The sequence below is a fragment of the Lissotriton vulgaris genome, chromosome 3_1 (assembly GCF_964263255.1).
Source record: "Lissotriton vulgaris chromosome 3_1, aLisVul1.2, whole genome shotgun sequence".
NCBI lineage: Eukaryota > Metazoa > Chordata > Amphibia > Caudata > Salamandridae > Lissotriton > Lissotriton vulgaris.
Genome location: NC_141689.1, coordinates 1,754,829,444 through 1,754,973,622, shown reverse-complemented (window position 1 = coordinate 1,754,973,622; position 144,179 = coordinate 1,754,829,444).

Genomic DNA, 144,179 nt, shown 5'->3' with positions numbered 1-144,179 from the left:
GCGAGGTTATAATGCACCTATGCCTATATGTATGGGTGAGTTATGGACAACCTGGTAGAATGGTCTCCAAAGGCTGCAAAGGGTCTCTACTCATGCAGGGGCACCCGCTCAAGTAAAACCCAGCACCCTGCCTTCAGGATTGTTAAGGCCTAATATAGGGGTGACTCATAAGTTTTAAGTGCAGTGCACTATAGATATAGTGAACCTATATCTAAAGTAAGTGGTACAAGTACCAGCTTACACAGGCTGCAGTAGCAGACCTGTAGTTCCATTTAGCATGGCCTCTCATGGGTGGCATAATACATGCTTCAGCCCACGGGAGGCCTCTGGGGTCCCTATGCCCTGGGTACATGGGTACCATCTACTAGGGACTTATAAAGGTACCCCAGTATCCAATCTGGAGTGCACCAAAGTACATGTCTAAAATTTTAGGGAGGAAGCAGATAGATGCGGTCCTGATTAGCAGGATCCCAGTCAGAGTACTCAAAAACCAACAAAACACTAGACAAAAAATGGGGGTAAAAATGCACTCAGATCCTACCTTCCTACACTCTCCACCCAAGGAGCCCTCAGTGATGACAATGCTCCTGAAGAGGTGGACGTTGATGATGTCCTGGCCCATCTGGTCAGTCAGCCAGACGCCAACAGCGGGGCTCACTGTACCCACAACAACACCTCCTACCCCAGCTACAACAACACAGCCAACCACTGCCCTTTAACCTGTGCACCTAGCACAGTCAGTCAGTCAGTCCCATCCTGTGCCCCCAGTCCTGGATTCTGAGACAGCTAACACCACCCCAGTCATGGAGGAACCAGGACCCCGTGGGAGGGTACAGTCTGAGCCAAGGGCACAGGTCAGTGGGGGTAGGTGTCATGGAAGGGTAACTGTGGGCCCGCAGTGTGGGCCAATTGATGCCACAGACATCCAGGATGCCATCACACAAGTGCTGGGAGTAGTCCCAAAGTGTCATGGGCCATGTATTGGCCGAATACAGGAAATGAAGGAGCTGCAGAAGGACACATACCAGGAGGTTGCACCTATCCACACCGAGGTGACTGGCATCCACACTGAGGTAACCTCTCTGGTTGGGGACTGCGGAACATTAACACCTCCCTCTACAGGGCTTTTCCACCTGCATCTACCCTTTCCTGTGGTCCAAGTACATCCAGACCATCAACACATTCTGTAGCCACAGGAAGGGAGGCCCTGTCAGAGGAGGACATACCTGCACGTGCCCCTGCCTCAGCAGCTCCAGATCCCCCCTCTGGCAAACTGATTGAACGACCAAGCAAAAATCCAGGACCTCAGGTTGGCAAGGCAGCCACAACCACCAGAAAGAAACCTTGTCTCTAATATCAGTCTGTGTGTGCTACACATTCACCTTGTTGGACTATTCCTGCCCACTTTTCAATATCAGGGGCCTTATTATGCATTTTCATCAGCTGGATGGTTATGCAATTTATGCTGAACCAGCAAGGCCATCTATTGGTGGAAGACCGAAAGGTAGGTTAATAAAACTGATCTCTCTGAAGGTCACAGGAAACCATCGTAAATTGGATTCCAGGTCTGCAAACTGTTTAGCAGTTGAAATTATGCGTACTAATTCAACCAAGATATTAATCATTAATTTTTATAATTCATTTAATAGAACCTCTGTTATTGAGCACCTGTCCAGTTTTAATTTTTTGGGGGGAGTCCTATAAGGAAAAACAAGTCACACCTCATTCAGTTATTATTTAGGTGATTTTAACATACATTTGTGCTTAAAGAATTACCAAGTTGCTGATAGCATAGGGCCTGGCAAGTACACGGAAATGCATTTTGAACACACACAACAAGGGGAATTTTTTAGAGGACACCCTAGCCGAGTTTGGTCTTTTATATCCAAAGAATCTGGGTGGGAAGATTTACATACCATCTTTTAAACGAAGGGGTATGTACACAACCATTGATTATATCTTTATTAATATGGCCTTAGAAGCCTACCTTAAAGACTATAAGGCTATCAATTCTATACATCTGATTTTGGCTGGGGGAATGGGGCTCATTTCTGAGACTAATAGATGTGTCTCTAATTTAGCTATCAAACCAAAAGATCAGGGCTATAGACTGAAATGGTGTAAGGTCATTCCGGATGAGTTCTGTAATGAGCTGGTGGTCAAAGTGGGCTTGGAGATTGAGCTCTGTCTTGACATTAGGATAAGGGACAACAATACACTCAGAGCCAGAGCCCTAATATTTACCTGTAAGGAATTCCCAAATTGAGGTGAGAGGTGGTTTGACCACAAGTGTACTGATGCTCACCAGAGTCTGTATTGAAGGTTTTAGGAAGAGTTGTCCTTGGCAAACTCACTGACTGGTTAACTAATACTAATATCCTCTCAAATTCACAGTATGGGTTTAAGAAAAGGGATCCGAACCATGGACCAGTGTCTAAATGTGCTTTTATTGTTCGTGAAGTACACGATTGTGAAGAAAGGTTCACTCCATTTGGCATTTATGGACCATTCCTCTGCCTTTGACTGAGCAAATAGATCCAAATTATGGCATTTGTTATTAGAATTTGGTTTCGAAGAGAATACCGTAAACTTTCTGGCCGATTTGCATAAGGATCTTACAGCTGCAATGAGATTTGACCAAAAAGGCAACCTTATACGAGGCATTCGTATTAATAAAGGAGTGAGACAGGGATGCATTTTATCCCCACTTTTATTCACTTTATATATTAACAACCTTGATTCAGTTTTAATAGGAGCGAGTAGGGACATCCCACGTGTGGGGGAGCGGCTAATTCCGGCTCTCCTATATGTGGACGATGCCACCTTGATAGCTAGAAGAGCAATTGGCCTACAGCATCTTTTAACTACATTTCCCGATTTTATGAAGTCACTGGATCTTGATGTTAATTTTTCGAAATCTCACACAATGATTTTGGGTCTTAAGCCTAGGAAACCCAAGACTCTTTTTTGTGAAGGTAACGTAATATTACTGGTGACCTCGTTTACATATTTAGGGGTTTTATTTGATGAAAGGGACACATGGGTACCACAAATGACAGCAAAAGAAATGCAATGGCCAGATCTACCCTGGCTATTCTTGACTTTGCATTCAGATTAGGGGCAAAGCCAATGCAAGCAATGTTTAACATATATAGGGCCAAACGTATTACCATAGCAAGCTATGGCTCTGACCTTTGGGGATACAGAGAAGTCAAGGATATCCAAAAAGTAGAAAATACATTCCTAAGAAATTTGTTATCTGTGCCACAGTCAACATCTTCTTATATAATCCACCAAGAAACAAGTCTAGGACTCATATCAGACCTTATAGGTATGACAGCTTTACTCAAGTGGATAGGAATTTGGATAAACCCGGAGCTAGGGATGAATCGTGAAATTATTCGCGATTGTCTACCACTTGATCATGTGAGCAGTATCCCCTGGCTGAACTATGTGAAAAGGCTCGCCACTTATTTAAGGAGGCCAGAGTTGTTCAATTCTCCAGAGAAGCTGCTAAAGGCGAATTTCCTTTGGGCTAAAAACATGTATCGGCAGATGTCACAGACAGAGAGAGAGGTCAGGGAACTGAAAAAGCCATTGGTCTGGATAGACCAATTGTTATCCACTTCATGTGCAATGGATCCCTTTCTAAACATAGTAACTAATCAGCATCATTGTTTCTTTCTAGTGAGGTTTAGATTTAAAAGTACATATACTTATTGCAGCACCAAAGGGATGGAAAAAGATTGAGGACCTGTGTGTCTGTATGCGTGATAATTTTTCCACTCAGGACTCATTGCATTTTGTTTTATTCTGTGAGCACTTTATGCACATCCGGAACCGATTCATTTGACCTATTTTAAGGGGCAAAGGATTTTTACAGGCTAGACCTGCTTTTATATATTTGCAGATGCTGACTAATGTTTGGGAAACTTTTAATATAGCTAGTTTTCTGACAGCACCTGTCAGAATAAAGAAAAAGAGAGGGATCGCTATAAATTGGATAATTTTTAACTATGGTGTATTTTAATTATTATAACATGAATTGCTTTTCTGTAGATGATCTAGATGTTTTTGTACCCTGTTGGTGTTTGTATAATTGTAGTATTTAATGTGTTTCATGTAATATGCTTTTATGGTTTTAATTAACTGAATAAAGTGAATTTGACTGACTGACTGGCATTTTCATTGTTTGCACCGAGCACACAAATTAAAAGGTGCACCTGGTGCAAACAATTAAAATGCACCGTATTAAGATGAATGAGTTGCCCCACTGCAGCCACAAACTTGTGCTGTCCTGGGAGCAGCCGCTCCATGTTTTCACTGTGCCCTTGTACAGGCTGCCTACACTTGTACAGGTGATTAGAGATCCTCTTGCAGGCGCGTGCAGTCAGTGACTTCACCTGTCTGCAAGGGGATGTCTGGGGGGTCCATAGGACCCCCTTTCCCCACTCAAGAGGGCTTCTCTCTGGGTGAGCACTCACAGTGCGCCACCTAGAAGTTCCCTGGGAGCTTCTTTGTTCTGTGTCCGCATCTGTAATATGGCACGAGGGCAGAGGCAAAGGAATTATCTCATTTGCATAGTGTATGCCCATATGCAAATGAAGGAATGCCCCCTGAAGGTAGTGCTGGCGCTTTAAGTGTGCCAGCGCTATTGGTATTACTGAAGGGGATGCACAAGTGCCTGCACCCTCTTCTGTAATACCAAAATGCTCCATGGTGGTGCAAAGTGGGTGTAACCTGCTGTTGCACCCCCAGGGCACCTACTGTAATACGGACACTGAAGGGAGGAGAATGTTGGACTTTGGACTCTTGACAATTTGGACTCCACTATAAAGGTTTCATCCCCCATGACTGAGGACTAGACTTATTGTTTGCATTGTGTAATTTTAAGCTAATTTCTTGATCTTATCCTTATTCACTTCAATAAAAACACACGTCATCAAAGAATTGTCTCCTTTTGTAATTCTCACATATAACAATATGAATGTACTACCAAGTGAACTTTGCAATGTCAACACTATGGACTTCTGCAAGCATAGATATGTTGTATGTAAACAATGTTCAACTCAGGAACACTACCATGTCACAACAATTAAGTGTGGGCCGAAAATTTGTTCCGCTCGCGGAATTTGCGGATTTTCCGCGATCCGCGAATCTCGCGAAATTGTGGCAAAATCTGCGAATCCGCGAGTGGGATAAATTTCATTCAGGAAGCACTTACAGGGTTACAGCAGGTGCCCAAGTTGAAGCTAATTTCTTTGTAACCATTTACAAAATGGTTACAAAGAAATTAACTTCAACTTGGGCACCTGCTGTAACCCTGTAAGTGCTTCCTGAGCGGCGCCTCCTTGCCTGCTTGCAACTATTCTCTGACCCTGCTCTGACCCTCGAAGCAGGGTCAGAGAATAGTTACAAGTATGGCACAAGGCTCCTGCAACAGGAAGCACTTACAGATATAAAACAGGTGCCCGAGGTGAAGCCAGTAGAAAGTACTCCATTTGAGTAGAGGTATTGCACAAAACTGTGGCATCTTCATGGATAACTATGCAGAGCAGGATTCATTCTGGCACGAGGCTCCTGTCACAAAAATTAAACCTCAACAGGAAGCACTTACAGATATAAATAAAGCAGGTGCACGAGTTGCAGCACAAATTCAGTAATATTTTAATCAGCCCAAAACATTATTCAGCACGGTCGAGGCCTGGCAAGTGTGCTTTAACCCCATATCTGCAGTCGAAAATTTGCTCTAATACTTGAGGGAGGACTTTGCTTCCATGAGTTTCTCGAGCGCCATCCCCGTGTAGTTCCTGTGACCAGGAGGCTGCTTTCTCCTCATCTGCTGCTCTGCTCGCTCTCTGACCCTTTATACACAGGAGACATGTGAACATGCATAGAAGCCCCGCCCACCACACACTAGCGGTATCAAACGTCTTCCCTCACTTTCCCAACTATGATGGGCAGCTCACTCAAGGGACCTCGGCGCCTGTTGGTGCGGTGGAAAAGTTACAGAAACACATGGTGACTGGAGACAAATCTTCTGGCCCTTTACGCAGCTGCAGTGTAGGAAAAGCACTATACATTTACCCAACGAGGTAGCACTAACTGATTAGCCAGTAGAAAGTACCCCAGTTGAGTAGAGGTATTGCACAAAACGGTGGCATCTTCGTGGATAACTATGCAGGGCAGGATTCATTCTGGCACGAAGCTCCTGTCACAAAAATTAAACCTCAGCAGGAAGCACTTACAGATATAAATAAAGCAAGTGCCCGAGTTGAAGCTAAAATTCAGTAACGTTTTAATCAGCCCAAAACATTAGTGAGCACGGTCGAGGCCTGGCAAGTGTGCTTTAACCCCATATCTGCCGTCGAAAATTTGCTGTAATACTTGAGGAAGGACTTTGCATCCATGAGTTTCTCGAGCGCAATCCCCGTGTAGTTCCTGTGACCAGGAGGCTGCTTTCTCCTCATCTGCTGCCCTGCTTGCTCTCTGACCCTTTCTACACAGGAGGCATGTGAACATGCATAGCAGCCCACGCCACCACACACTAGCGGTATCAAAAGTCTTCCCGCTCTTTACCAAATATGATGGGCGGCTCACTCAAGGGAACTCGGAGCCTTTTGGCGTGGTGGCAAAGTTACAGGCACAAATGGTGACTGGAGACAAATCTTCTGGCCCTTTACGCAGCTGCAGTGTAGGAAAAGCACTATTCATTTACCCAACGAGGTAGCACTTACTGATTAGCCACTAGCAAGTACTCCAGTTAAGTATGGTGCAAATCGCAAAACAATCCACGATTTCGCGGGGAAACTGCGAATTCGCGGATTGTTTTGCGATTTCGTGTGAATTCGCGGACCGCAAAATACGCCCATACTTAACAACAATGCATACATGCAAATGTCTGGGCTGGGAACATCTTTATTCCATTGTACAAATTATAAGCTTTAATGATGTCAGCCTCTTAGCAAATAAGACATGACTCAGTTAGTCTGTGCCAGTGATCACATAATGACTTGCAGACTCACAACATTGAAGGAGGGGATACATCTGACAAAATCCTACACAATAGGCAACAGTAAATTAGATCTGCATCATCAGCTGGACCCATATTGCCTACCTCACAAAAGGAATCCTACATCAAATAAAGAAATACATAGACACATATCAGTACAACGGTTTCCTACCACAGGGGCATCTCAATCCAGTGTTGCTTGCATCTGTTGCAATGTCAGTGATGTGCTACAAGCAATTTGGCCTACAATGAGGAGGCACATCAACAGCTAAATGCAGTTCATACACATTGAGGATTTAGCCACTGTGAAGGCAAGATAACATGAATTAGGCACAACAGTGTGTTGGATCACATGATGGCACTCATATTGCATTAGGAACAACACACCTCAAAGAACAAGTCCAATGGAAGCCAGGTAACTACATCTTATCACTGTCCAAGCTGGTTTGGTATCAGAACTGTACACCCAAACTCTGTGACAGAGCCAATCCATGTCCACTTTATACGTCTGAACAGAAAGATATACCTGCTGATGTTGCAACTCTGAAATGTCCAAATGAATATGACATGGTGAAGGTACCTAAAACAGACCAACACAGAGTGATTAGAAAACATACATATGACACGCATCACATTGTCAGCTCTAGAGAACACGGTCCAAGACAACATTTATATCTGGACAAACCTAATCTTACAATACAAACATCTTTCCCTAAATATTTCCAGAGCCTCATATTCCGAGTTTGCAGAATGAAAATCCTCCACACAACATCACTACAAGAGTTGCTGGAATAGTCAAACTCACCACATCTCACACCATACTTACACTGAGGTGAAGTAGTTTTGTATGAGAGTTTGATGCAAGTCAGCTCATTACTCTTCACCACTAGCATCATCTTTATTTGGCATTTCAGGGTCCCCACCCAATGGGTCTTCATGGCCTTCATCCTCTGCAATTTAAGGTCTGCTCTGTCGCAGGGCAATGTTGTGGAGTGTGGTGCAGGCCACGGTGATCTTACACACTTTCCTGGGTGAGTAGAGATGGGCTCCCACAGTCTCAGAATCCGACTTTCAGAAGCCCAAAAGTCTGCTCCACTGGCCTCCATGTTCCTTCCCCTGTCATTGTTGGAATCCTCAGTGGTGTCAATAACCATGACTGGTTGGGATACACTGAGTTTCGTAGGTGCAAGATAGACACATGGACAACATTGAGTTACCCACTTTCAGATTATACTACCTGACATTTCCCACACAAAGTAAGGGCAGATCACACTTGCGTATAAGCCAGGCCCTCTCCAGTAGTAGTTGTGACATCAGCTGGGGTTTGGTGCTGTTCTGCAGAAAGAAGGAATTATGTGCAGATCCATGAAACCAGGCACATATGTTTGAGATGTACAAATCCGCTAGCAGACAACTGCTTGTTGATAGAATGGAAGTGCTTCCTGTTTACGGTACAATTGCTAACTGGCTTGTGGCGGTACTAAGGCCATATGGGTGCCATCATTAGATCCAATTACATATGGGATGTAACCAAATCCATAGAAATCCTCCTTCATGGTGGCTAAATCCTCATGTCTGAGGAAGTGGATGTAGCTGGTCACGTGCCTCAAAGTGCTGCTCGCACCTCTGTGACTACCAGATTGAACAAAGTTTGTGACATTTCACCTGAAAAAGTGACAGTGAACTGAAATGAGCCTGTGGCCAAAAAATGCAAAACTGACATGAGTTTAATAAGTGGTGGTATTGATGTAGTATTCTTGATGTGACATATGCGGTCAGGCTCCAACTGATAGCATAAATCCAACTTAAATCCAGGTTTGTTTGACGATTTAAACTGAACTTCTGGATAACATGTCACTCTTCCATGGTCGGTGGGTCTGAAAATGGGCAGTATACTGGATCCTGATGTCTCTTCCCTCTCACAGGGTACCCATGTGAGGAGTACCACAAAAATGTATATTTGTCAGAGTGTGCACAGTAACAGATATGAAGAGTAAGGCAAAAGTCATGTGTCTGAACATTAATGTTTCATGAAGCATAACACATTTGACATAATCCTTGTCATAACTTAACATCCATTAACATAATTGGAGCAACAGAGGGATAATAGCCAGGTCGCCCTCCACTCACTGATCTATTAACAAATTACCTGGCTACATAGAACACTACAACCTTTCAATGTTACACCAACAGCAAAATGGGGGGGGGCAGGTTTTCTTTGAATATATATACTGCTACGTCAGACTACCCTTGTTTATTAGTCGTGCCCAACTCCAAGTGTTCTTTATTCTAAAAGTTTACAGTTTGTCAACCCAACACACACACACGCTCACATTAATTACAGAGTAGTAAAAAGGTGTGAGAAGTCATAAAGTACCTCATTTAAGCACCATCTATAGAGCTGCTGGTTGGTCCCCACCAGTTTGCTCACATTGTCATCATCAGTAACTTTCATTACAAGAAAACAAAGGGGGAAAGTGAAAAATGTTGCCCAAATCTTGAAATCGTGTGCGGAAAGGTGAAGAAAAAAAGGTGTTGATGATCTTATCATCCAGCAGCCATTTGGACCCCGTAAAGTGTAAAAGAAAACACTTTTCTAAACTAAATTGAGTTGTGGCTCACTTTTTGTTTTACATACTTTAATTCCCAAAGTGTCCACACTCAGATTAATAAGAACGGCATGTATAGACCATCTTAATTGGAACGGCCAACATGTTTCATTGCCATGCAATGTTTTCGGCAATTTCATCAGGGCACAGGGACGCATCTCCACCTCACTGATGCTTTCAAAATAATCTGTGGTGGTTGACAAACAACATAAAAGAAAGATTGTGCCAGAGACATAAAACACATATACGAATTACTGTTCTGTGTCAACATTACCAGACTGTTCTAAAAGTGTGTATAATTTGTGCCATAGTTACGTAGTTGTTGGCCAGTGGACTCCTACCAGCAACTCACTCAGCAGGGGAATAAAAACAAATTTTAATAACCTTTTCTCATCAGGTAGAATGCAGCCACCAGTTGTAATCCTGTGAATATATATACACATTTTTTACCCATCATAAACAATTGCCAATATTTTAGTCATATTTCTCGTGCTAGCTTGTTAATGTCTTAATGCCTTCTTCGAATCTCAATTAAGTAAATAAGAGAATTAACGACGGAGCCATAACATAAGCCAATGCTCTGCGCTCTATTTAAGCATGCACATCTCTATGCAGGGCTCAACTTCATAATAGCTACAATTATTTCTCAAATCACATCATAGTATATGTGAGTTGTTATGTATAGGCTTCACACCATGAGCCATTTCTGTATACTGTTATAAACATTTAAGGATCATGTTAGCCAAGTGCATCATCCCACAGATCACTCAGGCCATATCACATTTCGTAAAACAGCTGTCTCAGGGTAGCTATAACTAGGCTTTCCGGTTTTCAGTTTATATTTTTAGCAAATTCTGGTGGGGGTTTTCAGTGTTTTCGAGTGATTTCAATACCTTAAAAAACAGCGGTTAGGCATTTTCCTGCCATTAAAACCAATAGAAACAGTATTTTTCCATACCATATTGGTGGTGGCCCATGTTCCACACACAAGATGAGTCATTGTTAGTGTAAGTGGGGTAGTAAATGCATGCTCCTGTGCTGTGGCCATTGCCTTTTTGTCCTTTAACATAGCAGAGCCCTGTTCTCATCAAATTCTCTCCTTTTGAGCAGACAAAACTCATGTACTCAGTAAATCTGGGGGACAATTGTACCACACAGGGTGGAGTGAGGAGTGATGGTCCCTCACCACTGTCTCTTATTTGATGGTGGCATTTTTAATGTCACATGACATAGAGTTCTGAGTACATGCAGTGACTGGACAACAGTTCCCCTTGGTAAGTGCTAGTTATACAGTGAAATGAGGCTGAAAACATCACTGCTGCCATCAGCATTAATACCTACATGTTGGTCAGTGTGTATTTACCAGTGGATGGTTCCTCTGCAATAGTGTTTCAAAACACTCATTCTCTGACTGGTGACATGCATTAGGCAGTGAGAGGTAGAACGGTGGGGATCTTAGGTGAGTGTCTACACTGATCCTTAAAAGGCAATCTGAGTAAACAATACCAAATAGTGGTGTGATGTACCTGCCCTTTGGGACTCTAGTGATCCCACATCTTCATGTGATAGATGTTTACAGACACCCAAAACCTTCAAAGGTGAATTGGCTTGTTGATATTTAATCTATGACTGGCATCATCACCTGTGCCAAGCAGAATTTGGGATGTTCATATGGCTTTAAGGAGTTTTGTGCTGTGTGAATTCAGAGTATGAATCTACCAAAGGTTTGGACCTCAGTATTTTCTGAAAATGTTATCTGCTAAATGTGATATATCGATAAACTACATGTGAACAGCAGTCATTTGACTTTCTGAAAGTGTACATACAATATAATTTCGACTGCAAAGTATCATTAGTATGGACTCAGGATTTGCATGTGACATGATGTCTGCCACAAAAGTAAATGATGGTACATTGGTGTACAACTTAGCCTTCATGATCTCCTGAGGTGTCATGAGTAATAGTTTAATTTGTTTGATTCGAAGCCTTGTGTGAGCATTGTGTAAATCTCACACTAGGATCCATCCTATTTGGTTACTTCTCTTTACAATGGTATGGAACGAGTGCCAAAGTATGCAAAGTGATCAAATATCCTGGTATGGACAAAAGGATGGAGTGTAGAGAATTCCATTATTGCATTTGGGCCTTTCTGGGGTTATGACATGAGTGGTCTTTTTTGCAGGTCATGTAGCATTTATGAATGTGCTCATGGTAAATTAGAAGCTAGTAGAGTGAACCATGAAGGTTGTGTGATGTGTGGAGTTTTTCAGTGTTTTCAGTGCATTTGTGATGGTCAGATGTAGAAAAGCAGCTGCAATAAAGCCATGTTACATGTCATTTCAGCTACTTCTAGGGAAAGCAGAGGAGAAGGGGCCATCAGTGGGGACACAGCTGGTCACAGCTTTTCCAGACGTAATATGTCAGACAAAGAGGGAGCCAGTGACGAGGAGGGTGACAGGAGTCCCCAGAGGAGATCAGCTCAAGCTCATCATTTTCTAAGTCATCCTCCAGTGGACACTCTCTATCCACATCTCGAGCTGAAGGGAGGAAATGGTAATGGGTGCGTTAGCACCCCAAATCCTTCGATTCTGGCAACTCGAAGCAAGTGGTCCCACCACCATGGTTTGCTCATTGGAAAGCCAACTCGTAATTCATCCAGAGGTGAACTTCTCCGTACCATGCTATAACCGCTGCTTTTCCCCGACCGCCATTGTGGCGGTCGGTGAATGGCTGGCATGTGGGCAGTGCTCTGGAGGTCTTTCGTTTTGCAAACCACCAAATTTAGTCCGGAGCAGTGACTCCGATGCTGCTGCAATGGGGGTCTGAAGACTGCCAAACTCATAATCAGGCCATTAGTGCAGATTGTTGGTAGTGTCACCATATGCTTTGATTGAAACTAAAGTAACAGCCTTGCATGGCTGTGTAGGGGTAAATATTTAAAATGGCTTGAATCATGGCTTTTTTAGAGTCTATGAATATTTCTTGTGGGCAGTCGTTATTTACTTTATGTTTAATATGGTTTAGTAGTTCGTAGTGCTGCTTTGCTTATTTGGTAATAGGGCACATTTAAAAGGGATGTTTGTGCTTTGATATTCACCACGTATGGTGTATATGTAAGTGAATGGTTCAGGACACATTATGAAGGCCTCATTCATTATCCAGGTGTGACAACGGCTTAGTTTCAGTAAGTTATTTGTAAGTTATTTGCTGTAGAAAATATTAAGATTTGTTTCTCATTATTTCGGTTGTAATATAAAAGGAAAGGTTCCTCATTATGTATCATTGTTAAATGTTCAGATATTTCTATGTCTTTGCAGGAGTAGTATCAGATTTGGCATCTTTAGTTTGTGAAATTAAAGGTTTTGAAGTGTGTATAGGGGGTAGCTGCCTTCTGATGTGCTTGGGGACTATAGGCAGTTTATCTTTTTGGAGTTTGGTTGTGGGTTCCTCGGAGCTAGTACTTGCCTCTCTTAGTTTCTGTAATACCTCCCTTGCTTCTATTCCTGTCAAATTTGGGGGTCGTGTTGTGTTGTCTCACATGAATTGCAACATCCTCTTTTGTAGAGGCACTCCATTGCATGCATTAGAATACTTTTTGGTATATTTCCAATTTACATTTTCTGTTGATCTACTTTCCTGGTTGTAGGTGTAACTCACCCATGTGATTTAGTAATTTCTTTCCTTTTTGGGAGGTTATATATTTAGTTTGGTGAGTCATTGTCTTTAAAGTAGAGTAATATTATAAATAAATATAATTTTTTCAAAGTATATGTGGAGAAGTGTGGCTCAGGGGTTAGAGGCGGCAGACCCGGAAGCTGAGATCAGCCCTGGACCAGGGTTCAATTCCCCGCCCCGACGGGGGTTGGGCTCAATAATTCCACGGACTCGATAATTCTCGCTCCGGTGCCTACTCGACTCACGGGTTCACACTCTGCGACTCTGGGCAATAGCTTGCTTAATCTCCACAACAGCCCCTCGCGGCGGGAAGCCTGGCTTTCACCTTGTGGATACCATGCCGGGGTATCTCACAGGGCAATACCAGGACGGGTTCCCTAAGCAAGCGCATAGATGCCTGCGATGTGGGCGATTTGCGCTATATAAATACATTTACATTTACATATAAAACTGTACAGGTACTTCTAGTTTTTTATACTTACATGTGTGTTCTTTTTAGATATTTCACACTGTTTTGAAGCTTTCCAGATGGAGGTATTTTAATGTGAAGCAGGTGCTTTCTTTTCGGGTTGAAAGAAAAAATTGCGTCAGTTTACGTTTATTTGTTGGTAGTTTCTAGCGATTGAGGGATTAGGTTTATTTTCACTTGTTTTTGGGTGAGTTTATATTTTTTAATAATGTTTGCATATTTAATTAGTTATATTTTTTTCCCTAATTTTTTCCGGCAGCGTATCACTTTTAGAAGTCGTAGTGTTTTATTTTAGGAAATACATGTAAAGAGACAGAAGTTGGAGAATGATATGTTAAATATTTTCTATTTTTATGGTCATGTACTAGTAAGTTTTAGATTAAATATAAATTTTACTTATTCAGGTAGTTGTTGAGATATATATATTTCTTCCTAAATGGTCTGGTCAGAGAATCCAGCAGAGTTTCCTCACCTTGTAGGTTTGTTGGTTTAGATGTATTTAGTTGGTAATATTAATGTGGATTTTATATTGTTGATTTAATTGTTTGTCTGATTTTACTGGTTAAGGTTGTTTATAGTTACATTTTTTTGGTTATTTAGTTTGCTTTTTTCAGTTGTGTCATTCTATGGTAAATACTAATTTAGGTTTCATTGATTGTTGCATAGATTCTGCTTAAGAACAGAACTATGCTTGGAACCATAGAACACTCGCAGGGATCGTAGTAACAGGACACACCCTTTCACTCTCTCTCTTATACTCATCCACATTGCAATAAACATGAGACCCAAAGGATGTTTTGAATAATTATTTAAACTACTGTGCTCTAAAATGTAGTAGCCGTGGCACAATTACAATACAAATGCTTATCAAAAATACCATTAGGGTGGCTAACCATATACTGTAAAGATCCCTGCCAAGTTATAAGACAGATTGAGCCTAAACCCCCCCTCCCCTTCTACTGAAGCTAAATGAATATATATCAAAGATCTCTGGGATCAGTGACGGACCTATACCTTAGCATACACAGATGGACGTTCAACTTCTCTGCTGATGTAGCAAATTTGTCTCATCACCCTCACTCAGTTTGTTTCCTCTAGCTCTTGTACTCTGTCATATGGTAAAACATGTGTGCTCACAAACAACAACTGCATTCTCTTGTTATCTCTAGGTGCTAGTGTCTGACCAGAGAAAGTAATAAGGGGAATTGTTGTTTGACCTTGTCTAGTGTGTTCAGACTAAATCCCAGGAAAAGAACAGAAGCTGAATACATATGAAGTTATGTCTTCAGTGATGTCACTGACCATGTCATAAGTGATGTAATATGTGAGTTCATAAGAAGTGTATTGCAGGAACGTAAGTTATAGTTAGCTCAGGTAAGTATAGCTGGTGAATTTCCGTGGTTTTGTACATAGGAAATCTGAGCCTAACTATAACGTCCTTGTAACCTTTCTTATTTTTTGTGGATTTTTTTTTAGGTTCTGTTTCCTAACCATAATGTCCCTGTAATCTTTGGATTATTTTGTATTTCAAAGGTTTTTTAAATTTTATTTCCTAACTATAACATCTGAGTAACCTTTGTTTTTTTCTGAAGTATTTTGTCTGTGTAATATCTAGGTTTTATGTTTACTACTAAGCATACTACAATTCAGTTTTTTTACTGCAGACATTTAAAAAAATACTTTAAATATTTATTAACAGGTACAATGATATACATAGTAAATGTAAAATATATAATGTTTTTGTAAATGTAGTTACACAATTTTTATTTCTTTTAAATACATATTTGGTTCCTCAGTAGCGCTGCGGTCAGAAAATATAGATGGGTTTTTAATTCCAATCATGTGATCAGAATGAAATCGCGAAATCAGATCAGCTGATTCACGGAAAATTGTAAAGATTATTTCACATATGTACCTCCCTCTATTTTCATTATTGACTTCAGTGTGAACACATTTACAAGTATGTATATATGACTCCAATATCTGTTTCTCATAAAAGTTACTCATTTTTACAAGTTAAGCAAACTAACAAATCTACGGGCCGAAATCACAAATTCACCTGATGGCACACCCAAACCTTGCCTTTTGATTGTGTACATTATGACCCCACCCATGTACATGTGAAACCAGATCCCAAATAGTTATTTCTTCAGTGAACTTTGAAAGAGTATTGAGAACTAGTGGTGCACTGATTTCATAGAATGACTGAAGCTTCATCTTCTGTCCAGGATGAAATCCAGAACTTGAAAAGGATGAGAAGGAAAATACACCACACCAAGAAAACAAAGTGCTGTTTAGAAGTACTTTATAATACCTTCAGGGGAAAGAAGGTTAGAGCTAAATATGTGCAGTGCAGTGTTTGTGGGAAGAAGTTAGCCAGGGGCACTGCCAGAAGTATGGGACAAGTTCCATGTCGAAGCACTTAAAAACAATTCATGAAATAGTGTACAACCAGATGATGCAAGAGAAAGCAGGTGCATCAGAACAGTACACCTCTACAGTACCCTTGAGAGAACCTTCATCAGCTGCAGTCATTACAAGATCAGTAGCCTGCGAAGATTTGTGTGAGATGGTTACACATTGTGCTAAATGCCATATGCTTTGCTGTAACAATGTCTTGTGTGAGTGCATTCTTGGATGCAGTGCAGAAGCATTGCTTTTTTTTTGCTTCCAGTTACCACATAAACTTTTATGACTACTGATGCAAGTTGCTACTTTGCATTTCCCTACCCTTACCCTTTTACTACCCGGTTTACTTTTGTAAAATAAATAAGAAAAGAAATTAAAAAGCTTGAAAAACCCTTTAAAACAAATTGTTCTTTTTCGAACCACCATCTGGTCAATCTAAGAGCTAACTCTGTATTTCTAATGTGTCAGAGACTATATCGGTGTGAGACTGGGTGTGTCAATGGCTGTACCAGTGTGTGCCTGGGTGTGTCAGTGGTTGTCTCGATGTATGCATGAATGTATCAGTGACTGTATTGGAGTGAGGTGTGTGGTAATAGCTGTATAAGTGTGTGTCTGGATGTGTAAGTGGCTCAATAGGTGTGTGAATGGATGTTATATTGGATGTATGAATGTGTGCCACGGTATGGAAGTGGGTATAGCGGGGTGTGTCTGGGTGTGTCAGTATCTGTAAGAATGTGTGCCTGGGTGTGTTAGCATCTGTATTAGTGTATGGCAAGGTATGTCAGTGGCTTCCTAAGTATGAGTATGGATTATTGAGAAGCTGTATCAGTGTTTGGCTGACTGTCTGTATTGATATGTGATTGGGTGTGTTATTGGGTGTATGAGTATTTGCCTGGGTGTGTCAATCGCTGTATCGGTATGTGTATGGGTATTTGAGTGAATGTATCAGTGTTTGGTTGAATATCTAAGTGGTTTTATCAATATATGACTCAGCGTGTTATTGGGTGTTTGAGTTTGCCTGGGTATATCAGTGGCTATATCGGTGTGTGCCTGGGTGTGTTAGCGTCTGTAAAAACTTGAGCCTGAGTGTGTTAGAATCTGTATTAGTGTGTGGCTGGGTGTGTATGTGGCTCTATCAGTTTGTGTATGGGTGTTTGAGAGGCTATATCAGTGTTTGGCTGAATATCTAAGTGGTTGTACTGAGATGTGACCGGCTGTGTCATTAGCTGTATGAGTATGTGTCAGGGTGTGTCAGTTCCTGTATCGGAGTATGACTGGGTGTGTGAGTGGTTGTTTCAGTCTAGGTCTGGATATGTCAGTGGCCTAATCAGGGAGTTCCTGGGTATGTCAGTGACTGTATTGGTCTGTCCATGGATGTGTCAATATCTGTGTGTCTTTAACAGTGTATGGGTGGGTGTGTGAGTAGTGCATTGGTGTGCGGGTGTATGAGTGGGTGTACCAGTATAAAGGTAGTTGCATGAGTGGCTGTATTTGTGTGTGGCTTAATGTGTCATTGTCTGCGTGAGTTTAGGAGTAGGTGTGTAAAAGACTGTATGGGTGTATGAGCCTATGTAAGTAGATGTTTTCATGTGGACATGCGTGTGTGACTCTGCACAGGATTTTGAGTAGATGTCTGAGTGTATGTGTGAGTTTGTTAGTACCTGTTGGGAATGACTCTAAAGGTGGGTGAGTTCATGTATGAGTACCTGTACAGGTGTGTTTGTGATCCATAAGGTAAATTAGTAATGTACATTTTAATAACTTTATGAATACATTTTATAAGCATATTACAATATAATTAAAACCAAACAATAAAGCAAAATAGCATAACATAACTTATTTAGGTATTTACAAATACACTTGTGTGCACAAGTACTCAAAATAGATGCAGGTATGTGTTTAAACCAGCAAGGACAAAACAAAGTGATGGCTGGAAGCATATACAATACCTTCAGGGTAAAATACGATGGTTTATAGCTAAATATAAGCAGTGTAATATTTGTGGCAATCAGTTATCCAGGGGCACTGCCAAGAAGTATTCACATTGGACAAATTCCATGGGGAAGCACTTAAAAACAAATAATGAGAGGGTCTTCAACTGGATGATGTGGAAGAAAGCAGGTGCAGCAGGATAGTCCACCCTTGTAAGATCCTTGGGAGAAACATCATCAGCTGCAGTGATTACAATACCAGCTGCCTGAGAAGACTTGAGTCAGATGGGTACTCACTGTGTAAAATGCCACAAGCTTTTCACTGTAAAAATGTCTTCTGTGGATGCATTTTGCCTTTTTTGTGCTGTAATCAGGTAATATTCTCATACACAATAAATTATGTACTGTTGAAAGAATCTTCATTTAATAGTGGGGAAATCTTTTCATGAAGCTTGTAGGAAAACAATCCTGTGTGATTCTATGTGGATGTGCCAGTACCTGTGTGAATGACCCCATAGGTATGTTGGTTCATTTATGAATACATCTTTTGGTGTGTTTGTGACCCGTAAGTTAAATCAGTATTATACATTTCTAGAACCTTACAAATAAATTTTATTAACACATTACAATACAATTTAAACCAAATAATTAACAAATAAACATAACATAACTTATTTAACTATTTACAAAAATAGAAACACACCCAAACTTAGACTTATGATTAGCTACACTAGGACCCCACCCATGAACTTGAAGTGCTGCTGTCTATTTACTTTACCTCTCCAAATTTGATACATTTGATGGTATGACAACGTGGGACCAATGAATACTCATAATGTCATCATAGTGAGCTCAAGTACATGTTGCAAAATGGAGGATTACCAACTTGTTTCCTAACTCACAGTTGTGCAGAATAACCACAGTATGACTGACAAGACATTTTGAGAGAAGCAAACTTTCACATTAAAGGCATCAAATTCAAGAAACCAAAATCATTTTGCCACCCTTGTGCAGGGTAACATCTGCGACAAGCAATTATAAAGAGAGACTTCTAAAAAGTATGCTTATGGGATCTGTTACAACATATTCAAACCGTCCATGAAAGGACTTGCAATCACTTCATGCAGAAGAAGGCAACTGGAGGAGAAGCACACACACCATCTGTTGTGGTCTTAGGGGAACCTTCAAATGTTCCACAAATAACAGTACCAGCTTACTACAATAACTTATTTGAAATGATGAGATTATACAATTTAAATCAAACAATAAACAAATAAACATAACTTATTTATCAATTTACAAATACACTCTTGTGCAGAAGATAGATGCAGGTATTTATTTAGACCCGGAAGTACAACCTGCCCTGTACTGAATGAGAAGGAAGAGATGCCCCCTCCCAAAAAAGAGAGTAGTGTTTGGAAAGATTTCAGTATACCTTCGGGAGAGAAAAACGTTTGTGCCAAGTTTGTTCAGTTCAATGTCTGCAGCAAGCAATTGTCGAGACAGATTGGGAAGACGTAATCCCATTAGACAATGTCTATGTTAAAGTACATTAAAACTATTCCTTCAATGCATGTACCATCACATAAAGTGAGAGAAGGCAGGTGCAACAGAAGAACAATCCTTACCTGCATTAGCCTTAAGGGAATCATTGTCTCTGGCTGTCATAACTGTTTCAGCTGTCTCTGATAAGTTATCCGAGATAGTAGCTCACTGTACCAAATGCCAGATGTCTCTGGCTCTAAAGATCTTGTCCGTGGCTGCATACCTGGATACAGTGAAGATTCATTGTTGTTTTGCTTCCCGTTGAAATTTCATACTTTTCACAGACGGAAGCTAGTTGTTCCTTCCCACTTGTCTTCCATTACCCAGTTTAATACTTTGTTTATTTTCTTCCTAAACACAAGGTTAAACAAATTTAAACTTTTAGTGGTGCAGGCCCACTACTAGCATTTATTTATTTATTTTTGAAGTTTGTAAAGTGCCCGAATCACCCTCTGAAAAAGGGTATCTCTGTGCTGCTGAACTGCCTAAAGAGAGCGATACAAAAGGGGATGATGGAAGGAGCGTTTGAGCAAATCAAACACTCACCCCCAGTCAACTGATCTGGGTTTAATCCATCACCATTCTTTAGCTCACTCAGCCACCCCAGTTCAGACATGGCCATATGCAAATCAGTCTTACCCTGTGCCTCATGGGAACAGTCCAGCCCAAACTGCCAAGCCATGTCTTCCCTGGACGGGAAACAAGCATTCTGGGACCGGTTTCGGATTCATAATCCTCATCAGCCAGGCTATCTTGAATCCAGTGGCCAAGTGAACAAGGGACTCACGTCTGAGCATACCTTGCCAACTTAGGGTGAGCAAAGCGATACAAAAGGGGATGATGGACGTAGCGTTTGAGCAAATCAAACACTCAGATGCTCCGTCCATCACCACCCCCTTTTGTACCACTTTTGGCCGCCATAAGTGTGGCAGGGTATGCTCAGACGTGAGTCCCTTGCTCACTTTGCCACTGGATTCAAGCAAGCCGGGCTGAAGACGGCTGGAATGCCAGAAACCGGTCCTCGGAAGCTTGTTTCCGGTCCAGGGAAGACATGGCTTGGCAGTTCGGGCTGGACTGTTCCCATGAGGCACAGGGTCAGACTGATTTGCATATAGCCATGTTTGAACTGGGGTGGCAGAGTGGGCTAAAGAACGGTGATGGATTAAACCCAGATCTTTTGACTGGGTGTGAGTGTTTGATTGATTCAGATGCTCCGTCCATCACCACCCCCTTTTCTACCGCTTTTGCCCGCCATAAGTGTGGCAGGGTATCCTCAGACGTGAGTCCCTTGCTCACTTTGCCACTGGATTCAAGCAAGCCGGGCCGAAGACGGCTGGAATGCCAGAAACCGGTCCTCGGAAGCTTGTTTCCGGTCCAGGGAAGACATGGCTTGGCAGTTCGGGCTGGAAAGTTCCCATGAGGCACAGGGTCAGACTCATTTGCATGTAGCCATGTTTGAACTGGGGTGGCAGAGTGGGCTAAAGAACGGTGATGGATTAAACCCAGATCTTTTGACTGGGTGTGAGTGTTTGATTGTTTCAGATGCTCCGTCCATCACCACCCCCTTTTGTACCGCTTTTGGCCGCCATAAGTGTGGCAGGGTATGCTCAGACGTGAGTCCCTTGCTCTCTTTGCCACTGGATTCAAGCAAGCCGGGCTGAAGACGGCTGGAATGCCAGAAACCGGTCCTCGGAAGCTTGTTTCTGGTCCAGGAAAGACATGGATTGGAAGTTTGGGCTGGACTGTTCCCATGAGGCACAGGGTCAGACTGATTTGCATATAGCCATGTTTGAACTGGGGTGGCAGAGTAGGCTAAAGAACGGTGATGGATTAAACCCAGATCTTTTGACTGGGTGTAAGTGTTTGATTGATTCAGATGCTCCATCCATCACCACCCCCTTTTGTACCGCTTTTGGTCGCCATAAGTGTGGCAGGGTATGCTCAGATGTGAGTCCCTTGCTCACTTTGCCACTGGATTCAAGCAAGCCGGGCTGAAGACGGCTGGAATGCCAGAAACGGGTCCTCGGAAGCTTGTTTCTGGTCCAGGGAAGGCATAGCTTGGCAGTTCAGGCTGGACTGTTCCCATGAGGCACAGGGTCAGACTGATTTGCATATAGCCATGTTTGAACTGGGGTGGCAGAGTGGGCTTAAGAACGGTGATGGATTAAACCCAGATCTTTTGACTGGGTGTGAGTGTTTGATTGATTCAGATGCTCCGTCCATCACCACCCCCTTTTGTACCGCTTTTGGCCGCCATAAGTGTGGCAGGGTATGCTCAGACGTGAGTCCCTTGCTCTCTTTGCCACTGGATTCAAGCAAGCCGGGCTGAAGATGGCTGGAATGCCAGAAACCGGTCCTCGGAAGCTTGTTTCCGGTCCAGGGAAGACATGGCTTGGCAGTTCGGGCTGGATTGGTCCCATGAGGCGCAGGGTCAGACTGATTTGCATATAGCCATGTTTGAACTGGGGCGGCAGAGTGGGCTAAAGAACGGTGATGGATTAAACCCAGATCCTTTGACTGGGTGTGAGTGTTTGATTGATTCAGATGCTCCGTCCATCACCACCCCTTTTGTACCACGAACTGCCTAGAGAAGCAGGGAAGAAAATCAGAAAAGTGCAGTTTTCAGAAGTTTACGAAGTTGTGAATAGTCGACACAGTTCCAAATAGGGCTGGGGAGTGAATTCCATAGGGAAGGGCCCAATAGTAAAAAAAAATTCTCCAGATGTGGAATTTCTTTATGCGGGGTATCAGAAGGAGTGATTTAGAGCTAGATCGTACAGTTCTGTCAGGGAGGTAAAGTATGAGTATATTTATTAGATATCAAGGGCCATTGCCACAAAGTGCCTTGTGCACTACACAGCAGATCTTGTATTGAATTCGCTTGCAGATGGTCAGCCAGTGCAAACCTTGAAGAAGAGGCAAAGAGGAGGTCCTCGCAGGAGAGTTGGAGACTAAGCGGGCTGCAGTGTTTTGGACCACCTGAAGTCTGTTCAGAGAAGACTCATTGGCTGAAACCAGTAAGGCATTACAGTAGTATAGACAACTAATTACCGGTGCCTGAAGGAGAGTTTTACAGACAGTCGTGGGGAGGAGAGGGAAACCCTTCTCAAAAGTCTTAAGGCGTGGAAGCAGGAGCCCACCGTGGTCGTAACTTGATCTTTCATCGTTAATTTCTGGTTTACATGAACTCCTAGGTTTTTTACGACTTTTCTAGGGGCAGGGGCATCACCCAAATTGACATGCCACCACTCAGGTAACCAAAGTAGGGGTGCTTCTCTAAACAGCACAATCTTTGTCTTGTTGGTATTTAATTGGAGAAAGTTGTTCTGCATCCACGCCGATATGGCTGTCATGCCTTCGCTAAAGGTTGACTGGATGTTGGGAAAGTTTTTATCAAACATCATTAGACGCTGAGTGTCGTCAGCGTATGAAATGGGAATGAAACCCAGATCCCTCATTAGATGCGCCAGGGGAGCCACATAAATGTTAAATAGTGTGGGACTGAGGCACCATCCTTGAGGCACCCATTTAGTTAGTTCCGATGTTTGGGAGCGGATAGTGCCAAGATTAATGGTTTGGGTACAATGGGTTAGAAAATTGCCTAACCACTGAAAAGTGGAGCCCTAGACTCCGATGTTGCTTAGTCTACTGAGTAGGATAGAGTGGGATATCGTGTCAAATGCTGCTGACAGATCCAGCAGCACCAGTAGTGCTGCTTGCCTATTATCCAATGAGTGCCTAAGGTTGTCAGTGACTGCAATCAGGGCTGACTCTGTACTGAATTGAAGTAGTGTGGCTCACCGGTTAGAGGCGGCAGACCCGAGAGCAGAGGACAGCCTGGGACCAGGGTTCGATTCCCGGCGCGGCAGGTTTCTGGACCAGGGTCAGCGGACTCGATAATTCTCTCGCCTCGGTGCCCACTCTGATCAGCGATCACACTCGGCAACTCTGGGCATTAGCTTGCCTCATCTTCACTAACGGCCCCACCAGACCGCTGGGGATGCCTGGTCTCACCCTGGAGATACCCATTAAGGGACCATCTCTCAGGGAAGCCAGGAAGGGTTTCGCAGCGGTCGAAGCGCCTTGGGACCCTACGGGTAAGTAGTGCGCTATATAAATGCCTATACATTTACATTTACATTTACATTTACAATTTGGGACAGAAAGCAGACTAAGAGGGGTCTAGACAGCTTGTTACCTCGATGTACTCTAAGAGATACTTGTTGATGTGTTTCTCCAAATGTTTACACAGATATGGTAGCATGGAGATGGGATGGTAGTTGGGCGAATAATCCTGAGGGGCGTTAGGTTTCTTCCGGATGAGGATGACTTGGGTGGCCTTCTACTCTGAAGGAAGAGAGCCTTTTTATCAGGGAAGAACTAAGAATGGAGCAAATAGGGGGTGCCAACTCTTTATAGGGAAAATCAGATATTTTGTCAGGTAGAATATCTTGGGGAGAGCCTGATTTGATGGTTTTCATAAGACACACCACCATGTCTATGGAGAGTGGAGGGAAACAGTTCAAGGAATGTATAGTGTGAGAAAGAACTGTGTGAGGAATCGAGATGTTGTTGGGAGTGTCCCTGTCCTTGATAATTCTGTCATAGATATTCTCAATTTTCTGAATGAAATGGTTTGCTAGGTTGTCACAAAGCTCTTGAGAGGGAGTTATCTCATTGTGACAAGCTTTGGATTAGTAAAAGAATTGAGGATACAGAAGAGTTCTTTGGAGGATTTACCGGCCTGATTAAATTGTGATTCAATATGTCTTTTGTATGCTTTCTTTAGATTTTTTGATATGTGGAAAGAGAATTTGTGTAAGTTATTTTGTCATTAATGGTGTAGGAATGACGCCATCATCTTTCCAGTTTTTTGCAAAGGGTTTTTTCCAACTTGGGGGAGAACCATGCTGCCTGTTTTTGCCCGGTCTTGGTTGGATGGAGTTTTAGTGGAGCCAACTGTTCCAGTGTGGTTCCGACTATATTATCGTACCTGGCCAGACAGTCATCCATGTTATCTGAAGCCAGATAGGTATTTGTTGGAAAGCAATTAGCAAAGCGTTCCGTCGTGCTTTTATGCCATTGCCTTTTTAGATTGTAAGTTGCTGTGTCGGACTGGGAAAGGCCCCAGCATCTTCTATTTGGAATCTAAGAAGGGAGTGGTCTGGTCAAGTGAGAGGGTAGGCAGCCTCACAGCAAATATTCGGGGAAGTGGTCAGGATGAGGTCGAGAGAATGCCCTGCAAGGTGTGTGGGGCCAGCATTGGACTTCTTCAACCCTAGAGTGGCTAAGTCTGCCAGGAGAGTCGAGGCATCAATATTAGGAGTTTCACTGTGTACGTCAAATTCACCCAATAGTAGAAACTGTTTGGAGGAGATAATGTAGGGGGTGATAAGCTCGATAAGTTGTAGCGAGAGGCCTGGCGGTCGGTATTCAAGTGCGCCTTTCCTACTATAATGGGGTTGAGTGTCTATACGGAACACAAGAATTTCTAATTTATTACTACAGTGTTGTTCCAAAATGCTAATCTTGATGGAGTCTTTATGAACTATGGCTTAGCCTGCTTATCAGGTTTTGAGATGCTATATCCCTCAGGGATAGCCATCGCAATCGCCGGGGTGGAGCTGGCTGCCCTGGGCACATGTAGTGCAATCTAATAGATGCTTACAGATAAATTCAATAACCTAATTATGGTTAAGTCGATCAAACCATGTTTAGGGGAGAAGCACATACTTTATCACTTTTTGGCAGTGGAAAACTGCTCACATTACTGAGGCAAACTGGGTGTCTCAGTATGTTATTGGCTGTCTTAGTGACTGTATGGTTGTTCAAATGGGTATGTAAGTGACTGTGTGGATTGGTAACTGACTGTGTTAGTGGGTGTTTGGGTGTGTAACTGAGTGTGCAATTAGTAGAGGATACATAAGTACTGTGCGAGTGTGTGAGTGGATTTGTAAATGATTCTGCTATTGTCTGACTGGTTGTGAAAGAGGCTCTATGGTTTTCTAAATAGGCATGTTTGTGGCTGTATTGGCGGGTGATTGACTATATTCCTGGGTGTATGGGTCTGTAAGTGCATGTGTAAGTGTCTGAAACTTAAAAGTACATGTCTTACCTATTATCTACATAGCAGCCTGCCCATTGGGCTCCCTAGGACGTACCTTAGGGGTCACTTATGTATACAAAAAGGAGAGTTTAAACATTGGCATGGGGTAATAAATGTGAAGTCTGCCTAGCAGCAAAACTGCACATACAGGCTCTGCAGTATGTTTAAAGGGCTACTTGTCAGAATGAATGACAAGGAGTGTCAGTAGTTGAATGCATATCTGAGGGACTCTATCAGATGCACTGTGGTGTGACACTGAATGTGTAAGTAAGTATGTCACTGTATTACTGTCTCTTTTAGTAACTATGGATCTGTAAATGTGTTTTTAAGTGGATATATGGATTGTTTACTGGCTGTCTTAGTGAATATTGTGGTGTATAACTCATTGTGCAATTGGCTCTGTTACTGCTGTACACATAAATGCTATGTGGCTGTGTGAGTAAATGTGTAACTGCCTCTGTCACTCTCTGACTGGGTGTGTTAGTGGCTCTGCTTTTTCATATTGGTATAGAGTCACAGTATGGGCGATAGACTGGATGTATAACTGGGCGTATTGGTCTCCAAGTGCACATGTAACTCACTGAAACTTCAAAGTACATGTCTCACCTGGCACCCGGCCCTATGGCCTACCTATGGCCTACCCTTGGGTGACTTATATTTAGTAGAAGGGGAGTTAAAGGCTTGGCAAGGGGTGTTAAATGCCAAGTCAACATGGCAGTAAAACTGCATACAAAGGCTTTGCAGTAGCTCACTCAAAATATGTTTAAGGGGCTTCTTGTCTGCATCAGTGGCTAGTTGTGTCAGTCCTTGAGTACATATCTAAATAAGTGTATCAGTCACTCTGTGGATGTGTCACTAGATATCTAAGTAACTATGTCAGCGTATATTTGGCTCTCTTAGTAACTCTATGGGTCTGTAAATATGTATGTAAGTAGATGCATGGATTGCCTACTGGCTGTGTTAGTGATTTTTGGGGTATGTAACTGTGTTTGCAAGTAGCTTATTTAGTATTGGATACATAAGTGCCTCTGTTGCTCTCTCAATAGGTGTGTGAGTGGCTGTATGGTTTTGTAAATAGGTATGAAACTCGCTTTTCGGGTGGGTGACTGGGTGTATACGGGTATAAGTGCATGTGTAACTGACTATCTGAGTGTTGGGTACATGAATACCTGTGTAGTGTGTGTGGGGGCACCAGTGCCAGTAAGAGTGTGTTAATAATGAGGTAAGTATAGGTATAGGTGAGTAAATGGGTATGTGAATGATTTAATGGTCTCACGACTGTGTGAGTGTGTTAAATTACATAACATTAAATTACTTAGTATAAGCAAATTCCCAGGACATTCATTCATATTGGCTTAATAAAATCCTATGTTTCCAGCATACCAATGTCTCTTTCTCATTCCCTACTCACTCTGGGGCCAATTCATAGAAGTAATCTGAGATAAAATCCTAAACTTACTACTTTTGGTATTCATAGAAGGCATTTAATAGTAGTAAAGTTAGGACTCCTAATTTTACTACGTCTAAATGCCTTAGGGGAAAACCGAAAGTCATAAAGTTAGGATTTTGTCTCAGTCTAGTAGTAGTAAAGTTAGGAGTGCTAACTTTACTACTACTGAATGCCTTCTGTGAATACCAAAAGTAGTAAGTTTAGGATTTTATCTCAGATTTGTTCTGTGAATTGGCCTCATTATTTTTAGTTAATATTCTCATATAAGTTACCTTCTATTTTAGCTTGTAGTATCGTGTCTAGAACCCACACATTCTCTTTCATCTTACATACACTCACAATGTTTTATCTAAATATACATTTTTATACTAAAAACTAATTGACATACATGAAAAAGTTCTTTGATGTTCTCCTACTTTCATTTCATTTATATTTCTGCTAACATCTGATTTCATTAGAAATCTATAGTCAAAGCTAATGCAGTCCTCCTCCACTCTCTGTACAAAAGCAGCTAAAATGGCTACCCTCCTCCATGTGCTCTTGCTTATACTTGCTTATACTCCTGTAGTTAACAAATCGCTAGCTTTTTTCCTTTTTTTGTTTTTGTTATACCACTTCTAAAAGGTCAATATTTTTTAACCCTTTCCATGTTCCCTGGAAAGAAGCCCAATTTGGTAGTTTTTTGTCTGACAGTCCACCATGACCCTCAGCGTGGCCCACTGTGTAACTTCACAGTGGACCTGTGGATCCACACAGAAGTCCTTAGAAGCCTTTAACAATCTACTATTAACAGTTTACATTTATGTTTTACTTTTTAAAGACTACTCAATTAAAAGCCAAACACTCCATAATTACCAAATTGCAGACATCTTTAGTCCCCTCCCCATATTCTATTAGCTCTGTGTCCATGGTGACCATGTTACCAGCACTCTCTACTTTCCACTAGGTCAAAAGTACACATTACTTTCTGTAAGCAGTATACTAAGTTCAAATTAAACTGTAGAGGGTGTAGTTGACTGGTTGCAATTTCAAGTGCATCTCTAAAAATATAACTATTTTTTTTCAAAAGCAATCACATGTAGTTACTTTTGTCTCCAAATCATTACCTAATTTTAGTTCTATGCATATCTCCACCATTCAATCAAATATGTTCTCATATTTCACTTCCTGTCCTCCATTTAAGCTCCCTTTCATTTTCAAAACTGCATTATTCTAGTGCAGCCTTCTCCTTTTTACTACTCCTCTTTTCCTCCAAAATGGTTATAAAGCAGATTATGGGTCATAGTTTAGTCTTTTGAGCATTGCGGATCACAAGGCAAAAGCACTAATTTTACTCATAATAGCAACTGGTTTTCCTGAACCAAAATCATTTATGTGAAACAACAACACATTTAACATAGTAGGAGTACAACTGATTATATGGGTATCTAAGAGAGTGTGGGAGTGGTTGTATAGGTATCGAGTAGGCGTGTTAGTGGTTTTGATGTTGTGTGAGTGGGTGCATAAGATCCAGTGTGGGTCTAAAACTGGGTGTGTGAGTGGCAGTATGATTCACTTAGTGTGTGAACGTGTGACTGGGTGAGTATGTGTTTGGCTGTGGGAGTAGGTGTGTCACGGACTAGACAGTTGTGCGAGTGAGTATGACAGTATGTGACTGAGTATGTCAAAGGCTGTGTGAGTGGCAATATGGGTATATGAATCACTGTGAGTAGTTCTATGGGTGTGTGAGTGGGTGTGTAGTGGTTTTATGGGTATGGATGGTTGTGTCAGTGGTTGATTGCATGTGTGAGTGTGTGAGTAGCTCTGTGGGTATATGAGTGTCTGTGTGACTGGTTATATGGGTGTAGTAGTAGGTGTCTGAGTAACTGTGTGTATGAGTGGTTGTGTGGATATTTCTGTGGGCGTGTAAGTGGGTGTGTAAGTGCTTCCTCTCAGTGTGCCTGTGGCTATGCGAGTACCTGTGTGGGTATGTGATTAGTGGTATTGGTATCAATCAATCAATCAGGGGGTTTGTAAGCGCACTACTCACTGTGAGGGTCTCAAGGCTCTGGGGGGTGAGCAGCTCCGTTCAGTGGAAGAGCCAGGTTTTGAGTATCTTCCTGAAGATGTTCTGAGAGGGGGCACATCTGATGTTGATCGGGAGCCCATTCCAGAGGTTGGCTGCGATGTAGGAGAAGGCTCTTCTGCCTGTTCTGGATCTGCAGATGCATGGGGTGTCAGCGAGGGGGAGATCGGCGGATTGGATGTTTTTCTTGGGTATGTGGAAGGAGATTCTCTCATTGAGGTATTGGGATCCGGTGTTGTGGAGGCATTTGTAGACATGGGTGAAAGTTATTCTCTTCTCAACGGGGAGCCAGAGGAGGTTTCCCAGGTGTTGGTTGATGTGTTCTTGTTGAGGGATTCGGAGGACGAGTCTAGCCACGGTGTTTTGTCTGCTGGTTATGAGTGTGTGGGTGAAAGTCTTTGTCGCTTCAGGGGCGATCCATTCGAGGGTCTTTCAGAGGATATGGAGGGTGTTAAAGCAGCTGGATGTGACGGCGTTGACCTGCTGGGTAATGGAGAGGGAGGAGTTGAGTATGATAATGCTCGATCTATATCTTCATGTCCATGACGACCTCCAGCCCTGTTCCCTTATCCCGTCCACCAGGTATATTATATTATAGCAAATAGGCCCTGATCCGTTAAAGGGCACTACACTCACCTCTCCTCACGAATTAATCTGTGTGGAGAGTCTTCTATTGTTCGTTGCATTTAGCGGTTGGCAGATAAATCAATTCTGGGGGTAAACAACGAAACACAAACATTATGAGTAAACACCCCTCCACGTGTAATTCATCACTTCTAAAAATGTATATACAAGTGCACCACCCCACACCAGTAATAATAGGACGTCTAAAATTTGTTCAACCTCCTCAATATCCATTAATGAGAAACCTCGCAGTGACGAGAAAAGTGATCAGCAGCTATGTTTCCGTATTGATGAAACAGCATGAGGACAATGTTGTTAATAAATATCTAAGATATGTCCATCTACAAGAATAATGGTAAATTGCTATCAAGTCTGCAAACCTTTGTTAACTAACTCTAGACCGGAAGTCCTCTTATGGTTTAATGTCAAAGAACTGCAATACATGTGTATATAAATATAATAAAGGTACACCAACAAGGTATCAATAAATGTACTTATCACACTTACCGAGGCTAGATACGCAATATCCGAGTATTGGGACATCTATCCACAGCGTACTGAAGGGCAATATACGCCCGTTCTATAAGTAAAGAGCATATATTCAGATATTATGCAAAAAGCCCCTCACGAGATTAAGTCCCTCTAGACCAGCAATAATAAAACTCAAACAACTCACTTTGTGTATAGTACGTATGTACTAGGTGGAGGTCCCTCTTTAATATCTAAGCGTACGTGAATTGAGAACTTGGTAAGTCTGTAAAGCAATAGAAGGTAATGAACATGAGACTGTAATAGTATAAGCAGACACAGGCGTACATGCCGCCACACCCTCATCTCATCCAAAAATGCGTAACAAAAGTATCCATGTCTAATTACACGCCACCAACCACCCTGAGCCGTAATAAATAAAAGGCACCTAGCAATCCTAACATGAACGAGTACTATACTTACTGCTCACCTCTACGGAGTCGATAGTCGGCCGACCTTCAGTGCCGTTGTCAAACGCCCGATTCAATCTACCGCGACCTATTTGAAGTAAACAACAAATCCTGCCCTAGTTGCATGTAATGCCCGCCCACTTAGGTGCCGTAAATCCTAATGGGGCGATTAAGTAACCACAGTGGCCATCTTGTAATGTAATTAAGTAGCCCGTAACCTAAACACCTCATAGATTGGATTGTAATAATGCTCTGGTTACTGAATAAAAATGGAGCAGACTAAGAAACGTGGTTGTGCCATTGTCTATACTCATTCTTAGCGAACTTCATAATAAGGATCAAAAATAGGTAAAATCACGCAAAAAATGCATGTGTATCGATAGTATTGACCCCGTACATCACTAATATGAAATTCCCCATATATCGAATAAGTCAGTAAATTCCTGTAAGTAACTTAAAAATGGGAAATGGACTAATGACACTAGTTGTATCAATTCCAGTATTTGTTTGGGCGTATTTCACCGCAAGAGTCATAATCGGGTATTTTCACGTATGCTAATATATATGAGTGATAAACCATACTGTCTACATTCTCCATCCATTGACAAGTAATATATTTTTGTGCATCACTTGTAGTGGAAGGAAGTTAGTCTTTCAGTTCAAATTAATGTTGAACTAAAACTAACGTTATTAAAGAGCTTTTCATAGCGCAACAGGGAGGAACGACTACCCTCTCTTGTCCCAGACCTGTATGTTAACACAGGCCATAATGAAGATACAAGAAAAATAGTGACTAGAACCCTACAATAGGGAAAATGACAGACAATATATAGAACAAGCAGGTATGACTCCCAGCATCATACAAAACTAGTGTCACAGTAGTCAGACTATGTGCATACCCTTTTTTTGGTACATAAGCATGCTTCATACATCGCATTATATATCAAATCATCAGAAATTATACTTCAATCCCCATTAGCATGTTAATTTCAACAAAACCGTTATTCACACACATCATTTTTTTCTAACATTTAGAACATTTACATGTAAGGCACCCCGCTCTAATACTCATTTATCATGCCCTGACCCAAGGGTCAACTACTTACATATGATGTACTATATTATGATGTGGAGAGATATATCTGTAGAACATAAGGTCAAAACACAACACACAAGTTATTTATATCAATCCTTAAGGAATACATGTAGCTCCCTATCTGTGTTCAGTCCTAATTCCACTGCTCTAAGTTTAATAAGCCACTTGGTCTCCAGTTTGAGCAATGCCATCACATTGTCCAGGAGGGTGGTGGAGTTGGGGGTCACTGGAGTTGTCAAGGTGGAAGTCCAGGTCTCCGATGAGAATGTTGTCCATGGAGGCGATGGCATGGGGTGCGATAAGTTGGCGATGGTAGTGGTGAAAGAAGTGCAGGGAGTTTGCAGGTACTTGGTCTAAGGTACTTACCTCTGCCAACTAGAGACCCCCAGATCTAACAATATATATATATATATATATATATATATATATATATATATATATATATATATATATATATATATATATATATATATATATATATATATATATATATATATATATATATATATATATATATATATATATGTCAGAGCAAAGTTCCACAAATACGCCGCACTCTCCTTGGATATTTTCAAACACAGGTTTAGTTCACTCGAAATTACCTCCTTCACCTACGAGTTTCGAACTCTAAACAGTTCCTGATCACAGTAGTAACAAGTCCTTCATTTGTTTCTGGTCTTTTATACTGAGTCACCGCTTTTACAATTAGGGTGCATTGTGGGCTCAGTAGTACAATTGCGTGTCTATCTCTTAGTTTTTCATAGCCTGACTGTGATTGTATTCTCACAGGGGGTATAGAGCATTCCCACTTGACACTGGTTATTAATTTTGGTGTTTTTTGTACTCATTTTCGTCAGTATATCAAAAATGCCCTTTTAGCCATGGACTGAGGTTTAGGCTGAGTGCCCGTTTATCCTCTCATTTGTATGATTCCATACATTTTTCCTGGCGACGGACATATGATTAAAGACTAATAAGGCATACTTTTAAGCTAAGTGCTTAACTATGTCCTACTGGTTTATGCTCTCCACCCTAATGACAGAACCAGTCACAGATACAAATATTTACATCTTATTTACACTATTCAAACACTTTGAATGCAACGATTTCTATATTTACATTTTAACCATAAACACAAATTTTTAGCTGAATATATAGTAACATGGATACATTTCATGGAGAAGATCTTTACAAGATACATGAAAATCACTTTAAGTTAATCTTTTCATATGTTTTTCTCTTCTTTTGTGTTTTTTGCCTCTTGTTTTTTACTGGAACAAGTCTCAGATATTTATAGAGGGTGCATCTTACATTAATATCACAGTGTTATTCAATTGTCTTTATCTCAAATGTGTTTACTTTTCTAGGGTCTGTTCCCGTTTTGTTATTTTCAAGTCTTAATATTTCCTCATCAAAGGTGTACATGCATTTCTTCGTCCCCTTTTAATCCATTCGGTATCTTGGTTTTGAATCGAATAATTAGCTTTGACTCCAGCCGCCGTAGTTTTTGAAGTCGGTTCCCACCTCTTTCATGTTCTGCCACCATTGCTATACCAGAGTATTTAATGTTGAGCCATGTTTTGTTTTTGTGACTCAACATGTGTTTGGCCATTGCATATGATGTGTCCTTATTTTGAATGGCTCGTATGTGTTCCAGAATAAGTTTTTTCAAGGCACAGATCGTTGATCCGATGTATGGCTTCCCACAGTCACATTCTAAAAGGTATACTACAAAATGTGATTCACAGGTGATTTTATGCAAGATTTCAAAAGTTTGTCCTTTGGGGTCTCTGATGGATTTGAGATTTTTCCCTACTTTAGACGCCTTGCATGACATGCATTTGGTAAATCCTTTCTGTCTCTTTTGTAGCGATGTTTCTTTCTTCCTATCAGAGAAGTGACTGTTGACTAATGTGTCTTGGAGCGATGGTGCTTTCCTGAATGAGATTAATGGTGCATCACCTATTAGGTTTCCAAAATCAGGGTCCTTTTTAAGCACATTCCAGTACTTGGTTACAATATGTGTAATTCTGAAGCTCTCTTTTGAAAAGGTCAATATTAGTTGAGGATTATCTTCACTGTTTAGTGACTTTAGTTTTTCACGATTCTTGGATATCAAGGTTTCTGCTCTGGTTTTGGTTCTTGCTCTTAGTTCCCCACGATTAATGACACTCTGTTTGTATCCTCTTTTACTGAATCGTGCTTTTGTCTCCTCCTCCTCAAATTTCTTTTCCATTTCAATAGGCTCTGAGCAGTTACGCTTCATTCTTAAGAATTCCCCGTATGGGATGCTTTGTTTCAGTGATTCGGGGTGAAAACTAGTTCCATGAAGAACACTATCAGTAGATGTTTTTTTCTGGAATACCGTTGTTTGTATTTGGTTGTTTTTTACGTACACTTTTGTATCGAGGAAGACTATAGCTTTTGCTTGTATGTTGTACGTGAATTGAAGTCCAACTTTATTGTTGTTCAACACTGTAATGTATTCAAGGAGTTTGGTCTTGCTCCCTTTCCATAGGAGGAACAGGTCGTCTATGAACCTTAGCCGTAGAACCACATCTGCAGTGTATGGGTCGTTTTCTTCTCTCCAAGCGATGTGTTTCTCCCACCAACCCATGGTGAGATTAGCATAGCTTGGAGAGAAGGAAACTCCCATAGCTGTTCCACGCTTTTGCGAGTATAACTTATTGTTAAACAAGAAGACATTGTTTGTTAAACATGTTCTCATCATTTCCAATATCATCCTGGTATGTTGGAGTTCCCCTATTGGACGTTGTTTCAAGAAGTAGGCACTTGCTTGTAGTCCTACGTCATGGTTAATGGATGTATATAGGGAAACAACGTCAATTGTGACTAATAGGTATGTAGGTTGCCATTCTGTCTCCATTAGAATCCTCAAGAAGTCCCCTGTATCTTTTATGAATGAACTTAGAGTGGGAACCAAAGGTGCTGGAAATAAGTCCACATATGATGCAATGTTCTCATAAAGTGATCCGCAGCTCGAGATTATGGGGCGTGCTGGAGGTTTAATTAAAATTTTGTGCACCTTGGCCAAAAAGTATATTGTGGGGGTTATTGCATTTATTACTGTCAGGAACTTTTTCTCATCTTGACTTAGTAGTCCCCTTTCTTGCCATTCCGTTATTTGATTATGTATTTTGTTTGTCATTTCTGGAATAGGATTATCCACTAGTATTGTGTAATTGTTGGTATCATTAAGTTGCCGATTTGCCTCCTCTACATAATCTCGCTTGTTGAGGATCACAATGTTTCCACCCTTGTCTGCGGGTTTTATTTCAATGTCACTGTTTTCTTTCAATGACTTTAATGCTTCTTGTTCATTCCAGGATAGGTTTTCTTTTCTTTTGTTTTTACAGTTTTTCATGACATCCAATTCCGCCACTACCAGATCATAGAACACATCTATTCGATTGCCAGGATGTAACGTTGGAGAGAATCTTGACTTGTTTTTAAATTTTGTCCGTGGTTGAATGTTCAATGGAATTTCCATGTTGGTTAGTATTTGGCTCTCAGTCTTGTCAGTTTCCTCTATGTCATGTGTCAATTCATAGGCTCTCACAAGACCTGGTATATCAAATACTGTCTGTGTTGGTTGTCACTCGTTGCCATGGGTCCCTTCTTCCAGTATTTTTCCTTCCGGTATTGTGGGCATTTTGGCAAACAACTTTTTAAAGTTTAATTTTCGGACATATTTGTACATATCAATTTTCGTTTCAACGTGGTCTTGATGTTTGTCTGGACAAAATGTGAGTCCTTTGTTAAGTAGTATTCGTTCTGTTTTTGTGAGGGTGTAATTGGACAAGTTTATTATTAAATTTTGAACCGTATCAGCACTTTCACTTTCTTTTATTTTCTTATCACTGTTCTGTTGCGTAGAGGGTATCTTTGTTTGTCCGCCTCTTCTGGTTTTGCGCTTTGGCTTATGGGTTGGCCTCTCCCTCGGCCTCCACTTCTCCCTCTGCCACGGCCCCTTCCTCTTTGCTTCGGATTTTGCTGATCCTCGTAGAGCATGGTTATTTCCTCTAAGAAAGAGTACTTCTTGATTGGTATTGTCTTCGCTGCCAATGCTCTTTGTTCACCCTCACTCAAGTCCGATTCAGTTTCGGGCACCGGTCTGTTTAGTGCTTCCTTTTTGTTTCAGGGTGTCAAACCTTTTAGCGAACGTGACGATCGTACCATTTTCATAGTCATACTCGTCTCTCCTGAATTTCCTCTGTTTCCTCTCTTCTATCTCTCTTTTGTGTTTGTCCAGATTTTTTTCCATTGTACCTCGCAGCTTATTGATTTCCTCCTCTTCTTCTCCTGCGGCTTTAATTAACTGTTCTATCTCATCAAATTTGATGTGCAGTTCTTCCACATTTTTCTTTGCATATTTTACGATGATTAATATCATGTTGCGTGAGCACTCCATATCGTTGCGTCCCCATTCTTCGAGCATTTCTGCGCTGGTTTCTGGATGGCTAAAAGGGCATTTTTGATGTACTGACGAAAATGAGTACAAAAAAAACCAACATTAATAACCAGTGTCAAGTGGGAATGCTACTGAGCCCACAATGCACCCTAATTGTAAAAGCGGTGACTCAGTATAAAAGACCGGAAACAAATGAAGGACTTGTTACTACCGTGATCAGGAACTGTTTAGAGTTCAAAACGCGTAGGTGAAGGAGGTAATTTCGAGTGAAATAAACTGTGTTTGAAAATATCCAAGGAGAGTGTGGCGTATTTGTGGAACTTTGCTCTGACAGATTCTTGCGAGGCTTGCCTCTGCCTCGCCGCCAGCACCAGCTATTTGCCGCTCCTCCCAGAAGAGACATTTGCTTCTTTGATATATATATATATATATATATATATATATATATATATTACCTACTGGCGGTCGCCAGTAGGTATATATAGTTAGGATTTTTTCTCTATGGGATTTTTGAAAATTCTATGTCTAATAACTTTGGCGTTTGTGGACGTAATTGGCTGAAATTTTCAGGAAAATGGAACATTTTGTTTCAATAACTCATATAGTTACTCATATAGCTACTGATCAACACATGCAGCACTTCATAGTACAACAGATATAATGATGCACAAATTAAGACAGTTTAGTCACTAACCCATGCACTCAGTGAGACACATTTAATCATTTACTCATACAGTCAGTCATGCACCTACTAAATCCTTCATCCAGACACTTATACATCCACTCATTCTTCAATATGTAAGACATATTTTAACTTTACAGAAACATACAGGGCCCGATTCACAGAATGAACTTAAGACTCAATCCTAAACTTACTACTATTTTGGTATTCACAGAATGCACTTACTACTTTTGGCATTCACAGAATGAACTTACTACTTTTGGTATTCACAGAAGTTAGGATTTTGTCTTAAGTCTGTCTTAAGTCTGTCTTAAGTCTGTCTTAAGTTTGTCTTAAGACAAACTTAAGACAAAATCCTAACTTCTGTGAATACCAAAAGTAGTAAGTGCATTCTGTGAATGCCAAAAGTAGTAAGTGCATTCTGTGAATACCAAAATAGTAGTAAGTTTAGGATTGAGTCTTAAGTTCATTCTGTGAATCGGGCCCACTGTCACTGGATGATGTCATCAGTGATGTCATCAGTGATGTCACTGACCATGTCATTAATGATGTAATATGTGACATCATCAGCAGTGGATTGCGGGTGCGCGATATATAGTTATTGCATCTAACTATATATGCGAATTTCTATGGTTTTGTGCGAGTAAATTAAGGTTTTGTAAATGCTAATCCCTAACTATATATGGCCTAAAACCTATGGTTTTTTCAGTGAATTTCAAGGGTTTTTTAATAGCAAATATCAAAAGCTGTCAAATGTGAAGTACGTGATAGGTAAAAACATTTTCGTATTTATGCACGCTGATGTACTTTGAACGCTGCCTCCCCCCTGCCCCCCCTCTTTTCTCTTAGCAGTACTCTCTCTTTGCAGATAGTGAAGGGTAGTTAACGCAGGCCTATGCCCCCGTTCTAATCCGTCGAGTCTGCTTCTCTCTCCATTTGATTGATTGTTATCCAAGCATTTACTGTTTTAGAATTGGTTCTCTTTGGTTCATTCTCTATTTACAAACAAGCACAGAGTCGCAATACTCTGTTTAGTCTTTGCAGATAGTGAAAAATCGTTTTAAAAAACAAAAGGAATCGAGCAAAATCAGTAGGCCACTAATGGGATCTCTTTTTGACCTAGCTAATATAGAAACATTAAGAACAACCCCTCATGAGAAATACGAAACTAGTGAGATGAACTGAGCTCCACACGATGAAGGCTGCAACCCACCCCACCCAAAATAACGACAAACCCGATGCAAATATTATAAATATATACAACACACCAGCAAAGTAACAGGGTAAAACATTTTATTAAATAACTATTTACATAACTATTTTATACTTTTAGTTGCCCGATCCGGCTAGCTCAATCGATCGAGCATGAAACTCATAAACTCTGATAGCAAGCTTTGCTGCTGATGCTATGCAGACAAAAACTGGTTTTCAGTTTGTACATTCATTAAAATGTTTCCATCCAAGGCTGGTTGAGAGTTTGTAGAACGATGGCTTCAGATTTTCAACATACGATGTGGTGGCGCGGACTGGGAGGGGGCGCTTGGCTCCTGCCCCCTCCCCAAGTCGTGTTGCCCTGGTGTGGCCTTAAATCGCCCCCGACATAGGCGGCCGGCTCCCGGGGTCCGGCGGAACTTTTTGCCTTTTGATGACTCTTCCATTCTGGACCTTGTCCCACAATCTGTTTGACCTGAAGACACGCTGTAGTGGGGGGCCCCTTTACCGTTTCAGTTATCATTCCGCCCGCTTTTGCTACACTGTGCCTCTTCCGCCATTCAGCTGTTTACCGCCCGCTCATGCGACTACAGCGTCTCGCTCACCATGTAGTTGAGTTGCTCCCGCTCTTGCGTTGCAGCGATAGGCGGCTGCCACAAGAATCTCAAAATGGCGGCCAGCTCTTCAGATTTGGGCGTGATCCACTAAAATGGCCCTGGGACACCTTGGAACTCGGACGCTTGTCTGCTAGGACTTGGGCCCCATTCTCGAAAGCGTCCCCTGAGCCTTGAAGATTCTACAAAAGTCTTGGGGGCCCCCGACTCCCGCAGGCTTCTGGTGGGGAGCGGCTGCCATGATTGCTCGTGGAATGGCCACGACTGAGCTACGATATGGTGGTGCTCTCATGCTGACGCCAGCTTCAGTCTGAAACATCCAGAAACACTGTAGACTACCAATTCGATCAGTTCCGGTAGCGCCCCAACGTGACCCGGTAGGGAAGAACTTGCCCTCCCCTCTTTGACTGATGGTTCTTGTTGCCTGTCCCTTCTGTTGTCATTTAACAGAACTTTTTAGACTACTGAAAGGGGTTGTGTTCCGCCCACTGGTTGGTAGAGACATTTTGACTATATTCTGGACCTACGTTGTTGCGTAATGCGTTATATGACACGTGCTCCGGCGCGCGAAGCGCAGCTTCCCGGAAGCGATCCGGGGCGCGGCACGTAACGTAAGCATAACAGGTCATGTGACTTGTTTATAAAACTTTTCATTGGTTCATTTTACTTTTGTTATTCTAATGATGAAAGGCTTGGTCATATGACCTAAAAATTATGCTTTTTATTGCTTTCGCAAAAACAACAGGTGATGGACCGAATGTGGATCAATGTCACACACTCAACCCAGTCCAAAGATCTGGGCCCAAATCCATCGTTTTTTTGCACTCCACACCACCCCGGGTTAGACAATGGCGATATGCAAATCAGCTCTGACCCTGTGCCCCATGGGAACAGTCCAGTCCGAACTACAAAAGCCATGTCCTTCCCAGAACGGAATCAAGCATCCGAGGACCGGACCGGTTTCGAGGTAACACCTCTCATCAGCCCGGCTAGCTTGACTCCAGTGGTGTGGAGTGCCTGGGACCCACGTCTGGGCATCCCCAGCGCACTTAGGGCGGAATTTGCAAAAACAACAGGTGATGGACCGAATGTGGATCAATGTCACACACTCAACCTAGTCCAAAGATCTGGGCCCAAATCCATCATTTTTTTGCACTCCACACCACCCCGGGTTAGACAATGGCGATATGCAAATCAGCTCTGACCCTGTGCCCCATGGGAACAGTCCAGTCCGAACTACAAAAGCCATGTCCTTCCCAGAACGGAATCAAGCATCCGAGGACCGGACCGGTTTCGAGGTAACACCTCTCATCAGCCCGGCTAGCTTGACTCCAGTGGTGTGGTTTTATTGCTTTCGAACATTATTTTTTCTTAAACATATATGTTATAATGTTCCAGGCTAATGTACTTTCCCGGAAAATTTACAACTGTCCTGCAAGTAAAATATATTCCTTTTTCTAGCAAAAGGGCGTTTCTTCATCCCATGACGGAGCCGTTGAGCAAAAGATGCTCGGCCTGCTGTCTTCAGATTCTTATCGATCACTTTATGTTGCAGGAGTAAAAACCACAACAGCCCTTGACCATTTATCTTAACTACGTACCTGCGTATTATACCTTTTATCCGTCATGTAATTGGACTGCTTTATTTCACTTGCCTTTTACTGATTCGAAAACAGTGACTAAAATTAAAAACTTTACCAATGTAAATACTACTACCATGTTTTGTTTTAAAAACCTTTATTGTGAAAATGTCAGTATACAAATACGGGCCTATAACCACGTGGGCCGGCCACGGAGCAAACTGGAATCGTATATGATGAGGAAACATTTACACTGTAGAGGAACGTAACGAGCGGGCCATTAGGTTGCAAGAACTAAGGTGTCTAACAGTTGCGGAATCGGTGGACGTACATTTTGTAATTAAAATACAACAGGGCCACTAACAATAACATTTTCTAGATATACATTTGCGGGCAAGTACCATGGGTGACGTTAATTTGAACTTACAATAGTACAGTAATCAATAACACATCAGAACTTAATATCAATAAGGATGTCGAAATATTCAATCAATTCTCGTCCCCGCCCGCCATGTGCTTCAAAACTGCATACGTATCTCGTGATATCAAGGTTGTTCAACCAGTACACAACAAGGAGTTACGAGTCCCATTTATACCGGCGCCATTTTGGGCGAGGGCAGGCAGGTCCAGGATATAGTCAAAATGTCTCCACCAACCAGCGGTCGGACCAGAACCCCTTTCGGCAGTCAAAAAAGGTTCAGTTAAATGACAACAGAAGAGATAGGCAACAAGAACTAACAGTCAAAAGAGGGGAGGGCAAGATCTGAAGCCATTGTTCTACAAACTCTCAAGCAGACTTGGATGGAAAAATCCTGAAGAATGTACAAACTGAAAACCATTTTTTGTCTGTATAGCATCACCACCAACGCTTGAGTCAGCTTTGTGTGAAGCCGCCATTTTGATTCAATCAATAGCGTCCCCCTGCACACATTCAGGGACCTGGTCGTGCCTTCAGGTCAAACGGATTGTGGGACAAGATGCAGAAAGGAAAAGAAAAAAAGTTCCGCCGGACCATGGGAGCCGGCCGCCTATGTCATGGGCGATCTTTGGCCACACCAGGGCAATAGTAAAGCTGCAGCAGGCGCAAATAAGCTTCAGACAGTGTTACAAGCACTGCTCAGCAAAAGCGGGCAGAATAGCAACTGAAACGGTAAAGGGGCGCCCCAGTACAGCAGACGAGCCTCCACCTGGGGAGGCCCGTTCACGCTGCCTCCCCCCCCCCCCCGGGGCGCCCCACGCCGTTTTTCCGAGCAGCATTGTAGGATGCCAAAACCAGTGCGGCAACTTACTGGACATCACCTGGTTGCCATCCACATCTCAGTGGGTTCTGCTGCCTTGGGACTATTCGCACAACAGACGGCTACTGACGAGGCCTCCCCCCGCACCACCCGGGACGCCCCACGCCGTTTTTCGGAGCTGCATTGTAGGATACCAAAAACCAGTGCGGCACCCAGGTAACATCACCTGGGTGCCGTCCTGAACTCAGCACGTTGTGCTGCCTTGGGACTATTCGCACATAACACCGCTACTGACCATTATTGCTTCTTTTTTTTAAAAATGTTTAAATGTATTTACTGTTTTTGTTCCGTTGTATATATTTATAAGTTATTAAAGTGTTATAATCCTACAACTTTGTTGGAGTGCTATATATTTTTAATGTGACACATAATTGTGAAGACTTTGATGTACAAAAAGGCATCCCTGGAATCTTCCGCTTCAGGCTGGGACCTACACACCCTCACAGTGAGAATCCCCTCCCCAAGCACAATACAGGATGGTTATCAGATAGTAGGAACGCGTGTGGTGTGACGGATCTCATGAGGTGGGGGCCTCGATCTACTGTAACTCCTTTGAAGAGGGGTGATTCTCTACAGCTGGGGCCATAAACTACACCTGCAGGACTAGGTGATAGCCTGGGACCGGCCTGAACAATCGGACACAGAGGAAGAGGAGTGTCACAGGGTGCGGTAGTGAATAGGGTGAAAGGGAGGTGTCGGGCGGGCACAGGGTGTGATTCTCAGGGAAGAGCAGCGCAGATGGGGGGAGGTTTATGGCCCATGCATGAGAGAGAGAGCAGGGGTGACCAGTGCGTGGGGGAGATGCTTGCGAGGGAGGGAAGCCATGCTGAGGATCAGCGGCGTGCAGAGAGTGGGTCTGGTCAAGGCATCTAAAATGGCTGCCGTGCTCAACAAAAGTGTGGCATTGCAAAAAAGGCAAGATGGTGCAGACAATGTTTATCAATAAGGATTAATTTATAACAATTATTTTTATCAAAATATTTAATCGCAGTGACAAAATAGCGGTCAACAGTTCCTGATTTCCATCGAATCGAACGTTAACAGACGTCACGCAGCAAAAAAAAAAAAACGCTCACGAACAGCGCAGATGGGAGGAGGTTTCTGGCCCATGCATGAGAGAGAGAGCGGGGGTGCACGCAGCAAAAAAAAAAAACGCTCACGAACAGCGCAGAAGGGAGGAGGTTTCTGGCCCATGCATGAGAGAGAGAGCGGGGGTGACCAGTGCATGAGGGAGATGCAGTGACAAAATGGCGGTCAACAGTTCCTGATTTCCATCGAATCGAACGTTAACCCTTTCGATGCTCATGACGAGCTCAGCTCGTCATGATGCACAGTTGAGCTGTGCTGATGACGAGCTGAGCTCGTCATGAATAAAGTAATAAAGCAATTTCCAGCACAGGGGGGGAAAACGCCTAGCAGCCAAGGTGTTAACAGACGTCACGCAGCAAAAAAAAGAAAAAGCTAACGCACAGCCGCTGGAAGACATGTATCAACATATACGAGCCTCCTCAGCCACCCTCAGAAAACATAAGGGGTCAGGATACGTCTCCCGTACCCCCTTATACCTAGTAATTGAATTAAATCGAAACACAAAATGGCGAATTCACGTTTCACTACCAGTTTGCGACCCGGTTCACGAACCGAGAAGCGCTTCTACCGCGAAAAATCTAATTTTAATTATTTGCCCCACGGGACCCTTTAATAACCCCAACATCATTCCTAGGGGGTCAAGAAGGATCTACCTTGCCCCCTTTCATTAAATTCCCCCTTCGTTTTTCTCCTCCTCTTGTCTCTCGATCCTACCGAGAGACAAGATGGAGGCCGCACCAGAATGTTGACAGACACCGGAGAGCCAATCAGCTTCGCTACGCAAAGCTCCGTAACGCGAAAAGTACGCGATCTGGTGCGCTATCTGGGACGCTGTCACAGATATATCTGTTTTTTTAAACGTTAATTTCTCAAAATCCACTGGAGCACATATATTGAGACCCAGCAAAGGCACATCGGGCTAACAGTCCCTATAATTTTGCCAAGTTTCGTATATATCCATTCAGCCGTTCGAGCTAAAAGTGAGGCCAAAGTCCCTATGGAAAAATGAATGGGAAAAACGCGTTTTGGGACCCCCCTTTTTCTCGGCCCCTCCTTGACGGAACCCCCCCAAATTTTCAGGGGCTGCTCAGAAACAGAATGTGCCATTTTCCTGAAAGTTTCAGCCGATTCCGTCCACAAACGCCAAAGTTATTAGACATAGAATTTTCAAAAGTTCCATAGAGAAAAAATCCTAACTATATATACCTACTGGCGACCGCCAGTAGGTAATATATATATATATATATATATATATATATATATATATATATATATATATATATATATATATATATATATATATATATATATATATATATATATAAATATATATATATATATGTATATGTCATCATTCCCAATTGGGTGGTTACAATCCACATGAGTGATCTTATTACGTTCCAAAATAGCTGTTGGCCATTATGTTGTGCCCTCTGATAAGGTAAATTTGAAAATCAAAGAAAGGACATACCAGCCAAGCCTCTAAAATTCTCTAAATGCAAACTAATTTAAACAGTGATGGTGAGTCCATGAAGTGAATATTGAACCTCAAAGCCAACCCAAGTGGGTATTCATAACTTAAAGTGACCTGCAGAAAACATTCTGCATGTGGCTAAAAGCACTAGCACTGGGCTGAAAAGATGCGGGAAGAGATAGAAAAGTTCATGGCAAAATGGTTGTTAAAAATGAATGTACATTTCTTTGTCTGAGTTGAGACCTTTAGGGATCCTGCTGTTAAGCAAAAATAATGTACTGGGACTTGAGCCTGCGCAATTTAAGCTCCCTATTGCCACCCTTGATGTGACTAGGGACAGAATCAATGACAAAGTACAGCAAGTCACCACAGTTTGCCTATCTATAGCTTTCTCTATATATAGATGGAGGCATATATCTATGTATATACACACACACATGCATTAACACATATGTATATACTATATGTATGTGTGTATTAATATTTAAGTTGAAGTATATCTGTTTGTAATCAATGGCCATATTTGAGCTTTGATATATTATTACAAATTTAGTTATATATGTTTTTGGGGTGAATTGTAAATATTTTGGTAATGTAAGCACGTTTTGAATAAACAATATGAGCATCTTGAAGTTGTCCTGGTGTTTGCTTATCAGAGTGGACTAAGGTGTTGATATATCTGTGTGTGTGTGTGTGCGCATTAATATTTAATTTGGAGTATAACTGTTTGTACTTAAAGGGCATATTTGACTTTTGTTATATTATTAGGAATTTTGTTGTCTGTGTCTTTGGGGTGAATTGTAAATATTTTGTTGATGAAATATACTTATTTTTTATTTAAACATGTGTATAAAATGGTTTATTTTAGATAATGTTATGTAAATAGTGTTTTTTCATGGTTTTAATGATATTGTAATTATTTTGGCGATAATATTGTAGTAGATATTAAGTGAATTGATATTTTTAACATATATGTTTATTAAAGGTGACTTTATTTTTGTTTCTTATATTTGTGTTTTTGCTAAAAGTAAACATTTCTATTTTTAAAAACAATATTTGTGTTCTAGATATTTGTGGTTTTACTAGTTAAGCATAGGAAGCCAATATTTTTGCTAACAATATTTATTTTGGGATATTTATGTGCTTTGATATTGTATGCATCCATATTCACTGATCAAGCTTTCCATCTGACAGTTTGTAATGTTTCAACATGTCTTTTTATATCAGTCTTGGTGCTCGCAGCAGCTTACACTACTCAACATACGCTGCACTCGCTTAATAAACAAGGTGAGCTAAATCCCACATCCAAATATTATTCGGGCACAGTGAATGTGACACAGTGATAGCAATCAGTTTCTATCGCTCTTGTTTTCAATGCAAACAAAGGGCAAAAGCTTCCCTCCAAATCCCTGTAGGCAATTTCCTGAAAGGATCATTTCTTTCTGGGAAGGCTTTCCACTTGAGTCCTGTGTCTCCACCAGAGAGATAGGTTTTATCAATGTATTCTCGAAAACTTTTTGTGGTGCTGGAGTGAATCCCACCCTGTTATTCCACCGAGTCTGAGAAAACATTGTTTTGCTCATATCATGTTGAAAATATTGATTTTAATAAGTGTTGTATTAATTTTTCTGTCTTTTTATCCGTTCCTGCATATCGTTTTACTGGTCTATGTTGTTTATATTACTTCCTAATTCCTGTTCTCAATCTCAGCCGATTTTACAATAGAGAATCGTCCCAGTGAAAGACAGCTCTCACCGTGTCTCGCAGCAGGCTACTTTACAAGAGTTCCTTTAGTATTAGTAACACCAGAAACAATGACGACTCAGCAACATTCAGCAGTCAAGCACCTACAGTCACATGTCTCAGTGACGTGTGTTTAATTTACACTCAGGTGGCTATAAAACTTTTAAACTCACAGTTAAAAGTCAGTGCGCACTTTATTCTGTGGTCTGCTGGAATGGTTTAACCTTAAGCTAAATATGTAACTGCACATAATTAACTTTGCTGGAGATTTCAACCAGTGACAGCATTTCCACGGTATTACCATGGCAGTTCTTGCATATAGTCTCTTTGCTTATGGAAAGGAATAGACTATTTTTTAAGAACTTGGGAAATGTCTGCATAATATATTAGTGATACCTCAATAGTGAGTTACTGCCCATCTTGTCCACAGGCCAGATAAATCCACTGGCAATTTCTTGTGGTAACTTAACTAATTAACACTGCTGGGCGTTACCTTAGAATTTTGCGTTGAATAAGAAATCAGGGTATATTTTTCAAAGACTCATAGATTTACACATGCATATGTTAAGATAATAGATCTTTAGCCACGTAGGGTCCGATTCCCAAACATTAAGGGACCGATTACTATGCGGTTGGAGCTATTTTGACTACATAGTAATCAGCCGGTCGGATTCCTTTCTGACCGACCCATTATGATGGATGCGGTTGGAAAGGAATGGAACCGGTCATTCTGACTGGTTTTCGACAGGCTTGGAGAGCGAGTGCGCCAGTTGGAAAGCTCTTTCTGCCCGAGTGATTGCGATGTCGGGTGAGACAACCTTTCAGTGCCGGCCTTTCTGACACAGAAAGGCTGTCGGAACCAAACTTTGGGGGCCCCCAGCCGGGCCCGCAGGGGTGCACGGCCTCCGGTTGTAGGCTGAGGTAGCACATATGGTGCCCTTCTGTCAATCGCTGCATCCCGTTGGGGGCACCTTGAGGTGCCAGCCACGGGGTGCAGGGATGAACTGCACCTTTAATTTTTACAATGGGAGGATGCATTCCAGCCAGAATGCATGCTCTGATTGTAAAGTATAGGAGTAATTAGTTGGTCGGGACCGCTGACCGGGTGTTGGTCGGTACCTTTACCGAGACGGTGTTGGGTAGAGGAAACTCCGTCGGACATCGTAATGAGGCCCTTTTGCTGTTGCTTACACTTCAAATGCTCCATTCTAGAAATATTCCTGGCTTTCTCTTGAATGTCATGACTAAGCTAAGAGTACTACAAGTGAAAGTCACCCTTACTCCGACAACACTCTCTGTGAATCAGGCTCCTATGATTTAATTCTAGGCCAAATATATTGAATATCTACTAGTCCTAGAAAGCACTTTAACAAAGCAGTCATGGCCTTCGACTGCAGTTCCCTTAAAATTACACACCTTTCAACACAACTTTGGTGGATAGCACATGATTTTCCCTTTGTTACATACTCTTGTAACTGTAGTCCCCATCATTCAAGCGCATGCCCTTTCATCTATGGTGGTGGACCAGCAGGATTGGTACACTAGTTCATTCCTACGTGAAGTCCTTATTTTAATTGTTTGCCCACCTCTACAGCAGAAAACACAGAGGAAGCTATGAGCGGGATTCAGTCCCTCTTTCTGCACACAACAACAAAGTACAGAAACAGCAGGACAAACACATAAGGCATTCACTCAATTAAGCACACAGATATTAAGCAAATAAGAGGATGTGACAGAGCTAGGATTGGATCCTAAATCACTTGGGGGCATATTACCAAACAATAGCGATAATTATCGCTATTGCTTGGTTAGCGGGAAAAAAATATCGCCGAGCACCGAGGATTTTTACCGCTGAGATACCTTGATATTATCAAGGTTTATCTCAAAAGCGGTAAAAATCCTGCGAAATGCATGAATATCGCTGAAAAATCTGCGATATTCATGCATTATCGTGACAATGCTCTTAGCCATGTTATCCACCATCCATTGGATAACACGGCTAAGAACTGCTTTTAGCAGGCGTTAGCGTTTGGAGATATTCGCACTTAGCGCGAATATTTCCAAAAGTTGTTAATAGGAGTTAGAGATGTTAGCGACTGTTTTCAGTCGCTAACATCTTGGCACACCCACTTTGCATGTCATTAGCGATAATTATCGCTGACATGCAAAGTGGGCCCCTAAATGCCCGCTATCGCCTACAAGCTGTTGCTAACTGGTGTTAGCGACAGCTTGGTAATAGGGCGATAAAATTATCGCCGCATTAGTGGGAAAAAGTCACGCTAATGCGGCGATAATGCCCTTGGTAATATGCCCCTTGGTTTTAAAGCCAGCAGCTGACCTCTTAAGCCAAATCTCCGGCTCTGGCATTTCAGCCTAAGCTTCTTTTTATTGCTGGGAAGATGGGTGGGAATTTGAGTTATTTCACATTAACACCAGGAAAATACATTCACAGACAAACAGGGCTATGCAATTCATCTAGAATGACAAGATGTGCCAAAGCTTTGATACTAACTCTGAGGATCCAAGGGCAGCAGATTGTTCCACTAGGCAAAATATTCAGCACATATTGCTCCCACTAACATTTTACCCTACATTTTTTTATTATTGAGAGGCCGGCTGTGGCATTTCAGGTGTTAACCATTCACAGCAAGTCAATGTCATACTTTGGTTTAAAGAAAACAAACCCGGAATCTCATGCTAAAATGAAATGTGTCACCCACCAAGCTGCTACAAAATGTTGAGAGGAATTACATTCAGGAGAAAGCCAGTAGTACTGCAAGAGTAGGTCATATCACTCAGGGCACAAATCGTTGTAGATTAGGGCCAAATGCTTAATTTATTGAGCACAATGCTAGGACCACGAGAATGCTTTAGGTTGTTAATTAGGATTTTTCCCCAATGGGAGAGTCGCTTCAATGGCCCCTGGCTGGCTAAGCAGTCACTATGTGTACTTGTGGATGAGATGTTCCTTTGTTTCAAGACTGCATTGTCTTTGTTATATTTGGTGTGTTTATCAGTAGAAATCTTGATCACCTCTCCTGGATAGGATAATGTTTTAGCAGTGGTAAGCCTGAATATGATGTAGCATATCTCAAAGGTGTTTCAGGCATTTAGGGTAAGGCAGGGTAGTTAATGGAGTGGGAAGATAATCGATTTACAATTTTCCATTCCCTAGATGAATGAATGAAGTAATTTCTATACCGCACATCTACTCCAAGGAGTGTCCTGGCGCTTTTAATGGGCTTCCCAAAAAGCATTACATGGAAAAGTTTGCCCCCAAAACATCATCCCTAGGCTCTGAATAAGAGTGTTTTCAATTATTTTTAACATGTTTCCTCATCCGAGTCCACGGCTACTCGAAGGATGCTGTTTTGTGGTGTTTTGTCAATGTCTGGAGTGCCGGCAAACATGGCCTTGCAGTTTAGGGCCTAGATCCTCCTTTGAGGTCAAGCTTGGGGATGTATGCTTTGATTTTCCAGAGAAGGCAGAGCTTATGCCCAGGCTTTCGAGTTATTCTTTGCAATGCTGGTTTAGAAACTGAGGCTACTGTCAATATGGAATCCAAGATGCATGCCTTGTTAGTGAGCTGATTGTACTTATGCTTGTTTGTCTTTAGTGATCAAGACATATTCGGTTTTGTAAGGGTTGAACTTCAAGTAGGACGCTGACATCAAGGCTTGGATGATGGAGAGATTTTTTTGAATCTTTTTGATGTAATTGTTAGATCAACAGGGGGCCTTGGGTCCCTTTCTTGTTATTCTCAATCAGTTGGATGTGGTTGGTAGGGAACATTTTATTTTCTTACCATCGCCTGGTAATTTTCACATTAAACGTGTTCTGATTATACTGGGTTTACGATATTAACAAACTAGGCTGAAGGGACCGTATGGTAAAGTTATTTTTCCTGGAATTTTCGAATGATGTTATCTTGCAGTCATAAAGCAGTCAGAGACACATTTATCTACGTTGAAGAAAACATCCACTATAGCGGAGACTCCAAATACAACACATTTTCCAAATATTTCATACTTTCTGACAGACCGAATGGAGCATGAGCTTGGCAGGCAGTGGGCATGGAGCTCAAAAGGCTACAGTCTTCCTTTGATAAGAAGAGATAAAGGGGGATCAGTAAACATCAAAGGCAGAGAGCCACTGAAGCATTTGTTGAGCTTCAGGAGGGAGGCGAGATGCCTAAAACAAAAACACTCAGAAACCACCAATGAGATGTACTCGTAAAGGTGTAGCAGAGTTTATTTAATGGCATGGGCAAACTGGCCCCCAGTGTTGTTTTCTTACAGTATATACTTACACTGTCTGTCCGCTGCCCTAAGCGCACCTAGATGGTGCTAATTTGCATGTATTGAAAGTGGGGCCGATTTACTTTAACTTTTTTGTCAGTAGTAATGTTCTTGGCTTTATTTGCTTCTTTTTTTGCCGGTATTATGACTGGTACTAAAAATGTTTGCTGTAATTTAAATGAACACACTGGGATTTCCTTAGAATGCCCATTCAAATGTAAAACATGCTCAGACTAGGTAAGTAGAATTTTACGAATATTGGGGCATATTAACAAGGGGGGCGATAGGCAACTATCGCTAGTTTAGCGGCCGTTTTCGGCCGCTAAGCGGCGATAATTCTATTGCTCTATTAGCAAGCTGTCGCTAACTGATGTTAGCGACAGCTTTTAGGCGATAGCGAGAGGTTTGGGGCCCGCTTTGCATGTCAGCGATATTTATCACTACCCAACCTGTTAGCGACTGAAAGCAGTCGCTAAAGTCGCTATCGCCTATTAGCAAGGCGGGCGTAGCGATGGAAATATTCCCGCTATCGCCAAAAACTAACGCCTGTTCAGACCAGTTCTTAGCCATGTTATCCAATGGGACGTGGATATCATGGCTAAGAGCATTTTGTCGCTAATGCGTGAATATCGCTGTATTCTCAGCAATATTCACGCTATCACCGGAAAAATTATCGCTTTGGAGATAAACGTTGCTAATAGCAAGTTATCTCAGCAATAATTTCCGGCGATGCTTAGCGATAGAAAAATTGTTGCAAAGCCTAGTTAGCGATAAATATCGCTACTCGTTGGTAATATGCCCCATTGGTTCTCACCACTCTAAAAGGTTTCTTTCAGAAATAGTCCTAGAAAGCGTCAATTAAAAGCATGGTGAGTTTTTTCGGGGCTTATTTACATACTCCTTTTGCCGTGTGTGCCTGCCTTTTAATATGGGAAAAAGGACTTGTAAAAACTAAACCCTGGGCGTAGTTCGCTTAGTAGCGATACGCGTAGCTATGCGAAGTGCGTAGTGCACTGTGCAAAATGCTGTTTGCACTGATTGCAAAATGCTGGATGCTTGTCCGCACTGTGCAATTGGTGCAAACCGCATCTTGCACAGTGCAAGCAGTCGTTTTCTGCCGCACGAGTAGGTTTCTACTAGCGTGGCAGCTTTCTCAACGCGGACTAGGAGTTTCTCATCGGGAGCGGTCGCGAGCATACGCGACACACGCAATGAGAAATCTGACCTCCCCGCGTTGAGAATCTCGCCAGCAGGTTTATTTTCCATGCTCGCGATCGGCAACTTGATGTTGCTGATCGCAACGAGGAATAAGTCTCGACGGAATGTCATTTTGCTCGCTCGCGGTCGCCAGCTTGACTTTGAGGACCGCGAGCAAGCAAAAAATGACCCCTGTGCTACACTACGTGTGTTTGCACTGTGCTACGTGCAATTCGCTTAGGGTGAACTAGTGCAAACTTCGCAAACTACTTGAGCGGAGCGTAATACTTCGCCCAGGGTTAGTAAAAATGCCCCTTGGTTTGCTAAGCAGGAAATTGTCAAACCTATGCCAGCCATGCCAAAGGTTGAGAGCAGCATTTGGAACTTTGTTCAACTCTAGCTCAAACTTTCCAAAGCCACATTTTAGTAGGCTTTTTCAGCCTTGTTACTAATATAGGAAAAAAACACATTCAAAACAGAAATCATATTGCTGTTGACAAAAAAGTAATTGTAATTTATAGCGTCCTCCTGGTTGATCTTTTTACCTCGCAGTGCTTCTGATTACCACGTTATCTTGTAACTTGCTGCTCTTTCTAAAACTGGTTCCGCCCACCTTTAGCTTTAACACTCCATTCTAGATATGACTGTATATTGAGTAGCAGCGCGGTTTCTTCATGTACAGTTTTACCAGCATGTTCTCAATCACTAATTTGTAGATTTCTTTGCAATGCTTTAGTTGTTTTTACCCTCTTTACAGCGGCTGGAGTTGCGCTTTGACTCCATATACATAAAACTTCAGTAGCATACTTCAACTGAACATACCTGACATGCACAAGCAGTTTGCTTGGATCATGGCAAACTTCTTGGGAGAGCACTGTCGTTATGTATCCCCTAACTCGTCACTAGTTGTAGCCTCCTCCCCAGCCTGGGTACCCGCCAATGACTATACCACACATGTCAATGACTACACCACACACAGAGCTTAGTTTGACATGTCTTTATTCATCTGCGTGTAACTGCAAACTCAACATATGAAACCAGACTTCAATGCTTTCTGCTCCATTAACTATGTCACAGTTCTACAGAGTCCCTCAGGAGCCAAAATGGTTTCATCATTTCTAACTCCCAAGACCCGACATCTCCCTTTCTGTTAAATATTTTTTAAACAAAATATATATAAAGATAGACATATTCAATTAAATCTCTTCAGTCAATCTTTTTGGAGCTTTAATTTTTCGACCTAAACTTGTTCTCGGAAACTGGAAACTGACCTTACCCATGTCCAGTATCTGTATTAGCAGTGTAAAGGTAACAGCAGTCACTGATGGTTCAGACCCAGTTTCTGCTTCAAAAGTTAGATCTGATGAATGGTTCGTCAAAGGGAACAAAGTGAGAAGAGTCTCTGGTAATAGACTTCCCAAGGCGCTGGACAGTCACAATGTGTCCCTTGGTAGACACCACTTGAAAAGGTTCTGCATCAAATTAAGCATCAGATTTCCTTCCTCACATCTGTGGTGCGAGCACTCGATCTCCGATCCTAAAGATAATATTCTTCACAAGTCGTCTTTGGTCAGCATATGTTTTTCCATTTTTTGTTTGTTCACCAAGTCTTTCTCACGAGGTGCTTTCTCGTCCGTCTTTTTTGATTGGTCAATTGAGCCAATTTGTTTCCATTGGTCTCCCGAACATCGATGTCGCAGGACTTTCACCTGTGGTTCAGTGCGGTATCAAAAAATAGGCTTTCAAAGTATAATTCAACAGTTTTCAAATCAAGCTTTTCAAGATTAGCATGCTGCACACTACCTGTAGTTTACTCATAAACTGCTCAACAAGTCTGCTGCCCTGCAGCCACAAAGGTGTGCTCTTCTGATGCTTAATATTCAAATGTTCAGAAATCTTTAAACTCTCAACTATTGAAATACAGGCCATTGTCAGACTTCACTATGGCTAGAACACCCCATGTCACAAAGATGCCATTTAGTCTTTCAATGATTTGTTCTTGTGTAGTAGATGAAAGATTTTCACTTAATGGAAATCATGAACACTCGTTCATAATCACCAGTAGGTGATGTCCATTGTAGACTGGCCCGAAAAAGTCAAAGGCTATTCTCTCCATTGCATGCTTTGGGACTTTGGGAGTTCTGACATGCTCAAAGTGTGGTGAATAGTTTTTGTAGAAGGGCGGTTGCATAGATGGTCTCGGAGAGCTCACTTTGTGGCAACAAAGCCAAAATGTCCCCCATGGGCCACTTTAATTAATTTCTGTCTCAGACTCTCCAGAAACAGAATTCACGAGCAAGACAGTTCATCCTTGACATTTTTGTATTTTTATTGTTCACTATCACTGGTAAGCAATCAAGGGTGTTGGTTCCACAACTGATGTACAATTATATTCTTCATCTTTAACATTGCACTATCATGGTTCACGGCAGTGATAATCTGGGCGCATGAAATTACAGCCGGTATGTTTGATTTTACAATGAAATTGATATAGGACTCTTGGAGGGAGTACCCACACGTTGTATAGGTACTCCAGAAAAGTAGTCAGCAAGGTTCTGATCTTTCCCTGGATGACGCTCAATGCTGTAATTATACTCTTGTAACCGTAGTCCCAATCCTTCAATGCAAGGAGACATTTTGATCTTTGGATTGCGACATATAGTCAGTAAAGCTTGATGATCTGATACTAGTATAAAAGGCTTTCTCTACAGGAAGACATTGAAATGCTCACAAGTTCTGACCACATCTAAGCTTTTTGTTCAGGTTGTGAGTAAGCAAGATCTGTATGAGACAAACTTCTACTTGCTTATGCCACAAATGCCTTCGAGTATTAGCTTGGCCGCTGTGCCATGCACGGATAGCGCCTAACCAGACAGGGATACGCGGCAACAACCACCTCTGTATGATGTTTAAGATTAAAATACACCATTTCTGTAGCATTCTCAATGGCTTGCTTAATTCTTTTAAAGCTTTTATCACATTCATGTGACAAATGAAAAAAAGCATTCTTTTACATCAAGTCTCCCAACTGAGCTTTTATCTGGCAAAATGTTGTAGGTATTTGGAACAGTAACTGGCTATGCCAAAAAACCTTTGAAACATCTTGTGGGGGATCAGCATTGGACAACGCTTGTATTTTGGCAGGATCTGGTGTCATACCCCCATCAGAAAGAGTTGGACAAAGAATTTTAGTTTTGTCATACGGAACTCATACTTGTCTGTATTTAAAGTCAAGCCTGCTACAGGAAGCAAACAACAAACTTGTGTAAGAGCTTTATCATGTTCTTTTTGTGTAGCTCTAAAAACCAATATATCATTGAACACATTCATAACATCGAATTACATTTTGCAACTGTTAGGTAGTGGATGACACAGCCAAATTTTGTCTTTTGTATCAAAACAGACAAACGTGTATAAAAAAGGTTGTAACGTACCTGCAAGTTTTTCAAGTTCTAACTGATGGTAACCTTTTTTTAGATCTAGGTATGTGAAAACCTCTGCACCATTTAATTTCATTATGATGTCAGCAATATGTGGACCTGGATGTCGTTCTCATTCAATTACAGATCCTTCATTGTCCTTTTTAGGCACTACAGCTATGGGAGTAACCCATGTCAGTGGACCAGTTGAATGCTCAATAATGTCATGCTTAAGTAACGCTTCAAATTATTTTTCAACAACTTCTTGCAAATGAAAATCAATTTGTATGTCTCTGAGCAACATGATGGACATCCTCATTAATATGCAACTTTACTTTCATAGTCTTAAGTTATCGTAAACCATGAAATAACAAAGGAAACTGACTATCGATTTCATGGTGAGCATTCATGTTGTTACTCACAAAAAATCAGTCCCATATCAGCGACTGTGCTGAAAGAGAGTAGAGAGACACTTGACTAAGTGTCCTGAAGCACATATATGGGCCCTTGCACTTTTGTTTTCATTGTTTCATTGTTGCTTGACCTTTTAAAGGCGTTGATGCAGCCCAAGAATATACTTTGGTTTTTGATGTTGTAAGTTGCAGCAAGGGAGATAGTTTGTTGTATTTCTTCTCAGGCATAATGTTTATTAATGCACCACTGTCGACGATAAAAGGTATCGAACAACCACTTACTTTCAGTGTAATCTTTGGACAATGTGCTAATGACTTATGGCCGGGATGCCTGTCACCCCCTCCCAACACAATTCCCCAAGGATGGGAAGACGGACACAGTTCTTGAACTTTTGGAAGGCGGGAGGGAGTTACCCTCCCGGCCGTATTTATTAAAATATGAAACAAAATTAAAACATTAAAATAACAGTTTCATATCATGTACAATTTTCATTTATACATTACGATGTTTATTGGCTAACCTTAACAAATCTCTAATACAAAGGTTCTCCTAGCCGAGTCTAAACATCCTGCAAATGCATACTCTCTAAATGAAAAATGTACATCCTAACATTACGGGCCAACGGCAAGGTCGTAACCGGTGTAAGATCCCTAATACCAGAACTCCCCCCTCACTTGTGAGGGGCGGGCGCACAGAGGACTGTACCTCTGTGCCAACTTCCAATTTCCCTTGTCTTAGCGGGGGCCCCTTATTTAACTCGATGCCATCTTAGTGGTCGTCCGAGGACTCGTGTGAGGTGTCTAGAAGGTAGCGTAGACCCCCCCCACCCCACACTGCTTACCACATCCGCCGTCGCGGATGTCCTGGCCCCGGGAAATTCGTAGGAGGGGCCCGTAGCCACCTCCTCCCCTGGGAGGGGCCTATGACCGCCTTCCCTTTAGGCGACCCCATACTTAGAGGGTGCCGCCTCCCCGTGTGAGGGGCCAATGGCCGCCTCCCCCCGGGCGGTCCCATCCATAATGGGTGGCGCCCCACCTCTAGGGATCTTCAAATTACTGCTCACCGATCATGACCTTACCGCCCGACCAAAATAAATACGACGTTTTGAACCTAATGAAGAGCGGAAAAGCAGTTAAACTGGACATTCGCAATGTAAACCTTTATCTACACATGTAACACATCGTTAAACTAGACTGTGATACTCCGCTTAATTTGAGTGAGAAAACATGCTACGAAGCAAATCATTTTATTGCCTTAGAAAACAATCCAAACTTTATTACACATAAAAACCCTGGAAAAAATAGATATTATCACCGTAAATCAACTGAATTGCAATACTAATCGTTGCCATCAGGGGCTGGTGGGTGGGTCAAAATTGGCTCCTTGTTCCGCCTAGGGCTCACGTGCAACGAGGGGGTGCAGCTTCCAAGCACAGGAACAAGAGGATGCATCTTTGGATTGTTGCTCATTTTATTCTTCTTCGGGAGGGCGTGTACCCTCCTCCGGTCTGCCTACAGGGCGTGGCCAACGGTGTAGGTGTCTAGGACAACCCCTCTTGGGCGGGAAAAAGGCGCGCCCCGGCTACGCCGCTTCGGGCATACCAGCCGAGACACGCCTCCTGCCCAAAATGGCTTCCCGGGGGGATCCGGGCCCCCTACCATACGTTCGGGGGGACCGAATGGTCGCCCCTTTCCATATTGCCGGGATGCCTGTCACCCCCTCCCAACACAATTCCCCAAGGATGGGAAGACGGACACAGTTCTTGAACTTTTGGAAGGCGGGAGGGAGTTACCCTCCCGGCCGTATTTATTAAAATATGAAACAAAATTAAAACATTAAAATAACAGTTTCATATCATGTACAATTTTCATTTATACATTACAATGTTTATTGGCTAACCTTAACAAATCTCTAATACAAAGGTTCTCCTAGCCGAGTCTAAACATCCTGCAAATGCATACTCTCTAAATAAAAAATGTACATCCTAACATTACGGGCCAACGGCAAGGTCGTAACCGGTGTCAGATCCCTAATACCAGAACTCCCCCCTCACTTGTGAAGGGCGGGCGCACAGAGGACTGTACCTCTGTGCCAACTTCCAATTTCCCTTGTCTTAGCGGGGGCCCCTTATTTAACTCGACGCCATCTTAGTGGTCGTCCGAGGACTCGTGTGAGGTGTCTAGAAGGTAGCGTAGACCCCCCTCCCACCCCACACTGCTTACCACATCCGCCGTCGCGGATGTCCTGGCCCCGGGAAATTCATAGGAGGGGCCCGTAGCCGCCTCCTCCCCTGGGAGGGGCCTATGACCGCCTTCCCTTTAGGCGACCCCATACTTAGAGGGTGCCGCCTCCCCGTGTGAGGGGCCAATGGCCGCCTCCCCCCGGGCGCTCCCATCCATAATGGGTGGCGCCCCACCTCTAGGGATCTTCAAATTACTGCTCACCGATCATGACCTTACCGCCACAGGCCGGATAGTTGACCGGCTATCCGGACCCCCCACAACTCCTACTAAAGGTCATGGATTCACAAACCCCTTAACCATGCTATGAAGTCTCCTATGAGTAAGACATTCCCCTCCCGGGACAAATGGACCCCATCTTCGAGATACATGTGGTCCCCCCGAATACATCCATGTGGAATACAATGCAACTGTCCTGAGCGAAACAACCTACTAAGTTTGTTATTGACTTTCTTTACTGAATGATTCAAAGCTGTCACAGAGAGGGCCCCCCGCCACACCTTCCTGGGAATCATGTGTGACCATGCTATCGTGCACCCTGGAACCCTTCTCGCCAACCAACTAACAGTGGATAGAATTCGCTCGAGTAGTACTCGTCGACCAATGGTCACCAAATCATTGCCTCCCAGGTGTACTATGATTACAGACGGCGGTGACCTTGTCCGCCCTAACAGTCCCTCAATAAAACATTGAAATTGGTCAATACAGAGCCCGCCCCTTCCGTGGAAGGTCACCCTGTACCCGTATTCCCCAGCCACGTGAATCATGTCACCTGCTTTGAATACGTCCCCGGCACGCCTCACGTATGAGTGGCCAACGACCCACACCACTCTTCCCTCAGCCGGTGATCTTTGACCGCTGGTCCCCAGGTGTCGGGTCAACTGCACAGTCCGCCCCGCAAAGCCTGCTCGCGAAACTGTAAACCAAACAGAAAACAAGAAGCGTGAGTGCATGACATTGGCTTCACAACATGTGCAACCGCACATACCTTTTATAACAGTTCGAGGACCAACGTCCTAATTGTTTCACTTTTTCAACACTCAGACCCCTGGCTGTAGCCTCTGTAGCAGCCCCTATCCGGAAGGAATGGGTCCCAAAATCGCTCGGGTCCAAGCCTGCTGCCGCGATTGCCATTGTTAGCACCCACTGAAACTGAAACCTAGTCAGTGGGGTGGCGTTGGTGTGTCTCAGCAAGCTTCCCCCCCACGATACCGCCCTTTGCGCTAAATATTCCTCCACGCATTTCACTGGGCACATGGGGGACCCTTGAATGCGCTGGACAACAATACTGTCCCCGATAGCTCCCTGATCGGTTTTGGACCTGGCTATTGTGACTACCATTGAATCACCCTAGATCAAAATGTGTTCTCGACACAGACCTCCCCCCGTATCCTGCTTATTCTTCGCTACCAGCTCGCTTACCCGCATAGCCCCATGGAATGCTAATGCAAAAGCGGCCCGGAACAGCACTGTCTCTGACTGGGATGAGCATGTCGCAGGGAGTACGGACATTAACAGGGACAACCTTTCTAGCCCAATCGGGCGCCTCTCGTCCATTCTACGACCCTCGAGGCGTTGCCACCCACGCAGTGCCTTCTTTACTAGAAAGGACGATGTGGGGTCCTTGATGCCATGCGCCTGCGCCATGAAGGCAATGGCGGCCCGGTGCCTATTGGCCGTTGCCGCTGATCGGCCTGCCTGGTGGAGTGACACTAGAAACTTCAGGACATACTCTTCCTGCCCCCAATGATCCCCCCTAGCTGTACCCAAAAATGACCAATAGGAACGGAACGCTCCTTTGTATGCCTTCCTTGTCCTGGGTGCTAGACTTGCTCCTACGAGGTCCTGTAATCCGGGGCACCGAGTAACCAGAGAGCTTCGGGAAATGGTGCCGCCACCAAGTCCGCGGAAGGTAGATAACCCCTGAAGGCCTGCATGTGGGAACGAGAGAGTGCATCAGCCGCCTGGTTCAGTACACCCGGCACGTGCCTTGCCCTAAACTGGACGTTTAGTCTCATACACAGTAGAACAATTTCCTTCAGTAATCTCAAAATGCACTTGCAGTGTGCTGCCTGATTATTGATACATTCAACTACGGTCATGTTGTCGGACCAAAACACCACTGTGCGATCACGAAACCCATCTGGCCATGTCTTCAAGGCCACAAAAATGGGGAACAGCTCAAGAAACCCAATGTTACCTGTGAGCCCACTGTCGTGCCACCACGTCGCCCATGTTTGTGCCGACCATCGATTACCGAAGATGGCGCCAAATCCCACACTGCCCGCCGAGTCGGTCCATAAACCCAGCTCCTCGGAGGAAGCTGGTGGCTTGTTCCACACGACGCGACCGTTGAAATCCGCCAGAAATGCCAACCATATGCGCATATCCTGGTGAACCTCTGCAGACAGTCTTGTGCGGTGGTGCCCTTCCTTGAGACCGACCATGGCTTGTGCAATAGAGCGGGAAAAGGGGCGAGCCATAGGTATCACTCTAAGGGCAAAGTTAAGCTGGCCCACTGCTTGTTGCAACTGATGGAGAGTCACTTTTTCTTTGTTGATGCATAATTCTAGAGAGGCCCTAAATTTCATTACTTTTTCCCTTGGCAAACGGAAGTATCCCTCCACTGAATCAAGCTCAATTCCAAGAAACTCGAGTGAAGTAGATGGCCCCACTGTCTTCCCTGATGCCAATGGCACGCCGAATCATTTCATTAGATTGCAAAATTCCAGTAAAGCCTGTGCACATTCCGTGTCACCGGCTGTCCCCAAGAACAAAAATTCATCAAGGTAATGCATATCCTGTGTATAGCCCGTAGCTCTGGTGAACGCCCATTGCAAAAAACAACTGAATTTCTCAAAATAAGCACCAGAGATGGAGCAACCCATTGGCATACATTTATCCATGTAGTAGCGTCCTTGAAACACAAAACCTAGCAGACGCTGATCCTGAGGGTGTACCGGGAGCAAACGGAACGCTGATTCAATATCCGATTTAGCCATCAGCGCTCCGGGCCCCAGGCGATTCAACATGGCGACGGCCTCATCGAAGGATGCGTACCGCACCGAACAAACTCCCGGGTCAATCGCATCATTCATCGAAAGACCCCTCGGAGCCGACAAGTTATGAATTAACCTAAACTCACCTGGGTCCTTCTTGGGGACTACTCCCAACGGTGAACTAATGAAGTTAGTGACTGGCGGTTGCCCATATGGGCCAGCAACCCGGCCACGGGCAACCTCCTTTGCAATCTTAGCTTGCACCACCGCCGTATTCTTCTGAACCGATAGTTGGTTTTTACACTGCGATTGCCCCCGAAAATCCCCCGCCGGGATGTGGAAACCATACGAGAAACCGTCTCGCAACACCCCAGCGGAGACATGATCAGGGTATTCATTCAGGCAAGGGATCATTGCCATGATGTCTACGGGGGTAGGTAGTGGTGCCCCTTGGTCGACATTAGACCTGTTTGGCCCCTCCTCTACCCCCTGTATCACCATTCTTGGCTCTGCACGAACTCTCAGGGTGTGAAGATTGTCCGCACCCCGCACACTCATGCCTGAACTTACATGTTCCTTGTGGCCTCGTGCACTTGCCTCTGTTGAAGCTCAAACAGACCCCTTTTCTACCCGAATTCCCACTATTCCTTGGTTGTTGATCACTATTGGTGCCCGCTCGAAAGGGCGCTGCCGAATAATGGCGGGCGGGCTCCGCCCCATTCCCGCCAAGCGAAGACGACTTCGTCGTGCCCGGCATGAGCTGCTTCTGCCAAGAGATGGAGTCGAAACAATCCCACGTCAGAGATGAGTCGTGCTCCTTGGCCTTACGAAACTTACTATCGTAACCCAACCATTGATTGCCTTCATATGTTTCATAGAAATCCATTATACGTGTCTGGTAGCAGGCCAATTCAGTCAACACCTCGGGCTTACGTTCCCCCATGATCGCAGTGAACATTGCAAATGCCTTGGCCCAATTAGAGATCGTCTCATCCACCCTGAAACCCGCCATTTTTGCATGCCATACGCTCGGGTGCAACAAATCCTTCTGACCTTTAACATGCTCTATCTCGTGGTGGTCAGTCAAGAGAGAAAACATATTCACATATTTATCAGCCCAAATCATTTCTTTCGTGGCCAGCGGGATATGTTGGACCACCCTTTCCCTTCTCGAGGGTAACGATCCCTCCCTTGCCATTGGCAACGGCTGCTTACCCGAATCGGTAGCTGGTCCTGCTGTTGTTTCAACGCCAGACGCCGGTCGTTCCGAGGGAACCTGAGGGGAAACAAGAGGGAGATTCGCCTTCGCAGCATCTCTCGATTGCCGCAACTGCTTCATTAGTAACCTGGCCTCTTCGGCCGTGTCTCCTGGCGCCGTAGCACCCTCTGTATTTTTCCCGAGCCATGCGGCCAACTGGGCGGCCAACTCCGGAGGCATATCCCCCTCATTATTGGGCGTAACTACAACGGGGATCGGTTGTCCCGCGTCCGGGATCGGAACGGGGGCCTCCACTGGACTAACCGGGCTTGCCGGGGGTGACTCGGGAACAGGGGCCTCCCCCCCTGCCGCCCTATTCCTGGCCCTTTGACCTCTCCCTGCGGGGACTACTCCCGGCAATGCTGGTCCGACGACCTTCTTCGGTCTGCCCGCACTGTTCATTGCCGCCATTTGTTTCTTCATGTTCGCCATATCTTTCACCAGCATGCGTAGCATCTGTTCCGTCCCTGCCTTCTTTCCGCCCTTCTTGCCCGGCATCGTTGTTCAGATACTCGACCTTTGCTGCTTTAGCTGCTCAACGAGGTCCTGGATCCAGAGGTTCGAAGGGAAGAGAAGGCTCCTGGAAGAGAAACACAAAGATTACAAGTCCTCAAAATTGGCTCCTTGTTCCGCCGAGGGCTCACGTGCAACGAGGGGGTGCAGCTTCCAAGCACAGGAACAAGAGGATGCATCTTTGGATTGTTGCTCCTTTTATTCTTCTTCGGGAGGGCGTGTACCCTCCTCCGGTCTGCCTACAGGGCGTGGCCAACGGTGTAGGTGTCTAGGACAACCCCTCTTGGGCGGGAAAAAGGCGCGCCCCGGCTACGCCGCTTCGGGCATACCAGCCGAGACACGCCTCCCGCCCAAAATGGCTTCCCGGGGGATCCGGGCCCCCTACCATACGTTCGGGGGGACCGAGTGGTCGCCCCTTTCCATTCATGCCTTGGATTATCAATATTTTCTTGACTGACATTTTTCTTCCCAAGCAGCCAAGCCAAAATGCACATGCCTTTCTGAGGTGAAAAACAACATGGCACAATCATTTTCAGCACTTTAACTCACTTGATACTGATACAGAAGAACTGTTTGATGATGGCATAGATGCGATTGACTTTGTTCAGTGTTGATTTGTCTCAACAGTTGTGGCCACTTCGCCTTGTGGGTATGCATTGAAAGTAGCTTCTGGGACGTTCTAGCAGCAATTTTGTCTTTGCGCTGTGATGCAATTGCTTTTTCCTTTGCAAACCGTCACAACGTGGTTCTCCTTTCCACAACCTTTGCATAACTGTCTAAGAGCAGAACATTTACCCTTGTGTGGAAATGTAAATCCACATTTAAAAAGCATCTTCTTCTTACATGTAGACATCACTTTGTGTACTTCAGTCTTTTGTTTTGGCTTACTTTTCACACTCATGATGGAATTGTTCTGGGAATCTCAGGCTTCCATGTCAGCAGCTTGTGTATCAGCATGCTCTACAGCTCTGGCAACCATTAACACTCGCTACAGACTAAGAGTTTCTCTCAGCATTCATCATCTGAATGAATCTGACATTCAATGCATTCCGCTCCAACACCTATCTTACAGTTCTTTGGAGTTCCTCAGGAGCCAAAAGGGTTCTATAATTTCTAACTCGCAAGACACTACATAATGCAGACAATTTATGGTCATTTCCCACATAGTTTTATAGTAATCTGATTTGCTGCATACTTCTCAATGGACCCGATTAACAGAACTAACTTAAGACAAAATCCTAAACTTACTACTTTTGGTAGTCACAGAAGGCATTTAGTAGTAGTGAAGTTAGAATTTTGTCTTAAGTTTGACTTAAGACAAACTTAAGACAAAATCTTAACTTTACTACTACTAAATGCCTTCTGTGAATAAAAGAAGTAGTACGTTTATAATTTTGTCTTAAGTTAGTTCTGTGAATCTGCCCCACAGTGTTTAGAGAAACAAGGGAACCCAATTGTAATGGTCAGGGACCTTGGGTAGTAGTATGTTACAAACACAGTATTGCCTGACAGGAAAGATGCATAGATAGGCCTGGAATCAGTGCTATATTAAGGCTGTCCAGCTGGACAGCGATATTTTAATAATGGTTCAGATTACAAAAGCAAGAATAAAGTGGGACACAATCCTGCGTCCAACGCATACATATAACACAAAACAAAATTAACAAAAAGCTCAGGCAGGACAAAAGGACTTGTATGTTATGTATGAAATTAAACAAGCAATAGATAGGTAACAACAGAGTTACACTTAAATATTCATTTGGATTGCATTACGCGGTATACATAAGGTCGATGACCTTTTGATCCTGTAAAGCCAATACTGGGATCATCATCAGGATGTAAAGTTATGTGCCTGAGAAATATTTGCCTGTAAAACAGTATGAGGAGGTGGAAAAACAGAAAGAAACACTGAGTAGATCATGGGAATAGAGAACACATCCTGCAAAACATAGTGCTGGTAAAAAACCTGGTGGTAAAGCATCCATTCAGATGACGTAGTGTGCTAGGTGTCATCAATGAGCACATGCGGAGTGTATGAAGGTTTATTAAGAATAAGTATCGAAACGTGATCCGAAGCAAGGCCTTGAATGTTAAAGCCAGCAAGTTGGAAAGTGAAGAACTAAGTATTTCCAATGATACAGGAAGGACAATAAACCTGTGGGAATATCGTCATAGAACCATAATCAAGCAAGCTAATCGTCAAGTGCTGGTACAGCGTGAACGACTTATGACTACCTAATAGCCCAATCAATAATTATGTGGCATTGCTTACCGTGCAAATTTTCACAATGCAAGTATTTCTGTAATGGTACTGCAATTAAAGTCATGCCAGGGAAATGAGAATTGGAATAAATCAAGGTCGCCAGTTGGCTCAACCGAACTACTTAGTTCTTCACTTTCTGACTTGCTCACTTCCTCAACAGGAAGAGGCAGTGGCTGTTGGCCCACCACAGGTAAGTTCTTTTATATTTTTTATTAAACCCCCACCACTGTCCCCTACCAGATGCCACTGCAACATGTGAGGTCCAACAATTCTGGATGGTCATAACTTAGTGTATTGGGGTCTTACGGTACTATCACATAGAAGAAACATGTCTGTGATTTTTTTGTTGTTTCTCCATGATTGATGTGGCTCAGTGTTCAGATTAAAGCGCTACTTTTGCAGAGATTCAAACTGATTTGCTCTTCATCTGTTTCATCTTGTGTCAGGTCAGGGGTGTGAGTAACAGTGGTGGAAAACTAATTGGGATAAACAAATCAGCGTTCCATATAAGCACAGTTGCAATCTTGGGACTGACGACAAAAGAAGAAATTCAGTGGAGTGAAAGTGATAAGAGAGAACATTCCAAAATATATGGGAAGGGAGGGATAAAGCCACTGAGAAATGGCCTTAGAAATTGAATGACGAACCTATTTAGAGATCTTGGTTAACTTATAACATAGGGTGAATCTGTGCTGCTCACATACACACATTATGTTACTGAATCATATTCATAGCAATCCTGCTGAAGGTACAATGCAAGAGACCTTGTACTTCATAATGGCAAGTCTTGTGGAGTGTATATCTTCATATGCAGCTCAAACTTACAACTTTGAGAATTACTGGTGCTGCTGCTCAAAGTATGGCCGGGATGCCCGTCACCCCCTCCCAACACAATCCACAAGGATGGGAAGACGGACGCAGTTCTGAACTTTTGGAAGGCGGGAGGGAGTCACCCTCCCGGCCGTATTTATTAAAATATGAAACAAAATTAAAACATTAAATAAAAAGTTTCATAATCATGTACAATTTTCATTTATTACATTTCGATGAAGACATGTTCTTTGGCTAACCTTAACAAATTTCTAATACAAAGGTTTCCTAGCCGAGTCTAACATCCTGCAAATGCATACATTCTAAATTAAAATTGTACATCCTAGCATTAAGGGCCAACAGCAAGGTCTTAACCGGTGTCAGATCCCTACTACCAAAAACTCTCGCCCTCACGGTGTGAGTGGCGGCCGCGCAGAGGACTGTACCCTCCTTGCCAACTCTAATTTCCCTTGTCTTGTCGGGGGCCCCCCTTTCCGCTCGACGCCATATTAAAGGTCGTCCGAGCACCCGTGTGAGGTATCTGTAGGAAGGACAGCGTGGACTCCCCCCCCACACTCTCTATCACATCCGCCGTCGCGGATATCCGGGCCCCGGGAAATTTGTAGGAGGGGCATATAGCCGCCTCCTCCCCTGGAAGGGGCCTATGGCCGTCTCCCCTTAGGCGACCCATCCTTAGTGGGTGCCGCCTCCCAGTGGGAGGGGCCAATGGCCACCTCCCCCGGGCGCTCCCATCCATAGTGGGTGGCGCCCCCCCTCTAGGGACCTTGAAATTACTGCTCACCGATCATGACCTTACCGCCCGACCCAAAAAAAATAAATACGACATTTGTTCACCTACTAAGGAAGAAAATATCAGCCTACTTAATTGTATCAAACTGTTTACTCCTAGAAGAAAAAACAGTATCCTACTTACAGAAATCACATCATCAATCTAGACATTCATTCTCCTTCTATACGGAGGGAAAAAAGATGTTATCAGAGCAAAACTTTATTGCAAAACCAAACATTGCCATAAGGGGCTGGTGGGTGGGTCAAAATTGCTCCTTGTTCCGTCGAGGGCTCACGAGCAACGAGTGGGTGCAGCCTTCCAAGCACAGGAACAAGAGGACGCTTCTTCGGATTCCCGCTCTCTTTATTCTTCTTCGGGAGGGCGTGTACCCTGCGCTGGTACGCCTACTGGGCGTGGCCATCGGTGTAGGTGTCTAGGACAATCCCTCTTGGGCGGGAAAAGGCGAGCCCCGGCTACGCCGCTTCGGGCATACCAGCCAAGACACGCCTCCCGCCCAAAATGGTTTCCCGGGAAGATCGGGGCACCCAACCATACGTTCGGGGGGACCGAGTGGTCGCCCCTTTCCAGTAGCCACTTTTGTATATGGCTGAATATATGACTCTTTAACAATTTTTACTGCACTTGGTTTTTGTGCTTAGGTCCAGAGCACACAATGATCTGAATACCCATAAGATAAGTTCATTGGACTGCTCCATTCAAACTTAAGTTCCTATTTATCAAAATGTCATGCAGCCCTACAGAGAAAGGGCAGGAATGTGCTGTATTTATCATTTCTACCTTTTTCTAGAGCTAGTGAGCGATGGGCTGTGTAGCGCTAACACAGCCACCCTTTCCCTATGATGCAAGGGTCCAAGGCATTGCATGCGTGATTGTTTATTTGCAGGAATGGGTTCCCTACTGCAGAGAAGGGTAGAGAAGTGCAGCACAGTGATGTGTGCTGTGTTGCATTACTCTGATTTATCAATGCACTCAGGGCCATGTAAAGTGGCTTTGCTGGCATGACAAATTGCATTTTAGTGTTGCGTTGTACATGTATCCCATTGCATATGAGCCCTTCGTCAGGGGAATCTACAAAACGATAATTTGTGTATAAATATACATTGTTGGCAGATATATATGTAGCACATCATACCAAGAGAGCAAGAACTTGTGTTCTGATCAACACTATGAACTTGAAGAATGGAACCAGAAAAACCAAAGGTAAAAGCCCATGTCACGTGAGTAACTGAAAAGTGGGTGAATCGAGAAACCGATGGATACGTGTAAGAACTCCAGAACGCATGCTAAAATACGTGGTGAAATACATGCAAAGTCGTTAAAAAGGTGATAGTGCCGTGAGGGTTGTAATGGGAGTGGAGGCTTACTTACCTAGCCGGGAGCGTACGGTGTAGATGGTAAGAATCGATAATACGCTGAAAAAGGGGGAGCTGGAGAAAAAAATACAAAAGTTATGTAAAAGTGGTCATTGTTAGTACCGAAATGCATTGGGACGCACCAACAAACAATGTTGCTCAAGTCTTGTTATTTGTGATGATACAACAACTTTACATGAATACTAATTAAATAATCATCGAGCAACAACTCACCAACGGCATTTGCGAAGTCTTATTCAATTGTTATCATTTTATGTTTACAATGTTAAATCGGAATCTTCTATGATTAATATAGTAGAATTGTTTACAAATTTACCATTTACACTCAATTGAGTGAACGGGCAGTGCATTAGGCTCCTGGTTGTTGGGCAGGGCATGAGCTCCCATAGGAAACTATGGGAATCCGACGAACAGTGTTCGGTCACATCTTAATGAGGCAGGCGGAACTGCCGACCGCGAGTTGGGCAGAACCGCCGACCACAAGTCGGTCGGACCCGATTCTGAGTCTGTGTCGGGGCAGAGGCTTTCCGCCCGACTTCCTACTGAGCCTCTTTGTTGCAAAGCAAGGTTGTAATGACAGGGGCAGTACACTGGAAGTAAACATAGCCACTGAGATTAGGAGTTTTCATGAGAGCTGTCTGTTCTCACGAGGCAATGGTCCAATTCTTATGCTTCGACCTAAACAGCATCTGAGTTCTTGTGAAGTTAAATACATAATGTCAGGGGGTAGAAGCAGTTTAGGGTGCCTACTGGTTACACGCTTATAGCTTCACTGGGGAATCTTTTGCAAAGAGTACACAATAATATAAACTAGCTTATGCCAGCAACGCTTACTGATACCCGTAGACCCTAAAAGTTGAAAAAAAGCCTTTTGGCTGATTTCATATATTAGATTCAATGGGCAGGCAACACAATATCTAGCAGAAACTCCAAAGCAATACCATTACATATCCTTTGTGCATGCATGTTGGCAGATCTAAACAAATTGTTCTGACATGATGAAGCTCACATGCTATATTTTAATGGAATTTCATGGGTTCTGGATATGTATTCAGGTTCTTGATTTGAATTCAGACTCTTGATACAATTACTGCAAATTACCAGATGCGGCCAGAAGCGGCCTTGGACTGATTATGCCGCACCCTTTAAAAAACAAAATTGTGCTGTAAAGGAGAGTCAGTGTGGGCCAGTCATAACAGCCCTACTCACACCTAAGGTACGAGGGGCCATGTTCTGAGTTAGTGCAGTGGCACTTGCTCTCACAACATCTCAAACCTAAATTTGAGCTCAGAACAAAAGTTGACATTAGAGAGCAGTGGAATGAGGTATTGGTTAATCATACTCAGCATCAATATCGAAAGATGTATAAAGTCAGCACCTTGGAACTCTATTACTACAGAATGTGTACTGCAGTATAAAAATGCTGCTATTTCTCTCATTCTGGTGATACCAAGTATATCAACCAGAGCAGGCTGACAGTTTCGGAGCATGCAGAGGTGTCAATTATCTGTATCATGAGAGAGGTAAAAAAATCAAAAACGAAAATTTGGAACATCATGAAAGAAATCAAAAGGTTCAATTTATGTCAAACTCAATAAGATGAGTGAATACAGACCAATGCAAGAAATCCAAGTGTGATAAAATATGGCTGATTGACTGCCACAAAGGTATTACATTTGGCCATTAGTGAGTTCCAAAACCAAGGCAAGAAAGCAGATTACTTATGAAATAGATTCTGAATTACCAATCTGCATCTACCAACTCCGTAAGAATATTCAAATATTCAAGAAAAACATACTTACAATTGTTCTTTAGATGCTATTTATTGCCTATTTATAATTAGGAGGGAATTTTGCAACACTAGAGATAGCACACAGGCAAACACTCTGGATCATCAAATGTAAGCTCATCCACTTTCACCACAGGGGGATCATAACATCAGCAGAAGAAAGTCACCCAGATGTTCTAGACCTTAACATCTTCCAATGTGTTTTTAATGTATGTCCTGCTTTCTTTCATCCATTATCATATCCAGGAATGAAGACATAATGGCCGATTACAACTTTGGTGGTGTGGAGCCAAGTCCTCCCCACCACACCGCTAAAGCTACCAGATTAGGAGTTTCCTCCTGTTTGGCGGGCTTTGTTTTGGCGTTTCTAAAAACGGGCAACACAATGGGACTGCCAAAAACAGTTACTGCACACCATGGACTGAAAAGTTCATGCGGTGAAGGAACTGGTGTGCATGCACACAGGGGGGGCACATGATGTGCCCCCCTATGTGCCTGCATAGGGCGCCGCAGAGGCACAGGAGTACTGTAGGCCCACTTTGTTTCCTCTCTGTCAGGATTTACATGGAGAGGAACCGCCATGTAATCCCTGGTGGAGAGAAAACTCCTAATATGCTTGGTGGGACTGCGGCTGTCCGACTGCCCGTTCCATAATCAGGTGGTTGGAAGACCGCCCCCATGAGTCTGTTGGTCCATGAGCTGCCAGACTCATAATCAGGGCCCCAGTATTCTGCTTCTTATAGTATGATTGACTACTGATGAACTAGGTACCACTTAAGTGAAGGTGAAGGTCCACAGAGTGTCATTTTATGGACACTGTTACCCACTGCAATCTGAGATGGACATTAAAGAAGAGAGTCAAGAAGCATAAATGAAATGAAGGCTATTACACACCTAGAGAGGTGGATGAGCAAAGAATATGACACATGATAGTGGAAAGGTGTGTGCAGTCAAATGATGATGAGGAAATTATTTTCTTCCTATTAATTACTGTTCACACAGGTGGCATTTAGGAATCTTAACTCTAGATCATCCACAGGGGACACATGAATGTTCTATTCAAAGTGGGACAGCAGTTTCTCACCTGCTGATTGTAACTGTGATATAAATATTTGATCTCTGGCTGTTACATATAAAGTTAGGGATTTTCCTGATAAATATCAGCTTCATTAGGTTGGCTGGAGTTACATGATTACATCCCACAAACAACTAAATATAATATAGTCATAACCTTCAATGGGTCATGAGGTCTTGACTTTGAGTGTATTTATTTCTCTACCTCTAGAGACAAAGACAAAGGTAAGAGTTCTCTAGTTCAAATGTTATCTCATTGGGATGTGGCAAATGTTTATATAGAAAGATCAACATAGGGTTCATTTGAAAAGTATAACTTTCCAGGGCTACTAAAATGTCATATAGACTTACATGTAGACATTGCCATCCTGCAGCAGGCACACATCAATGCTCGTAATTCAGCTAATCTTCGTGTTTTTGAGAGCGGGCCATATTTCTAGAGATCAATTCTCTTAAAGAAATAGAAGGTTGATTTTAGTAACCAAAACTATTTTATATATAATATTATGCTGACCCAGAAATGAGATTTGAGGTAGAATGGCAAAGGCTATATGGCCATGAGGTGACATGAACAGGGTAATTTTACACCATGCAGAATAATCATAATTTCCGTGTTCATTTTATGGGTGGGTAGGCTTCACAGATGAAAATCCTTGCAATGAGGGTAAAAAGCCTCAAAAATGTATTCTATACATCATCCAAGATGGAAACCACATTTGTATGTGAGGCCTAGGGTATGGGGCAGATGTTTACAAGATCCGACTGGAACAATGGAGCTGATGGAGACATGGAAGTAGACTAAATCCTCAGAAAATATGTCATGTTTTTTCATTCCAAATGTTTGGAAATAGACTTAGAGTTCACTCTGAATTGAGCCAGACAATTTTAAAGGTTGCTCTTCACCACATATGACCATAAGCCTTTCCTTGCAATTGGAGTGTCTGACAGTCATCCATGACCTTTGGTAAAGTGCTTACAAGTGGCCAGGGGAACACACCTCAGTTTCTATGATGACATTGGTGTGAAAGCTCAATGCTTTTTACCAGGGTATGACAGCTAATACATCTTGGGATTGAATGAAGCCAGGCACAGTAGGCCTGCCTATGTCCTTCTGACCTTAGAAATTGAAGCAAATGAGGCAGGAAGATACTCAAATATTGAAACTGGTATAAAATGTAGCACAAAGAAGAAAAATGGGGTTGGTCCCTTTTGTCTCTGGTATATATTTTTATAAACTAAAACTATTCAATAGACCAGATTGAAGATGAAATAACTAAATCACCTCCAACAAATGCACTTTCCTTTGTTTCACGCAGAGTGCAATTACATTGTATAGCTTGAATAACTCAATTCCATAAGGGTCCAGAAACAATTTGACAGCTGATTTCAAGTTGTGATTGTTTTACACCAACACTTACTGTTAGAAATTGGGTTCCTGGTTGGTTGACTGGGGGTGAGCCCTGGTCAAGTGGTAACCACAATCCTGGTTATGGTAGGGCACCAGAAACCCCAAAATGAACCTGTTCTCACCCTCTGTTAGCTTGGCAACGAGCAGTCATGTAAACTTGAAGGCAATGCAAAAAGATCCCAGACCCGATCGTAAAGAATAGAGTATATTTTAACAAATACAACAAGACAGAAACATCAAAAATCCAATCAGGGAAACTAGAGATATTGAATTTCAAAGTGTTATGGTAAAATAGTGCCAAACAGCACAAAGTGCCAACAAGGGACATCTGGTCACGCCAGACTGGGACAAAGTCATAAGTTCAGGCCGATGTAGCACATGCTGGATACCAGGATCAATTTAGGCACCCTAAACAAAGTACCTTAAGTCTGTGTTGCAGAGCATTGTGTGGATCCAAGGCAAGTAGTGTCACACAGTCGAAGCTATGCGTCGGTTCTGATATGCAGCGAGACTGTGTTTTGAGATCCTGTGCATTGTCATCAAGGATCCTATCGATGTGGGCTTGTGATGCGAAGTCCTGACATTGAGGATGTGGTTGCCAGCTAGGTCAATGCATCGGTTCTGATGAGCCGTGAGGCTGCGATGCGAAGGTGCTTCATCGTTGAGCCACAGTTGATGAGGGATGTGAGGTCCTGGGTTCGGGTTGCACTGCGACGTCAGAGGTGCATCGGTTCTGATGATGTGAGGTTGATGCAGATCTTCTGTGCCGGGCCCAATCCACACAGCAGCGGCAATACATCAGTCCTGCTCTAGGATGTTCAGCCGAGGAAATGCATTGGTTCGGCTCAAGGATGCACCGCTCAGTAGGGAATTCCGCTGCTAAGCACCTTAGGCCTACTTCCATGGGTTCAGGACTGGGTAGCACCACTTGGCAGGGTAGGTTAAAAGATGGCAGAGTTGAGCTGCAGATGCAAGGTTGTTGGAAGCCTGTTATGTCCCTGAAGGTTCAGATAAGGAGGCCAGCCAACTAGCCCCTGGAGTCACTCTGGGTTCAAGAGATGCAGGCCCAGCCCTTCTCACCCAGGCTAGAGAGCAGCAGGCAGCAGGTCAGCACACCAAAGCAGGAGTTCAGTAAAGTAGCAGTAGCTAAGCTGTCCAGCAAAGTGGTAGTCTTTTAGCAGCAGAGCAGTCCTTGTTCTTGACTGAGTATCCACAGGCCCAGAAATGTACTGAAGTGATGGTGTCTGAGGTCTTTCTTTTATACAAAGTTGTGCCTTCGAAGTGGGGAGATCCTTCTAGAGACCTGCCTTTGAATTACAAAGATCCACTGCCCTGCCAGTTCTGTCTCCAGAATATCTACAGGGTGCATGCAGCACTTTGTGTGGTGACAGGACATAGCATATTCAACTGTAAGTTAGGTGGGGTCTAGGTTCTCCCTCCTATGCTGCCAGGATGACACATCAATGTACACCTAAGCTCCCATTGTGTGTGGCTGTCTAGGTGGAATACACAAAGCCCAACTGCTAACTACACCCAGTCATGTGATCGGAGACATGCTGCAAGCACCAAAAGGCTAAGAAGAAAAAAAAACTTTCTAAAAGTGGTATTTTCTGAACTGTAATTTTAAATTTGCCTTCGCCATAAAGTAGGACTTTAAAGTAGGATTCCAGAGACAACAAATATGAATCAGTTATATGTTCCCATTTGGAAATGACACTTATGAAATGTAAAACGGTTATACAAATGTTATCCTATGGGAGAAATAGGCCTCAGTACTGAAAAATTAATTTAGGTTTTTCTCTACCAGGACATGTAAAACCTAGATGTACATGTTCTGCTTTCTAAATGCATTGCACCAAACCCTCTGGGCTGTCTAGAGCTTCCCCTAGGCCTGACCTATATGTATTAAAAAGGATGGCATGGGCTGGGCAAAAGGTTTAACATGTCAGGTTGACATGGCAGTTAAAACTGCATACACTGGCTCTGCAATGGCAGGCCTGCGCCATGTTTAATGGGCTGTGTAAGTGGGTGCCAAAATCAGGGCTGCAGGCCCACTAGTAGTATTAAATTTACAGGCCATAGGCAGATGTAGTGCACTTTACTGGGGATTTGTTGGTAAAATAAATATGTCAATTGGGTATAAGTTGATTCTACCATATATTAGGGAGAGAGAACCATCACAGTACCACTGTTTAGCAGTGGTAAAGTCCTAAAGCCAACAAAAATAGGGAGAGGAAGGCAAAAAGTCCGGGGATGACCCTGCAGAAAGGGCCATTTCCAACACGTAACATTAGATTTAATACATTTTGATTATTTGAGCGTGATATTTTAAAGCAATACATTTAAATGTAATTATTTTTTTGGTATTTACTGAAAATATGTCCAGCCAAGAAGCAACAACGCTGTGTGTCAATGTTTTACAGAATTCAACTTTACTTTTGAAACGTTTGTAATATTTTTTAGGCATAGCAAGGATAAATGATTTGCCATGACTCATCTTGATTTTGAATAAAGTGACGAAGAAGCAATTAGAACCCACGTTTCTAGAATGCGTTGGCCCTCATTACAAGTGGCCGCTTAATTACGATAGAGAATTTACCAGCTCCTCCAAAATTATGAGAATATTATTTTCGCCTCAAGCTTTTGGCTGCTTTTAGCAAACAGAAACTTCGGGTGAAAGTCCTCACTCACCAAAATGAAGAGTTAAATGGGGAATCAGACACAGAATTATTGATTCTCCTGGTAATTCCAAATTTCTTACTGGGCGCTAAAGGTGCAACTTTTAATGGGCTGAATTTGCCTGCAGCCAGACTTACCAATACCCACAGTATCGGTAACTCTGAAGATGGAGAAATAGTGGCTCAATTCCCAGGTCACTCATAATGTTAACCATTGTTGTCAAATGACTCACTATAACAGAAGAGATTCTTCCAGCAGCACATTCTGGCTGAAATTAACAATAGGTTTAGGATTAATAGCACATGTACCACTAAGCCTTTTTCCAGCATTCATTTTTTAGCAATAGCCCCTCTCTCTATATTTTTTCTACTGAACATAAGGTACATGCAATATATTATGGTTCATTTTGCAGGCTGAGGCGTTTGTTTGGTGCAATTAAAATTTGCACCATTGTTACTCAGGAGATTACAATTATTCCCATGCAACATAACAGATCTGCTCCTAATTTCGCATGATCAATTACACTGGATCTTTTTTTTATATATAGCAGCTGAACAAAAGGATTTTGAAGTCGAGCTGACTTTGAACCTTAAGTTTGTATTCTTTGCAGACCCTGAAGAATAATCTCACGCATATGTCTATAATTGTATACCTTGTGAGGGCAGTGGTTACGTAGAGAGTGAACACTGCACAGCATGTAAAAAAGTTGAAAGAGCCAGTTCAAATATAACATTGCTATTCATCATAGGTGACAAATGAGGCTGGGGGAATGTGGATAAAAATGAAGAATTCCTTTCTTAGCAACAGTAACCAAAAAGCAACGCTGATTTTTTTTTAGAAAAAGCTTATCTGCTTTATTTGATGTTTGAATAGTGGGAGCGGTAAAAGCAGATGCTAAAAATCAACACATGAAAGTATTGTCACATTCCAAGAGTTGATAAAGAACCACTGAATGATGGAGTTTTCTTTAACTCCTTCTCATTAGACGATATCTATTTTAATGTTGCCACTGCAGAAGACTGCATCCCTGGAAACAGTTTCCAGGTGCATGCGCCACAATGATAGAGAAGTAAAAAAGTGCCACAGAATACTGCTTGATAGTACGGATCCTCAAACGAATTTCAGACAAGATTGTGACAAACATTTCTTTAAAAAAAATAAGTAGAAAACGAATAGAAATTGTGAGTGAAGGGTGAGCAATGCGCAATATTAATATGAAAATCATCATTTGACTTCCATTATAGGTACAGAGAAATATGCATGTGTACGAAAGAAAAGCCCTGGAAGAGAGCTTGAACATGTAAACCCCAGGTGGAGGACGGTTCCTCTAACGCGTCCTTTCAAAGTGAAGTGTTTTGTGATTTTACCATTCTGCATCTCACTATTTAAGAGATTATGTTTATGGAGTTGAGCTATCAAATTTTAACCCCTAAACACTGAGGGACAAAATATCGAAAAGTAAGTGCTCATAGGGAGGGTTGTTTTACTATTCCTACCTCCATATCTATGTAACTCTGTGATATATAAAAAAAAAAATATATATATATATATATATATATATTAAAGCTCCAAAGTCCCACAGACGAGGATGCACGCAGGCTTCAGCAAGATGTCCAAGCGCCACACTCAAGCCGGGATGTAGCCTGACGCGTTTCGGATGAAACTCCTTCTTCATAGGCCGGTTCCCAAAGAGTACACAGCGTCTTGAACCACACCTTCATTTGAATAATGAGCTGCCTTGTGATAGGCCAGTTCAGCTCGAATGAGCAGTCCCCAAGGTGTTCTGGGATTTGTAGTGTGGTTGATTCTACCTGGATAGGTGCTGCGATCTCAGGGTCCCCAATCATGGCCCACAGATGGGCCCCGAATAGTGCGTGGTTCCTGGTGCTGTAGCCCCGTGAAGCGAGCCTGGCTAGATTCCAAGCTCCACAGCCCGCTCGTTACTGCGATGGTGCATCCTCCACGGCCGGGCAGCCGTGAACAATTAAAGCTCCAAAGTCCCACAGACGAGGATGCACGCAGGCTTCAGCAAGATGTCCAAGCGCCACACTCAAGCCGGGATGTAGCCTGACGCGTTTCGGATGAAACTCCTTCTTCATAGGCCGGTTCCCAAAGAGTACACAGCGTCTTGAACCACACCTTCATTTGAATAATGAGCTGCCTTGTGATAGGCCAGTTCAGCTCGAATGAGCAGTCCCCAAGGTGTTCTGGGATTTGTAGTGTGGTTGATTCTACCTGGATAGGTGCTGCGATCTCAGGGTCCCCAATCATGGCCCACAGATGGGCCCCGAATAGTGCGTGGTTCCTGGTGCTGTAGCCCCGTGAAGCAAGCCTGGCAAGATTCCAAGCTCCACAGCCCGCTCGTTACTGCGATGGTGCATCCTCCACGGCCGGGCAGCCGTGAACAATTAAAGCTCCAAAGTCCCACAGACGAGGAGGATGCACCATCGCAGTAACGAGCGGGCTGTGGAGCTTGGAATCTTGCCAGGCTCGCTTCACGGGGCTACAGCACCAGGAACCACGCACTATTCGGGGCCCATCTGTGGGCCATGATTGGGGACCCTGAGATCGCAGCACCTATCCAGGTAGAATCAACCACACTACAAATCCCAGAACACCTTGGGGACTGCTCATTCGAGCTGAACTGGCCTATCACAAGGCAGCTCATTATTCAAATGAAGGTGTGGTTCAAGACGCTGTGTACTCTTTGGGAACCGGCCTATGAAGAAGGAGTTTCATCCGAAACGCGTCAGGCTACATCCCGGCTTGAGTGTGGCGCTTGGACATCTTGCTGAAGCCTGCGTGCATCCTCGTCTGTGGGACTTTGGAGCTTTAATATATATATATATATATATATATATATTTTTTTTTTTATGACCACGGAGCAAGTGAGCACCACCGAAATGCAATGGGAGTAATGTCCTTGCGAAAGTAGGTTTAATAAATTATTCTACCTGCACCAGAGTGGCGTGGAATCCTTTTGCGAAAATGAGCCACTTTAACAGTATTTTATAACACCACGTAGCGAAGAGCTGTAACTGAGCACCCCCGTCGATTTGGCAGCCTAAGGGGGAGTTACCAAAAACAGAGTGTATATATAAAACCGACTGGTAATCACCAGTAGGTAAAGTCAGGTCAGCTTTTTCATAGACGGTGTGTTTTAGGTTTGCTTATAACTTTGGCCCGCTTGAAAAAACTTTCCAACAAAAAAATTCATCCACCAGAGCTCTTTCCTGGAAAGTTTCTGGGTGATCCATTAAGAGTTGGCTGAGAAAAAAAGACAGATTTGAGCAAAATCTGCTGAACGTAATTACACCAAATTCAGCAGGAAGCTAGAGTTTGGTTTGCAGATTGTGCTTTTTGTGATTTGGTGTGAATCCATTCAGTAGTTTTTTGCGATACTAAGTGTCAAATATAATTGGACCATTTGACAGTTGGGCTTGAGAGAGTCCTGCAAGTGTCCAAAATCAAACATTGAGCCCTGTGATTGGTTGAGGCTCATGTTTTTCCAGTGAGCCTTCATGCTCTAATGGGAGAGGCTGCCGCGAGTCTCATGAGAGACCTACCGTGAACATCTATTATTACAGAGTTAGGTCATCACAGAGAGGCCAGTTGCTCCACGCACTGTACTATGCACACCCAGCATCTGAGACAGAAGCTTGAAAGGAGAGGTCCGTCCCTCCCCACACTCTACTGTGCACACTCATCATCTGAGAGAGAAGTATGAAAGGAGAGGGCAGTCCATCCCCACACTCTACTATGCACACCCATCATATGCAAGAGAGGTCTGAAAGCAGAGGCAAGTCCATTCACATTCCCTACTACGCACATCTGTCATCTGAGAGAGAAGTCTGAAAGGAGAGACCAGCCCATCCACACACTGTTCTATGCACAGCCATTATTAAGCCTGGGTGGAATTCGCGGAGTTCTGCTACACAGAACTCTATGAAGTGCAAAAAAATCACTGCAGCGCAACGCAAAGCTCTGCAAGCAGAGGAGGGCATTGGATAAATGCTGTTCGTAGGGATTTTCAGTGCCAGGTGCTTGTCTGCACTTTGCAATCTTCATGAACGGCAACATGCACAGTGCAAGCGGGCGCTGCTTGCTTTCTGCAGCTCGAGTAGAAATTTACTTGAGTTGCAGCTTTCTCAACGCGAACGGACAGTTTCTCAACGCAAGCGGTCGCAAGCATACGCGACAACTAGCAATGAGAAATCTGACTGCCTACGTTGAGAAATCTCTCCGAGAGGTTGGTTTTCCACACTTGTGCTCGCCAACTTGATGTTGACGATCGCAAACTAGGAAAAATATCGCCGGGAGGTGGATTTTCGCAGCTCATGCTCGCCAACTTGATGTTGACAAACGTGAGCGAGGAAAAAAACTTTTTCAGAACTCCGCGAGCTCCGCATAACATGGAGTGCGGAAATCTCTGCAAACTCCACGAGTGGAGTGGAATTCACCACCCAGACTTAGCCATTGTCTGAGGGAGAGGTCTGAAAAGAGCCCAGTATCTCCCAACACCCCACTACCATCACCTGTCATGAGATGGGTCCTAGTACAGAGGATACTCTGTCCCATGTCCTACTATTTCACTACAATTTTGTTGTGATCCTGCAAGAATCTTACGAGAGTAGCTCACAAGCATCAAGGAGTGAAGCTTGTTCCATGAACATGCAATCTCTCAAGAGTCTCGCAAGATCCTGATAGAAAATTTCTGAGCCTGCTACGAGGTGTTTCATGGTCCAAACATTCACATTGTCTGTCCGAGCCAAAGTTGTCAACAGAGAGGATACTCTACTTTGTACTCTACAGATGACATTCATTATCATGAAGAGAGGTATGAGCAGAGAAAGCAGTCTCTACCCATAGCCTAATGTGCACATGTGTTACTCTGGGGAGATGTCTGAGCTTACCTGGCAGTCTTTCTATAACCTTCTCTGTATGCTTGTCATCCAAGGGAAGCTTCTAAGTATAGACCTAATTTCTTCTCTACACCCTGGTTGTGCGGCTTTCAATGAACACAGATATCTCAGAAGAGAGGCCAGTCTCTCCCAACAACCTACTATGCAAATCCATCAACCAAGAGAGAGATCTTAAAATAGGGCCCAGTTCCTCCCCCACACCCTTCTATACGTACCTGTCATCTCAGAGAGAGGTCTCATTGGAGAACCTACTACCTCCCTACACCCTACTACACACACCTGTAAGCTGAGAGAGGTCTCAGTGTAAATGCCAGTTTCCTCCTCCATCCTAGTACACATACTCTTTATCCAGGAGAGGTCTTGGTGCTGAGGCCAAACATTACCCACACTTTATTGCACGTCCTTATTGTTCTGTGGCGAAGTCTCAGTGGAATGGCCAGTCCCTATTTTACGTAGACTGGCTATCCTGTGGTGAGGTGTTTTTGAAGAGCCCAGTCTCTAATCACTCCCTACTACATACTGCTGGCATACTGTGGAATGCTAGTTAAGGAGTGGTCAAGTTTTCCTAAAGTCCTAGGAGAGGGAAGTAAAAGTTGTAAGCACTGTAAGGAAGAAGAGTGTACACTATGTGATTTAAAAAACAAATGATGATCTCGTGAGACCATGAAAAACAGGTAGGGGGGGCTTAGAAAATTGTCTATAGAGAAAGGTATCACTGCGCAGGCTTATGTATTTGAATACTCTACTATCCACACTGAAGGAGACATACCTGCTGTCTATGAGAAATACACAAAATGTTCAGGTTTGCGAGACTCTTGCGAGGCACAGAGAAATACATGGCTGAAGGCAGGCATTTAGGTGTTCCCATAATCGCTGGAAGCTCACAGGATAGTAAAAAACAAAAAGAAGTGGGGTAGAGGAGATTTGTCTCAAGGGAGGGGTTTTAGTGGAGACTGTTGTGTGTGTGCAAAATATAGAGAGATGTCTAAGGGATAATTACTATGAAGAAAATAAATGTATTTTGGTTTACACTAATTTTTATGAGCTCACCAGACTCTGAAGGGATCTTTGAATAGTAAAAAGCCATTGATGACTTCTCAATACACTCCATTAGAAGGAATGCATATTGCAGTGCTTGTTTTTGAGAGAAAGTATTGTGGTGTAGTTTCTACCCAGCGGCGCGTTTAGGGGCAACATAAACTTAGGTCGGTGCCAGACTAATTCCATATACCCCGCAGGATATGCTGTTAATTAGACCAGCTTGCTCACAGTGTCTCTGTTATTCCCCAAACCTAAACAAGGGCAACCAGTTCTGGCAACCACAGAACAGGACAACTCTGTTTTCTCTGGAACCGTGGTGACAGACTTCCAACTTTTTGCTCAATCACTCGTGATCTCTTTTCCTCATGGAAATATGCAAAGAATACACAAAGGGGTGTTTCCAATATTTATTGAACTGTAATTATTCTTGCATAGAATATATGGACTGCGATAATTAATAGACAGAAGCAATTGCAAAATAGTGAACACAATGAATTGCTCTACTATTTTGTTGACACAACTTATAAATGCATACATATACAATTGTACAACTATGTAGTGCACTACTACAAAACAAAACCCTAACCTGTGTGTCTATAGTGTAGATCTATGTTTTGCCAAGAAGCCCTCTCCTTGATGATCTAACCCCATTAGCTGATGGGCAAGGGTGTACGCCCCTGTCTGGGTCACAAATTGAATACCCCTCATGGAGATGTCAGTCAGCTGCTAGCTAAAGCTCTGGCATGCAGGGACCCCTTAAAGTCAGGAAACAGGAGGTATTATATAGAAAATTGTATCCTTTCTTTAGGCCAAGATTGTAGTGTAAATGTATGCTTAAAGTTGATGTGGCAAAGAGAAAGCAGCTTTAGGAAAGGACCATGTGCATGTAAAAATTGCACTAATTCCTACGAGGCCTAACTTGGGCACATGACAGTGTTTCAGAGATTAGTACTGTGATGAATAGATGTTTTGTTTTATGGATTGCATTCGATCTCGCAATGTAAAATTACGGGGTTTGCCACAAGGTACTTCAGGATCCGGAAAGAGTCTTGCAAGATGATATGGGAAAGTTAAAAAAGGGCCAAGGCTCAACCAATAGTTACTTTCTTATTACATGGCTGGTGAAATGCTGTGATGTTATTGGGTGCAGAACCATGGTAGCTCAATTTTCCCTTGTTGTTTTGGAGGCAAAGGAAGTCTCTTTGAGTTATGCTCAGCAGAAGTTACATTTATCTGAAGTTGCAAGAGGCTTGTGGGATCATTTGCATTTCAGAAATAACTCCAAGTTCAGGTATTTGAGAATGTATTTCAAAAACTTTTCTGTGAAGTGTTAGTAAGTGTACACTTATTCTACAGTATGTTTACAGAGTGAAACGTTTTTTGAGAAGGTGTAGATGTGTTAATATATGGTTTTGAGAGTTTCAGATTAGAAAATTGAGAGATATGAGCTTGGTTTGAAGATTGTGTTAAAAAATGTAAAGTACAAACAGCGTGTACTTAAAAGTAATGGAAGCAGTGTTTGTCAAATTCTAAAACAAAGAATGTAATAATACAACCTGTACTGTTGTTATGAAACTCATTCTACTTATGCGTGCTTCCAATGAAATGTGTGAGTGGTGAACATTGCTATTTTTAGAGTGAAAAGCTGCGGTGAGTGTTAACAAAGGTATCTCAATGTGAATGAGTTACTTTATAAACTGGTATGAAATGAGATTTGATGGCATGCTAGAATTTATTTGTAAAAAATTGCAATGGGTTAGGGGTGGAATTTTTCAGGAGAAAGGAATAACAAGTTACTGGTGCATTCGATATAAATATGTGTTTGCGGCTGAAAAACCTACAAATGTTTACAAAATATACTCATGTATCACTGTTATCACATATTGACCTGTATGTAACTTTTATCGTTTTGGTTATTTTGTCTTTTTTTAAGGAGGAAAATGTAAACTTGTCTCTGAGGAAATAATTATCTGCTTACATAAGCAGCAAAGAAGAGCCTTGTTAAGAGAAGCAGGATTATTGTGTGAACTAACCAGGGGGCATATTATCAAGAACGGCATTAAAAATTATCGCAGGTTTAGCAGGAGAAAACTGCTGCTAAATCTGCGATAATGGGCTTGATAATATGCCCTTGAGAATTCCAATAGAAGTCCATGTTCTGGTGTGAACATGGTCTTCTATTGGAATTCTCCAGGGCATATTAATGCTGCTTTAGCGGCAGGTTTCTGCCGCTAAACCAGAGATAATTGTATTGCCGTTCTTGATAACATGCCCCTACCTCTTTAAGCACAGTGTATTCAGGTTGGAAATATGTGAAGTTGCCTGAACAGTTGAGTTGAGCACGATCTAACTTCGGATGAGATAGGCTTTGTGAACTGCATATACAGATATGCTGCTTTGCTGAGACATTTTTGCCACCTAGCCTGCTGTAACATAGCATGAATTTTAAGACTCTTTGACATTCTGAGGCGTCTAAACACTGAAAAAGAAGTGCTGCCTACATCACAATCCAGTAGGCAAATAAAGTGAAAAGGAGGTTTTAGGAGGTGCTTATGAGCTTTAGAATTTTGTTTTATATATTTAAAGTTGTTTTTCTCATGTTATAGTTGTTTAGATTGTATATTAATGTAGTTGTTGTAGCTTTGTATTGTTGCTAAATTGTTTTGATGTAATAAATAAGTTTAAAAATACTTTGGATTACTTTTCTTAATACTTATTATACATTTCAAGTTAATTATAGTATTGCAAAATTATGTAAAACTGGCAGTACTATGTAGAAGTACCGTTGAATATGGATTGACATGTATATCTTTTATCCTAAAGAGAGTTGGTAATAGAGGAGCCAATTATTTTGCAATGCAGGTATGGTTAGCTGCCATGCAACTGTGAAGTTTTGCATGCTGTAGTATAGGTAACTGTAATGTAAAGAGGGATCTTTGCACAGAGGTGCTGTGCACACTCTATTTTGTACTGGTGTTGCCATTGGGATGCGTTTGAAACACAGGTAAGTATATTTCCACAATGAAAGATGACAGAGTAGATACTTCATTGTATATTGTACTATGGACATTCATCAGTATGAAGAGAGGAATGGGCAGAGAGAACAGTTTCTACCTAGGGCCTACTTTGCACATGCTATTCTGGGAATATATCTCACCTTAGAGAGCAGTGTGTTTTCAATCATAGTCTCTATAGATGGCATGTTGCATAAAGGTAATTTCACCTCTATACTTTACGTTTGCTACTGTCATACTGGGGAGAGGTGGGACCACAAAGTTAGGCCACATTTCACACTCTCATTTGCACAAACATTATCCAAGAGATGCATCAGAGGAGGGAGACCAGTCTCTGCAGACACTATACTAAGCAGAGTTATCATGCAAGAGACTTATGTCAGGAAACAGAGCAGTTACTATTCACAGTCTACTGTGCATACTTGTCAGCATTAGAAGAGATATGAGTTGAGGGATAAATTGTTCTCAAATCCTACTGGAGACACCACATACTCGGGTAAGATGTGCTAGCAGAGAGATGAGTCCCTTCACAGACAGCACTGCATATAACTGTTTTTCCAATGAGTGGTGTGAGGACAGAGGCCACTGGTTAACTACACTATCCTGTAAATCCAAGTTGTCCTGAAGATAGATGTTAGTGCAGAAGACAATGGCCCCGATTTACCAAAGTTATCTTAGACAAAATCCTAACTTTATGAGTTTTGGTATTCACAAAGGGCATTTAGGAGTAGTAAAGTTAGGAATCCTAACTTTACTACCCCTAAATACCCTTTGTAAATACCAAAAGTCGTAAAGTTAGGATTTAGTCTCAGAATACTTTTGTGAATGAGGCCAAATTTTTCCATACATATCTGTGATGCTGGGGAGAGATGATTGGACAGGGAAATCAATTCCCATACACTAATAAATATGATTATTTCCCTGGAGAGAACTGTCTGTGGAGAAGATAGTACTTGTTATGCTTAGTCTGGAATTGTGAGGTGAGAACCATCCCCAACCTACTATGCATACTACCAACCCTGGGAATGGTGTGAATGGAGAGGCCGTGTCTCTTTATACCTTACTCAACACACTAGTTATCGTCATGCAAGGTCTCAGCGGAGAAGGCAGACTCTCCCCATAATCTAGTAATGTGGATTGTAAGAGGTAAGTACTGTAATGAAGGAAAATATAAATTCTACTTCTAAAGTATTTTTACAATCTAGGGGGAGTCTCTTGGGATCATATGAAAAAGGGTGTAGCAAAAATCTGGTGCAAATCAATTATATTTATTACAAGAGATCTTCAGTGAAAATGCAAATTCCATTATTAAAGTGCACTCTTGCGAGAGGCCCACAAGAGTCAACCACGCTATGTATGAGAGCATCATGGATCTCATGAATATCTTGTAAGAATAATCAAGAAGGTAAAAAAAGGGTAACAGTACAAAACACATACATAATGAAAGTATAGGACGGCTCTAAAAGGAGCGTTTTGATTAACATTTTGTAACAACTGTATTATTTGTGTTTTATAACATTTACAACAAAAGCAAGAAATTGGGAGTAAACAAAAAAACAACATATCCTCCAAAACAACGAGGAGAAAGAACTAGAAAATATTTTTTTGAAACAAAGCAATTGTCTAGGTAGGCATTTATAACCCTGGATAATTATGTCCCATGTAGCCCTGCTGGTCTCAGAAGAAAAAAATGATCTCCTTGCATAAGCAGCAAAAAAATGGGCTTTGTTCAAATAGCGAGAGCTGTTATCTACTTGAGTGGTAATTACCTGGGCAGGCACAGTGCCAGCAAGATGAAGATGTGAATGCCCCTAATGAGTTATCAAGCTCTGCAGCATGGGCTAACTTAGGCAGAGCAAGGCATTTAGGGTACATAGCCCTCAAATGCTACCACATCCCAGTGGTACTCATGCTGTATTGCTTGTTCCGGCCGCCCCTACTGTTTTTTTTGGATATTTTACATATCACATATTTCTCAGATACTTCTTTCCCACATGGCCTCATTTGAAAGCATTCACACACATAGGACTGCTTGGGTGGCTGAGTTGCAGTGAACACCAGTAGGGTTCTCATCTGAATCTGAGGATGACATTCTGGTGACAGAAAATCCGCAGTGTCACAGAGCTATACAAAAAGGTCTAACCACAGCAAAACCCAATAGGAAAATGAAGCAAAAAGGAAGGAATCTTTCTTTGCTAACTAAAGACATCCATATAAACCAATCAAAATCCTTTCTTGGGATTTCTTTCCACTCCCGGGAGTCTTGCGGGTTTTTCTTGAGAAGACCTTGAGATTATAAAAAACAGAGAACTTTCTTAATCTCTCAAACACCATAATACATCAGCTGTTGTTCTACTTTAAGTGACACTTCTCATATCTTACTTTCTTCAAAATGACAAAAGTGCACTGTTATAAACTTCATTTAAAATGTTCAATCTCGCGAGCTGATCACGAGAGCCATTGTAGTCAATGCAGGGGATTGTGTGTTTGACACTTGTGACCATCTAGTGAGAGCCGTAAGTTTGTAAATGAAACAACTACCACAATATACATACTGTATTGACTTTAATAATAAAGATTAGCATTAAATAATGACTGACCACATGAAAAATATCTCTGTGCAATTGATTAGAATGAAATTTGTAACTCTACGACCTTGCGAGCCTCCCGCGATAGCAATCACATATCTTCAAAATGGATGTACATAGTGAAAACACCTAGTTTACCATATAGGAGAAGCAGATCAATGTCTTTTTGAAATAGAAATATGAAGTTTATGTCAAGATACATAAAGAAGTATGAAAAATATGCTGGGAAATATGTTGTATATGTGAGTTACAAAAACGAAGAAGTTGGTCATTTTCAGCGCAAACATTGTTGGAGAAGTTAGTTTCTATGTATTTTTACATATATTTTTATTTTTGAAAAACTCTGGAAATTCACTGAAAAAAACAAAGGTTAAAATAACATTACCGTTAGGTGTCATAAAAATATGTGTTTTTGATTTAAAAAACCTTGGAAATTCACTGAAAAAAACAAAGGTAGCGTAACGCTTTAGGTGAATTTCTAAGTGATGATGGTAATGTTTTGAACTAAAAAAAAAACTTAAATTTACCAGCTAAAGTTAGCAGCACTAACTATAACTTGTGCTTCCACCATGCACTACTTATGACCTCAAATATGAAACCACTCATGACATGTTCTATGACATAATTTATGACATCACTGATTACATCTGAAATGACATCAATTCCGATCTTCGTTTTCACAAATATTGCTATGTCTTGACACAGCATAGCTTGCAGTAGCAATCAACAACAAATATTCTGGAAACGCTCTTTGAGTATTGTGTACAAACTGTATACAAGTGTTCAGAATAAGCCAAAATAGTGAATGCCAATTCTAAAACACATGCCCTACTATGGACAGCTTTTATATGTATGAAACGCCTGATGTGAATTAATGGGTGTGTGACTAGCTATATGGGTGAGTGGCTGCATGAGTGAGTGAGTAGGTGTATGAGTGGCTCTATGGATGATTAAGTAGTTATGGTTCTGTGAGCACTTGTGTGGGTCTGTGAATGGTAATGTGAGTTGTTGTGTGGGTGTGTGAGTTGGTGTACGAGAGATTGTAAGGCTTGTGAGTGGGTGTGTGATTGCTTCTCTAGATGATGTCATCAGTTATGTCATCATTCTGTAATTTAAGATGTCATCAGTGATGTCTTTGACCAGAGTGATACAGACATCACTGAAGACATCATAAATGACAACACTGATGACATCATCCAGTGAGGGTAAGTGTTTTTATGAGTTACTGATGTCATCAGTGATGTCTTTAATGATGTCATGTGAAGTCATAAGCAGTGCATTGCGGGGGCGAGAGTGACAGTTAGCTCAACTAACTATAACAACTGATTTTCTCTGGTTTTGTAGGAGGGAAATGTCAGCCTAACTAACGTCCCTGTTCCCTTTGTTTTTTTCTGTGAATTTCTAAGTTTTTTAAAATGCTAATTTCTAACTATAATGTACCTGAAACCTGTGTTTTTTTCAGTGAAATTCCAAGGTTTTTTTAAATGCAAATTTTTAACTATAATGTCCCTGAAACTGTGTTTTTTTCAGTGAATTTCTATGGTCTTTTAACTAGCAGTCGTGTTTGCAGAGTGGTGGAAAAAGGGGGCTGGCCTCCAACCAGCGCTCGGGAATACCGCTGTGTAGAACTTACAGAAGGTACCAGGAGGGTTTCTTGGTCCCCAAGGGCCCTCAGGAGTAAAGTGAACTTCATCTACCAAACAATAGTGTGCCAGGAGGCATGCTTGCAGAATAGTGGAGAAAGGGGAGTGCGGCCTCTGAAGACGTCTTAGCAATCCCACTGTGTAGGACCTATTGAGGGTAACAGAGGGGTAGTTGGTCTGTCCTTGGAGGCCAACTACCCCTCCTATTACCTCAATAAAGTCCCACACAGCAGGATTGCTGAGTTCTGATAGCAGGCCATGCCCCCTTTATTCACCACTCTGCAAACGCACCTCCAGGTGCGCTCTCGGTTGGGGGATGAAGTCCCCTATGCTGCTGGGGGACCTTAGGGGCCAACTAGCCTACCTGTTACCTCTAGTAAGCCCCACACAGTGGGATTCCTGAGAGGTGGTTACAGGCCACGCCTCCTTTCTCAACCACTCTGCCCCAGGGACCCCATCCCCGGGTCCAGGCCATTTCATCTTTTATTATGATTTTGCCTTTAAGGAGGGGAGCTGCACGGCCCTTCCTCCAGGGCCATATTCAGCTCCGGGGACCCCATCCCCAGGGACTTGGCCAATTTGTTGGAAACCAAGGGATTAGCCACAAGGCCCCGTGGTCCTTGCCAGCTCCCCTCCTCCTAAAGGAGCCGGCAATGCTTTTTCGCTGAGGGAGCTGCAAACCCGCAGCTCCCTCTGCCCAAAAGCAATTCTGTTTCGCTTCATGGAAGCACGAGCATTTTCAATGATCTTACTTCCATGAAGTGCAGCGGAGTTTGCTATGGCTCGGCAAACACCCGGGAATGGGCACCCCAGAACATTGCTGGAGCGGACCCTTGGGGGTGGCAGTCCCCAGGGCAATGGAGGGCTCCTGGAGGGGGCCAAGGGGCCCCCTCCAACAATATTTTAGCCCTGGAGAGGTGGCGGTACCCATGGCTGTGTGGGGCACTCTAGCCCCCCACACTTTCGTTTTAAATATAGCCTTGGGGAGGTGGTGGTCCCTGGGGCTCAGTGGGGGTGCAGGAGCTCCCCCATGCATCTTTCACAATTAAGCCCCAGGGAGATGGCAGTTCTGGGGCTGCGGGGTCCGCGTGGCCCTCTGCATTGAACATATTTCCCCAAGGAGGTCGCGGTCCCTCAGACTGCATGGGAGTAGGAGCCCCACGCATTTTTTTATGAACAAAGCCCCAGGGAGGTGGTGGTCCCTGGGACTGCAGGGGGCCATTTATCCCCCCACATTGAAAAGATAGCCCGGGGAGGTGGTCATCCCATGGCTGCAGGGGCCCATATGGGTCCCCACACATATTTTGATCATTGCCCCGGGACCTGGCCCCCCAGGGGGCCTAATTATCCGGATCCGTGGATCCAATGCGAATCCCACTAAAAATGTTTTTTAAAATGCTTTGTTTGGATCCTGAGGATCCCTGGGGGATTCTCTGAGCAGGCCTAGGGGGTCAGCAGGTTCTACCCTGCCCCTTTTCTTGATTCGTAACCTATTTGACCTTTTTTGTGACTCAGTTCAACCGAGTCACAAGAAGGCTTCCAACACTTACTGGTTTGAAGTTTTGGCAGTCAATCAGATCTCAGGCACAACATCGGGCGGGTTTGTGGATCCTCCGCGGCCATATTTGTATATGTGAGAAGGGTTTACATTTCTCAGGAACTACTGAATGAATTTACACCATTTAACAAAAAGAGAGCACTGTTGCCCAAGAGCTACCTTTCTGCCAAATTTGGTGTAATTACGTTTAGCAGTTCGGGCTGTGGCTGCATCAACAGTTTCCTATGGAAATTAACATGTAGAAATAGAGTTTTGGGAATGCCCCTTTTTCTCGGCCCCGCTTGATGGATCACACCAAAGTTTTCTAGACAGCAGCTAAAGCGAGTGGACCGTTAGTTTTGAAAGTGTTGCAAAGATTCGTCAAATGGCGTAAAGGATATTGGCAAAAGTAAAAACATTTTTTTAATAGAAACAAGGTCCTAACTATAATTACCTACAGGCATCCGCCAGTAGGAAATATATATCTATAATTATATTCACTGAAAAAACCATAGGTTTCAGTCACGTTATAGTTAGGAATTAGCATTTAAAAAACCTTAGAAATTCACTGAAAAAAACCATAGGTTTCACATATGTTATAGTTATATATAGCTGGACATTTCACTCATACAAAAACATTGAAATTCCCCAGTTATAGTTAGTTCAGCTAACTATAAGTTGCGCGCCCGCAATGCACTGCTGATGATGTCGCATATTACATCACTCATGACATGATCAGTGACATCACTCATGACATCACTGATGACATCTCAAATGACATCTCTGATGATATCACTGATGACATCATCCAGTGAATGTGTGTCTTTCTGAAAAATAAACATTTTTTATATATGTATATCTAAAGGTTGATGGAAGAATAAATGGGTAAATAAGTGTCTAAATGGATGTTTTTTTGTAAATTGATTGTATAGCTGACTTATTATGTGTATCTTAGTGAATATATATATTAGCGAGTAATGTTTAAAAATTTAAATATTAGCATCAGTGTCTCACTTTGTCTATATGTGGCTGCATGGGTTGGTGAGTAGCTGCATGAGTGTGTATATGGGTTATTAGTTGTTTTTTTGAGTATCAGTATGAGTGTCTGTATGGTTCGGTGGGGGATATTACTTAGCGCATAGATGCATGAATGAGTGACTCACTGTTTTTTATGTGTTTGAAGAGAGCATGTGTGTAGAACTGGATGGGTGGATGAGTATGTATGGGTGTGTTAGTGAGTGAATGACTGTCTCAATATTATCTTTATGAGTAAGTACATATGCTTTAAACTAGTATATGTGAGTATTGATGTATATAAGTGACTATATGTGAGATTGGGAGATTGGAACAGTTCCTGTATAAATAAGTATGTGTTTCTATAAGTGATTGTTTAAGAGAGTAAGTATGCGTACGTTTCTGTAGAAGTAAGTGTAGTGGTGTGTGTATATGCAAGTGAATGGATTATTTGCATGTGTGAGTATGTGTGTATGTAACTCTATGAATGAGTATCGGTGTGTAACAGGATGTAGAGGTGTATGAGTACATGATGAGTGGGTACATGTATGAGTGACTTTATAGAACTGTTGATGAATGAGTGGATGTGTATGTAGATGTTGGAATTACTGAATAGGTTGTTGTAACTGGTATTGGTATCTCCATTTTTTTTTAAATGTTAGTTTCTATTTTTGAATGTGTGTATCAAAGGTTATATCAGGGTGAGAGGAGGTCTGCCACTCATTCACAAGGATGATGTCATCAGGGAAGTCATTTGAGATGTCATCAGTGATGTCATGAGTGATGTCACTGACCATGTCATGAGTGATGTAATATGTGACATCGTCAGCAGTGCATAGCAGGCGCGCAATTTATAGTTAGCTGAACTAACTATAACAAATGAATTTCAATGGTTTTGTATGAGTGAAATGTCCAGCTAACTATAACATATGTGAAACCTATGGTTTTCTCAGTGAATTTCTAAGGTTTTTTAAATGCTAATTCCTAACTATAACGTGGCTGAAACTTATGGTTTTTTCAGTGAATTTCTTAGGTTTTTTAAATGCTAATTCCTAACTATAACGTGGCTGAAACCTATTGTTTTTTCAGTGAATTTCAAAGGTTTTGTAAATGATAATTTTAAAATGTATTAATTTTTAAATATTTTTTATAGTCATTTCCTACATTTTTATAATATTTATTTTTAGTTATTTTATTTTTTAAATTAGATAACATATTTTTTATGTAAAATAATAAAAAACGAAATAAAAAAATATTTTTTTTAGTAATTTAATATTTTTTTAATATATTAAAATTACATTCTATATATTTCCCTTTTGCATTTTTTTTTCATAATCATACGGTATGCGTACACGTACGCTGATCGCACCGTCCTTTGTACATGTAATCGTTCTCTGCGCATACCCGCGCATAAGTTACGAATACGCCCCAACGTTCCGCGTCGCATTGGCGCTTCCAGGTCATGTCATGCACGTTTGTGCAGTGCTCCGTACACGTACTGCGCATTGAGCGAAAGTTTCTAATTCTTTAAAAATACATATTTAAGTATTTAATGTAAATATTAAGGAAAGACATCATCTGGCATAATTATGAAAATAGAATTCATTGAGTTTTAATAAGCGTATATTACTTTTAAAAGCAATTACGCAAATCACGGCAAACGTCTCCCGTACACACAGCGTAAGCGTACCCTACAAGCACTCCATGTTACTTCAAATCAAGACATTTGATTGGTTCATAATACTTCCTATTCCAACTGTTGAATGACCTCACCCATTTCGATCATTCTTATTTGACTTTCTCAGGAGAACTATCTCTTCTCTGGAGCACTTCTTGAATCCTTTTCAGAACGTTCATCAGAAGAGGAATTTGTACCAGAGGAGCCACACGAAAAAAAAGAGGCAGTATTCTGGAAGTTTTTCACTTTTCCAGAAGGACTGAAAAAGGTGAATGCACCAAAGGTCACCTGTAAAATCTGTGACACTACACTCTCCAGAGGTGATCCAATGAAGAAATATTCATTTGGAACAGCAAGCATGGTGCGTCATGTAAAAAACCTCCACCCTCGCAATTATGCGAGAGCTTGCTCTGATAGACTGCGGAACAATCCTCCACCTGCTGTTCCCAGCACTTCAAGAGCACACCCACAGAGGAAAGCAGTCCACATCCGGATATTCGACCAGATTTTGCTGACTTAGTCATCCATTGCAAATTTTGCAATGAGGTTCTCTGCTACGGGGAGCAGTCAATTGACCTAATTATCCGGCGCAAACAGGAGCACCGTTGCTCACAAAGCTAATTTTTTTTTTGTTTATTTGTTCCTGTTGGACACCTTTCTTTCGTTAAAAAAAAACTGTTCTAAAAATTCCAAAAAAATTCAAAACAAAAAAGACAAAAAAACAGTTATTTTCAGAACTACCTTCACTGCTCAAAAAAAGAGCTATATTTCTATGATAGTGTGTAAAACTTTGTTGGAATTAGTGTACAGTGCATAAATGAATGAATTAATACATTAGTAGTGTATGGTGAATGTGAAAGTGCAGAACTATAAGGAAGAGCTAAAGCATAAATCTCTAAGGTGTTTACTTATAGTATATTGTAGTACTTCCAAAGCACTTGAATGCAACATATGTGCATAAATATATTACAAGTCTATGCTTCCTTTTCCACTGCTGGTGAAACTGCCTGCATGAATTTTTTAAGTGTTAGGGGCAGATTTACAACCCCCTTGTGCCTCTTTTACACCGCCGTTGCGTCACTTTTGTGAAGCAGTGGTGGTGCAAAAGACGCGCCATGGTGTGTGATATTTACAATGTGATGCATCTGGGAGGTGCATCACATTGTAAATCTCTGTAACAGAAGGAGGCATTCCTGCGCAGGGTGCGGGGGGGTGTTCTAGCATAGGAACACCTCCTAAAAGTGGCTGAATGAAATCTACAAGATTCCACTTTGTCACTTTTAGGCTCATGCTGCGTCAAAACCCTGCTTGAGGCAGGTGTAAAGATTAACACAGCATTCTGAGCATACGGCCCCCAAAGGATTGCAGGAAATGCATTGCAGTTGCAACACAATTCAAGGAATGCCCAACATCTACAGCACAGATGCATCACATATCTGTACCGTTTTTGCCCCATGGTGCACCACATTGTAAATACGGCGTATCCATGGTGATGGTGTCATGGTGCTCAATAACGGACATATCCCTGGGCATGTGCCAGATATTGTATATCTGCCCCTTAGTGTTTTAATGCAGTCAATGGACTACTACACACTGATGAATGACTTACTGCATATTGAAACAAGAGTGACAGAGGGTTTGGAGGAAGTGTACAGATACAGACTGAGGAATTGAAGGTATAAAAGACAAGTTTGGAGGTGGATAGAAGACTACATGAATAGTGTATAGGGGTTTGAAGCAGTCCAGGGCCTAAGGCCTACTTTGCTGCATGATTACGTACTGAGTAGATGAATACAGTTCTGCAAGCAGACTGACTAAATTTAAAGCAGTTTCAGTTTTAGCAGAGTGCGTAGAGAAGCAGATACTGCTGAATGCCTCACTACAATACTGAAAAAGGAATGTTAGAGTGTTTAGGGAAAGTGTAAGGATACAGACTGGATATTTGAAGGTATGAAAGAGAATTTTGCAGGTGTATGGAAGACTCATGCATAGTCTATAGGGGTTTAAAGTAGACCATGGCCTAAGGCATACTTTGCTGCATGACTACTTAGATACTGAGTAGATGATTAGAGTTCTCTAGGGAAAGTGCCTGATTGAATTTATAACAAGTTCAGTTTTAGCACAGTGTGTAGATAACCAGATACTGCTGCATAGCTTACTACAATACTGAAACAGCGGTGTCAGCGTGTTTGCTGGAAGTGTAAGAATACAGATTATTGAATTAAAGGTATAAAACACAAATTTTCAGGTGCATAGAACACTGCATGCATAGTGAATAGTGGTTTGAAGCACTCTATGCCCTAAGACCTTTTTTTGCTCCATAACTACACCCGCTCCGTCCACAGACACGCCGTCGAGCTCTGGAACCTGCTCGACACAACTTCACCAGACGTCGCCTTCCTCACGGAAACCTGGATGAACGCCTCTTCAGCGCCCGACATCGCCATCGCCATCCCAGACGGCTACAAGATCACCCGAAGGGACCGCATCAACCAGACCGGAGGAGGCATCGCCATCATCCACAGGAACACCATCCGCATCACGACCAACACCGACGACACCCTCGCACCCGCCAAGCACCTGCACTTCCAGGTCCACATCAACCCCAAAACCACCCTCAGAGGCACCCTCATCTACAGACCCCCGGGACCACGCACACAATTCAGCGAAGACATCGCCGACTTCATCAGCCTGCACGCCCTCCTCGGGGACCTCAACTTCCACCTGGAGAACAACAACGACCGCAACACCACCACCCTGCTGGACAACCTCGCAAACCTGGGACTCAAGCAGCTGGTCACCACCCCCACCCACTACGCCGGACACACACTCGACCCCGTCTTCTCATCCAGCAAGGACATCACCTTCAGCCACGCCACCGGACTCCACTGGATGGACCATCAACAACTGGCTGCTAAAGACATGCAACAGCCTTGTTCCCCTTAAGAGAGTGGCTATTAAACGCGCCCACGCTGCCAACAGGTGGTTCACTCCCCTCCTCAGGGACAAGAAGTTGGCGGCGCGCAGAGCAGAACGAGCTTGGCGACGTACCTACTGCCCCCTTCTTAGAGCAAAGTACTGCCTGGTACTCAATGATTATAAAAGGGACATACTAAAAGCTAAAACTGAGTACTTTTCTGGTAGAATTCTGGCAGCGGAAAATCAATCTAAGGAAATTTTCGCCACGGTACACGAGCTCGCTGCCTCCGACAGGGTGATTTCTAAAATTCCTCCGTCTCAATCACTCTGCAATTCCCTCAACTCCTTCTTTATCGAGAAGGTAGCTCTCATTAAAGCCAACATCCCTCCCTCACTCCCGGCACCGTCCACTGCTCCCCCGCCTCCCGCTGCTCCACTCCTCACTCAGCTTCCCCTTTTGACACGAGAAACCCTTCTCCCCTTACTGGCCCGGGTAAAATCTGGCTCACCCCAGGACATCGGCCCGGCTTTTGCCCTGAAAGAGATCTTCTCCAGCTGTTATTCCCCTCCACTCACATTAATTAACCATTCCCTTACAACTGGCACTGTCCCAAACGCCCATAAATCAGCAGTTATCATTCCAATTCTGAAAAAGGCAGGTGCCGATCCATCTCTGCCCGCTAACTATCGTCCCATTTCCCTTCTCCCTTACTTAGCAAAGGTCTCAGAGGCTCATATTACCGCGACCCTGAGCTCCTTTGTGGAGTCCACTGGCCGCCTCTCCTCCTGTCAGGCAGGTTTTCGCCCGCTGCACTCAACCGAGAAGGTGGTAGTTTCGGTGATGGACAAACTGAGGGAGGGCATTGACATCTGCCTCCCCCAGGCCCTGGTCCTCTTAGATCTGTCCGCCGCGTTCGACACGGTGGACCATGACATCCTGCTGACCCGTGTCGAGGCGGCGGGCATTGGGGGCACGGCTCACGCCTGGCTCCGGTCCTTCCTAACGGACAGGGAGCAGGCTGTCCATCTGGCCGACTTTGCTGCCCCTCCTCGTAGAGTGACATGCGGCGTTCCCCAGGGCTCCTCTTTGTCCCCCCTGCTATTTAATTTATACATCTCACCCCTTATTTTTTCTTTACAGCAGATGGAGGTCTCGGTGTTCAATTACGCCGACGACCTCCAACTTATTTTTAATCTTTCCCATTCTCCCTCCTCTGCCCAGAACTTCCAGAGGGTGATGCTCTTCATCCAAGATTGGATGAAATGCAACCACCTTAAACTAAATCCCGACAAAACCGAACTGGTTTTGACCGGGAGTGGTTGCAGTCTCTGGTCCCCGTCTTTTTGGCCAGACTCACTTGGTTCCCCTCCCCTCCCAGTTCCAAAGGTCAAAACCCTGGGCATCTTCATCAATTCCCAGCTCTCCCTTCACACGCAGGTTCACTCAGTGGTGTCCTCCTGTTTCTTTTCACTTCGCACTATCCGCAAGGTGTCCCGCTTTTTTTCTGTTCCCGCCCTTAAGCTTATCCTCATGGCCATGGTGCTATCGCGCCTTGACTATGGGAATGTGGTCTACAATGGCGCCCCAGACTACCTGATGCGTCGCCTTCAACAGATTCAAAATCAGGCTGCCGCCCGTCTACAAAACCCTTAACAACCAAAGACCCAACACCCTTAAGGAACAATTAAAACCCTATAATCCCAGGAGACACCTGCGATCATCGGAGCAGCATCAATTGGTTGTTCCACGTTCAAAGACGGTGTCATGGGGAGATCGTCGTTTTCTTGTAGCAGCATCCAAGCTATGGAATGCACTTCCTCTTCACATTAAGACGAGTTCCTCTCTCCTCCAGTTCAGGAAACAAGTAAAGACATGGCTATTTAATCAGTGAAATTATCTGCACAATATGGAAACAAACTGAACGGTTTAGCGCCGAGACGCCTTAGGGTATTCGTCGCGCTCAATAAATGTCATAAATAAAATAAAATAAATAAATAAATCTACGGACTCCCTAAATTTCACCATGCTACTCCGTTGCTACAATCTTTGCATTGGTTACCGGTGAAGGAGAGGGCTCTCTTCAAGCTGGGTTGCATGACTTATCAGGCCAGGTCAGGGACTGCCCCTGCCTTCCTCTGTGATGTCATATCACCCTACCTTCCGGCCAGAGAGCTCCGCTCATCTCACCAGGCCCTCCTGACAATTCCCCGCTTCAGGAAGAAGAGGTCCGGAGGGACAAGATTTGCGGTCCTAGCTCCATCTTTTTGGAACTCTCTCCCTTCTGCCCTCAGAGCCTCTACCTCCTATGCGGAATTCCGCAAACATCTCAAGACCTTCCTGTTCTCCAGATCCCTTGCAGTCTAGTCTCTGTCTCTGTCCACTGAATCACCGCTACCTAGCGCCATGAAACCGTCTCGGTATAAGCGCGCTCTACAAATATGTTAAAATTCAAAATTCAAATTCATAGCTGCGTCCACTTCAGCTTCAGAAGGACCACGATCCACCACCACCAGCAACAGGTTGCACGCAGAAGCTGGAACAAGATCACAGCCGACCAGCTCGCGACCTCCCTGAGCATGAACCCTCCCACCAGCGCAACAAACCCAAGCCAGGCGGCCACCAACCTCGCGAAGTGGATCAGCAACTGCGCAGACGACCTTGCCCCTCTGAAAACCCCGCCTAGCAGACCCGCTAGCAAGAAAGCCCCATGGTTCACCGACGAACTCAAGAGCTCCAAGAAGAACTGCCGAGCCCTCAAGAGAACCTGGCGCAGAGACCCAACACCGGACAACATGACTGCCCTCAAGCTCGCCACCCGAAAACACCACCAACTCATCCACGCCACCAAGAAAACCGCATTCAAGGAACGACTGGACAACAACGCACACAACAGCAAGGAACTCTTCAACATCGTTAAAGAGCTCTCCAACCCCAATGCCGGAAACAACGGCATCACCCCTTCGCAAGACCTCTGCAACTCCCTCGCCTTCTACTTCCACAACAAGATCGCGGACATACACAACAGCTTCAGCACTCAACCGACGCACGCCACGACCGAACCACCGCCCCCCACCACCACCCTCCGCGCATGGACCCCGATCAGCACCGAAGACACCGTCCGCACGATGAACTCCATCCACTCCGGATCTCCTACCGACCCCTGCCCTCACCACGTCTTCAACAAGGCCGACGCTGTCATCGCACCCCACCTGCGGGACATCATCAACACCTCCTTCGACACCGCTACCTTCCAGGAGAGCTGGAAGCACGCCAAACTCAGCGCTCTACTAAAGAAGCCATCAGCCGGCCCCACCAACCTCAAGAACTACTGCCCCATCTCGCTGCTCCCGTTTCCTGCAAAAGTCATCGAGAAGACCGTCAACAAGCAGCTGGCCGCCTTCCTCGAGACGAACGGATCCCTCGACCTCTCGCAGTCTGGCTTCCGGGCCAACCACAGCACCGAGACCGCCCTGATCGCAGCCACCGATGACATCCGAGCACTGCTTGACAACGGAGAAACAGCAGCCCTAATCCTCCTAGACCTCTCCGCGGCCTTCGACACTGTCTGCCACCGTACACTAGTGCAGTGACTCAGCAACGTCGGAATCCAGGAGAAGGCACTGGAGTGGATCATCTCCTTCCTCGCCGGAAGGACACAGAGAGTCCGCCTCCCCTCGTTCAGATCTGAAGCCACCGAAGTCATCTGCGGCGTTCCTCAAGGCTCCTCGCTCAGTCCAACCCTCTTCAACGTCTACATGAGCCCCCTCGCAGACATCGCACGCCAGCACAACCTCAACATCATCTCCTACGCCGAAGACACCCAGCTGATTCTCTCCCTCACCAACGACCCCGCCACCGCCAGAGCCAACCTTCACGAAGGGATGAAAGAGGTAGCCGAATGGATGAAGAACAGCCGCCTGAAACTGAACTCAGACAAGATGGAAGTCCTCATCCTGGGGTCCTCACCCTCCGCCTGGGACGACTCCTGGTGGCCCCCCGCCCTAGGCAGCGCACCCAAACCAACAGACCACGCACGCAACCTGGGCTTCATCCTGGACTCCTCCCTCTCCATGACCAGACAAGTCAACGCCGTCTCCTCGTCGTGCTTCAACATCCTGCACATGCTACGTAAGATCTTCCGGTGGATCCCCACCGAGACCAGGAAAACGGTCACCCAGGCCCTCGTCACCAGCCGTCTGGACTACGGCAACTCCCTCTACGCCGGAACCACCACCAAACTCCAGAAGAGACTCCAGCGGATCCAGAACGCCTCAGCACGACTCATCCTGGACATCCCCCGTCGCAGCCACATCTCCGGACACCTGAGAGACCTGCACTGGCTCCCGGTCAACAAGAGAATCACCTTACGTCTCCTCACCCACGCACACAAAGCCCTACACAACTAAGGCCCAGGATACCTCAACAGCCGCCTCAACTTCTACGCTCCCAAACGCCAGCTTCGATCGACCGGCCACGCCCTCGCCGCCGTCCCCCGCATCCGAAGAGCCACCACAGGGGGACGGTCCTTCTCCTACCTCGCCGCCAAGACATGGAACTCCCTTCCGACCCACCTCCGCCTGACCCAGGACCACCTCGCCTTCAGGAACCAACTCAAGACCTGGCTGTTCGAGCAGTAGCGGACCTCCCTCCCCTAGCGCCTTGAGACCCTCTGGGTGAGTAGTGCGCTATATAAATGCTTTTGATTGATTGATTGATTGAGTACTGACTGGATTATAACAGTTCTGCAAGGAGAGTGCCTGACTAAATTTATAAGAGCTTCAGTTTTAACACAATGTATACATAAGCACATACTACTCAAAGGCTCAGTACAATACTGAAATAGCAGTGTCAGAGTGTTTGGTAGGAGTATAAGGATACAGACTGGGTAATTGAAAGTATAAAGGACAACTTTACAGGTGCATAGAATACTGCATACATAGTCTATAGGGGTTTGAAAGAGTCCATGCCGTAAGGCATACTTTGCTGCATGAGTTCTTGGTTACCGACTGAATGATTACAGTTCTACAAGGGCACTGCCTGACTGAATTTATAAGAACTTCAGTTTTAGGTCAGTGCATACATAAGCCCACACTGTTCAATAGCTCACTACAATATTACAACAGCAATGTTAGAGTGTTTGAAATAAGTGTAAGGATGCAGCTTGAGGAATTGAAGGTATAAAAGACAAATGTACAGATCCATAGAAGCTGCATAAATAGTCTATAAAGGTTTGAAGCAGTCCTTGGTCTAAGGCCTACTTTACTCTATAAGTACTTGTATACTAACTAGACGATTACAGTTCTGCAAGGAGAGTACCTACCTGAATGTATAAGAGCTTCAGTTTTAGCACAGTGCATACATAAGGATATACTGCTGAATGGCTCACTACAATACTGAATCAGCAATGACAGAATGTTTCCTGGAAGTGTATGGATACAGATCGGGCAATTGAAGGTATAAAACACAAGTTTGCAGGTGCATACAACACTGCATGCATAGTCTTTAGCAGTTACATGCAGTCCATGGCCTAAGGCCTACTTTAATGCATGAGTACTTAGGTACTTAGTGGATGATTACAGTTCTGCAAGGAAAGTGCCTTACTAAATTTATAACAGCTTCAGTTTTAGCACAGTGCATAGATAAACACATACTGCAGAATAGCTCACTACAATACTGAAACAGCAGTGCAAGAGTGTTTGATGGAAGTGTAAGGATACAAACAGGGGAATTGAAGGTATAAAACACAAGTTTGCTGGTGTATACAACACTGCATGCATTGTCTATAGGAGTTTGAAGCAGTCCATGCCGTAAGGCCCACTTTGCTCCATGACTACTTGGGAACTCACTGGAAGATTGCAGTTCTACAAGAAGAGTGCCTAAGTAAATTTAAACGATTTTCAGTTTTATCACAATGTTTAGATAAGCACATGCTGCTCAAAAGCTCACTACAATACTGAAACAGCAGTGTCAGAGTGTTTGTTGGAAGTGTAAGGATACAGACTAGGTAATTGGAAGTATAAAAGACAAATTTGCAGTTGCATAGAATACTGCATGCATAGTCTACAGGGGTTTGAAAGAGACCATGCCGTAAGACCTACTTTGCTACATGAGTACTTGGTTACTGACTGAATGATTACAGTTCTGCAAGAAGACTGCCTGACTGAATGTATAAGACCTTCAGTTTTAGCACAGTGCATAGAAAAACACATTCTGCTGAATGGCTTACTACAATACTGAAACAGCAGTGACAGAGTGTTTAGTGGAGGTGTAAAGATACAGACTGGGGAATTGAAGGTATAAAAGAAAAGTGTGCAGGTAGATACAAGACTTCATACATAGTACATAGGGAATTCAAGCAGTGCATGCCCTGAGACCTACTTTGCATACTTTAAATTAATAGAATATTGTAAACATTGTGTAAATGAATATATAAGTGCTTCACTTTTAGGACAATGAATGCATTAGTACATAGTGCTCAATACTTTAATATTATTAAACAATGAATGTATTCTTCTGATATCTCATATTGTAACAAAACTTCTAAAAGCAATTCATCAGCTATTTCTTCAACATCATATTGCTGGTTAGCAATCTTAAAATGTATGTCTTCCGAAAATTCGACATTGTCCAGTGCTTCGACAAAATCAGCATCAAAGCTTTCATCTTCGAAATCACAGCTGATGTCTGCAGTACTGATGTTTAGTACCTCAGTCTCGCTGCCTGTTAGAGGTATGTTTATTTCTTCAATTAAATTGTTTGTGATTTCCAATGTGTCTTTGTTAATATTCTGCTCTCTTTCCATAACTAATTTCTTATACTGTAGGTCCTTGCACAAAAACATAAACATTTCACTTCATCAGTTTTCTTAATACATAATACAAAACTAGCTTGATCAACTATTTTGGCCTCAAAAAAATATTATATAAATACCATTGTCTAATAACAGTCCAACAGTTCAATTGTATTACTTCATAAGGTTATATAAATATAATTACTTATAAAGATATACTGTTCTTAAGTGCAGTACTAAACATGTAGAATATGTCTATTCACCTTACCCATTGCAAACTAGTAAATGTGTTTTAGTAAAATGCAAGGGATACTGTTGTTTGTCCCAAAAACCAATCCAGTACTCAACTTTTAACATAATTAGAAATTAGTCTTTACTTATATAAGTCAAAAAATCTCAGAGCAACAGGTTAGAACGCTGCTTCAACAGAAAGTATTGTGTATGATGAGGACATATTTACATAGAGAAGAAAAGCTACACAAAGTAACTTATCCTGTCCTTCTAAACTTAAAAGATATAGATGCACCAACAGTAGGTAAAAGGTCTCTACCGACCCTGTTATACGCTGATGACTGTGTTTTAATGTCGAGAAATGGGGTAGGATTACAAAGACTTTTAACTGGTTTCAATGATTTCATGAGTGACCATGGCCTAAAAACCAATGTTGCAAAATCGCATGTAATGGTAATAGGTAAATCTCCGACAAAAACAAAAACTTTTTATATAAATAATGAAATATTGGCTCGGATATCAACTTTTTCTTACTTTTTAATGAAAAAAATTAATGGACGCATCTACTGGATGCAAGCATTAAATAAAAAAGCAGAGGCCATCTTCAGATACACAAAGAAATTAGGCTCCCATCCAATTAAAGCCATAATAGACATCTACACAGCACGGACATGTGCCGTTGCTCTGTATAGAGTACGAGTACGGGCTTCACTAATACTCTAGGGCTTCAAAGAGCAGAAAATATGATGTTATCTCAAAGTACTCCTGTCTTTATGTGCCACAACGAATTAGGTGTAACACCGTTGACTTTTCATATGCAACTAGCTTCCCTGAAGCTCTGGCATAACATATGGACCAAGGAGGAACCAGTCATGAATCGCAATATCATTTTGGATTGCTTGAAATTAGATTTTGTAAAAAAGATTCCCTGGCTATCATATATTGAAGAAAAATTAGGTAAACTGGGTATGTTGAATTGTTTCAGCACCCCGGGTTACATTTCTGCAATCCCAAATACAATCTGAAAAGAGATTTTCTTCTTTATTTGAAGCATGTAAGAGACAGTGAAAAGATGGCAAAAAAAGGGTTGTAGAGCACTCATTATTAGTCAGCTCCCCAAAAATTGAACCCTACCTATCTTTCCATTTCAATCAGGCTAAAATGTTTTATTTGATCAGATTCAGGATGGGTATTGCTCATCGCCTGGTGTCATACCCATGTGATGCATACTCAATCAATCAATCAATCAATCATAACACTTGTATAGTGCACTACTCACCCGGAAGGGTCTCAAGGCGCTTGGGGGAAGGGGGGCGCTACTGCTCGAACAGCCAGGTCTTGAGTTGTCTCCTGAAGGCGAGGTGGTCCTGGGTCAGCCAAAGGTGGATGGGGAGGGAGTTCCATGTCTTGGCCACCAGGTAGGAGAAGGATCTGCCTCCGGCGGTGGCTTTTCGGATGAGTGGTACGGTGGCGAGGGAGAGGCTAGCGGATCGTAGCTGGCGGGTGGGCGTGTGGAAGGTCAGGCGGTCGTTGAGGTACTTGGGGCCCAGGTTGTGGAGAGACTTGTGTGCGTGGGTGAGGAGCCTGAACGTGATCCTCTTGTTGACGGGGAGCCAGTGCAGGTTCCTCAGGTGGCCGGAGATGTGGCTGCGTCGAGGGATGTCTAGGATGAGTCGGGCGGAGGCGTTCTGGATGCGTTGTAGTCTTTTCTGTAGCTTGGCTGTGGTTCCGGCATAGAGGGTGTTTCCGTAGTCCAGCCGGCTGGTGACGAGGGCCTCGGTGACCGTCTTCCTGGTTTCAATCGGGATCCATCAGAAGATCTTGCGGAGCATGCGGAGGGTGTGAAAGAATGAGGAGGAGACGGCGTTGACTTGTCTGGTCATCGAGAGGGAGGAGTCCAGGATGAAGCCCAGGTTGCGTGCGTGGTCTGTCGGCTTGAGGGCGGTGCCCAGGGCTGGGGGCCACCAGGAGTCGTCCCAGGCTGTGGGTGATGGCCCAAGGATGAGGACTTCCGTCTTGTCTGAGTTCAGTTTCAAGCGGCTGTTCTTCATCGACTCGGCGACGTCTTTCATCCCTTCATGGAGGCTGGTTCTGGCGGTGTCGGGATCTCTGGTGAGGGAGAGGATCAGCTGGCTGTTGTTGACATAGGAGATGATGTTGAGGTTGTGTTGGCGTGCGATGGCTGCGAGACGTATCATGTAGACGTTGAAGAGGGTGGGACTGAGTGATGATCCTTGCGGGACGCCGCAAATGACTTCGGTGGCCTCGGAACAAAACGGGGGGAGACGGACTCTCTGTGTTCTTCCAGCGAGGAACGAGATGATCCACTTCAATGCCTTCTCTTGGATGTCGGTGTTGCTGAGGCGTTGGACTAGGGTGCGGTGGCAGACAGTGTCGAACGCGGCAGAGAGGTCCAGGAGGATGAGTGCCGCTGCTTCCCCGTTGTCGAGAAGGGCTCGGATGTCGTCGGTGGCTGCGATGAGGGCGGTCTTGGTGCTGTGGTTGGCTCTGAAACCGGACTGCGAGGGGTCGAGGGATCCATTCGTCTCGAGGAAGGCGGCAAGCTGTCTGTTGGCGATCTTCTCGATGACTTTGGCAGGAAAAGGGAGGAGCGAGATGGGGCGGAAGTTTTTGAGGTCGGTGGGGTCCGCTGTTGGTTTCTTCAGTAGGGCGCTGAGCTCGGCATGCTTCCAGCTCTCTGGGAAGGTGGCGGTGTCGAAGGAGGTGTTGATAACGTCTCGGAGTTGGGGTGCGATGGTGGAGTCGGCCTTATTGAAGACGTGGTGGGGGCAGGGGTCAGTCGGAGATCCGGAGTGGATGGTGTTCATCGTTCGGGATGTGTCTTCGGTGGTCACAGCGGTCCAGGTGTGGAAGGTGGCGGTGGGGTGCATTGGTTCGACAGTTGGGTGCGAGGATGGTGTGCCGAAGCTGTTGTGGATGTCGGCAATCTTGCAGTGGAAGATCAAGGCGAGGGAGTCGCAGAGATCTTGTGAGGGGGGATGTCGTTGTTGCCGGTGCTGGGGTTGGAGAACTCCTTGACGATGCTGAAGAGTTCCTTGCTGTCGTGGGCGTTGTTGTCCAGTCGCTCTTTCAGTGATTTCTTCTTGGTGGTGCGGATGAGCTGGTGGTGCTTGCGGGTCACGTGTTTGAGGGCGGTCATGTTGTCTGTGGTCCGGTGGAGGAGCCAGGCTTTCTCGAGGGTGCGGCAGGTCTTCTTGGAGTCCTTGAGTTTCTCGGTGAACCAGGGGGCCTTCTTGCTTCTGGGTTTGCTGGGAGGGTTCTTCAGTGGTGGTAGGTCGTCGGCGCAGGCGGTCAGCCACTGCGTGAAGTTGCGGTATGCTTCGTTGGGGTCCGATGTGCTGGCAGGTGGGTTCTGGCTGAGGGAGGCGGTGAGCTGGTCGGCGGAGATCTTGCTCCTGCTTCTGTGAGGAACCTGTTGCGGGTGGTGGTGAGTCGTGGTTTTTCTGAAGCTGAAGTGGACGCAGCTGTGGTCGGTCCAGTGAAGTCCGGTGGTGTGGCTGAAGGCAATGTGCTTGCTGGATGAGAAGACGGGGTCAAGCGTGTGGCCGGCGTAGTGGGTGGGGGTGTTGACCAGTTGCTTGAGCCCGAGGTTGGCGAGGCTTCCAGCAGGCTGACGGTGTTGCGGTCCTTGTTGTTCTCCAGGTGGAAGTTGAGGTCCCCTAGGAGGATGTAGTCGGTGGAGGGGAGGGCGTGTGGGCTGATGAAGTCCGTGATGTCTTCGCTGAATTGTGTGCATGGTCCCGGGGGTCTGTAGATGAGGGTGCCTCTGAGGGTCGTATTTGAGTTGGTGTGAATCTGGAAGTGGAGGTGTTCGGCGGCGGCGTAGGTGTCGTCGGCGTCGGTCGTGATGCGGATGGTGTTCTTGTGGACGATGGCGATGCCTTCTCCGGTCTGGTTCACGAGGTCCCTCCTGATGATCTTGTATCCATCTGGGATGGCGATGGTGATGTTGGGGGTCGAGGAGGCGTTCATCCATGTTTCAGTGAGGAAGGCGACGTCTGGAGATGTTGTGTCGAGCAGGTTCCAGAGTTCGACGGCGTGGGTGTTGAGCAGGATGCACTTGAGGTCGCTGCTGGAGTTTGGCTAGGCGGGCGCGGCGCAAGTTCGGAGGCAGGTGAACTTGCAGGTTGTGCAGGTGAAGGGTCCGTGGAAGCGTTTCGGGGAGGCCGGGCAGCAGGTGGGGTTCCGGTCGGCATTGAGTGCTTTGAGGGCGGCGGCGTCGTAGGTCTTTCGGATCGTCATGCGTCGGTGGGGGCCCGGGGTCCTGGCGCTGGGCTCGGTCCAGGCGCAGACGGGCGCAGACAGGCTTACCTTTGGCACGCCTTCGGCGCTCAATCGGCGCGCCCGCTGCGCGTCCGTGCGGCCACCATTTATGGCGAAGTGGGAGGGAGGGAGGAGCAGCTGGGAGGCGGGGAGGGCACAGAAGGAAAAGGGGGCATGGTCACTAGCACGGCGGCTGGAAGCGGGGAGCGGGGCGCGCAGGCACAGGGGGCAGAGAGACAGTGAACAGCACAGTCATTGAAAAATAAACAATGACAGCAAATGGGGAACAAAATATAGATTAACAGGATGCAGGGAAACAGAAATGAGACAGAATAACAATCGTCAGAACACGCAAATATGGCCGGGGCGAGGCAGGCTCAGCGAGGCTGCGGCAGCAGCGGGGCGAGTTGCACACGCAACAGCTGGTGGCCGTGTGGCGCGGGGGTGTCCTGAGAACAGGTCACACTCACCTGCGCCGCGCGGTCGCCATTTATGGCCAAGTGGGAGGGAGGGAGGAGCAGCTGGGAGGCGGGAGTGGGGAGGGCACAGAAGGAAAAGGGGGCGTGGCCGCTAGCACGGCGGCAGGAAGCGGGGAGCGGGGCGGGCAGGCACAGGGGACAGAGAGACAGTGAACAGCACAGTCAATGAAAAATAAACAATGACAGCAAATGGGGAACAAAATATAGATTAACAGGATGCAGGGAAACAGAAATGAGACAGAATAACAATCGTCAGAACACGCAAATACGGCGGGGGGGCGAGGCAGGCAATGAAAAACCAATGGCAGTAAATGGGGAGCAAAATATAGATTAACAGGATGCAGGGAAACAGAAATGAGACAGAATAACAATCGTCAGAACACGCAAATACGGCGGGGGGCGAGGCAGACAATGAAAAACCAATGACAGTAAATGGGGTACAAAATATAGATTAACAGGATGCAGGGAAACAGAAATGAGACAGAATAACAATCGGCAGAACACACAAATACGGCGGGGGCGAGGCAGGCTCAGCAAAGCTGCGGCAGCAGCGGGGCGAGTTGCACACGCAACAGCTGGTGGCCGTGCGGCGCGGTGGTGTCCTGAGAACAGGTCACCCCCGCGATACTAAACTAGAATAGTGCCCATGTGATTCTTTTTCTGTACAGAGCACTTTACATTTTATGTTCCATTTTATACATCTTTGAAATAAAACTCTGTGGCACTTTTGAAATATATTTTTGAAAGATAGTGGGTCCCCAGGGAGACTCAATATGTATATTAACATTTTCATATATATTTAAAAGATACAAACCATCTTTGCACAGATATGTACTCCATCCATGTCTTGTTTCTTCTGGTGTGTAGAACCACAACACATTTCCCGTGTTTTAAAGTTAGTTATACTTACCTTAAAAATAATAAATATTAATAAAAAATATATTATAAAATTAGCATCTGAATGAATGAATGAATGAATGAATGAATGAATGAATGAATGAATGAAATGAAATTTGAGAGCCCTCCTAAAGTGCCATCTGTGAAAGACAAGAAAAAATACAGTTACAATATATATTTTACAACACAGAATAATTTCTAAAGCATTTCATTTGCCATTTTTGCTGTTCTCAGAATATATTGAATTTCACTAGAAAGAGTGAGCTCAATAGTACTCATCACATAACAGCGGGCAAAAAAAAAGACAATCAATAAGATTATCTTGAAAAAACCCATTCAACATTCTCAATAACAATCTAAAAAATAGAAATAAAACATGTTAAATGTTTATTTCTAAGAGCAATTTCTTACGTAAATATGAGACATCTCAAACAATCATAAAATAACAAAACATTATTATTAATTTTCATACACTGTAAATAATGTTGTTTAGAAATGTATGCTAACAAAATATACAAGAAAAAGTCCTTTATTGTTTTAGGTACTATTCCTCATGGCCAAATAGTATGTGTCAAATCCTTAGTTTGGAAGTTGTTCAATAGTAATCCTGAGCATCCGCCTTCCAGCCTTCTGATCCGAAACTACCAACATCATTTGCGGTGTCCCCCAAGGATCATCCCTCAGCCCAACGCTATTCAACATCTACATGGCCACTCTCACACAAGTGGCCCGCCATCACAACTTCAACATCATCTCCTTCGCCAACGACACCCAGGTCAACCTCTCCCTCACCAAGGAGCCACATACCACCAAAACCAACCACCACGAGGGAATGAAAGCTGTCGTCGATTGCATAAGGAGCAGTTCTTTAAACCTGAACTCAGAGAAGACGGAGGTACTCATCTTTGGACCCATCCCCTCAGCCTAGGACGACTTCTGGTGGCTGATTACACTGGGAACAATACCAACACCCACCGACCATGCACACAACCTAGGATTCATCTTCAACTCCTCCCTGTCCATGTCTAAGTAAGTCAACGCCGTCTCCTCCTCTCCTCCTCCTGCTACAACACACTCCGCAGGATCTACAAGTGGATCCCGACCGAAAGACGAAGAACAGTGACACAGGCCCTCGTCAGCAGCAGACTGGACCGGACTGGACTACAGCAAATCCAAAACACCTGCGCCCAACTGATCGTCAATATCCCAGCTGCAGTGACATAACCCCCCACCTGAGAGACCTACATTAGCTCCACATCGACAAAATGATCACCTTCAAGCTCCTTAGCCACGCTCACAAAGCACTCCACAACACCGGGCTAGCGTATCTCAACAGCAGAAATCCTGAAAGGCCAAATTTTGTTCCTAAAACTTTGGGTTAAAAAATATTAGGTAGGAATTTGGTAATTCTTTAGGCAAACATTGTTTAAAAACCAATTGACTATCATTACAATGTATCCAACCTTTAGGACCATCATCAAAAATAATTGCTACAGCTACAAAAGTTCTTTCTGATATTGATACTTGAGTAGCAACAACATTCTTAATTAAAGTTTCCAAATTTCTTCCATCAGCTGTACAACGTTGCATCATTAAAATTACATAGTCTCCATATCTTTCTATACATAATCTTGATAACATTTCTAATTTGCAATGCCTACAGTCCATGTTTTGACTTGCTCCTCTAACTAGGTTGTTAAAAGACACTGATTCACAGTCTGGTAAAGTCAAATATATAAATCTTTCAGTGTCTATATTAGTGCTACATGTAAACAAACAATTTTCACAGTGATGTTGCCATTTATAAGAAAGGCCAAAAAGATTTTCAATATCTATACCTTCATCTTCCAATACAACAAACATATACATTAGAAATTCCATTACATATAGAATATCAGAAAAACTTTGTATTTTAGTTTTATCACTACTACATTTCTTATAAACAGAATACGGTACAAAAGGGGGTGGTGATGGACGGAGCATCTGAATCAATCAAACACTCACACCCAGTCAAAAGATCTGGGTTTAATCCATCACCGTTCTTTAGCCCACTCTGCCACCCCAGTTCAGACATGGCTATATGCAAATGAGTCTGACCCTGTGCCTCATGGGAACAGTCCAGTCCGAACTGCCAAGCCATGTCTTCCCTGGACCGGAAACAAGCTTCCGAGGACCGGTTTCTGGCATTCCAGCCGTCTTCAGCCCGGCTTGCTTGAATTCAGTGGCAAAGTGAGCAAGGGACTCACGTCTGAGCATACCCTGCCACACTTTTGGTGGCCAAAAGCAGTACAAAAGGGAATGGTGATGGACGGAGCATCTGAATCAATCAAACACTCACACCCAGTCAAAAGATCTGGGTTTAATCCATCACCGTTCTTTAGCCCAATCTGCCACCCCAGTTCAGACATGGCTATATGCAAATCAGTCTGACCCTGTGCCCCATGGGAACAATCCAGCCCGAACTGCCAGCCATGTCTTCTCTGGACCGGAAACAAACTTCCGAGGACCGGTTTCTGGCATTCTAGCCGTCTTCAGCCCGGCTTGCTTGAATCCAGTGGCAAAGTGAGCAAGAGACTCACGTCTGAGCAAGAAGATTATCTGAATGAATTCATCAGACATTGAATTTTGGAGCACTGAATGCATTACTACATGGTACTGAATACAACACATAACAATATAATGGGAGACACAAACAATTTTCTGAAACATCATAGATCCTAACTAGGGAAATGAAGTTGTTATTTGGGAATCTAGGACCCTAGTGTAACTTTTCCCGATTCATGCCCATATATAGGTATAAACCATCCAGTCCTTATGTGGGCATAAAGAATCATTGCCTTATTTAGTTATAGCCGGCGCAGCCCTAATACGGCATGGCTACTTCCACTAAACTCTGAGAATCCACATTGATTTCATGGTAAAACCAGCCCTCAGCAGTCAGGAAACTCCCCCTGCTTGAATACTGATTTATCCAAGAAATCAGGGAGTTTTCAAGGAACTAAGGCACTAGTGGCGATATTATGTCCAATCGTACGTCAGACTCGGCACCTTCAGGGGTATAAATATGCCTATATTTGACCAGTCAAACTGAGGTAATAGAAATTTTCAGGTAGCCAATGTGTCCCCCACTTGCACCCTATCCCTGCACCATGTTCCTTGTATGTCGTGTAACTACTTTCCTGTTCATGCTAGAAAGACGCAAATACATTTGCGTCCAACGTTAACATGTCAGCTATCTAGTCATGCATGAAAATCCTGTTAATTAGGCTTCTAGGCCTATGGTGCCAACGTCTTTACATGGTACACTTTCACGTTTTCTTCATGTTTTCTGGCCTAGTCGAGCCAGACCCTTAAACGAGGCTCCAAGTACTTTTCTGCCTCTGAAAGCTGCCGTTTAGGTATGCATCCCTGACCTCTGCCTTACTTCCTGCCTCAGACGAGCGGTGCCCGGCTCGGCCTGATTGCCTGCCAAAACGTTGTTTTACCTACAAATTATCTGCTCAGCCTCCTCGAAAACACATTCCAGTCTAGTGAAATAGGTAAACATATTCCCGGCTGCAGAGCAAAGGGCCCTGCCTTCCTGTCTCCATGCAAGTAATTTACTGCTCCCGTTACCATGGTAGGCCCATGGCCCCCGCACTCTACATGAAGATCCATATGCACGCACTAGCATTCAATGATGAACGGCCTCTGCCCGAGAGACCTTTTACTCCAGACACTACATCCTCAAAACATACGATATCAGATATGCTGTATGTACAGGTCGTTCTGACACCCCAGACATTAGTCTCCTCTACTAGTGCTAAAGTCAAAACTCCAGCTCTCTCTAGTTACACGTCATGCTCAGTTGCGCGCGCATCCAGGTCATAGGTTTCTGCTGATTCTGCAAACTTTCTCTATGCATCCACCCACTTGTGACGTTTCTTGTGACGATTCTCTGACATGTCAAGTACACGCCCATGTGTACGCCTTTTTACACGCCTCCTGTTACGCACATGTGTTCTTATCTCTCTCTTTTCACCTGTTACGCCTACTATATTCACTCCAAGTATACTGTTATACTATATATAATGTGTGATGTTAATAGAATGTTGAATGTCCCTTCCTGAACCTGAGTGGTGATGGAACCCGATGTCCCATGCTTCAAAGCATTTCATTAAAGCCCGTATGACTCAGATACCACGGACTCTGCCTCTCATTTGATTGAGCTATCCTTATGTCTTTATTATATGGAAAAATGATACGGTAAAATATATTTACCACAAAACACACGGTGGTTCAGGAGCAGATCGACTAACTACTTGCCCGACGCCCTGCTGATGCAAGTGCTGAAGGAAGCTGACCCTCCAACTGATGCACTGAAAAGACGCTGTCTTTTCTCCTGCCGAGAAATCCAGCTCCAGGGTTTCCAGGCTACCCTAGCGGGTTGCTGGGAGATCGAATCCCGAGAAAGAGATACAAGACATCTATCATTCTAAAACCAAGGTACGGAGCTGATTAGATCCCTGGAGAATTCTTGAACAGATTCTTGGCAGAGAAATACTAAAACTTGAACTACTCCTCACTTACTCCTCCCTCGTACTAGCCTTAGGCTAGGTACACTGGGGTAGGCGTACGATAGAAGCACCAGTTGAGTACTTTTTAGCCACTATTTTTAGCAATGTATGTATTTTATGCATTCTATGTATTTTATGTATATGGCTCAGAAACCATATAATGCTTTTACAGTACTATTTTATAATACTATTCGTATTATATGCAGTGTACTTCTTAACTAGCATTTCAATTGTAGCTGTGCATTTCTTATGCTTAAGAAATGACTGTTCAATAAATACTTTTATTGAAAACGCCTGTCTCTCTATTTCTAAGCAACTCTGGTGAAACGAAGCATGCACATCTGACTGAGTGAAATAGCCGTCTATTGTTTCCGTGACTCTAGAGATACGTTTCATTCTGGGGAAACAAAGTTGTCATGTTATATGGTTGTCAGAAGCTAATCCCTTCTTGTTTATTCAAGAAAGTTTCTAGTGACCTCTGAGCTAGCTGGCACTCACAATTAAGTCTAATATATTCGGCAGAGCCCTAGTTGACTTCAGTCCTACGTCTAAGCAGCAGGGTATATTATTCCAATGCGCAGAGCCTATTGGGAACATAGGAACTACACTACACAGTGCCCAACGTTTGGTAAGTCGATAATTTAACACTAGATACTAGAGTAACTCAGTCGTGCTTTTCACACAGACCCCTTTTCCCGTAAAAACTCCAAAAGACGTCTGGAGTGGTTGAAAGGATAATATCCGCCAAAACTGAGTAGGACGAGAAATCATACGTATTAGTTTTTGGTTTGTTCAACGTTGAAGGATACAGTGTTCCAAAATATTGTGCACCTAATCTTTGTTTCGTTGAAACTTATTCTGCAAACTCTAAGCCGACTAAAATGCTGGATAGTGATACCGAATTAGAGAGAGCTGCAGCAGCAGCTCAAGCAGCTTTAGATGACCTTGCTATCATAAAAAATGACACGGATGCTATACTGCTCCCGGTAAATGTAAGGAAAAGTATAACTTACAGACTCATAAATAATGGCGTATCATCAAAAGGTGGCAAAGTAATCTTTGTCATAGAGGCACATGAATATCGGCAGACAGAGGTATTCTAATCATGGATTCAGTTTCCAGCAGCAAATGCGGGAACACGAGAGTTCCACTACTACAAAGCAGAGGAACCTCCAGAGGGATACGTTCCTTTTGAGGACATTGAAATTCCATTAACTTACCAAGAGTTCTGGTTTTAAGGCGCTCTAAAACATGAAAATCACACTACCAGGCTCGGTCCACTAGGTAAACTAGGAGCAGCATGGCCGGTACTAGCCAGCTATACACCTCATCCAGACATTGAAAGGATTTCAGATGTAGAATTATTAGCTCAGCTAAAACAATTAATTAAAATCCATAGACAATTGGTTCAATATGTCATGCGGACATTAACAGTCCAACCAGCTGTAAGAATTCCACAGCACACCCCTCACCAGGGGAACACAAATAAAATTACACCACAGACTATACAGTCAGTCATTGGTAAACTACCAGCGAAACAAGAACATATTCCGTTCTGGTTAGCACATAAAATTACTCAAATAGAGGCAGTATTTCCTGATAGTACACCTCATGAGAAACACAGGATTCTGACAATCTGTTTACCTATGGGGATTGCACCATACATAGAGAACTGTGACACTTGAGGTACAGTCTTTGCTTCAATCTACACTAAAACACATGGTGTTCCGTCCATGGCGGTAATACCAGACGTTCTAAGAGAGATTCAAAATGAATACGGTCCAGAACCGGCCTTAAATCTAGGTATGAAATTACTGAAAGATTTCAAACAGGTTTCGGCTATACTATTAGCCAACATTAGAGGAGAAGCAGCATCAGTGGCAATCCGCCAGAAATTAAAAGAAACAGACATTACTAAGCAACCTTATGAGCTTGCCAGCATTATTGAAAAATCCTATGAAGAACTAGGTAGAGATAGTTTGGGTGGGAAACCACTAAAACCACAACTAACAGAGAATCTGGAAAAAATCTTTTATTAAAAATAATCTCACTACTCCTAAAAAGAAGTGGGAGAACACTAAACAGACACCTCCTAAAGAGAAACACTCTCAGTCCAGAGGAAGATCTCAACGAGGAGGTAGGTCTCCCCAACTGGAACCCTCTGAAAAAAGATGCAACCTTAGAAATAGGGACACTTTAAGAAAACCTGATAGATATCAAGATAATGACACACGTCCCTCTCGATCTTTTCAGACATCCTCGCAGAAATCGGAAAGAAGAGGACGATCAGAACACAAAGAAGAACGCGTCAAGTCTAAAGACAAAGAACCCGTTCACCAAAGTAAAAAAGCTAAATTTTTGAAAAAGATGGTAGCAAGCATAAAGGCTGGGCTCAGACAATGCTAGACAGAGCAGCAGAAGTAACCATAGTTTGCAGGATCCTAAAGGATCATCTGGAGACAGTGGAATTGAATGAAAACATTCAGGTTGAAACTGCAGATGGAACACCTCCACTTTAACCTCTTCGAGGCTCGTCATGAGCACGGCACTCCGGTGCTCATGACGAGCTCAGCTCGTCATGAGCCGTGGAACGCTCACATGCGGGGATAATTCCCCCGCTGTGCTGAGTGTTCCACAGGAACGGGTGTGGCCGTGACGAGCTGAGCTCATCATGAGCACAGGAGCGCCGTGCCTCATGACAAGCTCAGCTCGTCATGAGCATGGGGGCGCTGTGCGCGCCCCCCAGCATAGCGGGGGATTAACCCCCGCAGCTAAGGGGTTAAGATACAGACCAACCCATCCACTACCGTCCGAGGCACCCTCATCTACAGATCCCTGGACCCCGCGCACCTTTCTCCAACTCTATCACTGACATCCTCACCCTCAACTTCCACCTCGACAACTGCCAAGACCCCAACTCCACCTCCCTCCTTGACAACCTCCAAAACATCAGACTCAAACAGACTGTACCAGAACCAAAGCACTCAGCAGGATACACCCTCGACCTATCTTCACAGAGGGAAACCCCATCACCTTCAGCCACACCTCCGAACTACCATGGACGGACCACTACTGTGCCCACTTCTCCTTCAAAACAAACATCCTCTGCAGACGCCCACACCAGCTGCAGAGCAGGAATTGGAATAATGTCTCCGATGACCAGCTCGCCGCCTCCCTCAGCAGCGCGGCTGCCACAGACGGTGACCCTACCACTGTCTACCGTACCCTACACAAATGGATCACCGACTGCACAAACACCATCACTCCCTCAGCAAAACATCCAAACCACACACCAAGAAAGCCAGCTGGTTCTCCACCGAACTCAGAGAATTTAGACAAACCTCAAGATGCCTTGGGAAGTATGGAGGAACTCCAAAACACTAGCAGACCGTGACAACTTCAGAGCAGCCATCACCGCCCACCACAATCTCATCAGATATTCAAGGAAGAAAGTTATCCAGGGCAGAATCTCCACCCACGCACACAACAGCAAGGAACTCTTCGGCATCATCAGAGTTTGCCCAACCCAACAGTGAGACTACCAACATCCCACCCTCCCAGGACCTCTGCGACAGACTCAGCAACTTCTTCCATCACAAAATCAAAACCTTCTATGACAACCTCGACGACAACAACCTTCATGAAGGACCCACGTCCACTGTCCCCTACACCACACAGTCGACACTGGACAGCTGGACCACCTTCAGCATCGAAGACACCCTAAAGACTATGACGACAACCCACTCCGAGGCCCCCACTGACCCCTGCCCCTACCACATCTACCACAAAGCAGCAAACATCATCGCCTGAGCTTCGACGAATCATCAACTGCTCCATCAAGGTCGTCTCCTTCCCCAACGAATGGAAACATGCTGAGATCAACCCACTCCTGAAAAAGCCCTAAGCAGACACCACTGACCTCAAAAACTACAGACCGATCTCCTTTCTCTCGTATCCAGGGAACATCATGGAGAAAGCAGTCAACAGTCAACTTGCCTCCGTCATTGAAGAAAATAAGTTCCTCAACCTCTCCAAATCAGGCTTCAGGAAAAATCACAGCACATAAAACGCCTTTCTCACCGCAACCGACGACATCTGGTCAATTCTCGACAGATGAGAGGCAGTGGCCCTCATGCTCCTGGACCTCTCCTCCACCTTTAGACATAGTCTCACATTGCATCCTAGCCCGCAGACTCCACGGCACAGGGATCTGGAACAAGGCCCTCAAATGGATCTGCTCCTTACTCTACACAGAACGCAGCGGGTCAGACTCCCACCCTTCCTCTCAGATCCCACACCAACCACCTGCTGAGTTCCCCAAGGATCTTCCATCAGCCCCACCCTGTTCAAAGTCTACATGGCCCTGCGTGCCCTCATTGTCAGATCCCACAAACTCAACATTCTATCCTACACAGATGACACCCAACTCATCCTCTCTCTTTCAATCGAACCCATTGTGTCCAAACAAACCTTTCACAAAAGAATGGAAGCAGTCCAAGTGGATGAAGAACAGCTGCCCACAACTCAACATGGACAAAACCAAAGTACTCATCATGGTTCCACATCCCAACACCTGGGAACCCCACCCATAGACCACGCACACAACCTTGGAATCATTCTGGACTCCGAACTCAAAATGGACCACCAAATGAACGCTGTCACCTCTTCCCGCTAGGACACCCTGCACCTACTCCGAAAGACCTTCACTGGATTCCCCCTGAACACAAGAAAACATCACCCATGCCCATCAGCAGCAGACTAGACTTTGGTAATGCACTCTACACCGGGATCAACAAGACCCTCACTCACAAACTCCTGAACGTATAGAACGCCACCGCCAGACTAGTCCTCAACCTACCACACCACTGCCACATCAGCCATCACCTACAGACACTACACTGACTGCCCGTTGAGAAGAGAATCACCTTCAAGCTTCTCACTCACACCCATAAGGGCCTCCACAACCCCGAACCCGCCTACATGAACCACCGCCTCTCGTTCCACTCACCCCACAGATCCCTCCGCTCAGCCCAGCTCTCTCTTGCGACGGTGCCATGCAACAAGAAGATCAGAACAGGAGGACACCCCTTCTCCCTCCTCACAGCTAAGGCATGGAAGGCCCTCCCTCTCCACCTCTGACAGACACTAACACTCTGTAAACAAAATGTAGGGAGGGTCAATAGGGCATGTTTTAACGACCAGAGCTATAGGAGTCGATCCAATCTCTTATAACAATCTACACACACAGCTCCAGACACTAGCTCTTAGTGTAGAGCTGCATGGTCTATCATTTTCACTACGCATGCGTGAAGCTAATACACATATAGATCTCATGGCACACGCATGCGCAGGCGTTATGACATTTCTTTTGGTGCAAGCGCACATCAGCGATAGCGTTCCTTTTTTTGACCTTGCGCAATAGTCCATCGACAATACCTGTCACAGCTGTAGTCAATTATTCCATCACTACGGGTATAAAAGGACTTGCGCGTTCACTAGCCAGTTACCTCCACTCCCTCTTGGATGTTGGTGTAGAGGTACCGACGGACAGGTAGGGCACTTTATTCAATCCTTGCTGCCCTCCCCTCTTTCTCGTATTCATTACATTGCCAAATTCTGCTTTAATTTCTCCTTAAACCTCTCCTGCATGGTCTTAGCCACTAGCTCAATTGAGGTCGAGTCTCTTTCTCATACAACTGGTCTTGTTAGGGGATTTTTGGAAATATGTAATTACATGCATGTAAACAACTCTGATATTTTTCTGAGGATGTTTATTACATTTCCACCCTAACAGAGCGGGGCCTCCTTCTTCCCGAGTGGGTGCCGGGTGAGGTGAGGCAGACTCTCACACAACGCTGGGTGAGTCCTTATCTGTTTAAACTGTCAGTGATTTAAGATGCACTGAAACCGGTAAATCCTAGCGTTTACTGTGGTAGCGGGGAGACAATTTCTCCACTGTACTGTTTGTGTGCTTAGTGTTTGTTTCTTGTATCCTTGATACCGTTAGACACTAACTTTCTTCTGTTGTGCACTTTTCTCTCTTTTTTCACTTTAGGAGACAAAAGAAGACTTGGTGTACCACCAGTATACATCTGGGCTCAGAGGAGCTGGTAGGATTTATCCAATATATAGTGTACATAGTCACTTTTTTGTTTTTGCAGTCGCATTTTTCACTTGGTCCTGACGAAAGCTTGGATCAGAGAGTCCATCTAGCTGAAACATGTCGACCTTCACCAACTCTGCCTTCACATAGTTATTATTTAAAACAATTTTTGGCATTTTAATTTTGACCTTAGTACCATACCTATTAAACTTATTTTTGGTCCTAGGAGTCAATTTTATCCTCACTTTTCTCACATATTAATTTTTCACTTGCACTGCACCCCATTAGCATCACCAGTGAAGCACTGTGGTCTGAGTTTACATCACATAATCCATCTCTGCACAATCAATAGGTGCATTGGTTGAGATCTGGATTGATGATACATCTCCCAAGTGACGATCCTCCACCAGACGTGTGGGCCGATGGGAATTTTCTCCTGCCCAGTGCTATCACTCTAGTGCTACTAATGGATTCCGGGTTCTAGACTCAACACGGCACACCTACAGTCGTCTAGACCAGACACTAACACTCTCCAAGTTCTTGAAGGACCTCAAGACCTGGTTCTTAGGAGAATCACCGTGAACATCTTGAGACCTTTTCATGTGAGTATCTGAACTTCACAAAACCTGATTGATTGATTGATAGAAGATATTGGTAGAGTGGTCGGAGATTAGCCTCATCAGAATGCCTGTCTGGTCTATCAGATGGATATGTGGTTTGGAAATTAGTAAATAGTCTATTCTGGAAAAGAATTGTGAGGGATGGAAGTAAAAAGTGTAGTCTCTAGTGTCCGGGTATTTAAGTTTCCAAGAGTCAAGTAGGCCAAATCTAATACATAGTTTGTGCAATGACCTGTGTGACCTAGAGGGTTGAAGGGGGACTTGAACTGTCTATCGATGGTTAAATCTAAGGGAAGATTAAAGTCACCGCCCAAGATTACAAGATTGTTGCTTGAAATTTGGCTCAGGCGTAGGGTCAAGACGTTCCAGAAATCTGGGTCATCAATATCAGGACCATATACATTGAGAACGTGAAAGTGACTGGAATGTTTAGCAAATTTTGAAAGAACCCATCTTCCAATGTCATCCATCAAGTCTGATATGGTGGATAGGTTGAATTCTTGGAAATCAAGCTGGCCACCCCACCCCTCTTGCGTCCCATAGAGGAGCAGGGGATGTCTGCAATTCAACTCCTCCCAAAACCTGCATGTCCCCCATGGTTAGTTTTCGTCTCTGGTGATAGAATAAAATCAGGTTTCAATTGAAATATGTAGTTTTTGATTTTATTGCGCTTGGTTGGGTGGTTAAGCCCTTTGACATTTAAAGAGACACATTTTAAGTTTCTATCCAGTAGGGAATTAATCATGGTGTTTAGGTGAGACCATGCCAATGGAAATAAGGGGGAAAGTCTGTAGAATGAGCAGGCCTAGTTTTTGAATGTATAGTTACCAAAGGACTTAGTACTTTACTGCAACCCCATCACATGTGTTATAGGGAGAATGATAGACTTGCATACACTTAGTTATTTTGGGAATAAAACATTGTACATGAGAGGATATGGCTATTCGGAGTCCTAGTGGCATATGTAAACGTTTTCAAGGCTTATTAACAAACAATTGTTCTACAATGTAAGTACTCATATTTTTTTATACGTAATTGATAAAAAAGATATTGAGTATCATACTATGTCAACAGTGTGGAGAAGTGTGTACTTCAACTTATAAAAGCTGATATACCAGAAGTTAAAATACACTGATCTTAATGATAAATTACAAAAGACTGAAAAAGTTATTGTAAGTTAAATTTCAGAAATTTACTGTGTATGAAAACACATTTTTTAAACTAATAATTGTGTTATGTACATTTCCATGGTGCTCAAATAAAATTACATATACATCAGATATTTTTATCATTAAATTACAAAGAACAATGGAATAACCATTCATTTGTTTACAGAATCACTTGTGAAGCAAGGAAACAAGGACATACTATAAAGACAGTACATGAGACAACAGACACCACTTTCAAAACATAAGCACACATTTATTGTCACATACATATTATACTTACCATATTTCAAGCTGTTTTAAGCTACCTCCTATGCAGTTTCAATATAGGGCACTGCAAATTGGTTGAGAAGATTTCCCCAGCCTGTCCTGTGCCTTGAGACATTGCTTCCGAGGTTGGACTTGCGATTTTATTGAACAGATTTCCTCTAGATGGTGTCCATCTGCCTTTATATGTAATGAAGTTTTGGAAGGAGAAACTCTTTATCACAGAATTCTTCTAAATGAATATCGACTGAATGACATTCTGGTGTTTATCCATATATCACCATTGTATCTACATGATTATTACTCAAATTTTAAATCCATGAATGGTCTCTCTCTTAAAAAGGCGTGACCTTTTAAGTTTATTGGTTATTGAGTGGGTGGCTACATAAAGGTTGATCTGAACCTACTCTCTGTGAGGATAGGACAGCGTCTTTAGCCTACTCCAACAGATTTCCATTGTCATAATAAGCTCACTTCTGATAAATATGTGCATATATATATGCATATCCTGCATTCATGGAATGCAGGCAGCAAGGATGGAGTGTAACTAGCCTATCCTGCCTATTCTGTTTTATGAATGAGTAATAGGACTATTGAGTGTAATGAGGTGTGTGCAAGATGTTTTTATGATAACTGGTCCCCATAAGTCGGATGTATAAAGGGTCCTTAGATGATCAGTGCCAGCAACTCATAATAATACTATGTACAAATAATGGAATTAAAACGTAAATGATGACCAGTGGGTTGGTTCATGTTTTAGAATGTGTTTTTATGTCACAATATTGAAGTATAAGCAAAAAAGATGTTTTTATATATATATATTTGTATGTAGATACCAATGTCAAAACCAAGTAGTGAGAAGCCTGAAGAAGGAGGTTTGACCTGTGTAGCCCTCTGCAACTTGTCGCATTTTCTCGGCCTACTAATATATGTTCTCTTGTGTTGTGTGACACAAGTTATGATGATATGTTGAATCCACCAATCTATATTACTGTGGTTATGTCCTTATGAACTTGGATTTATTGATATTGTATGGATGAAAACCATTTTTACTATTTTTAATTTTTATTTGTATAATGATCTCGTATTATTTAAAATCTGAAAAGGTGGTTATATATACACTTTTTTGAACCAACTTAACAAAATTAAACACGTTTGTCTAAAAACTGTATTAAGATTTGACTTTCTGGCAACTGATAAACTGACCCGTTGGTGTTTGAGTGGAATGTCTGGTGTGTATGCATGGTCAGTATGCTAAGTGAATACCCCAAAGGGAGTTTATTGTAGACTTGATCATCTTTGTGGTGTCCTGTCCCTTCGGAGTATTGAACCCCTCTCTCTCTTTTTTAGAGGTTCTGAGTTCAGCTGGCCACTGGTTGGAGTTCCATGGTGAGATGTCCTTGCCGAAGATCTCTACTTCTGTCTTGTCGGTGTTGAGTTTGAGAGAGTTGGCTTTCATCCAGTTTGCGACTTCAGTCATGCGGTTGGCGAACCTTTTTCTTGTGTGAGTGCCCTATGTGAGAGGGAGAGAATGTCTTCAGCATAGGAGAGGATATTGATGTTGTCTACATGGATGACACTGGGCAAGGGATCATATATGCATTGAAGAGGGTGGGGCTGGGTGATGAACCTTGGGGCACTTACCAGATGAGTTTGTGGGCTTCCCAAGAGTATGGTGCCAGGCTGACCGCTTGTGTTCCTTCTGCAAAGAAGGATCAAATTGAACTCCAGGCAGAGATCTCCACTCTGCCCGCTGAGTGTGCAGAGATTTGCCTACTCCGCATTCAGCGGATAATGCGGAGAAGGCACATCTCTGCACACTCCACAGCGGAGCAGAGTTGGCCAGCTCTCACCTCCACCCCCCCTATTAACAAGTAATTCAACATTAATTAAAAATAAATCTAAAACCACTTACCTTTGTACTGAAGCATCCCCGGGCTGCCCTCCTCCTATTCCTTGCTGTCTCTGTAATCCTTGAGAAAACTGCGCATTCACGGGCGCGTGTGCATGTGCAGTTTTCCCAAGGATTACTGAGATGGTGAGAAAGAGGAGGAAGGAAGCCCGGGGATGCTGCAGTACAGAGGTAAGTGGTTTTTAATTAATTTTGAATTACTTGTTAATGGTGAGGTGAAGGCGGGTGGTGTAGCGTAGTGGATTTCCACTGAGTTTGTTCGCAACTCCATGGACCTCTGCCTATCCACGCTACACCCACTACACCCAGAGCTAATCAGATTCAGAAGAGAGCAGGTCCTTGGATGCCAAAGTTGAGCAGCTCCCTGATGAGAATGGGGACTCTGTCCAATGCTGCATGGAAGTACATCATGCAGATATCATCTTTGGCAGCGATGAGTGCTGTTTCTGTACTATAGTTGAGTTTGAATCCAGAACCTGCTGTCAAGCAGCTAGTGATTGCTGAGGTGGTCAGTGAAGCATTGGTTGATAAGTGTCTCTAAGACCTTGGAGTCCTTTGGTGAAGAAATAGTAGGAACAAGGGTCAGATGGGATGGGGGCCCGAGTGGAGTGACTTCATGGTAACAGTGATTTTGAAAGTGGTGAAGGCTGGCCATGAGATCAGTTTTTGCTCTTCAGCCATTATGGGAAATTGAGATGCGATTGTGATGAGGTCTTGTTGAGGATTGAATTTGCTGTATGTGGAGGTGATTTTGTTATAAAAGAATTCCGAAAGCTTGCAGTAAAGGTCTTGTGAGGCTGTGATGTCGCTGCAGGAGGCATAGTAAAATCTAGGATGATGTCAAAGATTTATTTGGTGATGTTATTGTTGGCATTGAGGCGATTTGCAAGAGCTGTGCACTTGGTGTTCCATATCTGCTGGTGATAACGTCTTTTACTGTGGGGCCCACAACAGAAAGCAAGATTGGCTTGCCTTTGAGATGACCATAGTGTCTCTAGTGATGATCTAAAAAAAGACCCAGTAGCAAGTGCTGCAGTAGTTGGACATTGGCAGGTGTAGGTTGGGAGCAGGTTGTAGTTGACTCAGCTCCTGCTCCAGTCTGCACTAATGTCATGGATCAATTAATGTGAGAAGTGGTATCTGACAATTACTATTCCCATTGACATGACAAAGATCTTGTTGATTTGCCGGTAAACCTTCTCTGTCAACCTCAAATAATTGCTCCTAAAAATGAGGGCTGCAGCTAGCCATGTGATTTTGTGAATTGCGTGGCTTGGAAACTCAAAATGGTTTTATATATATCATTTGTAATGATAACTGTTGGAAATGAGAGTCTCTAGTTGGCAGAGGTAGGTACCTTTGTCCAGATAGGAACCCTTGCTTCTAGTCAGGGTAAGGGGGAAACACACTTTACATAACCCCATATCACTCCCTTGGTAGCTTGGTACGAGCAGACAGGCTTATCCCAAAGGCAATGTGTAAAGTATTTGTACCAACACTCACAGTAACACAGTGATAACACCAAAAATGGACACCACACCGGTTAAGAAATATAAAGTATCTTTGTCTAAACTTTAAAAGACCAAAACGACAAAAATCCCACATATAAGTATTAAGAAAAATTACTTTCAAAAGGTTTTAGCAACTGAGTCCATAGAAAACTATGGATGCCTGATTTTTTGCAAAGTACCCGCTGTTGCTAAAAAATTCACCAATCTAAACAGCTGCAGTGATGGGAAGCGTCAAAAAAATAAAGAGATGCATAGATTCCTGAGACCTTTGTGGATGTAATGCGACAGTTCCGCTGGACACAGGGGAGCGGTGCGTCGGGTCTGGTCTGTAGGGGGAAGCGATGCAATGATTCGGAGACGACTCCGATCCTTTGGTGATGTGTCGTGGAAAACTTGTCGCACAAGGACTGTCACTCCAAAACTAGACAGTCAATACACAAATAGGCAGAGGCACACACAAATGGTTAACAAGAAAATGCCTACTTTTTAAAAGTGGCATTTTCAAACACACAATTTAAAAACTATCTTTAGTAAGAAATGTGTTATTAAATACTGAGTTCAGAGAGCCTAAACTTTAATTTTCGATCCTATCCCTATGGGAAGATACGCTTGTAAAATGTTACAAAGGATTCGCCATTCTGTCCTATGGGGCAAAATAGCCTTTCAATAGTGAAAAACGAAATTGGCAGTATTTCACTATCAGGACATGTTACACACATCAGTAGATGTCCTACCTTTCTCATACACTACACCCTGCCCAGGGGGTACATTGGGCCTACCATATGGGCTGTGCTATATGTAAGAAAAGGGAAGGTCAAGGCCTGGCAAGAGGTTTATTTTTAAGCATTTGTTAAGCGCACTGTCACCATGCCAGGCATCCTGGCGCTGACTGAATCTGATGGGGCAGGGAGGTCAGAAACATCGGGGACGAGAGATTAATGGACAGTTGTCGTGGGAAAGAGCCAGGTTTTAATCCTTTTCCTGAAAGTCAGAAATTCGGAAATGTGTCTAATTTCCGCTGGAAGTGTGTTCCAAAGCTTGGTAGCTGCCACGTCGAAGGATCTGCCTCCGGATCTGATCTTTTTAAACTTGGAACCACTGCCAGCTTGGCTTCAGAAGAGCGAAGCTGCCTAGCTGGGGTGTACCAAGCAAATTTACATTGGAGGGAGGCAGGACCTATTGCATGTAGAACCTAAACACTATACATAGGGCTTTAAATTGTACCCTCTGCCTCACCGGTAGCCAGTGGAGTTTCTAAGTGAGGAAGCTCCATTTGCTCTTCTAGGAAGCCGCAGTGCCAGTTTTACAGCTGCTGATTGGACTCTTTGAAGTCTGTCTAACAGGAACCCAGGGGATTCCAGCAACAGGGCGTTACAATAGTCTAATCGACTAAGAATGGTACATCGTACCACTTGGACACGTGCATGAATGGGCAGGAGAGGCAGTACCTTCCTTAGGGAGCGGAGGATGGCAAAGCAACAAGCAGTAGTCTTTTGAATGTGCGTCTCCATACTGAGTTTCTGATTCAGCACAACCCCAAGGTTGCGAATTGTAGCTACTGGACGAACTGTGGTCCCAGATTCAGGTGGCCAAAAGTTGTCTGGAAAAGGCCGAGGAATCTTAGTACCAGTGCTAAAAAGTACCTCCGTTTTCCCTGCGTTGAACTGGAGGGAGTTGTTTTTTAGCCAGCGAGAGGTATCACGCAGACAGTTGTGAAAAGTCTCAATAGAGGTGGAGTCTTCTCCCTCCAGGGAGAGGATCAACTGCGTGTCGTCGGCGTAGTTGATAATTTTAATATTGTAGCTTTTAGTTAGCGAGATCAGCGGTCTTAGGTACAGATTAAAAAGAATTGGACTAATTGCAGAGCCCTGGGGGACCCCATGTGAGACCGAAGCGCACGCCGACTGAAAAGGGGGAATGGACACCGCTTGCTGTCTATACTGCAGGAACGAGTGGAACCACTGTACTGCCAAACCTCTTATTCCCGCCTCAGACAGCCGCTTCAGCAGAATATCGTGGTTCACAGTGTCAAAGGCGGCAGACATGTCAAGCAGGATAAGGAACGCTGCCTGCCTTCTGTCTGCACGCCTCTGAAGCTCGTCCATAGCGGTGATTAAGGCGGTCTCGGTTCCGTGGGTGGGCCTGAAACCAAATTGATCCACGTCAAGAAGATGATGACGTTCCAGATGGGTAGAGAGGGTGTTACTAACCCAGCTTTCGACAATTTTGGCTGGGAAGGGCAACAGAGATATGGGACGGTAGTTCTTCGAGCAGTCTGGGTCAACAGAGGGCTTTTTTAACAGAAGGGATACTAATGCCCGCTTCCACTGAGCAGGAACAATTCCGGTTGCAAGTGATTGGTTGCAAATTAAGTGCAGGGAAGGAAGAAGTTCCAACTCAAATTCCTTCCATATTTTATGAGAAACAGGGTCTAAAGGAGACCCAGAGGAGATCTTACTGGCTAGTTTACAGAAGGCCTAATACGTGATAGATGGAAACTCAAGTAGTAGGTCATTTAAGGCCAATGGTGGCACTACTGGCTGGTTTGCTGGGGGTCTCAGACTAAGATCGGGGGAGGGATAGAGTCAGGAGAGGCATCTAGGTCCTTAATGATAAGTTCAATTTTATCTTTGAAGAACGCAGCAAGATTGGCACAAAGATCTTGAGACGGGACAATGGTGTTTTTGACACATTCCGGGTTGGTGACACTATTCAATATATTAAAGATGTTTCTAGAGCTGTTGGGGGAGTTGCAGATCATGGTGGAGTAGTAGTCGGCTTTTGATTTTTTAATCAAGTTCTTATATTCCCGCACTTTATTTTTCCGGAGTTCTTTGGCAGTTTCATTGTAATTTCGTATCCACCTTCTCTCTGCCTGTTTACAGCTCTGCTTCAGATCTTTTAGGCTATCATAGAACCAGGGAGCGGAATTGGAGCCCTTGCAGTTGCGGGTTTTTAGAGGGGCATGAACATCCAGGATAGTAGTAATCCTTGAACAGAGAGAGGAGTAATTGTCATCAACCTGTTTTTCCTCGTCAAAGAATTGGTCTAGTTAGAACACTTCCCCTAAAGAATGCAGATGAGTAAGGACTTTCCAATCTCTGCACTTGGTTTTGTTGGTCAACCCAAGAGCTTTGGAATAGTCACCTTTTAGGTCTAGAAAGAACTTAATGAGTGAATGGTCTGTCCAATCCATGGGTAGAGTTTCTCCCATTGCTACTAACTGGGGACCTGCGATCAATAGGTCTAAAAGGTGTCCGCCCCTGTGGGTTGCTCCCGTGACCAACTGGGAAAGTCCAAGGCTTTCGCAGGAGTTGAGTAGGTTGCGGAGACCAGAGTCGAGGACGCCGTTCTGCCAAAGATTGAAATCACCCAGAATGAACAGTTTGTGATGCGAAAGTGCAATATTGGTTAAGATGGCCGGTGGACGATAACAGACTATCCCGGTAACAATGTTCCCGGAATGAGTCTGAATTGATAGTCCTAGAAGTTCCGTTCCTTCGATCGGGTCTAAAGCAAAAGTCTTAATATTGCAGGCTGCAGTAAAAATCACACCAACCCCCCCTCCTCTACCATTAGCCCTAGGGGTATGTAGGAATTTAAACCCAGGAGGACAGGTAAAGCCCGGATCAACCAGGCAGTCAGGACGCGTCCAGGTTTCCGTCATAAAAAGGACGTCAAGTTTGTGAGATTCAATAAGTAGTTGAATCTCGATACTGTGCCTGGGCAGGGACCTTACGTTCAAAAGCCCACATTTCAACAGATTGTTGGCCAGGAAGTCAGTTCGAGGCAGAGCCGTATGTAGCAAAGTAAAGGTTCCTTTGTCAGCATGTAACTTACCCAATTGTAAGAGCATCTCTCTAGAGTATGGGGGGCCAGAGGGGAGCGTACTAGGGTCAGTTGGGACGAGACATGCAGCATAGCTGGCGCCAGGCGCTACCTTGGCGCGGACGGGCGCAGACGGGCTTGCCTTAGGCGCGCCTTCAGCGCGCAAACGGCGCTCCCGCTGCGCTCGTCCGCTGCGCGTCCGAAAACGACACATGATTTATGAGGAGGGGGCAGGGAAGGAAAGGGGCTTGGCCTCGAAAAGGGGCGTGGCCACGGCAAGCGCCGGAGATGGCGCCAAGAGTGTCCCGGTTTAACAACCGTGGTAGCGCTGGATCTGCTGCGCGGCGTAGTCTGGGTGAAATTAAGTTTCCAAGCAAGAGCTTGAAGGGAGCAAAGGTGAGTAATAAAATTCAAGGTTATGTGACACTCAATTGTTAAAATATACACTTGCCAAGTCGACATGGCAGTTAGTAAACTGCGCACAAGCACTGCAGTGGCAGGCCTGAGACATCTTTCTAGGGCTACTCATGTGGGTGGCACAATCAGTGCTGCAGGCCCACTAGTAGTATTTGATTTACCAGCTCGGCACACTCAGTGCACTTTACTAGGAACTGACCAGTAAATCAAAATATGCCAATCAGGGAGAACCAATCGTAATAACAATTTACACAGGGAGCACTTGCACTTTGACACTGATCAGAAGCGGCAAAGTGCCCAAAGCATCTAAGCCAGCAAAAACGAAACCCAGCACAGTATCAAAAACACAGGGGGTAGAGGCAAAAAGTCAGGTGAAACCACGCCAAAGATGCCAAGTCTAACAATAACACATTTATTAAAGCATCACAAGCAATTCAATTTGAGGTGTGTGAAATTTATTATTTTTCTCCAACAAAAGGTGAAAAATATAAGCTCTACAAATAAATGAGCTGACATACCCTGCAAACATACGTTCTAACTGGGCTTTCAACGATTATGCGCTGTGTTACATTTGTTATATATTATTGGGATCAATGCTCATCTCTATATGTTACTTTTAAGGAACAAACACATTGCTAAATCTGATCTTTCCAATCACTCCACATCACACTTCTATTAATAGTAAACATTCCTTGCAAAGATATTATAGCAAATATGTGCTTTGTGGGACAATAACTGCTGAAAGTAGCATCTATCTATATGCATAATGAGCTCACTATAAAAATTGCTTCTAATCTCGGTTCACTGACTCACACCTTCGCTCTGTCTAAGGTCAGTTCATTTCTAAGTAATTCGTTTTTGCACTTCCTTAAATTGATTGTAATAATGAAAGTGACAATTTGTTGATTTCAATGCGTTACCAAAAACCAAAGGTTAACAACTTTCTCTCATGAGTATTTATTTAATATTTTGCGTTTACCTAGCTGTTATTAACATGTGTTAGCATTTTAGCAGCAAGTCGTGCAGAACATGTCGGTATTCCGCCGTAAAATGACTTGAAGAAGTAATACTTATTTCCTAAATATCACTTCAATTAAAGCTATAGAGCATACCATTCTAAAACGATAGCAGATAGGTATCCTAAAAAACTATTATAAGACTCAGATCCAGGGTTTTGCACTCACATTGATACCACAGAAATCTAACATCAGGAGAATGAGTAGTTCGTTTGAGGAATTTCTTGCTCAACGTTCTTTCATGGCTGTAGTGAAACCTCTCAGAATGATACAGTCCAAGTGTGTGCTTTTGTCAACAGCAACAGAGTAATCATTTATAGAAAGAGAATGGAGCTGAGTGACTTGTCTTTGAGCCAGAAGCCTTGTGCCACCTACAAGTTGTAGTCTGTGGCACTTGTATGGCACCTCATTCCTTTATGTCAAGTATTGTGTGCAGATTTTCAACCCAAGCACTGTAATAATCAATGAGTAGATTATTTTAGGGCACTTTAGTCAGAGTAAGTATGCCTTAGGTTTTTTACTCCAAATGACTCGTCATTTGTTTGCGTTTTTGAAATGTAACCTGTATAATATATCTGCCAAGATCTTTTCACTGCTTTCACTCAATCCCATTTCAGAGGACCTCATATTTTCAATTAACAATCAAAGGAAAACATACTTTATTAGGTCTCATAGGCTGGTTTCACCTGTTTTCAGATTTAGATCTTATTAGCATGTGTATGTTCTACCCTACCTCTTCCCTGTAACATCAGGACTGATCTCATCACCCTCCATCTAAAGGTCAGTCTGGTATGTTAGCGAAGACATTCAGTCCTTCAAGGTAGTGTGATTTGTCGCCCAACTCTAACAATATGGAGTCCCACACACGGCTATCCATTCTGCCTTTCCAATTTCCCTTCAGTGATGTCAGATCAGCTTTCTCAGCATTAGACCATTTCCTCAGGTGACCCTGTCATAATCATGAGGTGCTGATGAGCCTTCCAGTACTTTGAGATCCTTTTGTTCACTAATATCACTGCAATGTCGATTATTCTGTTTATCACCCCGTGTTTCCTAGCCCCAGGCATCAGTCCAAAGAGGCTTTAAGGCCACTCAAATCCAGACGATCTATCTTTCACCTCTGAAACCAGGTGTACTACCTCTTTCAAATAATTCCTGATAATGGGACTGTCCCAAACCATACAGAAAAAGTCTGCAAGCAACCTGGCATCAAGGGCACAGGTGCTGCTCCACTATACATCCTATCACTCTGCTTGGAGAGCAGATAGGCCTGGGGCAGGTAATTAAACTGAATGAATGTGAGCATTATGTTTTTTTGTTAGTCTCTTTGTATGCTCTTTGTATGCTTCACCCATTCCATGTAGACAGGTCCCTGACCAGGCTCACCTCCCACTTCTCCCCCAGTATGGTCATGTCTGCATAGAAGGTGTGCCGTAAAGTGCCATACATTCGGGAGACAGTGCTTCTCTCCACCTCATGTGTTCTCAAGAACTGCAGAAAAGCATATTTTGGAGGTTCACTCTTCTCTCCCCACCAAAATGCCCAAATTCTACAGTGTTGAATTTATAAATAACTACCTGTTCTTATAGGTTAACACCCGGTGCACCAGTGGCAACCCATGCAGCACATTTTGCTTCCGAGCCACTTCTTTAAACCTCAATAAGCATCATGTTGGTTATTCTGGGATGTGCACTCCTACTTCAGAAACCTCTTCCAACAGTGTTTTTCTGTAACAAAGAGGTTCGGGTATGCTGTGGCCAATCAACTTTCAACTAGAATAGCTTCATACATCAAGTACACCAAATTGAGGTGGTATGATGTGCAAAATAACAATGGACTGGAATGCCGCCTTGGGCAATTGCCAGTGCCTGGGATTAATTCAAGTATTCCACCTATCCTTGTTTTTGTATACTTTAGTATAACACACTAAGAGCAAAAGGTATGTCCAGGCATGGGTCCCCTGCTCTGTGGCGCACTGGAACCAAGCTACACCAGACTGAAGTTCTCCAATCAGTGCAAAACTGGTTTTATGGTTTTAGTTGCTTGTGTCCTGGTTCAGGGAGGACCTAGCCTGGCAGTATGGACTGGACTGTTCCTATTGGAGAAGGGTGATGACTGATTGGCACATAGTTGGTTTCAAACTGAGGACGCATGGTGTGCAAAATAACAATGGCCTGGAATGCAGCCTCAAGCAATTACCAGTGGCTGAGATTAAGTCAAGCACTGCACCTATCACTTTGTTGTATACTTCAGTGCAATACTCTATGTGACATGAAATGCCTAGACCTGGATCCAGGGCTCACTGTGCCACCGGAACCAAGCGAAATCAGACTGAATAATCTCAATCAGGTCTAAAGCGGTATTGGAAAGCTTCTGTTCCAGTTCAGGTACAACCTGACCTGCAATTAAGACAGGACTGTTACTATTGGGGCATGGACAAGACTGTTTTTCATATGGCTGGGTCCAAACTGAGGTGGCATGGTGTGCAAACTAAACAATGAGCTGGGATGTGTACCCGGGTAGTTACCAGTGGCTTAGATTAATTCAAGGATTCCATCCATCACTATTTTGTATACTTGAGTATTCAATAAGGGTGTCCATAACATCTTAAGTATCTCTCTTCCTGCCATGCACATATACTAGTGCATCATCCGCATATAAGGAGATTGTGTGATACCTATTATCTGCAGTATCTCCTAGCTTGGGCTCCTGGTCCTAAAAGTTCATCATGGCAAGCACAAATAGAAGCACAACACAAGGCATGCCTGTCTGGTACCCCTACATAATGACTGTTGCTTGGAGATCACCTGTTCTATGGGCACTCTTGCACCTGAGTTAGAGTTCAAGAGGCATATCCATTTCAGGAATTCCATTCCAAAGCTCATTTTTATAAGCAACTTGAACAGGTAAGGCCAAAGGTGGAGTGTTAAAGGATTGTTCTACATTCAGTGATGCCACTACTGGGATCTGGACCATTTATAAGCAACACATTCATAATAGGACATAGTTGCCTCTTCTACAAAATGTATTCTGAACTGGAATTAATCAGTTTTTGAAATGATGCTTCAGTTCTGGAAGCAGCAGTAGCAATCTATTGGATAGTACCTTTCCTAATATCTCATAATATAGGTTGCATGTTGACTTGAGGTTGGTTTAAGTACTACCATTATGATCCCCTCCCCCGCTGACTGTGTGAAAATACTTTTTTGTACTTTCGCCATGTACATGGACAAGAGGTAGGGAGTAAGCTGTGTGTGTTTAGTGGAACATTTGATGGAGACCCTCTCTGAATCAGGCATTTACCACATTGCCAGATAGTCAATGGCAAGCTTGATCCCTCCTGATGTTGGGTCTCTTCAACAGTGTTGCAGTGACAGGATGCTATTAAGGAATTGCAACAGATAACAGGTACTTCAATTCTCTGCTTAGTTCTCAGAGGTTCTGGGCAGAGTAGAGTAGTGTATAATAGTCTAATTATGAGCTGAGAACCTCAATATCATCTCTGCATATGGAATAGATGGGCGATGAGGACTGTTCAATGTGAAGTATTGACGCCAATTGTCTTCCCACCTTGTCTTCTTCGGCATACACCTTGGGTATATATTCTTTATAGTCCAGGCATTGACTTGGTGATTAGACAGAATATCGGAACCAAAGATATTGTGGGATTAAATATTATGTTAAGAATACCGAGGACAAACATATCGTGAGTGTATGTTACTTTAGGTAAGCTAAGTTTAACTATGTATAAGTTCACATATATGTACCTTGACAATATATTCAAGGTACGTAGATGTTGAGTTAAGAATAGTACATCTATACTTACCAATTTGGACTTACCTTCTTAATATTTTGGTCCTCGATATTTTTGATACGATATCCTAGCCACACAATATATTTGGTTCCAATATTCAGTCAGTGATCCATATGACTCTCTCCATCAGGGTTGCAGATTTCCGTTTGGACAAAAGGAGACACAGGGAAACTATTCTGTTGTTCTTCATCTCACCCTTTTTGGGGAAAAACATCTTCTCAAGGGACAGAGTCTCCTGCTGAAGGATCCTACCTAGTTCTTTGAGCGATCTTAATACATATCGCTCTGAGCTCTGCCTAAAAGGCATCCCATTCAATTTTGGTGCCCTGGGTGAACTCCTCATTTTCTCTAAAGTAATTATCCATACTTTCCATCGCCATTTGGCAATATACTCGGTCCTTGAAGAGTAATTGCCTATAGACACCATAAGTTTATGACCAGTATGTCTATACCTCACTCTATTGACGGTAGCAGGGGTTTATGTTTAAGTTCCATGTGGCCGGGTATTTGAGTGCAGCACATGACACCCCATAGTTGGCGTATTCAGAAACATGTTAAGCTATAATCTCCTCAAATATTTTAAGACCCTTCATGTTTCAAAGAGGCATTGAACTAGATTATCAAAAAAAAAGTGCATGGGTAATGGTGGGGACATATATAACAGCTAACAATAGTGGTTCACCATCCAGTGCATCCTTTATTATAACATATCTCCTATCACTGTCTATGAACCTTGTATCAGCAACAGATGGGACACCCAGTGGAATGCAGACCAGGGTCCCTGTGGCATAGGCTGAGACATCTGTGTCAAATAGTTATCCTCCCCACTATTTGTATGCTTTATGTAATTCTTCACCGGAGAGATGCGCCTTCTGTGACACACTACAAGAATAATGCATGCAGTGCGTGTAGGATAAATACATTTACTGGATGTATAGGTACTGTGAATGGCACATTATGTGAAGGATACAGTGCTGTGCTGCCTGCATGATGAATGCATATCTGGGGGTATGTGTACCTGTGAGTGGTAAAATTCATGTAGGATGCGCTGTGTTCATGTTAAATGCATTAACTGGATGTATGTTTGACTACAAGTGGTACAGTACATGAAGGACACAGTGCTGGTCAGAACATGCCTGTTAAATGCAGGTGCTGGATGTATGTGTGCCTATGAGTGATTCAGTACATGGCTGATACAGTACTGTTTACTGCATGCATGCTGTGTACATGCACTGGGTTTATGTGTGCCCGTGCATGGTACAATACATGGCGGGCTCTAGGTTTCATTTTTGGGAGACTCAGACCTTCATAGAGAGGAGGTAAAGAAATCCCTCCAGACAGATTTGTGTATTGATGAATTCTTGTGATGTGAGTAGTATACACTGAGGATGAGAGAGCGAGGATTCCCATATACATGTCAAATGGTGTTCTTTGATTCAGTGGGATGTCACAAGGAAGAAGACTTGACACATAGAAGGAAGGATAAAGGGCTAATAAGAGTATAATAAAGAGTGGGGCTGGGGGTCCTGGGATGACCTTTTGATGCACACATCACTTTGGATAACCTCCAGATGTGAGCTCTAGTCACTGCTATGGTCTGGTTTCTGGGACTATCAGCTTTGGAGGTCTCTCACAGTGACAGACTGCTTTTCAAGAATAAGGACAGAAACGGGCACTTCGAAGCAAGCAGAACCCAAATATAAAACTTTAAAGACTCAGGGCCATATGTTGGTAAAACTGTTTTTGCGATTCTCTAATTGCGATTTTTAGGGAATCGCAATTAGAGAATCACAAAATGCAATGTAGGTAGGATTTGCAAAATATTTTGCCGACAGTGCTGATTCAGAGTCTGCCACTCTGTCACCAGTTTTCTTTGGTTTGATCTCAGTGGACCAATGTGCAGGGTGAAAATAAATATTGATCCCAGCTTTCAGAGCATTTCTTGTCTCCTGGATGTTTTTTCTTACAAATATATGTAAACTAGCTTTGATCTTAATATCATGGTATAGTGAGAGACTCTCTTTTCGCCTGCATGTTTGATGTCCAGTTGAAGTGTGTCAGAAAGCCCTTTCTCCAGTGGTTTTTGTTTTATTATGATTTATTACTGGTGGTCTGTAACTGTTAGGCTTCCTTGGTTTTGCAGCATTATGTAAGTTAGGTGTTCATTTATAGATCAGACCCCAGTTCAGTCCACAGTCTCTCAAACCATTTGCTATGGCTCCCTTTACCAGCATCTGTTGGTCTTGTTTGCACTCATTGCAGTGCAGAGCAATCTTCTTGCTACAGGCAAGACTTTCACTGTCCTGCCTCTCAGTCAATTATGGCCCTCTCTGTTTGCTTGTATATCCCTGCTGTGTTCGGACCCTAGACTTCTTGACGTCCTTTAGTGAATGAATTTCTCGCTTCTCAGGGTGGGCCAAGTCAGGGGTAACTGATATCTTATTGCTTCTCCTTTTGGGCTGTTCCTTTAGGCCTCAACATGATCCCCTACCTTTCCTGTCATGGCATGCGCTGAGCAGACTACTCTACCTCCACCAACTCTGCACTGATTTTCATACTGCCAACTTTTGGGCAGATCGTACTGCTACTGAACTGGGGTTCTTCTTTGGATGCTCACAAGATTCTGGTTGGGCCGTTGGAGCTTCCTGTTGCTGTGTGGTTGCACCAGGTGAGGAGGGGAAATCATCCACATTTGTTGGGGCATAAGGCCTGACTGCCAGCATCGTTCTTCAGTGGATCAGTGCCATCTTGGGTCCTCCTAAAGTTTGTGCTCGGCTCCCTCTTAACCTTGATTACCATCCTTCATGCATTATGGCTATCGATGTTTATAAAGGAATTGGAATTTGAATGTAAAATATTTATAGAGCGCAACATTCACCTGGCGGTTTCTTGGCGCTGTGAAGGGAGGGTACCAGAGGAGAAAGATGACAACCACAAACTCAAAAAAGTGGAAGCAGTTTTACAAAGAGATTTGCCTGCTTAAAAAGAAAAGTTTTAAGGTCTTTCCGGAAGGGAAGATAATGCGTGGCCGATCTTAGATGGTCGGGGAGAGAGTTCCAGAAGGTGAGTGCCAAGGTAGAAAAATTGGCCCCTCCCCACTTTTTGCGCTTATAGCGAGGGACCAGCAGGAATGACTGTGACGAAGAGCGCAGCTCTCTGGTGGGGGTGTACTTCCTGATCAGGGAGGAGATGAAGGCGGGAGCCAAGCCCCATCGTGCCTGGAAGACCATACAACCTATTTTAAATAGGGCTCGCTCCCTAACAGGCAGCCAATGAAGCGCCTTAAATTAAGGGGTTGAGTGTTGGGAACGTGATAGGCCATAAACTAATCGAGCTGCCTGGTTTTGGACCAGCTGGAGTTTCTGCAGACTGTACGCCGGAATGCCGTTGTAGAGGGCATTCGCGTAGTCCAGCCGGTGTATCACCAAGGCGGACATGATCAGCTTAAGTGCCAGGGGAGAAAAGAAGCGGGAGACAGTGCGGATAGTACGAAGGGTGAGAAAGCAGGAAGAAACAACAGAACTAATCTGTGAGTGAAGGGTGAGATGATTATTAAGCTTGATACCTAAGGTCTTAACTGAGAAAGGAGACATTTATAGACAATGTTGATGAAGGATTAGCATATGCGGCATAACGATCTGCTGCATTTAGGGGTAGGTGCAGTTAACACTCAAGGATAATTGCTATATTTAGCCGATGGCTGAGGTGCTCTTCGCTAAACTATCCTGCTCCATGATTGGGTCACCATGCCTCTCAGTCGAGAACAGCAACATTGGTCAAATTCTGTGAGAATGTCCAATATAGAATTTGATTAGGGCCCATTGGCCCTAAATAGAGTTAAACCATTCCATAGATCAGAAACCTCCCTGGGGCTTCTCTGCACCACTCTTCAAATGCGGAAGACAGGGTGTATCATTGCTCATACAGTCAGTGCAACAATCACCTCACTTTCATTACTTTTACAAGTGCAACCCAGATTATTTGGCAGGGTCAAAGACGCGGCCCTGCTATTATCCATCCCATATAAAGCCAGAGGTCATTAAGCATGGGCTAGGTTCTCATGTGGGCTGGATATAGGCCTGGTCAAAGAACTTGCCTTCCACTTTAGACGGTGACTTTTGGGGACCTTTGGCCAAATGGCACGCCTTTGCCTAAACCCAAGAAACCAAGATGAACACAATGCTGGTTAGAAGGTATGGTTACATTTGAGTATAAAATTTGATTTTAAAAATGACATAAGTTCCATTAAATACTAGTTTATTTGTATCCAGCCCCCATTTGCTGTGCTGACTGGTGGTTGCGTTCAGGGCTCAGCTTTCAGCTCGGCCCTCCAAACACATTCTGTGTGGACATAAATCATTAGAAAGGCCTTCAAGTGAGTGCAGCAGGGGTCTGGCCACTGGGACTGGCTTTCAGCCATACCTGTGTGGAAATAACCCAAGTATATGATGTTACAATTCAAACAATTACAACGCATGCCATTACAACGGATTTTTAGAATCTACCATTACAACGCATACCATTAGATCGCACACCATTACAACGCATAATACTTTTGGGGCAAGAGTGGGGTAAGTGTTGGATATTGTAGGGGTAAAAAGTACTATTTCCACTCCAGTGAGTGCAACAATAGGGTAAGTGTTGGATCGTGTAGGGGTAAAAATTACTATTCCCACTCCAGTGAGTGCAAAAGTAGGGTAAGTGTTGGATAGTGTAGGGGTAAAAATACTATCCCAGGTACCCCAAAACCCATACCCACCCTAAAATTAAAAAAATCCCTGTGTTGAAACAGCTATGCTGTAAAGGTAGTGCGTTGTAATGATGGCGTTTGTTTCCAAAATAACCCTTGCTCATGGGCTTCCTTCTTGCACATAGACCACTACTCATGGCTGTGCAGAACGAGCTGGCATAGGGTCAGAACTTCAACTGGGCATAGCACCAGGCCAAGTGTCCAAAGAGCTCAAAGGGCAGAGCCTTTGGCCATCCACAGTTACACCATTTTTTAATCAGTTGAGCTGAGGCACCAAAGGCTCAGATGTCTTATAAGACATATCCTGCAAACTTCTTAGCATCTATGGTGCTATCATCCCAAATTTAATGACATATAGCTGAAACTTGATTGTCAGTTCCTGCCACCAATAACTCAAAGCCCTGGAAAATTTGAGGAGAAGGCAAAAATCTTATGCTGAATTGCAAAGAACACTCAAGGTTGTCCAACTTCCAAACCTGCATAAGAGCATCCATGGCTGTCACTTCTACATGGAGGTCTTAAAAATGGCACAGAGACACTGCAGCCTATAACATATTTTAAAAAATGCTTTCTGAACTGCAGTCAGGATCAAGTAAATAAATGCCTTTAGCCTGCAAAAATACAGGCCCAACAATAACATTTTGTAACTTCTAAGAATACATGATAAAGCTACAGCAATCAAAATGTCCACTACACCTTCTCCCACCCATAACTAAAAGAGATTGCCTTCAGACATCAAACCATGGACACATTCAAGTGAACTACTCCGGTTATACAGAACATACCCTCACTGACAAGGTGTGACAATACAAACTGCAGTGCAGTGAAATGAACCACTGTACATATTCCACGTAGGTGAAGGGGCACCACTAGGCATGCATGCATACGTTACATACTTGGAACACACAATATAATGAAACATTATCAATAAACATTAACATTTAAAAATGTAGCATCAAAAACAGCTCTTCATGCAGACAGCAGTTGCTTCCATCAAATGAAGCAACTGCTTCATTTGAATGGAGAATGTAATGCTGAGTCAGCCATTAAAATATTTGAACATACCGTTGTAAAGGAGGTATCTGGTACCAAGCTCTCTGCCCCAACTTTTTTCCAGTGGCTGGATCCGCAGCACCCGCCGAAAAAATCAAAAAGGAAGAAAAACTGCGCTTCTCTACTAATTAGCTTCCGGGTGGGCCAGGACCTGGGAACATGTGGCCTAGCACAAAATTAATGGAGGGGGTGCATGGGGGCCCCCTCCTTGTGCATTTGTATGCCATGTAAATGTAAATGTAAATGTACAGGAATTTATATAGCACAAATCACCGAGCGGTTTCTAAGCGCTTGCTTAGGGAACCCGTCCTGGTATTCTCCTGTGAGATAACCCCGGCAGGGTATCCGCAAGGTGAAAGCCAGGCATCCCGCTGCGAGGGGCCGTTGTGGAGATTAAGCAAGCTATTGCCCAGAGTCGCAGAGTGTGAACCCGTGAATCGAGTAGGCACCGGAGCGAGAATTGTCAAGTCCATGGACATTTTAGGACTCAAGACCCCACCGAGCCGGGAATTGAACCCTGTTCCCGGGCTGACCTCTGCTTCCAGGTCTGCCTCCTCTAACCAGTGAGCCACACTTCTCCACCACCTCCCGGGGATATGTTGTTTAACGGTGGCTGCATGGACCCCCCAGATCCCAGGGACTACCACCTCCCCAGGGCTAATGGTAAATGAATTGGGGGGACTTGCGGACCCCCTGTGCTCAGGGGACCACCATCTCTCTGGGGCCAAATTCTATTTTTAAAATGTGGGGGGCTGTGCAGCCCCCTTCATGGCCTTTCTCAGACCCTGGGACAACCACCTACTAAATCTAAGGAAGGGGGGGGGCACACACTCCCCTCCTCAAGCCAATAAAGGCCCTTGGGACCAACCCCGCCCACCCCCAGGACGGGCTCCTGCTATGTGCCGGGGTGCTCCTCCCCAGAACATAGCTGTTTGCAGTGGTTTGGCTGGTGTTTTCACAGCTCCTGCCAAGTAACAGCAAATATTTCTGCTTCCAGCAAGCAAAAGCGGAGAAATGCTCTCACTTGTTAGAAGCAGAGCTTTCGTCTGTTTCTCTGTCCGCTGTCAAGCGAACAGGGAAATAGGTGAAAAGATTGCGTTTGCACATGGGGGGCAGCATGTTTAGCAGCTCCCTGTGTCCAACGCTGGCTCCCGCAGGAGGTGGGGAGCTGACAGGGACCATAGGGTGGCACCCAGGAAAAATGGTCAGGCCCCGGAGGATGGGGTCCTTGAGGCTGAAATCAGCCCGGGCACCCCTTCCCATTTGGTAATGTTTAGGCTCTGGAGGATGGAGTCCCAGGCAAAATCGGCACTCAGAGATGGCCGTGTGGCCCTACTCCCTCATCTGTGCCGGAGTTGAAGCTCCACCTCTGTAAAGTACTAATCATCCTAACTTGTGCAATGTGCATGGTGCATTTATCTTAACAATCTATCAGACTAAAAGAGCAAGTAGTTAAAATCAATATCCAACAAAAGCAGTTTAACATTCGAACACACTCCAGTATTTGTCATAATTCCTAAGAGCCCCTGACCTCAGTGCATATTTTATTTCCCTTCCCTGAATCCTGGATAGTTTTGCCTTCCATGCTTGTAAGGTTGGTACTGTCTCTGATTTCCAACACTGCAAAATAAGTGATTTAGCTACCAGTGATGCTATAAAGAGGGACTCATCATGGGGAGTAGTACTCGGGGAGCAGCCAAGGACAGAGATTAATTAATCGAATGAAATGTTAACTTTAATCATGTTACTGAGATATTTTCCTATTTCCTTCCAGAACTCCTGTATTTTAGGACACTCCCAAACTATGTGTTTCCAAGTACCCTTTTCTTCACAACGGAAACACTTATCATCAACTTGGGGATATATGCTATGGAGAAACGAGGGAGTTCCGTAAATTAACCATTTACTGTAAAATTTCATTTGTTTAAAATTAGCCCCTCGAAAAATGGATTTGTTGAATTTATTAATTTTATCCCACGTTAATTTATTAATTTCAATGTCTTACCTCTTTTTCCACCTTTCTCTGACCTTATTATACAATTCGATTGAATTGTCATCTTTTAGTTTTTTAATCCAAATGCTGATCTTCTTTTGCATTGGGCTAATTAACGCTGCCGATATATCGCTTTTGTGAAATAAATTACTTATATCTAGCTCTCTAAACTCAGCATGGAGCGTAATAAAGGACCATTTCAATATTGTATTCGAATGGTGGATCTGTCTAATGATTTCCTCCCAGGATATCCATCTATTCCCTAAAAGGAAATCCTTGATTTTTACAAAGACATTCTCCTTCCAAAGTCTCGCAGTATGTTTGTCCAGGTGACCCCCCTCTCCAATACTGAAGTTGATTAAATCAGTTGAACTGCTTGTTCTAAAAATACCATAATATTTCAGGAGTTGGGTTTTCTGCTTAAATAGCCACTGTAGGGACTTATAGCGGACCTTCTTTGGGTATTTCCTAATTCTTACGGGATCAGTAATTTTGGATTCCAACAACATCTTCCTCATAAAATAATTGTCTGCTTCATGATCGTCTAGAAAAAAAAATCTAAAACTGTGATGTGCAAAAGTAGCGTAGTAGTATTCTCTAATGTTTGGGAGGGACAGCGCTTCTGGTGCGGGTGGGAGATACAAAGTGCTGAGTGCTAGTCTCAGAAATTGTTTTTCCCATAGAAAAGAGGAAATCATGGCATCCACTTTTTAAAAAAGGGATACCTGGATAGGGCAAGGGGCTGCACTAAAAAAGAAGTTAAAAAGAGGTATAATAGACATACGAATTAAGGCAGCCCATCCCATTATTGATAACGGCAGTAGGTTCCAGCGATCTAATTGCGAACCAACCCTTTTTAACAGAGGAATATTATTTAATGAATATAAATCTTCCAAATTTTCAGAGATAAATATTCCCAGATATCTCTTTGGGCGGGTGTTATAAATCTGCCTAAATTCCGGCAATAATGTGTCTAAAGTGCAGTTGGCTAAGATGATTTTTGTTTTAACATTTATCTTATAACCCCCTGGCTTTTGAAAGTCAGTGAAACATTTTTAAATTTCTACTTGACTTGTAGGTTTTGAATTTAAAAAAAGGGCAATGTCATCGGCATATAATTTTATATTTGTCATTCCGGCTACAGGTACTGAGTCGGTCATAATCCCCCTAATTGCAATCGCCAAAGGCTCAATAAATAGGGCAAATAAAATTGGCGAAAGGGGGCAACCTTGACGCGTGCCTCTGTTAACTTGACATGTCCCTACATTTATATTATTATTAATAATCTGTGCCCTAGAATTCTCGTGAAGTTGTTTCAGGAGGGAAATAAAACCAAACGGAAAATCAAAACTGTGCAAAATCGCAAATAGACAGTCCCATGATACCAGATCAAAAGCCTTTTCGGTATCTAAAAGCCAAACTCGTGCTTCCACCTTATTATTCTTAAAATAATCCAGTGCCTCCAATAAAAATGTTGTATTCGTGTGGAGATGCCTTCTTGCTATGAAGCCACACTGATCGGGGCCTATAAGAGACCCTACTATTTTATTCAATCGGTTCGCTAGAAGTTTCGTAAAGATTTTATAATCTGTATTTAGGAGACTGTTAGACCTGTCTGGCTTTTTGCGTAGTCCCTCCAATTTATTATTTATTTTGTCCCCTTTTTGCCCCTCATACCCTTAATAATTTTTGTGTCCATTAACTTTTTCTAGGTGTTGGTCAAGGGGATAGGTGTTCTTTTTCCCCCTCATAGTTTTTCACCTCAGGCCTAGAGGCCTGTTCTGACAAGAAATAGTTGGAGTCACAAAATGGTGGCTACCAACTGCCCTAACTGCCAAACCCAGAACCTGTCCCATAGAGTAGCATAGGGCATTCCAGAACCTTCTGGTCCCTTCTGGACCTTTGAGGGTCAGCCTATAAAAGGCGGAATGCTGGTCAGCCATTTTGTCTACCTGAGAGAGTCAACTGGAGGACAGGCTGTAGCTTAGGGTGGGGGTAGGATAGTCAGAGGTTTGGGCCTATTGATTCACCACCCTTCCTCCCTTGGGTTATTTGTCCTATCCCTGCTGCATTGAATGGCTGGAGACCCTGGGCGCCTGACTAACCCCTAGCTGTAAAGAATATTGGGGTGTAAAAAGGAGAAGGAGACCAGTTGCCCAGTTGGAGAGACTTTGTAGGAGCGTGCCCCCCCCCCTGTCCCCAGCCTCTGTCCTGTGACTGGTAACTGCTCAAGAACTGTTAGGAGCTCCCCAGGTGTTGATGTGTGCCAGAGGGTCCTGGTCACCCCTCCTTCCTCTTTGTCCTTCTCATTTCACCACCGGCCCCCTCACCTGCGATTGCTGTAAGGTGTTCGCCTCATCCTCTTGAGGCGTGGGAGGAAGGTGACGTGGACGACGTGAGAGAGCTGCCGGACTCGCAGCCCTCACCCTGGTAGTGTCACCGGGGGTGTTCAATCCTTCCTGCTGAAGAGGGAAGAGGGCGCCCGGAGGCTGCAGTGACTCTGCAGTGACTCTGCAGTGACTCTGGGGCGGAAGCGGAGTCAGCAGCAGGAAAGAGCTACAGAGCCGCTAACCCCCCGCGCAGGCCCTGTGAGGAGACAGCAGTGTTTAGAGTGGGGCGGCGCTTCTACAGAGCCGCTAACCCCCCCGCGCAGGCCCCGTGAGGAGACAGCAGTATTGTAGAAAGGGGCGGCGCTTCGACGGAGCCGCTAATCTCTGCGCATGCCCCGGGGTGCAGACGCCCTACAAACGACGGAGGCTTCCTGACGAGGGATCAGCGGGACACAGAAGCTCCCAACGGCGAGATCAGGCCAGCGCGACCTCTCCTCAGCACGGGCCCTACTCCTGAGTGAACTGGCTGGAGAGGAGGGGAGGCGACGCTGGTGTGCAAGGGATCGGCGGTGAGCTCCAGCTACCTTCGACTTCCCACAACCGCAGAAGCAAATACCCACAACGAGCCACAAGTAAGGTGGGAATCTGGGTTGGTAAGGACCGGACCACAGTACTGGAAGGTCCAACAGTTAAGAGTTCCCCACACAAGTCCCTAGTGTGGATCCGAGGGGCAGAGTTGACTAATCTAGGATATTGAGACTGGGAAATTCACCCAATGTACTCGAGCACTGCGCAAGAAAGCCTCATTGGTCATTAGGGCAGGGCGAGTTGTCAAGTCAGTAATCCTAGCAATACTGTGAGTGTGATGCCTGTTTTCCTTTGCAGAGGGAGTCAAGGGAAGAAACAAGTGAAGTAACTATTCAACAGTTGTTATTAGAAGGGGTATCTACTAATGTGGTGTTGAAGTACCTTTGGGTTGAGGGAAGTAATAAGTTCCTCATACAGCACACGGGTGGTAACATACAGCTTGTGTAATTCCTACACTTCTCACTGGGTGTGCGCCCTTGTTGTGGTTAAAGGTTTAGACACTGTAATGAAGCCAAAGCCAGGAAAGTGGAGACTAATGTAAAGTAATGTGCTGTTGAAGCTGAGTATTGATATGATTTAACAACTTCATTAGTAATGTGATTTATGTCCTGACAAGCTG